Raw genomic sequence first — 121,896 nt, 5'->3', positions numbered from 1 at the left:
TTATTTATTTATTTATTTATTTATTATGTATTCAACATTCTGCCTCCATGTATGCCTGCAGGCCAGAAGAGGGCACCAGACCTCATTACAGATGGTTGTGAGCCACCATGTGGTTGCTGGGAATTGAACTCAGGACCTTTGGAAGAGTAGGCAATGCTCTTAACCGCTGAGCCATCTCTCCAGCCCCAACCTTATGTATTTCTATGCTACTTCAACAGAAAAAGAAAGAAACTGAATCCCTAGCCCCATACCTACCACACACAACCACCTGAGACAGATAAAAATCTGGTTACTAGAAAGAAAGCAAGCTCACGCATTCAAGGGTACACAATTGACATGCTGATACATTTATTAGTCATAAAATTAGGTGTAGTTTTCTTTTCCTTAGTCAGAATTCACTGTACCATCTCTAATTTTCAGCAATCACCCAAACCAAAGGAATACTTTAATATCTTATTGCTAGTGTTTAGAAGATTAGCTTTTAAGCTACCTTTCCTTGGCTTTGCATTAGGTTTGAGGAATCTCCAACAAGAAATTTTTACCTGTTAAAAGATTCAATATAAGGGGAAGGTGAAAGGAATGGGAAGAGGGGAGGGAGTGTGAACTGGAATTGGTATGTAAAATGAAAAAAGATTGTTTTTTTAAAAAAATAAAATAAATGCATAGCAAAAAAATTCAATCTAAGCCATGTGTGGTGTCATAGGCCTTTTATCTCAGCACACAGGAGGCAGAGGCAGGAGGATTGCAGTGAGTTTGAGGCCAGTCTGGTCGACCAGGGCTGTTACACACAAAAATCTTGCCTTGAAAAACCAATAATAAAATAATAATAATAATAATAAAACTAAAAATTAATTTAAAAATTAAAAAAGAGTCAGTCTAATTTCATTTCTTTCTTCTCACTGTCCCTGTAGATATTACCTGAAGCAAAGAATTAGTGTTGTTTTCACACTTTTTCCTCCCGAAACCATTTATATTCTTCACACCATTGTTCCTGTTATGTCCAAGTCCGTGGGTCCCCACAAAAGCCAACAAAGGAGACTGAGTCCCATATGTAAAAGCAAAGAGCCTTTATTTTAATCAAGTTTGCAAACTCAGTCTCTCCCCATGTCCAACGTATTGGGCTCAATTCGGATTGGGTTTTTATAGTAGTAAAGTTGAGGACCCCTGATTGGCTGACATTTGTCTAGGGGTGTCCTGGTGAAGCGCTGGCAGGTGTTTCTATTTACAGTGCTTGGAATGTCAGAAATTTTCTTTGGATGATCTGCTCTTGGGCATTGTCTCAGGGTAACTATTGAGACTCCAGACTCCATTTAAATTTATTGATGGTCACAGTCCCAGGTGATAATGGTAGGAAGTAAAGAAACTTCCTTTGGATGACCTGCCCAGACTTATCGTGGCTGGCCCTCACATTCCCAGTCGGACTTTGGGTTGACTGAGTTAAATCAATTTATTTAACTTAAAAGAAGCGTCACCTTTACAAAAATTCCCTCTTTTCTACTAAGGATTACTGTAAGCCTCTCCATTATTTCAAGTTTAATCTTATTCTCAGGTATGATTCTGCAGTTTTCTTCATATAACTTCTACATTTTTCTGACTAGAAGTTATTCCTTCTTGTTATACGTTCCTGCTTCTAATGCGAATGGTTATCTTCCCCTTTCCCCCTCATTGAAAACTGCACCCGTTAGAGCGATGGGATCGCTACCACTTCTTTCGGCTGTGAGACTCTATGGTTTCTTGGTTCCATGACAACGTCTATTCCCGCCTACACTTTCCGAACCTGAAGGAAGGCGGCAACAGCGAGTCGCCTCGTCCACGTCCCCTCTATCTGGCCTTTGTTCTCCTCTCGGTGCTACTGCGCAGGCGTAGTCGCCTCAGTGCGGTCCCCGCCTTTCCGACCGCGGGCCTAGCACGGTAGCGCCGGCGCACTAGAGCGCCTCGTTCACACGCTCCGTGGCCTGTAGGCGCCGCGAGTTCCGGCTGTCCCCGTCACCGCTGCTGCTCCTGGAGGTCGGTTGCGACGAGTAACGGCGCCGGGACGAGCTCCGCGCCTTCGTTTCCGATATGTACCCGAACTGGGGCCGGTATGGCGGGAGCAACCACTATCCGCCGCCGCCGGTCCCGCTGCCGCCGCCGCCGGTGGCGCTTCCTGAGGCCTCGCCGGGGCCCGGGTACTCCGGTTCGTCGGCCCCCGCGGCGGCCCCTTCCTCTTCGGGCTTCATGAGCTTCCGAGAGCAGCACTTGGCGCAGCTCCAGCAGCTGCAGCAGATGCACCAGGAACAAATGCAGTGCGTGCTCCAGCCCCACCACCTTCCTCCGCCCCCGCTGCCACCCCCGCCGGTGATGCCGGGGGGCGGCTATGGAGACTGGCAGCAGCCACCTCCACCGATGCCCCCGCCACCCGGGCCAGCCCTCAGCTATCAGAAGCAGCAGCAGTACAAACACCAGATACTCCACCACCGAGATGGGCCTCCTGGTTTGGTTCCAATGGAGCTGGAGTCCCCTCCTGAATCCCCCTCTGTACCTCCAGGAGCCTACATGCCCCCGTCTCAGTCGTACATGCCTCCACCTCAGCCACCACCATCGTACTTCCCTCCTTCCTCCGCTCAACCCTACCTGCCTCCCGCTCAGCCGTCCCCTTCCCAGTCCCCACCTTCCCAACCCTTTCTGGCGCCCACCCCTTCTTACTCTTCCTCCTCTTCCTCCTCGCAATCTTATTTGAGCCATTCGCAGCCCTACTTACCTCCATCTCAGGCATCTCCTTCCCGCTCCTCCCTGAGCCATTCTAAACCCCAACTACTGCCACCACCGTCCGTCCCTTCTGGGAATAAGACCACTGTCCAGCAAGAGCCTTTGGAGAGTGGGGCCAAGAACAAGAATGCTGAACAGAAAGCAGCTGCTTCTGAGCCAGATCCCTCTACAATGACTCCACAGGTAAGAACTCACCTGCTGGAGTTGAATCTTCCACTTAGGAGGCCTTGCTTGAGCAGGCCTTGGGGCTTTGACCAGCTAGCACCTACCCTAATTCCAACACACAACGACAAGCTCATTCATACCCCAAAAGAGCCCTAAGAGTCAGGCCTGAAAGCCAGATTTTTTAATATACTGTGTATTAGTAAAAGAACAGTCAAGGTAAGACTAGACTCTTGAAGAGTGGTGGGTTGGCCCTTAATTTATCTCTCAGATATATGCCTTGGTTTTCTTTGACCAGCATTCTAGATTCCAAAGAGCTTTGCTTTAAAATTGCCTTTTAAACTAAGATTTTCATGAGAGAGGCAGTATAAAAAGGAACATTCTCAAAACTGGTGTTTAAATGCATATAAATTATGACCAGTTAATTGTTAAAAAATGGTTTATTTTTATTTCATTTGCTTTGGTGTTTTGCCTGGATGTATGTCTGTGTGAGGGTGTCAGATCTTGGAGTTATAGACAGTTGTTAGCTGCCATGTGGGTTCTGGGAGTTGATCCCCAGCCCTCTGGAAGAGCAGTCAGTGCTCTTAACCACTAAGCCGTCTCTCTAGTCCCAGTTAATTTCCTAGACCAAACAAAACATGTAAGGGTTCAAAGAGAGCTGCCATCAGTTTCCAGAAGTGAGTTCTCAGCACATAAAAGATGCAAGTCTTGTCTTACTATGAGCGCCCCAGTTGATGGTGCAAGTTCACGTGGACTCCATAGGTCTATAGATACTTGATCCTTTGAGGATCTGTTGGTACATTTTAGGAGTTGATTCATACATCACCAACTCTTTTTTTTTTAAAAAAAAAAAAAAAACATTATATCTGCGTGTATGCCTGAAGGCCAGAAGAGGGCACCAGACCTCATTACAGATGGTTGTGAGCTGGGAATTGAACTCAGGACCTTTGGAAAAGCAGGCAACGCTCTTAATCGCTGAGCCATCTCTCCAGCCAGCCACATCACCAACTCTTGTTTTGTTTGTTTGGGTTTGGGTTTTTTGAGACAGGGTTTCTCTGTAGCTTTGGAGCCTGTCCTGGAACTCACTTTGTAGACCAGGCTGGCCTTGAACTCACAGAGATTGTCCTGTCTCTTCCTCCTGAGTGCTGGGATTAAAGGTGGGAGCCACACTGCCCAATGATAAGTGTACATTATTCTAATTTTACAGTGGTTTGGTATTTAAGAGATACAAGTTCTGCCCAGGAGGCACTGGGCACAGTAGGATGAGTGGTTTTACTGTCTTATACCAAGTTTGTACCGGCTCATCAGGGTTATTGCCTCCACATTGCACCTCATACGATAGAATTTCCACTTTGTTGCTAGATGCATTGGCACATATCTGTAATCCTAGTACTTGGGATATTGAGGCAGGAGGATTGCAAGTTTGAGGTCATCTGTGCTATATAATGAATTCTAGGCCAGTCTGAGCTACATGGCTTCTCTTTTTTCATCTATCCTGAGTTTTCCAAGGTTTTGTAGTCAAGCCCAGTTAATGCAAGCCAAACTATGACCTCAGTCTGATTTTTTTTCTGGCTATGTAGAGAAACAAACGAGTTGTATATTCGGCTTGTTGTCATTATTGTGCCTTGGGTATGCTGGTCAAGTGCTCTATTCAGCTACACCTCCAGTTGTGGCGTTTTAAAAGAAAGGGTGTGCATATCAGAGTACCCTTAATGTGAGTACTTACTGTGAACACTGCTTTTGGTTCTCTGCCTTAATCTGAAATGAACTTCTTTCAATGATTTGAACATTCAGCACTTCTGATTCTTGCTGAGAGACGAAAGTAATGGAAGGGTGAAGTTTCAGGTCTGACTGTAGACTAGGTAAAGAAGGGTCTTACCTGTGACTGGGATAGAACTCATTTGAGTGCTTGCTTAGCCTTCCTGAAGCCCTGGATTATATTCCTAGCATTGTATAAGCTGGGCATAGTAATACAAACCTGAAATCCTAGCACTCAGGAGGTAAAGGCAAGAGGATCAGATGTTCAGGGCTTTCCAGGCTACATAGTAAGTTCAAAGCCACCCTGGGAAGTCGTTGGTTTTCTGTGGAATTTATCCCAGTGCCCTTCATTTCTTGCTTTCCTTTAAATGAATACTTTCAAGGCACATTTCAAAATTCAGTCTCTATAAGCCATGTTCTTTGGTTCAGTGTTTCAAATTGTAAGGCCTTTGCTGTGTTCATCTTAATTCTCTGCGTCAGTGCCGTGCATCCTGTAGACCCACTGTAAAGATTGTTGAGTAAGTGTCAAGAGTTATCATTCTTTATGTAAGATTCTTGGTTCATGCTGGCTGGTGGTGGTGCACACCTTTAATCCCAGCACTCTGGAGGCAGAGGCGGGCAGATCTCTTGGGTTTAAGATCAGCCTGGTTTACACAGTGAGTTCTAGGACAGCCAAGGCTACACAGAAAAACTCTGTCTCAAAAAGCCAAAAAGGGGGCTGGAGAGATGGCTCAGAGGTTAAGAGCTTCGCCTGCTCTACCAAAGGTCCTGAGTTCAATTCCCAGCAACCACATGGTGGCTCACAACCATCTGTAATGGGGTCTGGTGCCCTCCTCTGGCTTGCAGGCATAGACACAGACAGAATATTGTATACATAATAAATAAATAAATAAATATTTTTAAAAAAAGCCAAAAAGGGGAGGGGGTGGAGAAAGAGAGTGAGATACTTGGTTTATTGGGTTTATCAGGAGATGAGAGGAGTTTTGGGGAGTTAGTTGGAGTTCAAGGGATTTTTATTTAGGTCATTAGGGTTGCTTGTTGTGTGCTTTTACCTGCTGTCCCTAATTTTTTTTTGAGGGGGGGGGGTTGAGACGAGGTTGCTCTGGTGCCTGTTCTGGAACTAGCTCTTGTAGACCAGGCTGGCCTCACAGAGATGCCCCGGCTTCTGCCTCCCGAGTGCTGGGATTACAGGCATGCACCACCGCCATCTGGCTTTAAATTTTTTTTTTTATGGTGAAAGATTTAAACATTATGTAGAGAAAATATCACAAATGCCCATCATTTTAAAAGGTGTTACAATTTTGATGTAGTCTTTAAAACATTTTAAAGCAAATCTTAGATTGCCATTTAATGGTCATTTTTTTCCTTTTTTTCCATACTGTGATCAAGCCCTTAGTGCCTTGAGCATGCTAATTGAGTATTGTACTACAAAGCTACATCCTTATCTCCAGTGTTTCCATATTTTTTGTTTGTTTGGTTTTTTTTTTTTTTTGTTTTTTTGTTTTTGGTTTGTTTGTGTTTGTTTGAGACAGGGTTTCTCATTGTAACAGCCCTGACTGTCCTGGGAATCTGCTTTGTAGACCAGATTGAACTCATAGAGATCCAACTGCCTCTGCCTCTCAAGTCTGGGATTAAAGGCATGTGCCACCACTACCCAGCAAAAACGTTTTTTTTCTATTGCATTTTATTTATTGTGTGTGTGGCAGGAGAGGAGGGGTGTACATGTGCTGCTGTGTCCACGTGGAGAGCAGAGGACCACCTGTGGGGTCTGGCTCTCTGAAAGGTCCTTCCCTGCCGAGCCATCTTTCAGGCCTCAGGTGCCTAGCTTTAAACAGAAAGAAAAAAGGGGGTGGAGGCAACCTTTCATTTCTTAAAAAATAAAACAGAGCCTCACTGTGTAGCCTTGACAGGCCTAGAACTAACTATGTAGAGTAGACTAGGCTGGTCTCTGACTTAAAGAAATCTGTCTGCCTCTGTTTACCTTAAAGACATGCACCATCAGGCTGAACCAAGATCTTTTTTAGGTTAAGCACATTATAAAAGTGTAAGTCTTTTTTATATCGTCTAACACTTAATCCCTTTAGATTTCCCTCTTGTCTCATTCTAGCAGAATTCAAAGGAATTCCTTATTAAAATTTTCCTGTGTCAGTTATATTTTGTTGATTTGTTTAAATTAAGATCCAAGGATAAATAGAAGATTCTTACTGTGTAGATTAGGGTTTTTCAGACTCAAAACTATAAACATTTGGGACCTTTTTGTTGAGGGATGTTTGTCCTGTTCATTGCAGACTGGTTACTAATGTCTCTAACAATGGCCCACTTGCTAGATACATCACCATCATTTCTGGAGGGAAGAGCCACCCTTCTTTGAGGACCCTTGATCTAGAACAAAGTTTCCTATTTTATTTTTTTACTGTATACCCCTGAATTTGATGAGAAATCTGTCGTCCTCTAGATCATCCTACATTCTACGTCTTCTATTTTCTTTTTATAAATTAGATGTTAGCTCCAAAACACTACGCTGAAGTTCAAGTTGTTATTTGCCAAGTGTAGTGCGTAAGTGTTGCGTGGTCTGTATTTGTGCCCGACATGAGAGTGCTTGCTTGTCCCACTCTTCTGATGCTGAGCTTGGTCAGTGGATTTGCTCGGGGGCAGTCTGGTCCCTCACTGTTGAACTTCTGTCAGTCTTGCATTTGGTGACTCACCCATTGATGGTCTCTGCATAAGTAAATTATTTCATTGGCATTTTCAGCAATGTGATTTTAAATTCCTTCTGCAATTTCTTCCTAACTTAGTATATGAAATTATGTGAAGAAAACTTGTATTTGTGAGCTAGAGCTATTTATTAGAAATACAGTTAGTATAGGGACCAATACTTGGCTGTTTTCCCATGTGTTTTCTAGATACTGGAGTAAAGCATTGATGTTTTCATGATCTGTTCATTGTGAAGATTAGCTTTTCTGTTTTTAATGGGTTGACTAATTAAAGTGTATAGTAGTCTTTTTCATGAGTTGTGGCTTTATTCTTTCGTTCTCCAAATAACTCGTGTAAAGTGCTGACATTGAGTGTAGTTTATAGAGGTGGCATCTAGTGTGAAATCCTGTCTTGGTGCTAGAGATAAAATGGTGACGTGGAGTACCAAGTAGAGGTACTTGGTATCGGTGTGTTTTGTTTTAATAATTAAGGAGAAATGCAGGATGCCATGGGATTAGAACGTGTAAAATAATTAGACTTTTCTATAAGAAACTAGAAAAGGTGAGGTTGGTGGAACGCCTTTAATCCTAGCATTTGGGAGGCAGAGGTGGGTATATTTCTAAATTCAAGTCTAATCTGGTCTACAAAGTGAGTTCCAGGACAGCTAGGGCTACTTAGAGACACTGTGTCTTAAACCGCCCCCCCCAAAAAAAGTTTTTAATTATTGTTATTTTGATTTTTTGAGGCAGTATCTCCTTTTTTTAAAGATTTATTTATTTATTATGTATACAACATTCCTTCCATGTATGCTTGCATGCCAGAAGGGGGCACCAGGTCTCATTATAGATGGCTGTGAGCCACCATGTGGTTGCTGGGAATTGAACTCAGAACCTCTGGAAGAGCAGTCAGTGCTCTTAACCTCTGAGCCATCTCTCCAGCCCTGAGGCAGTATCTCTTGTAGCCCAAGTTGGTCTTGGTACATGGCCAAGAATGATCCTGAACTCTAGATCCTTCTGTCTTCTTGAGAGTTGGGATTACAGACTTGTACTAACACTCATACATGCTGCTGTATCCACAGTGATTTGTATACATTGAACGTGAAGAATGGGTATCTTTTAAATGAGTGACCGTAGCTGTAGCTGGAAGCTCTAGCCTAGTTAAAGTGGCTACCTTTATAAAGTGATAATTACTTGGGCCTAGTGGCATACCCCATTCTCCTAGTAATCAGGAGCATCAGAGTTTAAGGCTAGTTTTTACAACAAGACAGCATGAGACCCTGTCTCAAAAAAAAAAAAAAGAATATATATGAATGAATGAAACCTAAAAGGTAGGTAGGAATTATCCAAAAAAAATGTTCAGTAAGGGTGTCTGGCGGCACAGGTTCAAGATAATAGGCATGTAATAGGGGGAAGCTCTTTGAAGATTTTATTTCTTTTTTTTGTTGTTGTTGTTTTTTGTTTTTTCGAGACAAGGTTTCTCTGTGGTTTTGGAGCCTGTCCTGGAACTTGCTCTTTTTTTTTTTTTTTCATAGAAAGTTCTTTATTATAGACCTACAAAAAATGAGAGAATCACACATTACTCTCGCTTGTTCAGCTTCTGGTTTCTGTTTTCAAACTGGGGCAGAAGAGAGTGTCAGAGGCGGGAGAGGGGGGCTGGTGGTTCAGAGGACTGCTGATGGGGACTGAGCCTGCCCAGGCTCTTCTAGCATGTGGGGGAATAAGGACAGGCCCTCGAAGGAGCAGACAGCAGGAGGTGCCCAGAATGCCCCCACGCCAGCAGCACTGCTCCCCTGCTGGCCACCCTGGTTGAGAGCTGGCTCTGCAGCCCTGGTGGCTTCTAGTTTGGAGGTCTGCTGCCAAAGGCCGGACCCACGGGGACAAGACAGGGGTGGGGCAGGAAGGATGACAGCTCAGGGACTTCTACTAGGCTCCTCCCCAAACAGGCTCCAGCAAGCAAGGGCAGCCATGACTCTTTCCTGCTTGTCAGCCAATCAGCTTCTTCAGGAAGGCTTCCAGCTGGTCCTCATCCTTGATGCCCACAAATTTGTCCACCACGTCCCCATTCTTGATGGCCAGCACTGTAGGCACAGCTGATACCTCATACTCGATGGCAAGGTCTGTGTGGTCGTCAATGTCCACCTTGGCCATCATCACCTTCCCATGCTGTTTGGCCACCATCTTCTCTAACCGCAGTCCTAGGATCTTACAGGGGCCACACCACTGCGCATGGAAATCCACAACGACTGGAGTCTCACTGTTGACAACTCTGTCTTGAAAGTCAGGTCCGTCCTGGACATTAAAGGTCGTTGAGCAGACTCTGGTGGTGTGCAACATACGGGCTGGGCTGGCCGTTCCTGGCAGACCACCATGACCGTGCTGTGGGGTCTGCTGGGTTCTAGGGGTGAGGGGAGCCCACCCACCCTGAGGGGGCATCCTGGGGATGATCGAGGTCAGGAACCTCCTCAGGAGAAGCCGCTGAGCCATCTCCCGGCAGCTCGAGCGGAGGGACCACAGCCCAGCCGGCCTGCCCGTCAAGGGCACTCCTGTTGTCCTGGAACTTGCTCTTGTAGACCAGGCTGGCCTCGAACTCACAGAGATCCGCCTGCCTCTGCCTCCCGAGTGCTGGGATTAAAGGCGTGCGCCACCACCGCCCAGCTGAAGATTTTTTTAAAATATTTATTTATTTATTATTTATTTATTTATTTATTATGTATGCAATATTCTGTCTGTATGCCTGAAGGCCAGAAAAGGGCGCCAGACCTCTTTACAGATGGTTGTGAGCCACCATGTGGTTGCTGGGAATTGAACTCAGGACCTTTGGAAGAGCAGGCAATGCTCTTAACCACTGAGCCATCTCTCCAGCCCCTTGAAGATTTTATTTCAAAGGCGGTATTTAGCCACTGAGGGATTTTATATAGGCAAGACTGATACAATGATTATGATTATTTTATTTTAGTGGTGCACAAACATACTAGGCAATCACTGTGCCACTGAACTGTACCTCCCATCCTCGTTTGGCATTTAGAACTTTTTAAAATTATTTTTATTTTATGTGTGTGGGTGTTTTGCGTGTGTGTGTATATCTGTGCATCACCTGTATGCCTGGCATCTGTGGAGCTAGAAGAGGGGATTAGATCTCCTATAGCTGGAGTTACAGATGGTTGTGATCCACCATGTGGGTGATGGGAGCCGAACCTGGTTTTACTGCAAGAGCAGCCAGTGCTCTTAACCAGAGTATCACTCTAGTCCTGAAATTTTAAAAACAGATTTAAACGTTTTGCCCGCATTCCTACATACATGCCTTGCCTGCAAAGGACCAGAAATGGATGTTGAATTCTTTGAAACTGGAGGTACCTACAGTTGTTACCATCATGTGGGTGCTGAAAAACCAAATCCAGGTCCTCTGAAGGTGCAACAAGTGCTTTTAACTTCTGAGCCGTCGTTCCAACCCGTGGCTTGGTGATTTTGAAAGTGTGCTCTGTTTTCAGTGTGGAGAGTAAAACTGAAAAGCAAAAGAATGATTTAGGGAGGGGCTGGAGAGATGGCTCAGAGGTTAAGAGCATTGCCTGCTCTTCCAAAGGTCCTGAGTTCAATTCCCAGCAACCACATGGTGGCTCACAACCATCTGTAATGGGATCTGGTGCCCTCTTCTGGCCTGCAGCATACACACAGACAGAATATTGTATACATAATAAATAAATATTTAAAAAAAAAAAAAAAAAAAAAAAAGAATGATTTAGGGTAAATAGTTGTTAAGTAATCCAGGAATTAGTAGTAGTAGTAGTTGTTTGGATATGAATGGTTTTAGTGGAAATGAAAAGAACAGAAAGATTAAGACATGTTTAGCTGCTAGAATCCATCCAGTTGGAAATTACTCGAGTAGTCATAGCAAGGAGGAGACATCAAGGATTTGTGGGTTTAGGGGTGGACCGCTGAGTGGTTAATAGTACCTCTAGGAAAGCCTAGAGGAGAATGGAGGAAAGGCTTAGGGATGATGAAGAAAATATGAGTTAAGTTTTATGCATATTTAGTTTGAGGTCCTTGAGCATAAATTCCAAATGGAGATATTCATGTGAAAGTTAAATTCAGACATAGAGTTCGGAAGCAAATCTGAATCTGGTGAATTAATCGTATAAAATGGTATTTTAAGATATATTATAGATAAGCTCCTCAGGGGGAGTGTGTGTGCAGAGTAAGAATGGGGACTAGAGAACATTGTGGCTAGCCTCAGAATCACAATCCAAATAACCAGTGGAGAAAGGTCAAATTGAGTGGACAAAAAGACAAGACAGAGCAGTGCTTTAGATTGTGAAGGAAACACACTTTCTGGAGCAGAGAGTGGCCAGATGTGTCCAGTACTGCCAAGAGGTCAAGCAAGATGAAGATTTCTGGTTATCTTTACCCTACTGACATGTAGATTATTATTGACCTTGGCAGGAGCAGTTTCATAGTGACTGAAGCCATATTGCATTGATTTGAGGAGTGATGGAAAGTGAGGATGGGATGGTGAGTAGACACTCTTTCAAGACACTTGTAACCAAAGGGGAGCAAGAGAGAGTGAGGGCAGGACCTAGAGAAAGTCATGAAGTAAAGGCACATTCTTTTCTAAACTTTACCTGGTGACCTTAGTTCCTAAGGGAGAATATGAATGTCATGATTTTAAAAATAGTTATTTTCAATCAATTTCAAAAGTAGATGTCTGATTGAATATGCAAGTTTTTTTCCCCATCATCTTAAGATCTGCACAGAGAATAGTCATTACTTCGGGTGTTGGTAATAACCTAGACAGGGATAGTAACTTTACAATATTATTCTGTATGCACACACAGACACAGACCCTCCTTGCAAAACCATTTTCCTTGGTTTTATTGTTCTGCCAGTAGCAGGTAGTCAGTAAGTGCTACCTGAATAAATCAATGTCTTTATTAGTAACAATATTTGTGGCAAATAGTTCATTATGTCTCAGATCCCTTCCTTCAGTCTCTGTTTTGGATGGTAGTGATGGTAGTGTGTGTGTGCTTGTATTCATGTGCTGTGGAAGCTAGCAGTTGATGTTGTGTGTCTTCTTCAGGTTTCTACCACATATATAGAGGCAGAATCTCTTATTGAACCCAGAACTCTCTGGTTTGGCTAGTCTAGCTAGCTAGCTTGTTTGTTTTTCAAGTGCTGGGATTATAAGTGAGTTATCATGCTCATCTGCATTTACATGGGTGCTGTAAATCCAAATGTAGGCCCTTGTATTTCCACAATAAATGCTTAACTTGCTGAATTCTCTCCAACTCCCATTCAGTCTGTAAAAGTAATCATATATGCTGTGATGTTCCTCCATCTGTAAACCAAGACATGAAATTATCTTATATTCTGGACATTCAGAAGAAGTGGCTCCTCGTCTATTCTTAGCAAGACCAGACATGACGTTTTCCTTTTTCTTTTTTTCTTTCTTTTTGGTTTTTTTGAGACAGGGTTTCTCTGTAGCTTTGGAGACTATCCTGGAACTAGCTCTTGTAGACCAGGCTAGCCTCACAAAGATCCGCCTGACTCTGCCTCCCAAATGCTAGAATTAAAGGCGTGCTCCACCACAGCCCAGCACTTCCTTTCTAAAAGAGAGATAATCACTCTTCTCCTGAGGTCACTGAGGACATTTCTGAGTGTTGTCATTCTCATTCATTGTAGAACTTGAGAAATATGCTGAAACCTAATGGTAAGACTGATTAGTTTTGTTTCTTGCTTATAGATTTTATAATAAATAGAAAATGACCAACAAAGCATACCATCAGTGAATCAACAAATACTTAAACCCTAACAGGGCTTACATTCTGGATTGGATCTAAGATGACGATGGGAGGCATAAGCAAAGGTTGGGTTCTTTATTAAAGAATCTGTACCTGTTTCATGGGCAGATGAGGACCTTCTTCCAGTACTCATGTAAAAGCCAGTGTGGTAGATACCAGTCATCCCAGCAGATACGGAGGAGGCAAAAATAGGAAGATCCTAGGTTTGCTAGCCAGCCAGCCAGCCAGCCAGCCAGAGCTTAGCAGAATTGGCTTGCTCCAGGTTCAATAAGAGACCCTGTTTCAAAAAATAAAGTGGAGAAAGCCAGGTATTTGACATTAATTTCTGGCTAACACTCATCCACCCACGGGGCAGGAAGTACAGGGATTTTATCTATAGATCTTCCTGTTTGTAGCTACAACTTTTAACTTGTGAAAGAGTTGGCATCTTTGTATCCTTTAAGCACCTGAAACAGCCAGCACATATGGTAACCCAGGCTCCATTGCTAGTATCAGAAGACAGACAAGAGTTTGAGGCCAATTTCTCTCAAATAAAAATGAAGAGTGTTCTTGGTTTCAGTTGCTTTGCTTTTTCATATCTTTGTCCTTTTTAAAAAATATTATTTTGCTGGGCAGTGGTGGCCCATCTTTAATCCCAGCATTTGGGAGGCAGGGACAGGTGGATCTCAGTGAGTTTGAGGCCAACCTGGTCTACAGAGTGAGTTCTAGTACAGCCATTAACTGTTACACAGAGAAACCCTGTTTAAAAAAAAAAAAGAAAGAAAGAAAGAAAGAAAGAAAAAAGTATTTTATGTATATGGGTGTTTTGGGTACATAAATATCTGTGAACCATGTGGATGCCAGGTGTTCATAGAAGCCAGAAGATAGTATCAGAACCTTTGGAACTGGAGTTAGAGATGAATATGGTCCACCACATGTGTACTAAAAATCCAGGTTTTTTTTTTTTGAAAAGTAACTAGTACTCTTAACTACTAGCACTGTCTCTAGCTCTGCATTCCTTATTTGAGACAGATTCTCCATGTAGACCTGTCTAATCTTACTGTAGCTCGAATTCTAATTGGTCTTAATAATAAAAACTCAGAGTCAGATATAGGGGTTAATGCTGAAGATCAGAAAAGTGGAGCAGTCAGCTACCAGAGAGTTCTTTTTTTTTTATATTTATTTATCTATTATGTATACAATATTCTGTCCGTGTGTATGTCTGCAGGCCAGAAGAGGGCACCAGACCTCATTACAGATGGTTGTGAGCCACCATGTGGTTGCTGGGAATTGAACTCAGGACCTTTGGAAGAGCAGGCAATGCTCTTAACCACTGAGCCATCTCTCCAGCCCTACCAGAGAGTTCTTGCCTCTACCAATGCTCAGACTGAAGAGGCGATCCTGTCTCCAGGAATCCTCAGACTGCATCTGAGCTCCTTTCTCCTCCCACCTTATATTCTCTCTACCCAGCCATTTGACTCCTGTCTCTACCTCCCTAGTGCTGGGATTAAAGGTGTGAGCTCTTTGAGACTGGATCAATCTAGTGTAGCCCAGGTAGCTTTAAACTCAACAGAGATCCAGCTGCCTGGCCTCTATGGCTAACTAGTAGCTTAGCTCTGCACTCTGATCTTTATGCAAACTTCATTAGATAACAAACAAAATATTAGGCCGGGCAGTGGTGGCGCACGCCTTTAATCCCAGCACTCGGGAGGCAGAGGCAGGCGGATCTCTGTGAGTTCGAGACCAGCCTGGTCTACAGAGCTAGTTCCAGGACAGGCTCCAAAACCACAGAGAAACCCTGTCTCGAAAAACCAAAAAAAAAAAAAAAAAAAATTACTATATTGAGCTGCTATTAAGCTTGAACATAATGACCTTGAACTTCTAACCTTTTAAGAAATCCAGTGCACGTGTGTGTGTGTGTGTGTGTGTGTGTGTGTGTGTAGGAGGGAGGCCGCTTAGCCCCGAAATAATCACACAGAAATCATATTAATTAAATCACTGCTTGACCCATTAGCTCTAGCTTCTTATTGGCTAACTCTTATATATTAATTTAACCAATCTCCATTAATCTGTGTATTGCCACGTGGCTGTGGCTTACCGGGTAAAGTTCCCGGTAAAGTTTCCAGCGTCTGTCTCTAGTGGCTCCATGATTTCTCTCTGACTCCGCCTTCCTCCTCCCATGCTATAGGCCAAGCCAGTTTCTTTATTCATTAACCAATAACAGCAACACATAGACAGAAGGACCTCCTACACACCATGTGTCTGTCTGGATATGGGCACATGTACTGTGGTGCATGTGAAAGTTGAAAGACAATTTAGTAGAGCCAGTTCTCTTCTGTTACATGCAGATTCCTGGGATCAAACTTAAGTAACTAGGCTTTTATCCTATTTGCTGTTTCATAACCTTCGTATCCTTCTGCCTCCACTTCCTGAGTGCCAAGATAATAGACATATGCTACCCTCTTGGTTTTATTCCGTGCTGGGAATAGAACTCAGGACTTAAGTGCATGCTTGGCAAGCAAATACTCTGTCAACTGATAACTGCATTATCAGACCCTGAGTCTGTTTTTTAAGGTGAATGATGAACCTGTTTTTTTGTTGTTGTTGTTGTTTAATGGTATCTGGAAAGACAGGCATGGGTGCTGAGAACCGAACTCTTATATTTTTGGTTGTGAGCCCAGCCCTTAATGGCTGAGCCATGTCTCCAGCCCGTTTTTGCGTTTTTTTTGTTTTGTTTTGTTTTGTTTTGTTTTTTCCAGACAAGGCTTCTCTGTAGCTTTGGAGCCTGTCCTGGAACTCGCTCTGTAGACCAGACTGCCCTCAGACTCATAGAGATTCTCCTGCTTCTGCTTCCCAAGTACTAGGATTAAAGGCACATACCACCACCACCCAACTCTTCTCTTCTTTTCAAGATAGGGTCTTAACTATGTAGTTCTGGCTAGCCCCAAACTTGCACACATGAACCTGACAAAACCCTTCAGTTCCTGGAATTTAAGGTGTATGTCAGTACACCCAGCCTCAGAAGAATTAGTTTTTTATTTTTGGCTTTTTGTTTAGTTTAGTTTTTTGCTTTGTTTTGTTTTGTTTTTGTTCTAGGTTTATTTTATTTGATATTTATCAGTGATTTGCCTGGGTGTACATATGTGTACCATGTGTGTTCGGTGCCAAGGGAGGTCAGACTAGGGTATCACATCCCCTGGAACTGGAGTCGTATGGTTCTGAGAACTGAACCTAGTCCTTGTAATTGCTCAAGCCTCCAGAAGCATGTTTTTCTTGTTGTTGTTAAGTGTGTGCTAGCTGGGTGCAGTAGCAGGCCTATAATCCCAGCTTCTCAGGAGTCTGTGGCTGGGGTAGGCTGAGATGGGAATATGCTGCGGAGCTCCTTCTGCTCTTTCAGCCAATAGTCTTTAAGATACCAGCCCACTTGGGCATGCGTGGTCTCTTTTGCTTTAAAAAGCTGTGGTAGCCCTATGCACGCATGTACGCGCGTGTGTGCACTCTTTCTCTGTCTTGCTTCTGCCTCTGCTTCCTGCTACTAGACTCTATTCCTGGATGTGCAGAGGGCTGTTGTCTAGGACAGTGATTTGTAAGTTTTTCCCTTAAATAACCCTCTTATTAATCATAATTCCAAACTGGTGTGGGATTGTTTTGTGACTTACGTCTACAGGAATACCATGAGTTCTAGACCTGTTGGGACTACAGACCAAGTACAGAACCAATCTGGACAATTTACTGGGAGTCTGTCTAAAAGAGTAAGAGATCTGGTTCTGTAGCTTAGTGGTAGAACACTTGCCTGCCCTATATGAAACCCTAGGCTCAGTACCTTCCATTCGAGGGAAAAAGACCAGAAGCATGTTCAACTATGATGTATGGTTTAATTGATAAATTAAATTTATAAATTTTGGGGAAGAACTTAAAGTTTTCTCCATCTATTTAACTTTCCTTTTTCAGTCCAGCTTTGTTTTCCTATTAGATATATGAACACATATAAATGTAGCTCTGTCAACACCACATGCAGAGATCTGTGATTATTAATTACCATTCTTTAAAATGAGCCAGAGAGGGATGACTCAACAGGGAGGTGCTTGTTGCCAAGCTTGATGACCTCAGTTAGATCCCCTAGGACCCACATGGCAGGAGAGAACCATCTCCTGAAAATTGTCCTCTGATTTCCACACACTGTGGCAAGCTTGTGCCCACACACAAATACACAAACATGGAATAAATAAAATAAAATTCTTACATATGGCTTGTATTGTAGGAACAGCAGCAATATTGGTATCGACAGCATCTACTTAGTTTGCAACAGAGGACAAAAGTGCATTTTCCAGGACACAAAAAGGGTCCTGTCACAGCAAAGGATGTACCAGAAACCATAAAAGAAGATGTTCCAGTGCCTGCTACCAGTCAAATGTCAGAGCCTCTTTCAGCTGAAGAGCCCCCATTACCACCTCCAAATGAAGAAGCACCACCTCCGCTCCCACCTGAGGAAACCCAGGTGATTATGTAGTGTTTGTTCAGTCGTCTAAGTTTTGTTTGATTTGTTTATGAATACTTTTGTCATAAGTGGACATATATGTTATGTGTTTAGGTACCTATAAAATTCCTCTTCTAAAGTAATCAGATGTCAGCTAATAAGGTTTAGCAGAGGGATTTTGGGGAGTTGACTGAAAGTGAAGAATTAGATACTCTTTTGAATGGAGTGTCTCAACACAAAAGAAAGATGCCCAGATGTATTTATAATTATAGTATAGGGCAGTAGTTTAGATCTGTAGCTTTTAGGGTAAACTCCCCAACACTGCCACTTAGTGGTGACCCTGACAGGTAAACTAATCACTGCCGTTTAATGGTGGTGACTCTGGACAGGTTAGCTAATCATTCTGTACTAATTTACTCATTTCCAGAATGCATATATTCAGGTAGTAGTAACTGTCTTAAAATCATTAACAGTGACCATCTTGGGCTGGAGAAATGGCTCAGTGGTTAAGAGCATTGCCTGCTCTTCCAAAGGTCCTGAGTTCAATTCCCAGCAACCACATGGTGGCTCACAACCATCTGAAATGAGATCTGGTGCCCTCTTCTGGCCTGCAGGCAGACACACAACAGAATATTGTATACATAATAAATAAATAAATATTTAAAAAAAAAACCAGTGACCATCTTTATCACATAAAGCATAGTGACTGTGGTGTGGAGAGTTCCCATGTTAGGTCAAATACTGTTCTCTCAACTTATTGAGCTACATTTAACTTTCACTTTTCTGGTGAAATGTGACAGGAATAAAGAAAGGGAGAAAGGGAAGGAAGGAGGGTTTTCTCATAGGTTGAAAGATGCTATATAATTGTAGATTCACTCTCTGTTGGGGAAATGGTTGTCCTGTTTATAAAGAATAAATTATTATTCTAGTAAAGATGTGGCATAGGGCTTCGTATTTTGTCTAAATATATTTTTGCAGTCAGCCTGAGTTGTAGGGATTCTAGACTTGATTTGGTTGCTATTTTATGACTTAGAAAAATTTTTGTTTTCTCTTACCTTTAGTCTGAAGATCCAGAAGAGGATGCTAGGTTAAAGCAGTTGCAGGCTGCAGCAGCACACTGGCAACAGCACCAGCAGCATCGAGTTGGCTTTCAGTATCAGGGAATAATGCAGAAACATACTCAGTTACAGCAGATCCTGCAGCAGTACCAGCAAGTCATCCAGCATTCACCACATATACAGGTGAGTGTTTCTAAAATAAGCAGGCAGGAAACATCCCAAGAATGAGGAAAGGATTTTTACACTCAAAAGAGATTAAAGTATGAAAAACTGAAGATAAATTAGTATTGACAAATAGATGTTTCATATTGTTGAGGGTGTGGGAAAGGGTGGTTGTGATGCAATCTCTTGAGGAGGAAGGGTTTGATAGAATGTATCTCTTAGAGTACTGTTGCTAAGACATTTAAGACTTGTTTTTATATAACTGTGAGCTAATTTGATATGTCTAAAAAATGGAGAAGCATATAACTCACCAAAAGGCCCTAGGCAGACATCTCCCTCCCTCCCTCCCTCCTTCTTTCTTTCTCTCTCTCTCTCTCATGCACGCATGCACGCACACACGCACCCTAAGCAGTATACCATAAGTGATAAAATGACTTAGGTATTTGTCTTGCACATTTGAGGTATAATCTTGTGTCTATGTTATAGTAATGGATTTTTGGCCTCTTTTTTTTCTTTCAAATTCTTAAAACAATCCTTAGTCCTTAGTAACAGTAAAATCTTGAAAAATACTCATTGCTGAGATAGTGATTTGCCTTAGGGTTCAGTTGGGTTTTCTAGTTGTGAGATATTGTTTAAATAGCTCAAGGGAAGAAGAATGGTCATTACTGAAGGATCTAGCAATTTTTATCTTCCCCTGGGAAATATTTTTATTTTAATTTCCTAAAGTTTTGTGTATTCTTGATTCATTGATGTTGTAAGCTAGGACTGATTCTTACATGGCTATCTTGAAAGAATTTTTGTCCTTTATTGTAGACCATGTCTCTAGATGTGCAGTTGCGACATTATGAGATGCAGCAGCAACAGTTTCAACATCTCTACCAAGAGTGGGAGCGAGAGTTTCAGCTGTGGGAGGAACAGCTCCATTCCTATCCTCATAAAGATCAGCTTCAGGAGTATGAGAAGCAGTGGAAAACATGGCAAGGACATATGAAAGCCACTCAGACTTACCTCCAGGAGAAAGTCAATTCATTCCAGAATATGAAGAACCAGTATCTGGGGAACATGTCAATGCCACCTCCGTTTGTCCCATATTCTCAGATGCCTCCACCTCTACCAACAATGCCCCCTCCAGTATTACCTCCATCCTTGCCACCACCAGTGATGCCCCCTGCTCTACCTACTACCTTACCACCACCTGGCATGCCCCCACCTGTAATGCCACCTTCTCTACCAACCTCTGTGCCCCCACCTGGGATGCCTCCACCTCTTTCTTCAACGGGGCCACCACCAGTCCTCCCCCCACCTTCCCTCTCTTCTGCAGGGCCACCACCAGTCCTCCCCCCACCATCTCTCTCTTCTGGGGCACCTCCACCTGTTCTGCCCCTCCCACCGTTATCTTCAGCGACACCTCCTCCAGGAATGCCTCCTCCTGGAGTTCCTCAAGGGATGCCTCCTCAGTTAACAGCAGCCCCAGTTCCACCAGCCTCCGCTTCCCAAAGCTCACAGGTCTCAGAGAATCCTCAACAAGCACTGCTTTCCACACCTATGTCTTTTGGTTCAAAGCCACCTTCAACTTATCACCCTCCATCTCAGTCAGAACAACTGAATTCCAAACCTCTGAACAAGGCATTCGGTTCCTTTTCATCAGAGCAAGGACTTGGCGAACCTCCAGCTGCTCCATCTCAATCTGTTTCTACTGCTAAGGACATGCCCGTGAGGTCAGGCGGACCACTTCCAGATTCTCCTAGAAGCGGTTTCTTGGAAGGTCCAAAAGGTCCCAGGTAAGTCAGCTTTCTTATTTTACCTAATGTTATATAAACTGTAATGGAATCAAAAGACTAATCTGTACAATTTTTGTGTTTCCTTTATACTTTTATATACACAGCATATTTACAGTAAAAATGTTAGTATTTGCTAATTCAGCGTGATGTAATTTAGAAAAGATTTTATGTCCCTGATTCTTTGATGTGTAACTACTTTTATCTTAGCTGTGGCTAGAACAGTCAAGAATGACTATATTTTGAGCATAATGCTGATCACTTCTTACTGACTTTCAGCCTTGGAAATATATTGTAAGCTAGGTATAGTGGTGTACTCTAATCCCACCAGCACTTGGGAAGTAGGGGCAGGAGAATTAGGAGTTCAGGGCTATCCTGAACTATATAATAAGTCAAGCCCAGGCCCAGGCCCTCTATGACACACTGCCTCATAAAACAGAAAGGAAAAGACAGAGAGATAAAGAATGGGTTTTGTTTTTTGTCTACTTGACAAATAATTGAATTAGTAGATACCATTTGCTAGATTAGTGTAAGGGTATATAGGACTTCTTAGAAAACCATTTGTTCTGCAAATGCCAAGTTCCTGATTTTTTATTTTTAAAATTTAAACTTATTTATTTATTTTTGACATAGAGTTTCTCTGTGTAGTCCTGGCTGTCCTGGAGTTCACTCTGTAGAGCAGGCTGGCTTTGAACTCAAGAGCTCACCTGCCTCTGCATCCTCAGTGCTGGGATAAGGGCTTGTGTTGCCTGTCAACTTCCTGCTTTGTACTCACAGCAATTAACAGAACAAAAGTTACAAAATCCCTGCTACCCCTCTCTTGTTCCCCAAATGTAGAACCTTACATCCTTTATATTTTCTTAATTTGGGAGATGTCTGTCTTTTCTTTAGACCACATACATAGTTAGACAAGAAAAAAAAAATGGTTGCTGTTTTGTTTTTCTTAAAAAGCATTAAATTCAGCAGGGCATGGTCTTCAAGAGCTAAGCTGTGAGCTTGTTAAAGGTTCCTGCTGCTAGGTCTGATGACCTGAGTTCTAGCCCTAAGGTCCACATAGTGGACAGAGAGAGCTGACTGCTGCAGAATTGTTCTCTGACCTCCATATGGACAGAGGTATTTGAGCACCACATATATACAGAGCGTAACTTTAAAAAAAGAGATAGCTGGGGTAGGGTCATATGCCTGGGCCACATAGTGAGGCAAGCTTGGTCTACATTTCAAGTCTCTCTCAAAACAGACATGTTAAATCTATGCTTCCAAACTTAGGAGAATCTAGTTTTTTCCCAAGGTAACATGTATGACAAGTTTTCTATGGAAATTTTTTTTGAGGCAAGGTCTTGCTTTGTAACCCTGACTGGCCTGAAACTTCTTATATTGAACAGTCTGACTTTGAACTCAAGAGATCCACTTGCCTCTCTTTCCCAAGTTCTGGGATTAAAGGTGTGTTCCACCACATCCATCTGGAAAAATATTTTAATCAGGTTTTTTTCCCCAGACAGAAGAATAGTAGAAATGCATACCATACTCGTTATACCAAATTTATAATATAGAAAAATGTGTATAATTTAATTCAATTACTGAGAGATTTAAAATATCATAAATATAAGATTATACTGAATATTTTATAATTTGCCCTTTTATTTCTTTTTTCTTTCTGGTTTTTCTCTGTAGCTTTGGAGCCTGTCCTGGAACTCACTCTGTTGACTAGGTTGGCCTCCAACTTACAGAGTTATGCTTATCTTCGCCCATCTCTGCCTCCCAAGTGCTTAAAGGGATTAAAGGCGTTTGCAGCTATAATTTGCTTTTTGCTACTTACATGTATTACTTAGTTTTGGTTTTGGTGTCAATAGATTAAGGCCAAGATAAAGCTTTACTTTAATATTTAAAAAAAAAAACAAGTGTGGTCTGGGTATGTAGCTCAGTTGGCGGAATGCTTACCTCGCCTTTTTAAAGCCCTAGCTTTGTTCCCCAGCAGCATATTGACTCTGAGTATGGTGGTACATACTTCCTGTCCCAGCCTTTGAGAGGTGGAGGTGGGATGATTAAGACAGTAGAGCTAGTCCTTGGCTATAGAGTAAGTTTGAAGACAGCCTGGGCTACATGAGACCTTGTCTCAAAAGAAAACAAGACATGAGTTTTTTTAGTTTGTTCCTCAATTTAAAATTCTGAAACTAACATGAACAAAATTTCATCCAAAATTGAAACTAAGAAAAAGTAACATAATTAACATGAATTCCTCTATGTGCTATGAAGCCATGTTAGAAACTTTATATCCATTTTTATCTTAGGGACTCTTCTAAATAACCTGTGAAGCTAGGGGAGTTATTTCACATCATCCTTTACAGCCTGGAGCTGCGAAGGTTGTGAGAAGCTAAGTGAGAATTGCATGACTGGAAGAATAGAGCCAAGCACTATTGAGTGCTGCCATTCAGACTCATACTGTTCAGACTCATACTGTTCATGACCGTGTTTATTTGCAGTATAACTCATCTTGTTGATTTGAACTCATGTCTGTCTCCTGGGTTGAGCGTTCCTTTCAGCAGACAGAAAAGTGTACTCTTAGCACCTCATGTGTTTCAAGCTCCCATGATTCCTCTCATGTTTTCTTTCTTGCCTACCAAATAGGACCTATTTTAATTTTTCATACTTCAGAGATATAATTAATAATCTTAGTGTTAGAAATTTAGGAATTATCTATTGTAGTTCTGGCTGGCAAATTATGTTCATGTTGTAAGTTAGCTTGTTGTGATAGGTCTTGTACACATCACCTCTATTATATAAATCATCTCTCAGTGATTTCATGACTTTAAGTAGATGGAAAATGCTGAGATTTGGGGTCATTATAAGTGAATTACCAGGATCAGTGAGACGTTGTTCACTGGTAAATGTGCAGTGTGGTTACCACCAAATGTTGATGACAGAGTTTAATCCCCAGAACCTACACAGTATAAGAAAGAGCTGATTCCGCAGCTTGGTCTTGACCTCCACATGCATGCTGTGTCTGCATGTGCCTGCACAGGTATACACAGCACAAATAAATAATAAGATCTATGAAAATATTTAAAGAGTAAATAAATTGTCCCAGAGCATTACTTTATTGAGATGAGATTAGAATCCACAGCCTTCTGATCCACTTTTAAGTCCAGTGTATTTTCTTTATGGCAAGAAGTTGATGGACTGTAATTGAATATTGGCATGCTAATAACGGGACATTGATATATAAAACTTTGAGAGTGTTTTAGAAAGGTTTTTAGCCATTTAATTTAAATATGTTTCCATAATGTCTACCTGCTGGTTCTAGATCTGCCTCTGTGGAGCAACACAGAATGGAATATCTTACTCCTTTTCTATAGTGTATTTCTGCAGATACTGAAGACTTTCTTATCGTAACTGTTCTGCACTTGCAGACATATAAATTATTTGCACAATTATTGGTTTTGGTTTTAGCCTTTTCCTGATATTTTTTTAAGGGCCAGTGATAAGTTAGGCTCCTTCAGAATAAACACTTAGGGACTGAAGGATCGTGTGCCTATTTACAACCTAATTCTATATATTGTGTACATACATTTTAAAAATATTTATTTGCACTTAATGTATTTTATTTATATTTATATGAATGTTACATGCATACAAGTACCCAAAGATGCCAGAAGAAGGCATTAGATCCCCTGAGGCTGGAGTTTTAAGTGGCTGTTAGCCCCCTGACAGGAGTGCTGAGAATCAGATTCTGTTACTCTTACCAGAGCAGCAAGTGTTCTTAACTACGAAGTTATCTCTTTAGCCCCTACTTACGTATTTTAATTGTTTTTGTTGTGTTCGTTTGACTTGTTTTTGGTTACTCAGTTGTATTGACTTGCTTTGAACTAAACATCAGTTTTTCTTATCAGGTATTTACATTTGTATTAAGTCTGGTGTCTCATCGTGAATATGTGTAGTTTTGTTTTCCAAAGACTTTACACTTAACTCTTAGCATTTGATCTGTTTGGGTTTGAGCAACCATTTTAGTCTGCTGAAGTCTTGGTCAGTGCTGCTTGTGTTGCTCTACTTATGTATAGTTTTATCAACTGCAACTTGATTTCTTTTTTTTTTAATTATTTATTTATTATGTATACAATATTCTGCCTACACATATGCCTGCAGGCCAGAAGAGGGCACCACACCTCATTACAGATGGTTGTGAGCCACCATGTGGTTGCTGGGAATTGAACTCAGGACTTTTGGAAGAGCAGACAATGCTCTTAACCGCTGAGCCATCTCTCCAGCCCCAACTTGATTTCTTTTTTTGATTAGTTTAGTTTGATGTGGTTTCATCTCTTGAGACAGATTAGCTCAGGTTGATGTGGAATTCATTATGTAGCCCAGAGTAGTTACAAACTCTTGATCCTCCTGCATCAGTCTCCTGAGGGCTAAGGTCATAGGCATGTATCAACATGCTGAAACTCCCTTCTTCCTGTTTTCTTTTGGTTTTTCAAGACAGGGTTTCCATGTGGCTTTGGAGCCTGTCCTGGAACTAGCTCTTATAGACCACGCTGGTCTCGAACTCACAAAGATCTGCCCGCCTCTGCCTCCCGGGCGCTGGGATTAAAGGTGTGTGTCACCACCGCCTGGCCAGTTTTTTCAATAATGACGCTTTCTATTGAAAGTGAATGTAGAAAAGTACCAGGTTATTATACACAGCTCTGTGAACTTTCACAAAGACATGTTCATGTCATTACTACTCAGATCAAGAAGTAAAAATGACTAATGTTTAAATCGTCCTCCTCAGTGGTCTAAAGAGATAGTTCAGTAGTCAAGAGCCTTTGTTGTTCTTGAGGAGGACCTGGCTTTGAACTCATGGTGGTTCACAACATCTTAACTCTAATTCTAGGGGATCCACTTCTGACTTCTGTGGTCACAAAGCACACACATAGTACACAACATACATACAGACAAAACACACATAAAAGGAATAAATCTAATTTTTAAAAAATCCTCAGTCATTTTCCCCTCAGCCCAAAGATGACCACTGTACTATCTTTTAAACCGCAGGTTGCCTATTTTGAGCTTTATTGTTAATGGGATACTTTATATACTCCTTTGACTATGGTGTCTTTCATTTGATATTCTGTTGTAAGATTGTATCATGTGTAACATTCTCCTTTCTGGGGAATAGCCCATTAATATGATTTTACCATAATCTGTTTATTCTAATACAGTTATGATTAAAAATGCTGAAACCTGTCTTCTTATTGCATTTATTACTCTGTTTTTATTTGTGTATGCATGTGTACTTGCTGCAGCCAACTGTGAAAGTCAGAGGACAACCTGTGGGAGTTGGTTCTCCTTCCACTATAGGGCCCCAGGGGTGGCACTCAGGTCTTGAGGTTTGGCAGCAGGTACCTTTACCCACTGAGCCATCTCACTGGCCTGCAATGTGTCTTTTGGCGCTGTATAAATCTTGACATGCGCCTGAATGCATGCGTATGATTTTGTTTAGCTATTTTTTATGTGTAGGTTGTAATCATGCTGTATGTACTTTTTGAGTTTGTCATTTTCACTTGACATGTTACTGTCAGACTCATCCACGTTGTTCGTGTTGAGGTAGTTTGTTTATTTTTGTTCCTACACAATTTTCCATTGTGTGGATATACTATAATTTACTTAAAGGATTGGAGTTGTTTGGTCATAGGGTCTTCTGGTCTGAATATGCTCTACAGTGGTAGATAAGAGGTGGTTTCAGTTTCTTTTCACTAGTATTATGTCAGAGTTTGTTGTTTTGTTATTATTTTTTAACCTCCTTGTCAACTCTTAGTATTGTTAAACTTTCAAAATGTAAGTTGCATTGGTGGATGTTAATATTATTGTGGTAATAGTTGGAATTTTGCACTTCTTGATACCTGGTAGAGTTATACTGTTTTCCATTTGATTATTAGTGGGCTACATTTCCTCTTGTATGAGATGCTGATTCGAGGCTTTTTTCATTAGAATATGTACTTTATTTCTTACTGATTTATAGAAGTTTGTAATATAGTCTAGAAACAGTTCATGTTCCACTATTGTAGGTTTCTCAGTCTACACTTTAACTACCCGTTATAGCAGAAAATGTGTCATTGTTGACCATCTAGGTTTAGTGAACCCTTTTTAGTTTAAATTTTAAGGTGATTTACAGAAAAATTGAAAAGGATGGTAAAAAACCAGCTTTTACATTTTAATAAGCATTTTAAAAGAGTAAATTTACTTTGTATAAAATAGTTTGACACATAAAATCATAAAAGATAAATGTCATGTAACCTTTTAGCAAATCAAGATGGTCCAAATTCTTGCCACAGAATATGTGTTAAAGGTCTTTCCTATTTAATGACTAACTGGTGGTGTACTGTATATCTTCTGTCCTTAAGAAGGTATTGTTGGGTCATGCGGTGGTGGTGCAGGCCTTTAATCCCAGCACTCAGGAGGCAGGGACAGGCAGATATCTGTGAGTTTGAGGTCAGCCTGGGCTACACAGCAAGTTCCAGGACTGGCTCCATACATAGCTACAGAGGTCCTGAGTTTAATTCCCTGCTCACTACCATCTGTAATGAGATCTTCTGGCCTGCAGGCAGAACAATGTATATATAATAAATGAATAAAATCTGTTTTGTTTTGTTTTGTTTTTTTTGGTTTTTCGAGACAGGGTTTCTCTGTTGTTTTGGAGCCTGTCCTGGAACTAGTTCTTGTAGACTAGGCTGATCTCGAACTCACAGAGATTCGCCTGCCTCTGCCTCCCGAGTGCTGGGATTAAAGGCGTGCCCCACCACCGCCTGGCAATAAAATCTTTTTTAAAATGTATTGTTGTTAAAGGGGGCTGGAGCTGGAGAGATGTTAGGTAGTTTAGAGCACTGACTGCTCTCCCAGAGGCTCTGGGTTTGATTCTCAGTACCCTCGGGCAGCTCACAGCTGTCTGTAACTCCAGTTCCAAGATCAGACACTCTCTTAGACATGCATGTAGGCAAAACACCCATACACAAAGATAAATAGATAGATAGGTAGGTAGATAGAATTGTTTGCTTATCAGTTCTTGAGCTTAAGAAAATTCATCTACAATAGTGTCATCTGAAGACTTACAAATTCACTTATATAAGAAATTGAATATGTTTTAGAGCCTGGAATGCTGTTCTCTCTGTGTATATTTTTTGATTCTAATAATTAAAATAATTATTCCAGTAATTTAAAAAACCATTTTATGTGTCTGAGTGTTTTATCTATAGTGTGTCTCTGTGAACCACATACACACTTGGTGTTGGTAGAGTCCAGAAGAGGGTGTTAGATCCTCTGGAACTGCAGTTACAGGTGCTTGTGAGCCACGTGGGTGCTGTGAATTTAACACAAGTTCTCTAGAAGAGTAACCAGTGCTCTTAACCACTGAACTGTCTCTTTAGCTCCCCAGTTGTAATAATTTTGAAACAACTTTATGTGCTAGTTTTCTTCTCTTCATTACTATAATTGGAAAATGAAAATCTAAATTTTTATTTGGCTTAATGAAGCCCAAAAGCAGAGTATAATATTTTGGGCAGTTCTACGGTGATAACATTTTATTTTACCTTTGTTTCATTGTCTTAGACCATTCCTTTTGTTGTGGTTGTCTTCTTATTCTGGTCTTTTTAAGCATAATTAAGAAATATTGACATTATGATGAGAATTCAAGTCAGTGATAAATTATGGAGTAGTTCAGGATATAGGGGAAAATCATCAAGATCTCAATTTTTATAAATTTAAGAAAGAATTCAATGAACCCAAATGATAGTTACAAGACAATATACACTTTTTTTTAAACATTTATTTGTGGCTATGTGAGGGAGTGGAGATTAGAGGACTTGCTGAAATTAGGTCTTTCCTCCCATCAGTGAGTCCCAAAGATAGCACTCAGGCTTAGTGGCCAGCACATTGACCTGCTGAGCTTTCCCGCTGACCCTATTCTATATTTTAAAACTTAAAATTTCTGTTTGTTCATATGTAGAACTAGGAGGAAAGCTGTTATGAAATATGTTTTTATCTTTAGCTATGACTATTTTTAAATTTTTTTAGCTAGTACAGAGTATACAAGCAGAGCATTAAAGTTAATGATATCTTTGACTTTTGGGGGGTGTTTCTTTTTTTTGTCTTGTATGTATGTATGTATGCTTTTCTGCATATATGTTTGCTGCATGGTGTCTGTTGCTTTTGGGGAGTGAGGTGTGGGGATGTTGAGACAAGGTCTGCCTGTGTAGCCTTGGCTGTCCTGGAACTCTAATAGACCAGGCTGGCCTTGAACTCAGAGATCAACACGCTTCTGTCTCCTGAATACTGGGATTAAAGGCTTGTGTCACCAGACTCTATGCCTGGTGATCTTGGAGTTTAGAAGATGGTATCAGATCTGGAATTGGAATTATAGGTGGTCATGAGCCACCATATGGGTCTTGGGTACTGATCCTGGCTCCTTTTCAAGAGCAAGTCTTTTAACCACCAAGTCTAATCTCTAGCCAGTGGTTCTCAACCTTCGTAATTCCTCGACCCTTTACTACTGTTCTCATGTTGTGGTGACCTTTAGCTATAAAATTATTTTTGCTTCTTTGTAACTGTAATTTTGCTACTGTTGTGAATCACAATGTAAATATCTGATTTGTGGGATATCTGATATGCAACCCCTGTAAAAGGGTCATTTGAACCATAGGTTTGAAAGACACCCCCTCCCCGCCCCCCGTGTGGATGTGGATAGACTCTCGCTCAAGTCTCGGATAACTCGATCCCCCCACCCCTCAGGAACTCATGAGAGACCGTCCTTGCTGCAATCACACGAGGTTTATTGACAGGGATCAGCGCTGGGGCCGAGATTCATATCTCACACGGAGAGGCATTGGACCCCGAGTAGCTGTTGGAGAAGGGGCATTTAAGGGAAGAAACCACAACCCAGTAATCCAAAGTGGGTAGGGACTGCATCATTGGAAAATTCCGAAAATACCAGTGATCATTGAAAATTCCGAAAATACCAGTGATCATCACAAGGGGGTAACTCTCTGTTTCTCAAGATTATTCTCAAGATTATAATCTAACTTTATCTTCAGCTAGTTACTGAAACAGAGTCACTGAACCAGCTAACCTAGATTTTTGGCTCTATTTTTTCCTGCTAGAGGAGTCTGGATTTATCCGGGTCTTTCATCTCCCCGCTTTGTCTAGTACCTAGTTCTAATCATAGAACTAGATTTTAGTCTCTTCTTGACCTCGTAAAGTGCTATATTGGTGGCATAACATCAAAATCTGAACAGCACTTATTCCTTCTCTAATGAAGGTAATTAGTTTATTTAATATACATGGACCTATAATCAGTAGCAGAAGCAAATTTAGGAGTGGTCCATAAGGGAAGATATCAGAGTAGTCATCCAAGGAGATCTATTAAACCAGCTCTCAAACCATCCCTGAAGTGCTTCTCTGTCTTTGTCTTTTGTCTAACCTTTCCCTAAACTTATTCATGGAGTCTTTAATTACTCCTGAATGGTCCACATAGAAACAACATTCTTCTCTGAGAGCAGCGCATAATCCTCTGTCTTTTAAGAATAACAAATCTAATCCCCTTCTATTCTGTAAGATCACTTCTGAAAGGGAAGTCAATGACTCTTCAAGTTTGAAAATAGATTGCTCTAGAGCCCTCAGATCTTCATCCATGGCTATTCTTAATTCATTGAAGTACTGAGGGACCTGTATTAGGGCAGTGGTACCTGTCCCAACACCAGCAGCTACCCCAAGGCCCAGGATTACTGCTAGTGTCAGAGAAATAGGTTCTCGTCGAAAGCAAGTTGGATGCTTGTCAAACTCATCTTCAAGCATGTTAGCTGGATGATAAAAGACTCTAGGTACCAATTGTACAAACACATGGTAATCTTTGATGTTATTAAAAACCGATGTCAACATGCAAGGTATCAGGCCTGTACTACAAGCCCACCATTTACCTAAACCGGGAACCAAGTACCTGGTGTCAGGAGTCTTAGGGCTCTTAAGAGTCTCATTACATAAACGTTTGTAGGCAGCCGGTGGATTTCCCAGACATGTACCTACACCTGTAACCTCAGTAAGAGTCAGCCTATGATTAGTCCCCCAAACATAAGCCTCCTGACTGGTGGTGTTGTTAAAAGCCCCGGATACTGCAATTCCTTCCTAATAAGGAGGTCCTGATGCTAAGCAAAGCTAGCAGGATTCTGTCATGTTGGGGTTCGTTTGATTCAGCATAAAGAATGCCCCTCATATGAGGTTAAGCAATCTCTGTCCTGTGGACGGAAGGGTCAGGGAAGTCATGTTTGCCCCAGGCGAGGGGCTGGGAGTTGTGGTCTTATTAGTGGATCCCTCCTGAGTTCTTGGGGGGTTTAGGGCTGGGGGACCCTGTTTAGTCAGTACCTGATTGGGCCCTATGGACCGTCTTGTTAGACTTTCAATCTTCTGTCTGATCTTGAATATAATACCGTCATCTATCCTTTCTTTATAGAACCTAAGTCCCCAATAATATCCTGATATCCAACCCGTAGCCTTCTTCCCTGATTCAGTAAAATTTATCTGCAGGGGGTGGCACCAGCCTTGGCAGGCTCCCTGGCTCAGCTCCTTCTACTTGGAGAAATCTGAGTACGAATAGTTGGCCCCAACTGAGATGTAATCCCAGGAAGAGGAGGGTTTCCAATAGGTGTCTCCAGTGGTTTCACATCCCCAGGTTTTACAATAGAAATGATAACTCCCAGAGGCAGGCAGATCTCTGTGAGTTCAAGACCAGCCTGGTCTACAAGAGCTAGTTCCAGGACAGGCTCCAAAACCACAGAGAAACCCTGTCTCAAAAAAACCAAAAAAAAAAAAAAAAGAAATGATAACTCCCCCATAGGTGGGGTTCAGGCTCCGATCTCGATGGAGCCCAGGACAAACATAGAAGGATAGGGAGCTTAACATAGCTCTTCTGTCTGGACTACTACATCCCCGCCATGGATCTAGAACCCATCGTCCTGGAGGGGAAGCCTCTGTGGGTGGTCTAGAGGTATCAAAGTATCCTTCAAGGTCCCAGGGTTTGGGGACCCCTATAGTCAATTTACATAAGTCTGTGTAGAGAGTGGGCCACCATGTTCCTGGAGGAGCCTCCCTTGTGAGTTCCCATATGACATCCCCTCCCCCTGTTAGGACCTGCCAAGTGATTGAGTCATTAGGGCGCATGGGGGTTATTGTTCTTCACCTGAACTGGGTTTAGGTGCACAACGCAGATGCAGCTTAAAGGGTCCCTAGTTTTTTCCAGTTTCCATTCATCTTTGTCCGGTGCAGGAGCTCGTCTCACATGGGAGGCGTGTATCCAGGCTGAGATGCATGCCTTCCACTTTCACTGCCATGGTAGTTGTCAGGAGCGCTAAGTAGGGTCCCTTCCAGCCAGGTTCTAGGTTCCTGACTCCATGTTGCCAAACTAGTACAGCTTCTTCCACTTGGACATGGTGCGGCACGCGTGGGTCCCCAGGCTCGGATGCCTCTTTTAGTTGTTTCCAGAGCTGGCGCCTTACTACTTCAAGGGCCTTCAGACCCGCAGATAATGGTCTAGGAAGAACAGCATCAGGATTGTGTATCCCACCTGCCTCAGTAAGCAGTGGCGGCCCCCCACATAGGATCTCATAAGGGGTGAGTTTAAATTGCCCTGGGGTGTTTTGAACCTGGAACAGGGCAAAGGGAAGGAGAGCTGTCTAGTCATTTCCGCTGGTCTCTAGAGCCAATTTTGTCGGTGTCTCTTTTAGGGTTTTATTCATCCTTTCTACCTGACCTGAGCTCTGGGGTCGGTAAGCACAATGTAATTTCCAATTGATCCCCAGTTAGGTGGCCAGTCCCTGACTTACCTGGACAACAAAGGCAGGTCCATTATCAGACCCGATTACCTTGGGTATCCCAAACCTCGGGAAGATTTCTTCTATGATCTTCTTAGCCACCACATTGGCCGTCTCAGTCCTGGTAGGAAAAACTTCTACCCAGCCTGAAAAAGTATTTATAAAAACTGATAAGTACTTGTTACCATATCTGGCTGGCTTAATTTCTGTAAAATCTACTTCCCAGTAGGCCCCAGGCTGGTGGCCCCTGAGCCTCTTCCCAGGAGTGTCCTGCATTAGTCATAGCACAGGCCTTGCAGCTTTTGACTACTTCTTCTGCCAAGTCAGAGAGTACCATAACATATTAGTTGGAGGACCTAACCACATCTTTTAGTTTCTTGGCCCCTAAGTGGGTCAGTTAATGTAAGTTGGTAACATACTTGTGCCCTTCTTTTTGTGGAAGGACTAGTTTTCCTCCTCTATCTCTACTGCCCCGTATGGGGTTTTCTTTACCAGTCCTAATTTGCCCATAACTTGATAGTCCTCAGGGGTGTATCTAAAGTTGGTTTCACCGATATCATGATAATCTTTAGGCTCTTTGACTGCCAGGATCATTGCTCCCTGAGCCGCCTGTTTAGCAGTTGGGTCTGCCATCTGATTTCCTTTAGCCACAGCATCCCGAGCTTTTTGGTGTTCTGGACAATGTATGATGGCTACCTTCTTTGGCAAATGTATGGCCTCGAGGAGGCTCAAAATTTCTTCTTTATTTTTTATGTCTTTTTCTGCAGATGTCAACAGTCCTCTTTGTCTGTGTATTGCTCCGTGTATATGGGCAATGGCAAAAGCATGTCTGGTTAGTGTTATATCCAAATCCGTGGGGTTTCCACAAAAGCCAACAAAGGAGACCGAGTCCCATATGTAAAAGCAAAGAGCCTTTATTTTAATCAAGTTTGTAAACTCGGTCTCTCCGCATGTCCAATGTATTGGAATATCCGGGAGAGCTCCAAGCTCAATTAGAATTGGGTTTTTATAGTAAAGGTGGGGGTGAGGTGTCTCTGAGGTTCAGGACCCCTGATTGGCTGACATTTGTCTAGGGGTCTCCTGCTGAGGTGCGCTGGCAGGTGGTCCTATCTACCGTGGTTGAAATGTCAGGCATTTCTTTTGAATGGTCTGCTCTTGTGTGGGGTTGGGTAATCTCAGTTTGTGGTGTTTTCCTGCTACCAGGTATTGCTTCAGGGTAAACTACTGAAACTCAGGCCTCTTATTTAAATTTATCGAAGGCCAGAGTCCCAGATGATAATGGTTGGAAGTAAAGAAGTTCCTTTGGGTGACCTGCCCAGACTTAGATTATCATGGCTGGCCCCCACAGTTAGTACCTTTACATATATTCCAATACGTATTATTTAACTAAGAAATACTCATAACTCTTAGAGGTTTTTTTTTTCTCTTAGAGTTTTTAATAATGTGTTTTATCTTTTGATTATGTGTTTGGCTATGTGCACATAAGATTAAAGGTTATCCTGCAGTTTAGGTTATAGGCATTGGGTAGCTGTGGACATGTGTTCTGCAAACTAAACTCGGGTCCTCTGAAAGAGTAGTACATGCCTTAATTGCTAAGCCATCTCTCCAGCCCCTAGAATTCTTATTTCTACAACTGATCATGTGGTCATAGGTGATTCTTATACCTAGCTCCTCTTCGCTGCCATTCCATATCCACTTTATTCTCTGCAGATATCTCAGGTGATCCTGGCTCTTTGTTGACTCACACAGAGAGGGTCAAGACCTCTGTCCTTTATTATTATTATTATTTTATATTTTAATATGTATGTGTGTGCCTGTGGAGGCCAGAAAAGGATTCCTTGGAACTAGAATCACGGGTGTCTACGAGTCACCTGATAGGGATGCTGGTAACTGAACTCTGGTCCTCTGAAAGAGCAGCTTGTCACTCGTAACTGTAACTGCTCAGCCTGTTTTATCTTGTGGGTGTGCCTTTGTATGGTGTGTGACATATTTGTGGATGCACCTGTTTGGATGTGTATAGAGAGATTGATGTTGGTGTCTTCCTATCATAGTCTGTATTTATGAAACAGAATCTCTTGCTGAACCCAGAGCTGGTAATCTGGCTAAGTTAGCTAGCCAGTTTGTCCCAGAGATTCCTGACTGCCTCCTATACACAGACTGCTACATCCACTCTTGTTTATTTATATTTTATGTGTATTAGTGTTTTCCTACATATATTTGTGGACCATGTGCTTGCTTGTTACCTGCAGAAGTCAGAAGAAAATGTGAGATCCCCTGGAACTGGAGTTACAGGTAATTGTGAGCTACCATGTGGGTGCTGGGACTTGAACCCAGGTTCTCTGCAAGGGCAAGTGTTAAACCACTGAAGCATTGCTCCATCTCCCCCATCCAGATTTTATGTGGATACTGGAGCTCTAAACTCCAATCCTCACTCTTGCACCACAAGCATTTTATCCATTGAGTTATATCTACAGCCCTTCCATTGACTTTAATCTTGGAGCACAGAAGTATTAAGAGCTGTCCTTGAAGAATCTCTCACGGTTCAGATTATACTGTTTACCTCATGTGGCCCAGCATCCTCTCAAGAGGTAGGATTAGCTGAATATAGTGGTACAAGTGGTATACACCTGTAGTCCCAGAATTTACACAAAGCAGGAGGGTCATGGCTTCTAGGCCAGCTTGGGCTACATGGTAAGACTCTTAAACAAACAAACAGGATTGGTTACTTCCAGCCAATACAGTACCCTCCATTTTTGTTGATTCAGCTTCCATTTTATAGATTTAGTGTTGGCTCCCTGCTGTAGAAGTAGTTCCCCCTGTTGAAACTAAGACTTTTACACTAGCAAAGCCCAAAGGGACGGAGATTGGGAGCTAAATATTTGCTGAAATTAATTTTATTACTCTTCATTGGTTTCCCACATAGTGAATCAAAAACCCTTCATTTAAAAAAAGCATGGAAAAAATGTCAACTAAATCAGAAACTTTGTTGTCATTCTAAACGTGTGTGTGTGTGTGTGTGTGTGTGTGTGTGTGTGTATACACGTACGTACTGGGCTTCACTCACAGTCACCATGGGATGAACCCCTGCTAGGCTGTCTGTTCATTCTGCTGATGATTCCTTTTGTGTAATCTCATATAATCCTATTTGTCAATTTGACAATTATATGTTGTTGGAATTATTTTCTTTTCTTAATATTTATGTGCTTATGCATATGTATATGTTCTATGTGTATGTAGGAACCCTTGGAGGGCAGAAGAGGAGTTGCAGATACCCAACATGGGGGTACTGGGAACTGAACCTGGGCCCTCTGCGAGGGCAGTAAGCACTCCTAACATCCTAAGCATCTCTCTAGTTCCTCTAAATCTCTCTAGCTTCCCTTTTCACACTTACTTAATTCCTGCTGGCTACAAAATGCTGTCAGTTCTAACTTTACATCACTTGATCTCTGTTTTTACAGTTTCTTAGCAGGTTTGTTGGTATCACCTTCCTTATCTGAATTGTTGATTATGAGTTCTAGGCCAACCGAGCTTATATCATGAGGCCCTGTCTCAAACAAAACAAACAAACAAGATCAATTACTCTGTAAACTTTCTTCCTCTTCATCTTTTTTTTTAAACGAAATGAATCTTTTATACGTCGGATTGTATTTAGTGACTGTAAAGCAGTTGCAAAATTATTTTAAACTCTGTATTAACCAGTTGAAATAATCAGGGTTATAGAAATCCAAAGACAAAAGTCTTTAACAGATTAGAAATTTATTCTCTTTCAAGATTTATACAGTGGCTTAGAAACTTGGGTTCCTTATTGTTTACTTCACCATCCCTTTGTGTATTGCCCTTATTTACAAACATATTGTTGTTGGGAAGCATCATAAAAAGAGGAAGTATGAAGAGGAGGATAAGCCTAATACAGACAGGAGCCACCCAGAAGGATGTGTCAGTCACTTTTAGTTCTTTTGCTAGAGCTTGGTGTGAGTTCTAGCTACAAGAGAGGTTAAGAAAGAGTCTACAGTAAGACTGAAATTACAGTAAGGTTGGATTAGAGTTGGAGAAGGGGAGTGAGTATTGGATCTCATCAGTAGTGCCTGCTGTACAAGACAAACAAGAAGGTCTTCTAGAGACTGACACTCACCTACCTCTTTGCCTTATTCCTTTGCGTGCTATCTTTCTACTCATCCTTTCCCAACTCCCCAACTCTTCAGCCACACTAAACCATTTGCAAACATGGTATGTGCTTCTCTGCCCCTTTCCTTCTTATATTGCTTTCTTAGCCTGAGGTACCCTTGCCATTCTGTCAAAAGTTGCTTTTCAAGTCTCAAGTGAAACATTTCTGCCCTATAAACCATTTATAGGGTGGTTCCTCTCACCTGGGTAGTGCTGACCATTCTCTAGAAGTCTGTTGTCTTTTTATTTGTTGACACTTTATCTACACTTACTATTTTTTTAAATTTGATTGTAGATCCTGAGAGCCCTGATGACATTATATTATTTCTTTTTTCTTTTAAAGATTTATTTATTTAATGTACGTTGGGGTTTTGCCTGCAAGCATGTCTGTATGAGGGTGTTAGATACCCTGGAACCGAAGTTACTGTTGTAAACTGCCATGTGGGTGCTCGGAATTGAACCCAGGTCCTTTGAAAGAGCAGCCAGTGCTCTTAACTACTTGAGCCATCTCTCCAGCCCCACATTTTATTATCTTTTATGTTTTGTATACTGCCTGTTGGAAGGAATATTTCTTTAATTATTGAGTGGTCCATAACCATCAAATTTCTGACAAGACTTTCTAAAACTTTAGAGAACACTTTTAAAATATGCCTGGTATGTGTGTGTATGTGAGACATTTGTTAATCAAGATTTTAGTTCTGGTTCCAACAGTATTTATAATTATATTTTTCTACTAATTGTTCCATACTTGGTTTTTAGTTAAAATATTTAACCCTAAAAGTACTCATAGTTATGGAGATTTTTTTTTTTTTCTGTTAAAAAGGAGTGGACTAGAGCCGGGCGGTGGTGGCGCACGCCTTTAATCCCAGCACTCGGGAGGCAGAGGCAGGCGGATCTCTGTGAGTTCGAGACCAGCCTGGTCTACAAGAGCTAGTTCCAGGACAGGCTCCAAAACCACAGAGAAACCCTGTCTCGAAAAAAACAAACAAAAAAAAAAAAAAAAAAAAAAGGAGTGGACTATTCCATGTAATAAAGCGCAACACTTTTAATTGCTTTTTAACGTTTCATTAGATCATGACTGGCTGCAGATTGGTTGAAGTGGATTAGATAATGCTGGCATGCTTTCTAAACCTAGACCTAAAATCTTGCAGGCACTGCTGCCTTAACCTTCTGGTTTCTGAGAGGTGACATGGGGTTTGCTAATGACTGAGTCACTGTTATAAACAAAGTCTAAGGCAAGAGTGCCTTCAGTAATCTTACATGGAGAATTTTCTTTTCCTGCTTTACTGTCTTGAGTAATATCTTTTGTTTTACTTGTAGATTTGATGGTCCTCGAAGATTTGAGGATTTAGGGTCAAGGTGTGAAGGACCGAGACCCAAAGGGCCTCGTTTTGAAGGAAATCGCCCCGATGGGCCAAGACCCAGATATGAAAGTCACCCAGCAGAGGGCACTAAAAGCAAATGGGGAACGATCCCCCGGGGTCCAGCGTCTCAATTTTATATAACTCCCAGTACATCCCTAAGCCCTCGACAGAGTGGACCACAGTGGAAAGGCTCCAAAGCAACTGTTGGACAGCAGCATCAGCAGCAACCTAAGTCACAAGCAGAGCCTCTTTCAGGAAACAAAGAACCATTAGCAGACACAAGTAGTAACCTGCAGAAGAATTTTAAAATGCAATCAGCTGCATTTTCCACTGCTGCAGACGTCAAGGACACCAAGGCGGCTCAGTCGAATGAGAATCTAAGCGACTCTCAACAAGAGCCACCTAAAGGCCAAGTCTCGGAAGGGCCCATAGAGCCCTCTAATTGGAACCAGAATTCTCAAACTATGGAGACTGGAATGGACAAAGCCCAAGGTGTTACCCGGCCTGTATTCCTTGCAAGTAAACCTGTACCTACTCCAGCTACCTTTTCCTTCAAATTGGAGAACGTGGTGGGAGGAACAGCAGCAGCATTGACTGTAGATAATGGTTTCAAACCTTTGGGTTTTGGTTTGCCCCACTCAGAAAACAACCAAGGAAAAGGTCTGCCTCAGCCAGATAGCAGAGAAAATATATTAGAAGGCAATAAAGGCAGCAGCTCATCTTACAGAGATCCTGGGCAAAACAGAGTGGAAGGTATACAGGATAAAGCACTAGTAAACAGAGGCCATTGCGAGACAATTAGTCAAGGCCCAGGACTGGTCAAAGAAGAAGACTTCCACGATAAGATGATGGGGAAAAGAGAAGACAGTCATGAGAAAATGAACAGAGGAGAAGGCAGTCGGGACAGGGTGTTGGTGAGGCCGGGAAGCAGTCGGAACAAAGTGCCAGGTGGTCCACAAGACAGCCAGGACAGTAGAGATGGCAGCCGAGAAAGGGGGCCACCTCTCAGGGCTGGCAGTCAGGAGAGAGGACCTCCTCGAAGGGCTGGAAGTAGAGAGAGAGTACCGCCCCGAAGAGCTGGGAGCAGAGAGAGGGGACCAAGTCGGGGATCAGGCAGTCGAGAAAGGGGACTAGGAAGGCCAGATTTTGGTCATGATAGAGTTCCATTCAGACCAGAACCGGGAGATGGTGGGGAGAAAATGTATTCTTATCACCGAGATGAGCCTCCAAGGGCTCCGTGGAACCATGGAGAAGAGAGAGGACATGAAGAGTTCCCATTAGATGGTAGAAATGCTCCACTTGAGCGAGAAAGACTCGATGACTGGGATAGAGAGAAATACTGGAGAGAGTGCGAACGTGACTATCAAGATGATACACTAGATCCATACAGCAGAGAGGACAGGTTCTCAGCACCACAGTCTCGGGCTCATGATGGAGACAGGCGAGGTTGGTGGGATGATTGGGGAAGAGATCAGGACATGGATGAGGGTTATGGTAGGGAAATGGACAGGGACTTAGACAGAGATGTGGATCGGATTAGAAGACCCATGGATATGTATGATAGAAATGTGGATAATGAGTGGGACAGAGATTATGGGAGACCGCTGGATGAACAAGAATCACAGTTTCATGAACGGGATATTTCATCTCTTCCACCTTTGCCACCCCTCCCACCTCTTCCACCTTTGGATAGATACCGGGATGATAGATGGAGAGAAGAAAGAAATCGAGACCATGGGTATGACCGAGATTTCCGTGATAGGGGTGAGTTGAGGATTCGAGAATATCCAGAAAGAGGAGATTCATGGCGGGAAAAGAGAGATTATGTTCCTGACAGAATGGACTGGGAAAGAGAACGGTTGTCAGACAGATGGTACCCATCTGATGTGGATAGACATTCCCCCATGGCGGAACATATGCCATCCTCACATCATTCCTCTGAAATGATGGGGTCTGATACAAATTTAGACTCTGACCAAGGCCTTGGAGGGGTAATGGTTCTCAGTCAGAGGCAGCACGAAATCATTTTGAAAGCTGCACAAGAATTGAAAATGCTTCGGTAAGTTCACTCCTTAAGATCGTTTCTTTTAGTTCGAACAGATTTTCATACTGTCTTTATTTTTCTTTTCATTAAGTGTTTTTAATGATACTCTTTTAAACCTTACTTCTTATCACATACTTTGAATTTGTATTTCTAGTTATTCATTGCTGTTTGGGATTAGGATGGGTATTTGGAAACTGTTAACGATGCAATATGCTCTAGGATGTGCAGATTGATTGCTGTTCTTGGCCTTTGTGGATGTTGCTGGCATATCTTGAGTGTGCATGTTTTAAGTGTTAAATCTCAACTTTTCAGGTCTCTGGGTTTCATGGGGCTCGCATATTGAGCTGTCGTTGTTTTCAGTAGGCAGGTTGTTCTTTGGCATTGGATCTGATAGGCTTCATAGTCTCTAGTCTTTGATGCGATGGTGGAAGGCACTTTAGTTTTCTCTGCTGGTATTAAGAATGCTTTACCTGGGAGTGTCTTGCAGATTTGTCTGACTACTGATACTTGTTTTAGCGATGGTCATCTTTCCTTTTACCTGGAAGCAGGTATTTCTTCCTGTATTTTCATTGTGACGTTGGATTTTTTTAACTTATATTCAGCTCTGTGGGTATTATATAATGTTTCTCATATAGTTGTAATAGTAAGGTTATTTTTGGTTTTGGTTTTTTTCCAAACAGGTTTTCAAGAAAATAAATGGTTAAGTTTTGATAGATTCTAATGTGTTTGTTTCATCTTTCAATTTTGGTCTACATTTGCAGGTTATGCTAATTGAATTTGTAACTGAAGCATTACATTAGTACTAGAAAAATGTGACAGCAAAACCTAACTAGTGAGAATGAAAGGCAGTGTCCAGGGGCAGATGGTTTCTTCTTTATCCATGGAAGAGTCTGAGGTGGTCTTTTTCTCTAGGTTACTCATGAGCATGATGTAAGGCTTGCTCTAGAATATACTTGCTTCTAAATTGTGGGCACTTTTAATTTACATGTACTCTGTGCTGGGCACTGCGCTGATCCTCCCATCTTAATAATCTTATCTGTCTAAAGACTTGCAGAGAAAATAATATCATTCTCATTTCACAAATAACACTAAGACTTGCTGAAATTCCCTTGACTATGCAGACCTAGAATTTGGACCCTGACTCTAAAATCTATGCTTTTATGGTGAACAAAAACTGATTGGTGATTGGTTACTAAACTTCCAATTTCTTTCCTTTCCATACTTAAAATTACTTTTCCATGCATTGTTGTTTTGCGTAGAATTGCCGGATGCAAGGTGCTGCTCGTTCATCCTTTTTCCTTTCCGCCTCCTCCTAGGCAACAAAACCTGATCTAAGTATATGGAGTAATGGATAATAGTGGTTGTAGTTGAGAATACATAAGTTATATTATGCCTTTATAAAAGCAAGGAATACCATAAGCAATATTTACATGAGCCAGTAACAAGCCTTATGCACTTTGTGTCCATTTGAGGGACAATATTGTACATAAAGAGAGATTGTAAAAATTCTGGACAACTTGTAATAGACATTGTAAATGTAGAAGGTGGGGATTGTAAGGAAAAGTAAAGGAACTTTAGGGATTAAAATAAAGAGTAGAAATTGATCATTAGGAACATATACTGTTTCTAAGAATGTAGACTGGCAAGTGTTCTCACCATGTAAAGCAGATAGTAAACTAAAATGCTCTTAAAAGTCAGGCAGGTGGGACTGAAGAGATGGCTTAGTAGTTAAGAGTACTGACTTCCCTTCCAGAAGAGCAAGGTTCGGTTCCTGCACCCCTTGTGGCAGCTAACAACTGTCTGTTGCTCCAGTTCCAAGGGGATCCAGTGCCCTCTTCTGGCCTCCATAGACACTGCATCCACATGTAGGCAAAACATTCAGACACAAAATAAAAATAAATATTGTAAAAAAACAATTTAAGAAATGTGCAACAAAAATGAATGGCAGTAGACCAAGTAGAGTGCTGGAATTTGGTGAAGATTTTGATGAACTGCTTCATCTAACATGGTCAGCCATGGCTCCACATAGCTAGTTGTTGACATGGGAGCATATAGGTCTAATATTAATCAAAACTTTAAAAACTCAACTTGTATGCAACATATTTCCTTTGTAAATGATGATGATGTACATAATGAGAGGCAAGTGTGGTGGTACCTACCTGTAATCCCAGTGCTTGGGACGTGGAGGCAAGAGACTGATGAGTTCAAAGTTATCTGACCAGTTTGAACCCAACCTGGAGTACATGAGGCTGCTTCACACCCCATCTTCCAAACAAAATAGGCCTCCTCCAAAAGCCTTTCTAGACTGTATTTTACTCACAGTCTGTTTTGTAACTTTTGAAGAATTGGAAAAAAAAATAGCAGGAGAAAACTTGGGACTGGTTAAAGGAGAAACACAATGAGTAGGTAATGTACTATGGAGGCAGGTTGTAGAGTCTGTATTTGAAGATCATTGATAATTTATGATTATAGATCTCAGAGAACTGATGGGTTAGTTGTGTAAGAGCACAAAAATGTTGCTGCCACAGGTACAATATGGGCTCTGCACAGAGTTTTAGGATACAGTTTTTTGCTGTTTTTCTTTCTTGTACTTTTTTTAAAAATTGGTTTAGTCATAGTTGTTTAGGGATGGTGTAAACATGCTTTAAATACATTGGCAATTTCATTTGTTTACAGAGAACAGAAAGAACAGCTTCAAAAGTTGAAAGACTTTGGGTCTGAGCCACAGATGGCTGACCATCCACCACCCCAGGATTCAAGACTACAGAATACATCAAGACCTGGGATATATCCGGTATGGGAAAATGTGTGCTCAGAAAATGAAATGGCTTTTTACTGCATATGTTTATATAATGTTGGATTTTAAAAATCGCAATAAGCATAAATTTCCATTGTAAAAACATACATTTTGAAAAAGTGGAAGCATTTGAACATCTTTCAAAGTAGTTAGACATATACAAGAATCGCTCCTTTCCCTAGGCTTTGGTAGATAGACCAAGCACCCCTGAGCTATGTAGTTTCATGTTCTCTGGATTCTCCTCAGTGCTGCACTCCTCCCAAACAAATCTCAACAGTTTTCAAGTATAAGGATTTACTGGCACGATAGTATTTTTGCCAAGCTGAGTTTGACTGTAGGATTTTCCTAATACGTGTGTGTGTGTGTGTGTGTGTGTGTGTGTGTGTATCTACGCTTGTGAGGCTAATGCTTCCTCTGTATGCGCACATGTGGAGAGCAGAGATCAGTTTGAGTTATCTTCCTCTTTCTTGCCCAATTTTATATTTTTTTTCTAAATTGTCTGGGTAGCTAGTCTTCAGAATCTGTAGTAATAAGAGTGGCGGGGCTGCGTTCCCAGCACCCCGGCCGCCTGCTTGGCTAGCTTATGCCCCGAAATAATTACACGGACACTGTATTCTTTTAAACACTGCTTGGCCCTTTAGCTCTAGCCCTTACAGGCTAATTCTCACATCCCGATCAACCCATCTCTAATAATCTGTGAGCACCGGTCTTACCGGTCTTACCGGGAAAGGTTCAGCATGTCTAACCTGGCGGCTTGCTTCATTGCTTCATCGCGTGCTTCTGCCTGGGAGCGGGGCATGGCATCTCTCCCAGGCGTCTGCTCCCGAGAGGAGAGCTGTGGAGTCTGAGCTTACTTCCTCTTCCTCCCAGCGTTCTGTTCTGTTTACTCCTCCCACCTATCTCTAACCAATGAGAGCCAAGCAGTTTCTTTTTATTTAACCAATGACCTTCCTCCATCATTTCCCCTTTTTCGGTTTAAGCAAAAAAAAAAAAAAAGGCTTTAACTTTAACATAGCAAAATTACATATAACAAAAGTTATCAAGTAAAGTTACAATAATCTTTATCATAACTAAGGAAAACTATAACTATAACTAACTATTCTTAACTCCATCAAAGACTCCAGAAAGATACAATACTACTAAGCAAACAAGAAAAAAGCAACTTTTAAAACTCTAGAAATGACAGAGACATCTCGCTGCCTGGACAGTCACCCAAAGTTCCTCTGTACTGTTGGGGCATCCATCTTCAGCCTTCAGGCCCATGGTATCCAGCAGACATTTCCATAAAGCAGGAAAATTCAAAGTCAGTTCAGTCACTATCTGTTGTGTCCTGCAGAATGTCTCGCAGACTCTTTCATGAATCAGGAACCCCGAAAGATCATCTCACCTTAGGCAAGTTCAGTAGTCCTCTCTCTGTGGGTTCTCTGTGTCCAGTTTATGCAATAGTCCAGGCAAGAGCAGTTTCTTGCCCAAATGGCTATCAAACTCCATAACGAGCCTCTTCGATGCCCATCTTCCTCTTGAAGTAGATTGGTGCTGCCAGGAGCAGAGTGTCTCATTGTCATGAAAAGTCCTAAGTTATTAAAACATTTAAAATGCCATATTCTATAATCTTTGAAAAATATGAAGAATGCCTATCTAAAATATATGCACATCTAGAAAATCTTAACTAACATGACTACAAACTTGACTATTATGATTATCTATTAACTACCTATATACATTACATTTTTAAATGAACTACACAATCACAATACCTTAATAAAGATCAGAAATACATATAACAAAATTGACCTTAAATCTCTATCAATAAAACAAAATCTATACTAATGCAAATTATTCATATCTGTATCATATCCCCCTTTAAATGTAAAAGAACATTTATAAACCATATTTGGGAACATGGGTGCAGTTTTTTCTCTCCAAAATGCTTCCTGCTGAATGGGGGCGCTGTTAATCAGATCATTTAGGGTGTAACCTGTGTGCCAGGTTTATCTCAGTTGGCAGTTGAGTGAAGTAATTTTTTGAGGGTGTTCACAGGAACCTTTCGGGAGGTCGTGGTCTATCATACCGTATCAGGATAGATGCAATCCACAGAGTCTGGTCCTCTGTGAAAACAAAAGAAGACCCTCTCCAAAGCATCATATCCTTAGACCCAAATTCTGAAATCATACCCTCATGATATCCATTCTGGTTCCATTTGGCAGCCCATATAATGAAATGTCTCTCTGTACTTAGCTCCTTCACAGTCAAAAATTTTAAAGAAAACACAATGTACATAATCCAGACTCTCTGTGAATTTTCCATTTTTACGTGGCTTATTTTTCTTTATTTCTTTTAATCTCTTAACTATCTATACTCTTGTCTCTTTAAAGACTTTACCTTTTTTTTTAAACCATTAACTTTATTCTCTATATTCTTTTTCTTCTCTCTCCCAAGCCTACGTACATTCATCCAACAGTGTGACTCATATTGTTGTCTGAATCTGTCCTATTGTGAATCTGCAATTTTTTACTATCCAGGAGCACTTTTGATTTGCGTCTTTAAATCACTAGGCGTTTAAGAGTCTAAGCTGTGACATTCCTAAGTTAACTTTTTGCTTTTTGAGCGTTTATCTTTGACCTGGAATAACTCTGTAGACCAGGCTGTCTTTGAACTCTCAGAGATCCGCCTGTCTCTGCCTCCCAGGCATTGGGATTAAAGGTGTTTGCTACTACACCTTGAACTCACAGAGATCTGTTTGTCTCTGCCTTTTAGGCACTGGGATTAAAGGCGTGTGCTACCACGCCTTGAAGTCACAGAGTTCAATCTCCCTCTGCCTTCCAAGTGTTGGGATTAAAGGTGTGTACTACCACACACAACAACTCTCTTCCTTTTTTTTTTTTTTAACTTTAAGAACTTCAACTTTTAGCTTGCATATATTTTTAACACACTGTAAACCATTTAAAAATTTTCTTTGTCTTTGAATCTCTCTTTACTGTATATCTCTCTTTTTCTGACCACATGAGTCTTTAATTTACCAAGCAATATCAGTAGGATTAAAGGCGTGGCTTTGCCGGCTAGATCCAGCCCGTTCCTTAGCTTTCCAGCCTCATGGCTGAGGTACTGGCTGTAGCCATGTTTACTGCCACAACTCTATGGCATTTCAAGGTCCCTGCCAGCAAGCGAGCTTCAGCAGCCTGTGCTTGCAAACCGCACGAACCGCCTGCATAAAGGAGTCAGAGTTTGCCCTGGCAGGACAGCCCAGAAAGCCGGCATTTTTAAACGGCGCAGCTTTCTTCCTGCTACAGCTGAAAACCGAAAAGCATGCGTTCAGCTTTTCGTCAACACCATTTAAGTGTTTCGTGGCAGGACCTCTTAATGAGCTGCAGGGTTTTGCAGCTAAAGCTGAGTCAGGAAGCCTCTCTTAGATGAGGCGCTTGCTTGCCTCTAGTAAGCAGAGTAGATCCGAGAAACTGTCACTATCAAGAAAACATGCTTTACTCTTTCCCAAGCTTTTCAGGCTTTCAGTGGATTCAGTTGTCCACACATCTGGGCACCAATCTGTAGTAATAAGAGCGGCGGGGCTGCGTTCCCAGCACCCCGACCGCCTGCTCGGCTAGCTTATGCCCCGGAATAATTACACGGACACTGTATTCTTTTAAACACTGCTTGGCCCTTTAGCTCTAGCCCTTACAGGCCAATTCTCACATCCCGATCAACCCATCTCTAATAATCTGTGAGCACCGGTCTTACTGGGAAAGGTTCAGCATGTCTAACCTGGCGGCTTGCTTCATTGCTTCATCGCGTGCTTCTGCCTGGGAATGGGGCATGGCATCTCTCCCAGGCATCTGCTCCCGAGAGGAGAGCAGTGGAGTCTGAGCTCACTTCCTCTTCCTCCCAGCGTTCTGTTCTGTTTACTCCTCCCACCTATCTCTAACCAATGAGAGCCAAGCAGTTTCTTTTTATTTAACCAATGACCTTCCTCCATCAAGAATCCACCTGCTTTCACTCCCCGGACTGTAGTTATTATATGCTCATACTGCTATGCTTACTTTTTACTTGAATGGTCTAGAATCTGAACTCAGGTCCTACTGCTTGCACAGCAAGTATTTTACCCACCTCTCCCCCATCTAATCTGTTAATTTCAAACAGATCTGTGTCCCATCTTGGATAGGGTTAGATTGTGGTCATAGTGCTCCTTTTCCTTTTAGATGATGAGAGAAGGTTTCTTAACATTATAGCTTGAACGAACAGTAGCAAAAAAGAGTTGAGTGAGCCAGTTATGGTGGTACAGCCTTTAATTCTGATACTTGGGAGGCAGAGACAGGTGGACACCTGTGAATTCCAGGCCAGTCTCTACTATATAGTATAAAAGCCTGTCTCAAAGAAAAAAGTTGAGTGATTAAGTTCTCCTATTGCTTTTTTTGGATTTATTTCTTACATTGTTTGATTTTACCTTTAACTTGGTGATGAACTACATTTGTGTGTTTTGGGGGTGGGGGGACATACCATAGTGCCTATGGGAAAATCAGAAGATAGCGTTTAGAGTCAGTTCTTCCCTTCTACCATGTGGATCCCCAAGGATCAAACTCAGGTTATTAGCTTGGCAGCAGGTACCCACCTTGCCAGGTCTTTTATTTAAACATGTGGGGATTTGGGGGAGAGTACGATACTGAGGACTGAATCCAGTGTGTTGCTCCCTGTAGGCAAGTGAGCTGTCACTGAGGTACATCCCCAGCCCTTATTACTTTTTAAGTTAAAATTGTTTTTAGATTTGTTTAGTGTTTGTATGAATAGTTTGTCTGTGTGTGCATTTGCTTCATGAGCTTGCCTGGTGCTCATGAAGGTCAGAAGAGGTCTTCAGGTACCCTGGGACTGGAGGTAAAGATACAGATGGTTGTGAGCCTCCCTGTGAGTGCTGGGAATCAAACCTTATCCACTGTAAGAGTAACAGGTGCTCATAACCACTGAGCCAACTCTCCAGCCCCACTGTTTAGCAACTGTATTGAAATAATAAATTTCTATCACATCAGAAGAAGTTCTCTCATACTCTTGTATTTTGGGCAGTACTAATTATATATTTAACCAAACAGACACTTTATTTGAAAGATTTATTTTATGTGTGTGAGTGTATGTCTGTGTGTGTTGAAGTTTATTGCATGCTGTGGGTGCCTTCAGAGCTCTGAAAATGATGTCAGATACTTGGGAACTAGAGTTGAAGGCAGTTGTGAACCTGTTGGTGGGTGCTGCAGACCAAACTCTAGTCCTGACTGCAGAGCCATCTCTCCAGCCCCACATTCTAAATAGTATTTTATTTATTTGTTTGTTTGTTTGTTTAGTGTGTGTATGAGAGAGAGAGAGAGAGAGAGAGAGAGAGAGAGAGAGAGAGAGAGAACATGGAGGTCAGAGGACAACTTGTAGGAGTTAGTTTTCTTCATTTATACCATGTGTGTTCTAGAACTAAACTCAGGTCCTCAGGCTTGGAGGCAGGTGTCTCTACCAGATCACCCTCCAAATGACATTTTTGTTTTGTATTTACAGGTAGGGTTTCTTTGTGTAGTCCTGGCTATAATGGAACTAGCTCTGTAGAGGTAGGCTGACCTCAAACTCAAAGAGATTCACCTGTCTCTGCCTCCCAAGTGCTAGCATTAAAGGTGTGCACCACCACTGCTTGACATAACATTTCTTTTTTTTCCGTTTAAGCAAGCTTTCACTCCGTAGCCATGGTAGGTTCAGAACTCACTGTGTAAGACTAGGCTGGCCTCAAACTCACAGAAATCCGCCTGCCTTCTCTCCAGAGTACTGTGATCAAAGGCATGTGCCACCATGCCTGGCCTTCCAAACATTTTTTAAAACATCAGCCTTACCATGCTGCTCCTTAGCTTCTAACTGCTGAGGATGAAGCTCAGTTGGTAGAATGCCTGCCTAATAGGCATGAATCCCAAGGTCAGTGTCCAGTGTATCAAGTTTTTATTTTGGATATCTTAAATTCCTAAAGTGTGAAACTTTAGTCAAAAATAAGGCATTCTCAGATGTGTGGTGCCTTTAATTTCAACACTAAAGAGACAGGGGCAGGTGGATCTCTGTGAGTTTGAGGCCAGCCTGGTCTACAGAGCAAAATTCTAGGACAGCCAATACTACAAAGGGAAACCTTGTCTCAAACAAAACAAAACAAAAAGACATTCTCTCTGCTTAGATAATGTTGCTCTTTAAATTTATACCTGCCAGACATAGCCAGAGACAATTGGTCTCATATTTGTTAATAAAATTAAGTCTTGACCTAACAAATAAATAATAAAAGCATTTAAAACTTACTCTTTTTTGTTTGTAGAGACAGAGCTTCTCTGTGTAACAGTTCTGACTGTTCTGGAACAAGATCTGTAGACCAGGCTGGCCTCGAACTCACAGAGATTTGCCTGTATCTGCCTTCCAAGAGTAGTGAATGCTCTTAACTTCCTAGCCATCTCCACAGCCTCTCTGTACACATTTGGTAACAAGTGCTAGGGTTAAAGGCATGTGCCACTACCACCCAGTTTAAAACTTAGTCTTTTTATTTTATTTTATTTTTTGGTTTTTTTGAGACAGGGTTTCTCTTTAGCTTTGGAGCCTATCCTGGAACTAGCTCTGTAGACCAGGCTGGCCTCAAACTCAGAGATTTGCCTGTCTCTGCCTCCCAAGTGCTGAAATTCATGCGCCACCATCGCCCGGCCTAAAACTTAGTCTTAATAAAAACAACTCTATTATATAGTTGTATAACATCTACACCATAACCAGTACATATTTTTTAAAGGTTCTTTTAAGTGTATGTGCATGTCTGTGTGAATATGTGTCATAAGTTATGTGGGTGCTCTAGGACAGAAGATCCCCTGAAACTGGGGTTATAGATAGTTGTGAGCCGCCTAGTGCCTATGCTGAGAACTAAATTCAGTCCTGTGGAAGAGTAGTGAATGCTCTTAACTTCCTAGCCATTTCCACAGCCTCTCTGTACACATTTGGTAACTAATAATGTTGTTTTTTCTATGCTGCTAGGTGGTGGTGGTGCACGCCTTAATCCCAACATTTGGGAAGCAAGAGGCAGGAGGATCTTAGAGTTGAGGCAAGCCAGGGTTACACAGAGAACCTGTCTTGAACCCCCCCCCCCCGCAATTTTTTCCCATGTTAATTAGTATAAGTAAAGTCTATTTTTACTCAAAAGCCCGATTTTATTTTTAAAATATGCCTTTTTTTAAGATTTATTTATTTTTAATTTTATGAGTATGAACGTTTGCCTGCATTTATGTAGTGTACCACTTAAGTGGAATGCTTACAGAGGCCAGGGAAGGATGGCAGATCCTCTGGAACTGAAGACAGACAGCTGCTGTGAGCTGCCATGTCTGAGTCCTCTGGAAGAGCAACCAGTGCTTTTTAAACATTGAGTCATCTCTCCGGCCCCAAAACTCTAATTTTTAAAACACAGTGTACAGATGAGTAAATACATAAGTAATATATACTGTTGGTTTCCAAGGTCAAAAATAGCTGTCAGTGAAAAATAAATAGACCACAACCTATAGACTAAGAAGGTGTTTTATTTGAGCACTTTACTGACTGAGCAATCTCCTTAGTGCCTCACTAATTTTTAAACTAAATCCCTGAGTACGTGTCACTGTCATCTAATTTTAAAATACCTTACTCCAGTAAAATATTTGTGCCGTCTTAAGTTCTTCCTTAACCTCAAGCAGTACGTTTTCTGTCTCTGTAGTTTTGCCTCTCTGAGTATTTCATATACATTGAAGCTATGTAACCTACAGTCCGGTATTTCTGGCTGTTTTCACTTAGTATAACATTTTTGAGTTCATGTCATAGCAAGAGTTGATACTGCATTTCTTCTTACTCTAGGCAATATTCACTGTGTGTATATATATTGCCTGACATCTGGATTGTTGGCTTATGCTGTGAATATTTATGTGCTAGTCTGGTTAGAGTAGGCTTGCCCTTTTTATGTTTTGTATTTTGTCTTTCAAGACAGGGTTTCTCTGTGTAACTAACTGTTCTAGAACTCACTTTGTAGACCTGGCTGACCTTGAACTCACAGAGATCTGCCTGCCTCTGCTGAGACTAGAGGTGTGCACCACCACCACCTCGCCAGGTAGGCTGGCCTTAAACTCCTAGAACTCCACGTACCTCTTCTCCCTGAGTGCTGGGATTATCAGTGGCACAGCATTTGCTGAGGTTTTTCTTTATCTTTGAAGCAAGGTATCATAGTCCAGGCTGGTCTCAAACTTGCTATGTAACTGACTATGGCCTCGAACTCATCCATCTCCATCCACCTCCCTGGAAGGATGAATGGGTATGCCTCCATACCCAGCTAGAGTTATAAAAGTTTTATATATTATGAAGTCAATGACTCTGTTAGGAATGCCATTTCTATAGTTAGGCTTTCCTTTTCTGTGGCCTGTCTTCATTTTCCATCTGATGTTTCTGTGTATGTGTGTGTTCACAGGTAACATATGTACATATATATGGAAACCACTGGTCAACCTCAGTTATTGCTCCTTATACAACTATATACTTGTCTTTTAGATGGTAGATATCTCCCAGACTTGGGGCTCACATTTAGGCTAGGTCTCCTTGTCAGGGAAGCCCCAGGGTCTGCCTGTCTCTGCTTCCCCAGCTGGAGGAGTACAAGCATGTACCATCATTTCCAATTTTTTTTTTAAAAAAAGTTTACTTATTTTTGTTTTATGTTTGTAAGTATTTTGTTTGTATGTTTGTGCACCAAATGCATACGCTAAAATGTCAGAAGGTATCGGGTTTCCTAGAACTGAGTGAGCCACCGTGTGCGTCCTGGGAACTGAACTCAGGTCCTCTGCAGTTAACAAGTGCTCTTAACCACTGAGCCATCTTTCCAAACCATGCCCCAAGTTTTTTATGTGAGTTCTGTTACTTGAACTCAGGTCTTCATATTTATTGCATATGGTGATACCTCTTTTTTTTCGGTTTTTCAGCAGGATTTCTCTGTGTATCCTTTGGAGCCTGTCCTGGAACTCATTCTGTATTCCAGGCTGGCCTCGAACTCAGTGATCTGCCTGCCTCTGCCTCCTGAGTGCTGGGATTAAAGATACGCCACCACCACACAGCCTGATGTTTTTTGTTTAAGAAAAGTTTTTTGAAACTGGGCAGTAGTGGCACACACCTTTAATCCCAGCACTCTGGAGGCAGAGGTAGGTGGATCTCTGTGAGTTCCAGGCTAGCCTGGTCTACAGAGTGAGTTCCAGGACAGTCAGGATTGTTAAATAGAGAAACCTTGTTTAGAAAAAAAAAAAATGAGACAGAGTTTTAGTATGTAGTCTTGGCTGGCCTGGAACCTTCCATGTAGACTAGGTCAGCCTTGAATTCACTCTGTTAAATCCAAGTGCTGGGATTAAAGGTATACACCACCATGCCCCAGGAGTGTGTGTGTGTGCATGTGCTCATGTGCACACGTTTGAATTATGTATATGTGAAGTTGATATGTTCATGTAGGTACCTACAGAGACTGGAGTTCTTGGGGTCTCCTAGAGCTGGAGTTGCAGATGGTCCACTCAGCGTGGGTATGAGGAAGTGAGCTTGTATCCTCTGCAAGAGCAGGGCATGATCTTAACCACCGAGCCTCCTAGTGTCTTTAAAAACATAAAAGCTTTACGTTTTGAATATATCTTGTATGTTAATTTTTTCATTGAGAACTGGATTTTAATTTCCACTCATCTGCGACAGTGTATGTGGTGACTAGCTTACTAAACCATTTACTTTCTTCTCTAGCCTCCAGGATCCTATAGACCACGCCCTCCTATGGGTAAGCCACCAGGGTCAGTTGTAAGACCCTCTGCTCCACCAGCAAGAACATCTGTTCCTCTGACTAGGCCACCTGTGCCAATACCACCACCACCTCCTCCGCCTCCACCACCACCGCCTCCTCCTCCAGTTATTAAGCGAAAACCTATGAAACAAGAACGCTGGGACGAAGATTCTTTCTATGGGCTCTGGGATACAAATGTTGATCAAGGACTAAATTCAGAATTTAAGTCAGACACTGCAGCAATTCAGTCTGCTCCGGTATTACCACCTCCACCTGTTCATTCTTCCATCCCCCCTCCTGGCCCAGTGCCTATGGGTATGCCACCAATGTCCAAACCACCACCAATGCAACATACAGTTGACTATGGCCATGGCCGAGGTGAGTATTGATGGTGAACGTTTGGTTGGGGTTTTACAGAAATTGTTTGCTCATTAGTGATTTTAGTTTTGTGAGACAGGATCTCTTAGCCAAGACTGGTTTTAAACTCAACTGTATAGCAGAGGATTTCTGTCTCTGTGTTACTTGCTATGATGAAACACCATGACCAAAAAGCAGCTTGGAAAGGAAAGGGTTTATTTGGCTTACACCTCCATATTGTAGTCCATCATTGAAGGAAGCCAGAATAGGAGCTCAGGCAGGGCAGGAACCTAAAGTTAGGAGCTGGTGCAGACGCTATGGAGGGGTACTGCTTACTGGCATGCTCTTCATGACTTGCTCAGCCTGCTTTCTTAAAGAACCTAGGACCACCCACCCAATGATGGCACCATCCACAGTGGGCTGGGCTCTTTCCCATTAATCACTAATTTTTAAAAAAAATGCCTTATTGTTGGACCTTTGGAGCCATTTTCTCACTTGAGGATCCCTCCTATCAAATGACTCTAGTTTGTGTCAAGTTGATGTAAACTAGCCAGGACAATGACCTTAAACTCCTGCTCCTAGCCTCCTAGTTCTGGGATTATAGTGTATACCAGTGCACCTGACAGGAATTGGTTTTGTGGTGAAGGGAGACACTATCTTGCTGGTCCTGGAACTTATTTATGTAGTCCAGACTCACCAGAAGCTCCGGCTCCTCTTACCTCAGCCTCCTGAGTGCTAGGATTATAGGCATGTACTACCATGCCAGATTTCTACAGGAAATATTAACCTGAGGTTTGGTTTTCTTAAGCTTCATTCTTACATTTCATTCCTGGTTTTCTTTGCCAGATATGCCTACTAATAAAGTTGAACAGATACCATATGGAGAAAGAATAACTCTGCGCCCAGATCCATTGCCTGAAAGGTCAACTTTTGATGCAGGTAGGGTTTCCAGAGAGAAGAGTAATTGTAAGCTTAACTTTACGGCCTAATTGTTACAAGAGTTTCCTCCCTAGCAAGATTAGGTTTTCCTTTACATCACTAAAAGATTCTTAAATTTAAGACATTGATTTATACTACTTCTGAAGTTAAATTGTACTTCTTGATTTTAGTTCTGAAAACACTTAGAGTTCTTACATTGTATTGTTTTTATAGAACATGCTGGCCAGCGTGATCGATGTGATAGAGACAGAGACCGTGAACCTTATTTTGACCGTCAAAGTAATATAGCAGATCATCGAGATTTTAAAAGGGACCGAGAGCCACATCGAGATAGAGACAGGGATCGTGTTCTAGACTATGAGCGGGATCGATTTGACAGAGAGCGCAGACCCCGAGATGACAGGTATACTGTGAAAAGTGTCTTTGTTATGTATGTAAAATATCATGTATAAATTCAGCAAAAGCCAGGTTTTTGGTTTTGGTTTCTTGTTGTTGTGTGATTTTTTTTTTCGTTCTTTCTTTTTTATCTTTTTTTTTTTTTTTGAGATAGGGTCTATTATATAGCTCTGACTTCCCTGAAACTTGCTATAAAGACCAGACTGGCTTCCAGATCACAAAGATGCACCTGCCTCTGTCTCTTGAGTGCTGGGCTTAAAGGCATATGCCACCATGCTTGACCAAAAGTCAGCATATCAAAGAGAGATTTAGTGATTCTCATCATGTAGAATTTGGAAAAGAAAGAGCCGTTACTAAGCAAGTGCATACCTGAGTTCTGTTAGCTTGAATTCCAGAGAATTAAATGGGAAATGGGGAGAGACAAAAGGAAACACAGTAAATTGTTTTTATTTTTGTTTTGCTTTTTGAGATAGGATTTCTCTGTGTAGTCCTAGCTGTCCTGGGACTGGTTTATAGACCAGGCTGGCCTTGAATTCACAGAGATTTGCCAGCCTCTGCCTTCCTGAGTTCTGGGATTAAAGGTGTAAACCACCAGTACCAGCATGATATTATTGATAAAATGCAACCAGTACTTAACTTATAGGCAAGCAATTTATTTTTACAATTCTTGAGATTTTTAGGTAGATATAAGGGAAAAAGGGAAGTTTAAAATTAAATATTGACTCTGGAATAACTGCCATAGAGAAGACGATGGGCAGATAATGATATTGTTATAAAGCAGAGACTTACCAAAAACTCTTATAACACCCTGTAGGAATCAGTCATATCGAGACAAAAAAGACCATTCCTCATCCAGAAGAGGAGGATTTGATAGGCCATCCTATGACCGGAAGTCTGATAGACCACCCTATGAAGGCCCATCCATGTTTGGAGGTAGAGTAATGCCTTAACAACAACTGTGTTGAAAATGGAAACAAATAGAGGGTGTTTTTTCCTTGTAGCTATAGATTTAAACGTTCATCGTAAACCATACTTGATTTCTTATAAGATGGTAACATTATTTAAAAAATAGTAACACAATTAATAAAATAAAATTTAAGTTTTATACTATTAAAAGGAGTTTTGAAAACAGAGTCACTTACAATCCCACCACACACCATACTGCAACTTAAATTTTATTTATTTCTCTAATTTTATTTAAAATAATTAAAAATTATTTTATTTTTTATTTCTATGGGTACTTTGCCATATGCATGCCTGGTGCCCAGGGAACCCCTGAAAGTGGTGTTAGAGATTGTTGTGAGCCATCATGTGGGTACTGGAATTGCACCTTGGTCCTCTGACAGTGCAGAGTCATCACTCCAGCAGCATTCTCTCTTCATACTTATTTAGGAAGTTATAATTGCGAATAAAGCCAGGAGTTTTCTTGTGTGTGTGGTGTTTTGTTTTGTTTTTGTTTTTTGCTGTGTCAGGCCTCAAATCCAAAGTCTCACACATGCTGGGGAAGTGCTACAATGCTAAGTTGAATCCCCACCGATAAGTAAAGTTGTCTTGTGTTTCTTCTGTTTAATAACTGCATCTTATACATTTACCCATATTCAAACCTCCTAGTGGCTCCATGATGTTGCATGGAATTGATAAAGTACAAGGTGCTTACTGTTAGACATTGAATTTACTTGTCTCTCTTCGTTACCGTGAGTTGCACTTAAACTAGAAACTCCCACCTAGTCACAGGAATAGCCTTTCCTAATCGATGACTCTAGCTCTTAAACTATGAAGTGAAAAAGTAATAGAGCCTGTACAGGATCAGTCATGCTTGGGTTATCCTGCAGAATATTTACTCCTCCATGTCCTCTTGCTGAATAGTTTCCCATATTTAATATGAATAATGATGAATTCAGTGTTTTACAGAACAATATGTTTTCCCCAAATATGCCAGTCTTTTTATTTTCTCAGTTGCAGTAGATTTATGTATTTATTAAATTTAAAAGTGACCCATAACTCATTAGGCCTGATCTGAATTATAAATAGGAAGAAAAGAAAAAGTTATTACCTTTCACAATGATTACTGTGTAAATCGTGTTATTCTACTGCTTGAACCCAGGAGAACGAAGAACTTACCCAGAGGAGCGAATGCCCCTGCCAGCTCCTTCCCTGGGCCACCAGCCACCTCCAGCACCACGGGTTGAGAAGAAGCCTGAGTCCAAGAACGTGGATGACATTCTGAAACCCCCAGGTCGGGAGAGCAGGCCTGAAAGAGTAAGTGCCATGAACCTGACTAGTAATTGTTGTGAATGTAAAAATGGTAAGGGGGAGGCTTATTTCTTTTATCAACTTAGTTTGAAGTATCTTGAGTAGAATTTTTCTACTCAACTTTTCTGCAACTTAAAAATATTGGTTTCAAAGCCTCGTAGCATCTGAAACCAACAATCTCAGACACTGCCTACATTTTAAAATCTTAAAAAATTTTAGAGCCAGATTTCTTTGCAAAAATAACATTGGAAACTTTTAAAAATAGTTTGTGAAAGCTTAATTAATTGCATTTTGAAGAAAGAAAAAGTAGGCTTGACTTTTTGATATGTGGAACAAAAAGGGAGATTAGGAGACTTGTTTAGGTTTAATTTTCTGATGTATTCTCTCTCTGAGATATATATGTATGTATATATTAATATATATGCTTTGAAATTTGTCTAATATTGAATAATCTTATAATAAAGACTTCATCCACATATCCGAATTCCACGTATATAGATTAATAAGTCATTGTTTTTATGAGTGTTTTTGCCTGTGTGTGTGTAGTGCACTATATGTGTGCCTGGTGCCCACAGCGTCAGAAAAGGGAGTCAGCTTCCCTGGGACTGAAATTACAAATGGTTGCGTGCAGCCTAGTGGGTGCTAAGATCGAATCCAGGTCCTGTGCTGTTGTATTAGGAGCGGCGGGGCTGCATCCCCGGCACCCTGGCTCCCGGCCGCCTGCTAGCTTATGCCCCGAAATAATTACACGGACACTATATTCTTTTAAACACTGCTTGGCCCATTACCTCTAGCCCTTACTGGCTAATTCTGATATCCCCATCAACCCATCTCTAATAAACTGTAGCACCGGTCTTACCGGGAAAGAGTCAGCATGTCTGACCTGGCGGCTTGCTTCATTGTGTCTGCCTCTGAGAGGAGCTGCATGGTTTCTGAGCTTACTTCCTCTTCCTCCCAGCATTCTGTTCTGTTTACTCCACCCACCTATGTTTTAATCTATCAGGGCCAACAGTTTCTTTATTACTTAACCAGTGAAATCAGCAGATTGATATATGACACTCCCACATCATTTTTCCTTTTTCTGTTTAAACAAAAAAAAAGAAGGCTTTAACATAGCAAAATTACATATAACAAAAACAGTTATCAAGTAAGAATTACAATATTTATATCTATTTTATCTTTATCATAACTAAGGAAAACTATAACTATCTATTTTTCAACTCCATCAAAGACCTAAGTAAATGAGAAGTAAGCAACTTATAAAACTCTAGAAATCACAGAGACATCTCACTGCCTGGACAGTCACCCAAAGTTCCTCTGTACTGTTGGGGCATCCATCTTCGGCCTACAGGCCCATAGTTTCCAGCAGACATTTCAATGAAGCAGGAAATTTCAAAGGCAGTTCAGTCACTATCTGCTGTGTCCTGCAGAATGTCTTGCAGACTCTTTCATGCATCAGGAACCCCGAAAGATCATCTCACCTTTAGGCAAGTTCAGCAGTCCTCTTTCTGCAGGTTCTTTGTGTCCAGTTTATGCAACAGTCCAGGCAAGAGCAGTTTCTTGCCCAAATGGCTATCAAACTCCATAAGGTGCCTCTTCGATGCCCATTTTCCTCTTGAAGTAGATTGGTGCTGCCAGGAGCAGACGTGTCTCATTGTCATGAAAAAAAAACCCTAAGTTATTAAAACATTAAATAGCATATTCCATAGTCTTTGAAAGATATGAAGAATGCTGATCTAACTGAAATATATCTATATATATCTAGAAAATCTAACTAACATGACTACAAACTTGACTATTATTAATGATTATCCATTAACAACCTATATACATTACATTTTTAAATGAACTACACAATCACAATACCTTAATCAAGATCAGAAACACATATACATATAACAAAATTGGCCTTAAATTTAAATCACTAAAGCAAAACCCATATCAATGCAAATTATTCATACCAATATCACTGTGCCACAATACACTTATAAATGTCAGAGTCAGAACAGCTTACAGGAGTTGGTTCTGTCCACCTTGTAAATCCCAGAGATAAAACATAGATACTGCGGTTATGGAAGCCAATGCCTTTACCCACTGAGCCTTCTTGCTTGACTCAGCTGTGGGTTTTTATAGATGCACTTCATCAGGTTGAGGAAGTTTCCTTCTGTTCCTATTTTCTCGAATATTATTACTCACAAAGGGTTGTTGGGTTTTGTTGCATGCTTTTTTTATTATTTTTTAACATTAATAGAGATGATTGTATGACTTTTGTTTTAGTACATTGGCATAATTTAATACAGTTATTTATTTTCATAGTAGTTGGTGCTACTAGAACAATTTTTTCTGTTGCTGGATCTGGTTTGAAGATCATTATTACATCTACATTCATAATAGATATGCTAGTTTTCTTGTCATGTCTTTGACTAGTTTTGATACAAAGTGATGTTGACCTCATAAGTTTGGAATTATTCCTTCTGGTCTTTGGAAGAATTGGCACTCTTTAAATATTTAGTAGAGCTCAGTGATGGAGTCTTCTAGGCTTTTCTTTATTAGTACTTTATTATTATTATATTCATGGGTATTTTGCCTGTGTATCTGTGCTGCTTGCATACCTAGTACCTATGAGGCTCAAAGAGAACATCAGATCCCCTGCAACTGAGTTACAGGTGGCTCTACCGTGTGGGTGCTGAGAATCAAACCTGGGGCCTTTGGAAGAATAGCCAGTGCCCTTAATAGCTGAGCCATTGTTCCAGCCCTGTTGGTGCTTCTTTGTTCATCTGTTTACCAGTTTACTGTCTTTTTCTGATCCTATTCATATTCACATAATCTATTTTTTCTTTTGTTTTTCTTTCATTGAGATAGGGTCTCAAAGTATAAAAAGCTAGCCTCAAACTTACTTTGTAGTCAAGAATGACCTTATGACTTTGAACTTCTGATCTTTCTGCCTCCCCACTTCTCAAAGGCTGGCATTCAAAGTGTGTGTCACCTATGCCAGGTTTATTCACTTTTTTGGTTTTTGGTCGGGGTCTTACTATATATCTCTGGTTGCTCTAGAATTCACTATATAGGCCAGGCTAACTTCACAGAGATGCACCTGCCTCTGCCTCCCTTGTGCTGGATTAAGGATGTATATTACCACAGTTGACCTTTTTTTCTCTTGTTTTACTCTCTCATCACCACCACCACTCCCCCCCTTTTTTTTTTTTTTGGCTGTTTCTTAGGCAAGGTTGGGCATGCATCATTCTAGATATTTATTTGTTTTATCTAAGGTATATTCTTTGTTAGCATGCAGCTCATATGTATCTTTCTTATAATCTCTTCACCTTTTTGTAATATTGGTAGTGACATCTCTATTTTTTTATTATAGTAATTTAAAATCTTTTTTTTTTAGCCTAGGTAAAAGATTATCAATTTTATTGTTTTTTCCAAAGGACCAGCTTTTGATTTTATAGATTTGAGCAATGTGTGCGCGTGTGGTTTTTGTTATTTAGATACTGACATTTCTAATGACATAAAGACAGGGTTCTTTATAAGGAAAAGATGTTTATTTATACCACAGTGTAGGAGATGCAAGAGATGAGGACTTTCTTGTTGCATCAGAACATGGAGGATGTATGAATTTGGGAACATGTGTGAGACAGGAAGCTATAGAGATTCAAGGATCAGACCTACAATTTATACTATTCCACTATCAAGAAAGGTGTCCAGGGTTCCTCAAGAATAACCCCAACTGATCTAATTAACCTCCCACTAATCCCCACCTGATAAAAACTCCATTATCTCCACCCAACAGACCCTGGAGACAAAGTTTCTAGCACCTGTACTGTTGAGGAACACGCTAACCAGATCCAAACCCTGATGTTTTCCTCATTCTTCTCATTTCATTAGTATCTGCTGTAGTCTCTGTTACCTTCCTTCTGTGTCATTAGTTTTAGCTTGCTCTTTTGCTAGTGTTTTAGGTAGAAAAGTAAGTTTTTGATGTTAGGTCTTCTTTCTTAATGTTTTAGAAGATTTTATTTGATTTTTGTGTGATGAGTTCTGTGTGTTTGCGTGTATGTATGCACACCACCTGTGTGCCTGGTGCCCACAGAAGTCAGAAGAGGATGTTGGATCCCCTGGAACTGGAATTACAGCCACCACGTGAGTGCTGGGAACCAAAACCAGTGTTCTTCTCAACTGCTGAGCCATTCTCAAATTGCAGAAATGTGTTTTAGAGTTTTTTGTTTTATCTTTTGTTATGCACTAGCTGAGAGTACTAGCAGTCCTAAAATTCTCTCCAGGCTTGAATCTTCCTTGATATAGACATCTGCACCTAGAACTTCCCTTCAAACATTTGTTTAGTTTTATTCCATGAGCTGAATAATGATGTGTCTTTCTTTTCATTCCTGTCAGAATATCTTCTGATTTCTTTGGGCCATTGGTTTTTAAGTAGTTTGTTCCACATACATATTCATTTCCTTTGTTCTGCTTTTGCTTTGCTTCTTAAGACAAGGTCTCAGGTATTGCAGGTTAGTCAGAGTCTCTGTGTGTTCAAGGATAACCTTGTTCTTCTGACCTTCTTCCTCTACCACCTGAGTGCTGAGATTACAGTCATTTCCCACGTTACTGGGATGGCGCTTAGGACTTTCTGAATGCTAGGCAAGCATACAGAAACTGAGCCAAATGAGCTATATCCCACAACCCCACACAAAACAAAATCTCTACCTTCATTGTATTTCAGATTGTTGTCATAATGAGAGGATTGCCTGGCAGTGGAAAGACACATGTTGCAAAACTTATTCGGGTGAGTATGGGAAAACAAAAAAAGAAAAGGAAAAGAATTGCTTGTGTTAGTAGGCAGTAGCTCCCATTTGATCAGTTATAGAGGCCATAGGCCATAGATCCTTAGTAGATGTTTTATCTACTTAGACAAATAACTTTGCCTCTGGTTGATTTTAAACCATCAGAAATTTTTATTTTATTTAGCCACAAGTGGGAACTTTAGTGTGTTTGTCAATTTGGTTTACTTTTTAAAAAAAAAAAATCTTCTTGACTGTTGTATTCTTAGGATAAGGAAGTAGAATTTGGAGGACCTGCACCCAGAGTTTTAAGTCTAGATGATTATTTCATCACTGAAGTAGAAAAAGAAGAAAAAGATCCGGATTCTGGAAAGAAAGTGAAAAAGAAGGTATGATGTGACCTTTTGGTGAAAAAAAGCATTCAGGGAGAGATGGGGTTGTTTCTTTTGTTTTTTGAGATAGGGTTTGTTTATTGTTTTGAGGCAGGGTCTTACTAGCCCTGGCTGGTCTGGAACTTCAGGTAGACCAAGTTGGCCTTGAACTCAAAAGGGTCTGTCTGTCTCACCACCTGGGGCTTAAGGTGTGCACCACCACTCCTGGATTGAGATGCGGGGTGGGGGGGTTTGGGGGGGTGGTGTTGAAGATGACCACTTCCTGTCTTCTGGACACCAGCTTTGGTACTTAGGTGTGAAGGATGCATAGTCATTCTGTCTTGGTGTGAACCAGGCTGAGCCTGCTCCTTCCTTCTGCTAACCCCCGTTTCTGTGGGATTTAGGTAATGGAATATGAATATGAAGCTGAAATGGAGGAGACCTACCGCACCAGCATGTTTAAAACATTCAAAAAGACTCTGGATGATGGGTTTTTCCCTTTCATCATTCTGGACGCTATCAATGACAGAGTGAGACATTTTGACCAGTTTTGGAGTGCAGCTAAAACCAAGGGTTTTGAGGTATGGTCCTACAGGGCTTTTGAAGCACTTTCAGTTTGAGTTTTCTATTTCTTGACCTTCTCATTACTTATTTTTGTTTAGGTGTATTTGGCTGAAATGAGTGCCGATAACCAGACTTGTGGCAAGAGAAATATTCATGGAAGAAAGCTTAAAGAAATAAACAAGGTGACTTTTCAGAAACATAGGGTGCTGGAGTACCCCAAGCGTCATTCTTTGAGCGTCAGCACTGTTGTCTTAAACTCACTTTCCTCATTTCATTTTCTGAGTGTCTTCTACCTGATTCAATAAATGTTTTCCTTTCTGTATTTTAACTGGAGGGGCTTGCCTAGCTCTTCTTGGAACTAGCCTATTCAAGTTGTAGCATTAATTGCATATCTGGACAGCTTATTTGGCCTTTATTGGAGTAGTTGTCTGAGATAACTTGTCCTGAATATCTCTATAGATGGCTGATCATTGGGAAACCGCACCTCGTCACATGATGCGTCTAGACATTCGTTCCTTGCTACAAGATGCTGCAATTGAAGAAGTAAGTGTGCATCTTTGCTCAAATGCAGTTAAGATTAAGCAACACATACTTCACCTTCTTTACACAGATGTCTTAAACTTCTAGAAAAGTTACATGAACAATGTAAGAGCATGTTTTTACCTTTTAATGATCTTAATGAATCTGATAATATTTTCCCACATTTTTCTTTATTAATGCTTAGTGACATTATTATACCATTACTATAGAATCATATGAGAGATAAGTTGAATAACATTAGTCCATCACCTCTAAATATATTGATGACTATCTTCTAAGAACAAGGATGTTCCCTAATAAAGTTAATTAATTATAAATTTAAGAAATTTAACTGGGTGGTGGTGACACATGCCTTTAATCCCAGTATTCAGGGAGGCAGAGGCAAGCAGATCTCTGTGAGTTTGAGGCCATCCAGAGCTACAGAAAGAAACCCTATCTCAAAAAAGCAAAAAAAAAATAAAAAAAAAATAAAAAGTTAACACACATGTTTAATCTCAGTACTTGGAAGGCAGAGGCAGGCAGATCTACAGAGTGAGTTCCAGTACAGTCAGAGCTACATAGAGAGATCCTGCCTCAAAAAAACTTTAACTGTATTAAGTAAAATAAATTTCTTAAGTGTTAATTTTTGTTTTTTTGATTTACTTAATCCCATGTTCCCCCTAGGTCATACCCCATAGCCAGTTCCTTAATTTGACACTTGAATTTTCTTGAGTTAGCTTAAAAAATAGTCTATATTTAGCTTTCATCACCTGTCCTGATGGTGTACTTTATAACCCCTTTTTGGATAGGATGAAACAGCCACTGTATGGTCCTGACTGGCCTGGAACTCCTTTGGTAGATCAGGCTGGCCTTGAGCTCACAGAGAAGGCATGCACTACTATGCCCAGCTTGGTTTTTTTTTTTTTTTTGGAGGGGGGAGCGGTTTCAAGATAGGGTTTCTCTGTGTAACAGCCCTGGCTGTCCTGGAACACTCTTTGTAGACCAGGCTGGTCTCGAACTCACAGAGATCCACCTGCCTCTCCCTCCCGAGTGCAGGTTTTAAAAGTGTGTGGCACCTCTGCTGGGCTCTTTATAACTTTTTGTAATTGGAACAGTGGCTCCCTCAGTAAAGTGCTTGCCACGAAAGTATGTGGCCTGAATTTTGACTCCCATCACTCATATAAACACTGGACACGTTGGCCCTTGCCTGTAATCCAACTACTTTGGAGGGGGCATATAAGAGATTCCTGGGGGCCAGGTGGTGGTGGTGCACGCTTTTAATCCCAGCACTCCAGAGGCAAAGGCGGCGAAGGGATCTCTGTGAGTTTAAGGCCAGCCTGATCTACATAGCAAGTTTCCAGATAGCCAGGGCTACAAAGAGAAACCCTGTCGAGACACACAGAGAGAGGGAGGGAGAGAGAGGAGATGGGGAAGATTGATTGATCTATCACTGGGGCTCAGTGGCTAACAAGTCTAAATTGGTGAGCTCCAGGTTCACTGAGAAGCCCTGTCTCAGAAAATAAGTTAATATACACCTTTAATTCTAGCACTTTGGAGGCAGAGGTCAGCCTGATCTGTAGATCATGTTCCACGACTGCCAGGATTACACAGAAACCCTATCTGGGAAGAAAAAAAAAAAGAGCAATAATTGAGGAAGACGCCTACACCCAAAGTCTCACACATACTGAAGCATACACACGTATGCCTACTGTTTCTATCTATTTATTTATTATTATTTTTCAGTATTGTAGGGCCTGGAGAGGTGGCTCAGTGGCTAAGGCACTGGCTGATTTTCTAGAGGACACAAGTTTAATTCTGAATACACATCTGGTGGCTTCCAGCCATCTGTAACTCTAGGGGATCCTATACCCTCTTCTGGTCTTCTCAGTCACTGTACACAGGTGGTACACTGACATCTATGCGGGTAAATCACCCATACACATAAAATAAAAATAAAGGTTAAAAGAAAATCCCAGACTCAGACTTATAAAAATTAATTTATCAGACTGACTACCATAAAAAATAGAATTTTTATGCATATAGACCAGTTGATCTGTTGAGTGCCCATCAGTTTGTGTTGGCTGCTTCTGTTAGTTTAGATTTAAATTAAATAGCAGACAGGGCTCTGGAGATGACTGAGATAATAGCATGGTGGGGAAAATAACTCCTGCAAATGGCTCTCTGATGTCCTACTGTGCGCTAGAGCAATGGGCACATGTGTGTGCTCATACACAAGTGAGTGAATGAATGAATGAACGAACAAATAAATGTGTAAAATAAAACTTTGGCAGGAATGCTGCACGAATTATATGTTCTCAGTGCATCACATTTGGTTCACATTATTTGAGATGCCAGTTTACCTCATTGCAATTTAGGCTTTGGTCTAAACCTTGGCACCCACGTCATATTTATTGGGTTTTTACTTTTTTAATTTGCAATAAGTAATCTATAAGTATCTATTAGTTTGTTTTTCTCCAACACATTTTCACTCATTGCTAACTCTTGATGGTAATCATTAGTTTGGAAGAAAGCATCATGAAAAGACAGTGAATTTCTGTCTTAGTCACTTGTGTACTTCTGTTTTGTTTGACCTTGTTCTTTGAATGGTGCTGTTTTTAATGTGTGATTCTGTGACTTGGGAGCAGATACTCCTGTAGCCCAAATTTATAGCCACATGTGGTAGAGTTGATCATGCCACCTTTTAAAAAATACTCTTTTTTTCCTGGCTTTTATGAGTTCATACACTGCCTTTCCATTTATCTCTGTATCATCTCAACGCAGTCTCCTTTTCTAACTTAGCCTTTCCAGACCTTAAGAAATCACTTAGGCCGTTGTCCTAAGCTCAGTTGTTTGTTTTGTTTTGTTTGTTTGTGCTTTGTTTTTCAAGACAGGGTTTCTCTGTCTTGTCCTAGCTGTCTTGGAACTCATTCTGTAGACCAGGCTGGCCTCGAACTCATAGAGCTCTACCTGCCTCTGCCTCCCACGTGCTGGAATCAAAGGCGTGTGCTACCACTCCCCAGCCTTGGCTCAGTTTTAAACTTCACACATATAAACAGCCTATTTCTGAGATTGCCAGTTTTATGCCCATATTAGTTTGCTAGATTGCCTTTTACGTACCTTATAAAGACTGGCATATCACTACCTTAAAAGTAACAATTTTGATGAGATCTAATGACACAAGCTTTTAATCACAGCGCTTGGGAGGGAGAGGCAGGTGGATCTCTGTGAGTTTGAGGCTGACCTGGTCTTACAGAGCCAAAAAAGTTAACAGTTTTGAATGAAGTCCTTTAAATTCTTTCTGCGATTGTTTTCTGAAGTCTCCCCGAAACATGGCATGTTACTGTGGCTAGCATTCCTGACGGTGCTCCTCTTCTAGCACCCTCTGTCCCTGTTGGAGGAACCACCAATCTCTCTTCCTTATACCAGCTTTGGTGGTTTCCTACCAGTTTGTGTTACCTTCTAAGTACTTCCACATCTCTGTGCTCTCATATTTGTTATTGTGCCCCTGCCCCCATTTCTCTTATTTTGGAGAAATACTCATTAGAAGTTTTTAAAAGTCTGTATCTTTTGAGCATTAAAAACAGGTGACCCATCTACTTAGAGTAAAATATTTTGTCTAACTTTATAGGGATAAAGATAAAAATTCCAGGAATATCTTTCTATGGTCTTTTAGTCCCAATTCAAAGTTCAAGGTGTTCAGATTTACGTAGTATATGGCAGAGAAGAGCCCATGCCGTCTTGTGCTTATTCTAGATTCTAGTGAGTCAACATTTCCTTAAATACTAATGCAATCCTTTTTTTAAACAATGATTATTGGTATATTGTAGGTAGAGATGGAAGATTTTGATGCAAATATTGAAGAACAGAAGGATGAAAAGAAAGATGCAGAAGAAGAGGAAAGCGAACTGGTAGGAGACAGACCAACCACTTTGAGCAAAGTGTCTCTTTGTTATTCTTAAGGAGTATTTTTATTCAGATCTGTAGTTAGATTAAATAGTGTTGATACACACTTTTTACAGTAAAAGTTTCCGTAATCATCTTCATGGAGGCTTTGGATTCTTTTTTATTCTTTCCTAGTCCAAAAAACTCTTGTGTTGTTAAAAGAAAAATTTAGCAGAGTACTAAGAAACTCCTCTTTGTACTCATCTAGCTGTGGGTGGTTATAAGAGAGTATACTTTTCAAAAAAGTAAATTACATATGAAAGGGAGTTTTTTCCATTCCAGCGGGTGTGTGGTATAGCCTGTCCAGTATGTGCATACGTGTGTCTTCTTTGCTTTAAGATCTCAAAATTGAGTTCTGTCACTTGAGGCAGAACTTATTAAACGAAGAAGCAAAGGGCTGCCACTGGCTGCTGGAGTTGTTCTTATTTTGTCTTGTTAAGTGATGACAAAAATGACTGTGTAGGCAATGGATTTTTACCAAGGCTGATAAAATAATAATGTTAGTGTAAAGTTCTGTGTACCTCCTGTAAATGCTTTTGATTACACCTCTGGAGATGTTTTCCTTATCCTGTCACTCAAGAAATGAAACCTATAAAATTACTGACGTGTTAGTGTTGGCTAATGAGGTACGGAGATTAACAATGCCTTTGAATAGTATTGCTTTTTAAATCCACAGTATTATTTGCTTTGTTTGCTATTTCAGCTCTTGCTAAAGTTGCTTCTCATATTTCTTTTAATGAAAATGTACAAACGGAGATTTCTGATTGCTGTCCCTTAAAACATAGTCTATAAGGAGTGGTCTCTTCAAACCGTGTGTGACATAGAAGACTCTTGGTAGAAACTGTGTTTATATAGCATTGGTGTCGACCTCTTCATTCCTAGATTTTTAAAATGTGTATTAAAAAATAAGCTTTAAAGTTAATGATAATTGAGTCTCAGTATGTTTTTTAAGTCTTATTTTTCTTAATCAGGTTGCATTTTGACATACATACTCTAATATGTGAGCAGGAAATTTACTTAAAGGCCACACTGTTGTGGGTAACTATTAGCCTCCCTAACTACTTATACCCTGTACTAGACAGTGACTATGAGAAATTCACAGTGTTATTAGCTTTTGGAAGCTTCATCTTTTGTGGCAGTTTTATTTCAAGATATGCTTCATCTCACTTGCTTAAATGTAGTCAACTTGAAGCTTTTAATTAAATGTACAGTTACTTTTTAAAAAAGAAATACATTGTAACACTAGTTTTACATCAGAGTACTGGTAAGGAAGCATTAAAATTCTACTCTGTTGAACTCTCTTGTATTTCCATGCTAAAGGATGAAAGTTTTGAGGATGACCAGGATGGGGGACTTGAATACACTTTTTTACTTAACTCAACTTCTTTTAGCCCAATCACATAGCAGGATCCAGCTCTTTTGCTCTTGGAATCTATCCCAAGGGTAAAAGATTCCTGGAGAATATTAACCAAGGTGGTGTAAGCAAGTTTTGTGTCATCCAGATTGCTTTAACAGAATCTCAGTAAACTTAGCATTTTCAGTTCTGTACTGAATGAAGTCCAGTCTTTTCTTAGGTAAAAGAATCCCTAGGGATTGTTGGTGAGATAGATTCCTGCCTTTAGTGCTTGCACAAACCTAGTACATATGATTACAGTCTATAATTCTACTATTCCAGTGATGCTTATGCTTCTAGGTGGTTTTTAAGATAACATTTGTGCAAATTTCCTCAGTATTTAACTCAACATCATCACGTCAGCACAGCTTTTTCTTGATTTGATCTAAGTGTTTTTGGAAAAGATGTAATTTATAATCTGAAATACTACCTAGTAATTCCTAGTTCTGCATGAAGACTAGCAGTGTATAAAAGCAAAGGTGTCCTGGAATACGATGCTCAAGTGAACTCTCCTGTAGAGATTGTTCCGATGTCTCCAGTGTGTTTTTAATGCAGCTGTGTGCAGTCTGCTCCATGACCTTGAACATTCTCAACAGTAGAGAGATGACTCGTAAAAGACAATACTTTCAATGAATTTGTCTGGTTCACTAGGTCCTTAACATTTCTGTATAATAGGATCTAATTGAAATCATAGTCCAAATAAAGGAAAAGGAGAATTGGGATAAATGACATGGAATAAACTGGCTAGGAGACTAAACAGAAGGGATTACTACATAGTTGTAGACACCCAGGGACATTGGAAGATGTTTGGGGTACTTGTTTAAAATGAATTACTCAGTTATCTTATGTAAGCTGTAAATTGCCTGTGGTAATTTCTGGTTTATCACATAACAGGAAAACGTAATATTAGAAGCTATCAGAAATAGTTTCATTTTCATCTGGTGAAAGAGAACTGCTCTGAAGTTGATTCAATAAAATTAGCCTTTGTAAGATCTAACTGGCACATGGATTGAGTCATTTTAAAATAAGTGTGAACTTCATGATGGGGTAGTTGGGTTCAAGTACCAGTTTTTCTTTTCCAAGTACTAAAAAAGACACTGGAATGAATATCTTGAAGAACACTTTTGGACATAATGGCTTCAATTACTTGAGAATAGCAGTTGTTCTTAGAAAGTAACCTAGCTAGTTTATAAATTTCCTGAGTGCTATTGATCCTGGCTCAGTAACTATCTGTACACTCTTGCCATAATTGCAATACATCTGGTGTTGAGGCTGCAGTTGAGTCCTCAGCTGGACCTGCCTCAGTGCATTCCTGATCCTGTCCTGACGACTGCTCTAAAAGTGCAGTGAGGTTTGGTGAATTTGGTCACTTAACTTTCTTCAAGGATAATAAAGTTGTGTTTTCCATAAGGATATATTTATAACTAGCGAGTGGAAACTGAATCCATTCCCAGTTTTAATGCTTTTCCAATTCAAACGTGTTATGCATGTATGTGTCTCTTTCTAACCCTTCGAGCTTCTCTCTGTGTACGATTTAGGGTTACATTCCGAAAAGCAAATGGGAGATGGACACTTCTGAGGCAAAGCTAGGTGGGTATTTCCTTTTTCCTGTTTTTATATGTGATACCTGATGATCATGGTGATAGAGCTCTCCACTGTATGAGTGAAGGGCCAGAAGCTTGTGCTCACCCTGCAGTTATTTCACTAGCCTTGCCTTGCCTTCTTGTATCTGTGACAGAGGAAAAAGGATTTTTTTTACAAAAAAATTCATTGGAAATTTTTAGGATAATTAGAAATATTTGATAAGCATAATAACATACTGTTACTTCTAACATTCTTTTTTTAGTATTAATCATAAATGTGCTCCTAACATTTTTTAAAAGAATATTTACCTGTAACCCAAAGTTGAGCTTGTTTGTGAGTACTTTAGTAATTAATTACTTTAGTAATAATTCTAATAAATACTAGGGTTTTAAAATGTAATTTAAAAGAAGGTACCTGAGTACTTGAGTTTCTGTGTTGGGAAGTAAGTGCATAATTGAAATATTCAAGGAGACTCCATTTAAATTTTTCTTCAGACTGGTTTTAGTACCAAGTTACAAGATAAACCGTTTTCAATGATTGCTTACATCAAACTTTAGAGTTCCCTGTATAAAAATTGTATGTACTAAATGTATTCCTTAGATATTTTAGTGTGATTCTGAAAGGGTTTTTTTTTTTAATCTTTTTTACTTCACTTAAAATGCCAATTTAATATGTCAATTTAGGTGTCTCAGTAGAAACTTAAAGGACCATGCCAGGACTTACTGATTGATTAGGAAAGGTGACTCTCAGTTTTTCTCTCCGTGTATTGTTACTCTAGAACCAAGCAACCAACTCAGCATCCTAAGTCTGTAGACTTAGTTTGTCCATTCAGCACTTTGGCTACTTAGGTCATGTGACCTTTACATGTAAGGGGAGTGCATGGTACACACACTTGCATGGGTCACTTGGGTTAGAGATAGCAGTTGGTTTGAGTGGGTTTTGTCTTAAAAGATGAATACACAAACTAGTAGTAGTGCATTGTGGGGATAGGTACTTGCTATAAAAAAAATCTTATAAAGAATTAGCTTGTGGGGGGCTGGAGAGATGGCTCAGCGGTTAAGAGCATTGCCTGCTCTACCAAAGGTCCTGAGTTCAATTCCCAGCAACCACATGGTGGCTCACAACCATCTGTAATGGGGACTGGTGCCCTCTTCTGGCCAGCAGGCATACACACAGACAGAATATTGTATACATAATAAATAAATAATTTAAAAAAAAAAAGAATTAGCTTGTGTTAAGTAAAAATTGTTTGTGGTTTATTGGAATATTCGTCTACAAATTTTTCCTCAGAGAAATTTAACAGTAATGGACTTTCTCCCCATACATACCATAAGCACCTTTTTGCTTAAATGCAGTTAAATATTTAAGAAAATAGTAACTGGGGCTGGAGAGATGGCTCAGAGGTTAAAAGCACTTGTGGAACTTCTGGAGGTGACAAGTTCAACTCCCAGCAACCACATGGTGGCTCACAACCATCTGTAATGAGATCTGGTGTCCTCTTCTGGCCTGCAGGCATACATGCAGGTGGAACAATGTATACATAATAAATAAATACTTCTTTTAGAAAAAGAAAATAGTAACCACAACTTTTTTTTAAGGGTGGTGTCTTAAGTGTTGCTTCTTTTGAATTAGTCAACCCTGTTTGACGTGCTATAGTTTTAAAATACCCTGTAAGATTAGAAGATCATTGGTTTCTGCTGGTGCTTTAGTGATGAGCTTCAATGGCAAAGTGTGATCGTAAAAATAAGGGGATTGTAAAAGTGACGCATATTTTAGCAGATATTCTCCCAAGGTGTTATGCAATATATGATCTGGGATTGTGCTTTTAGAAAATGAACCATCCCATTTTCTGTTTTCCTTTCTAGTTTTAGAGGAGAAAAGAAAATGGAACATAGCTATTATGAGTGTTCAAGACAAATGAAATGTTATTAATGTTTATACTGATTTCTGAGAAATTTGACTTGTCTATTATTTCTCAGAAATGTATCTTATACAGTCTGTTAGTGTTAAAGATATTACACAGTGAATTTCTGCGTGCTTAAAGTGGATTTCTCATGAATCTTTTTAGTAATGGCTTTAGTAATGAATCTAGAAAGGGAAATTTTTACTTGATTGTAAAAGTAGTGACAATGATGTTTTATAAAGGATCTAGCATCTGGCACCACCGGATTATCTTGAGAGTTAATCCAACCTTCAAAGAAGGAAAATTGAGTGTAAGCTTTATCAAAATGTTTACTCCTTTGAGATTGACCCATTGGGTCAATTGAAAATGCTTTCCTAACTCATGAGGATCATCTGAGAATTAGCCTATTTGTGTTGCATGCCTTTCATATATCATCAAATTTAATGTTTGTTTACCAGGTGCACTTTATTTCCCCGAATACTCTACCAGCATTCTTAAATTTCTCTTAGCAACATGATTATGCTGAGGTGGAAGCATAAGCTTTATCTGTGTTGCATATTGAGCTGAAGGAGCTGAAACTGGAGCTGAGGGTTTTGGTTCTTAGAAGAGTCTTCCAGTAAGAAAATACTCTTCCAAGCAGCTGACCAGAAATCGTTGTAGAATCTTGATTTGTGCTTAATATGTAAGTCGGCCTGTGTCTGTTAAATAAGAAGGAACATCAATTTAAAACAGTTACTGGCCTGAGCTATACCTGGCATGGTATTACATGTGATTGACAGCTGCCTGACCAGTGTTAGTTACACCTGACTGCTCTTTATTGCCTGGGAGATAGACGTGGTAATGCAAGAGCTGGGTTTTACACACATCTGCCGGGATTCAGTACTGAAGCTACTTCAACTGCAGTCATGTGGTTTTTAGTTTCTCACACTTGTACAAACTAGAATATTCTAGACTTACTGTAATTCATCTTAATGTCACTTGTCAGTACTTAAGAGTTGTATTTTAGCCTTCTCCTTATCAGACAGACTAAATCATCTTTTCACAGTTGAGGTGTAATTGTTATTTGTGTAGGCACATAACTCTTGTATGTTCACCTTGGACAAATTTTCAAATACCATTTACATTTAGAAAATATATAGATGTATCTATGGAATTTTTCCTTTGTGCTATAGTAACATGCAGTGTTTTAAAGTTGTGGTAAATTCTGTGACCAACCAAGTTGGATCAAAACTTCATCCTCTTTAAAACTTCATCTTGCAACTAGGTTTCTAATGTGTGAGGGAATTTGGACACCTGTCTTCTGTAACCAACTCCCAGATTCCTCTTCCCTTACTTTATGTCACCGGAGTGTTTGGAATCCCAGTGTTCGTGTGGATGGGTACTTTCTTCAGCACTTAAAAGAAACTTTAATGTGCTTGCACAATAAAATTTCAAATCAAAGATTTCAAATAAGGGTGTTCTGACTAGAAGTGTAGGCTTTGGGACTTCAAGTTGCAAATACAGAACACATGATGCCTTTACCTAGTGGACAAGGAAATACCCTTGCAGTTTCCACCTGCCTTTCTGCAATGCTGCCTGACCATGCTCTGTTGTTAGAATTGAAATGTGAAACTTTCACTTCAGAGTATGTTCATGCAAATCAGTTGTTCTAAGTTTGGAAATCCTTGGAAGTTTGTTTAGTGAGTGTACTGGAGCTTCTTACTCTTTAGTAAGACACTGCTTGTCTAAGGTCTTGAACTAAGGTTGGTCTTACTACTTAAAGGATTGCCATGGGTTTTCTGATACCATGTATTGTGTCCCTATGTAGCCAAGGGTTCTGTACAGTATGACCTGTCTGTAGAGCCATTTGGTACAGCATTTTATCAACAGAAGAGGTAGAAGATTGTTCTGTGCAGCCCATCTCAGGGAAATTTTGTTGAAACAAGATGGAACAATTTTCTTGAGTTTTGTAAACTATTGTCATTCATATTACTAATTTTCAATGATAATTGCTTTTATGAGGGAAGGGTATGGGAACTAAACCTTTTGCCAATTATGTAAAATCTTTTTGGCTTCTTAAAGTTTGTATACAGTTACTTGGGTGTGGAGTTTGTACATTAGAAAGCATAACTTCTCCCTCCTTGCGCCTGCTTCCAGTATACGTTCCATATAAAATTTTTTCCAACTCGGTACCTTAAAGATTTCTAGTGTACAAATTCTGCGTTCTTTCTGGAGTTGAATGTTCGTTATGTGTTTCTGAAGCAGTTAAACTTTAACAATAGTGTGTTTAGATAACTTCAGGGGATGCAAGTGCTTCACTGTAGCTCAAATATACATAACTCATAATATTCCACATCTATATTCAAAATCAATATTAACAACAAATAAAAAAGACACATTTTCATTATGTGTTATTTAAGATACCTAATCTGATATTTCATAATTTCTAAATGTGTTGTTTATTTGATAATAATGAGATATTGGGAGGCCAACTCTTTTCAAATTTAAGATTAAGAACAAAATACCAGATTTGATCACTTTGACTCACATCAATCCTTAGCATGGTGAGTCAACAGTACTTTACAGTATACTCAAAGTACAAAGTGATCAGCAGTACTTTCCAGTATATTCAAAGAAAGAGGGGGTCTCATATAGTCCCCTTACTCATAAATATTAACTCATGAGTGCTCTTATCCAAAATCATAATCAAAAACACATCCTTACACATGATCTTGTTGTTGTCTGATTTTCTTATGATACGGTATCACACATCTTTGTAGATCAACTGAGCAGTATTAACACTGTGTTAAAGAAAAAAGCAATAATTGTTTTTAAAGAGACCTGGTTTTTGTTGTTTGTTTTGTTTTGTTCTTTTTAGAACATGAGAGCTGAAGTGTGATTTTTCTGAGGGTGGGAGAGTCTTTTCTTGCCTTACCCATATTTATTGCTAAAACCATCAAATTATAAATATTACCCAGTACAAACACCAAGCAGACTGTGGGAATCACATAAAATTTGATATTTTCATAGACAAGAAGATAGTTTAGATCTGAAAATGGTGCTGCATTGAAAAATGTGGATGTGCCCTCTGGAAACAATCTAGCCCTCCTTTTCCTTTGTGTGCTGTATGCAAATCCACACACTGTTAATGCTTTGGCTCTGTGTTTGTTCCCCAGACAAGTTGGACGGCTTGAGGACTGGCACTAAACGGAAACGTGACTGGGAGGCGATTGCCAGCAGAATGGAGGATTACCTGCAGCTCCCTGATGACTATGAAACTCGTGCTTCCGAGCCCGGGAAGAAGAGGGTAAGAGACTTACTGAAACTTGAAGACTCATCTAAATAGCATTTGGATTTTAGAAGAAAGTTGGAGGTGGAAAATGGCTGCCCATAAAGTGTTTGTCATGCAAGTCTAAGGACCCAAGTTCAGTGTCGAGCTCCCAGTAAAAACAGAAAATGCTACAATTACAAGCACACTTTGAAAGTTTACTTATTTTTATTTTATTGGTATGATTGTTAACCTGCATGTATGTTACATATATCATATGCATGTCTGGTACCTGCAGAGACTAGGAAGAATATTGGATCTCCTGGAAATGGAGTTATAGATAACGTATAAGCTGCCTTATACTTGCAACATCAAATCTGAATCCTCTGCAAGAGCAGCAAGTGCTCTGAACTTCTGAGTTTCTCTCTAAGCCCTCTTTGTATTTCTTTTAAATTAATTTTCTTAGTGCTTGAATATTAAGACAATATTTTAGTATGAGAGAATAAAAATGTTAGTAGATTATCATCATGGTGTCTTTCATTTCAAAGAATCCCCATTTCAGGGCTGGAGAGATGGCTCAGAGGTTAAGAGCACTGACTGCTCTTCCAGAGGTCCTGAGTTCAATTCCCGGCAACCATATGGTGGCTCACAGCCATCTGTAATAAGATCTGGTGTCCTCATCTGGCCAGCAAGCATACAGACAGACAGAACACTGTATACATAATAAATAAATATATCTTTAAAAAAAAAAGAATCCCCGTTTCAGAACTCATTGATACACTGCAGATAAGCAAGGTAAAATGATATACCTTTAATCCCATCACTAAAAAGAAACAGGTGAATTTAAGTGAGCTTGAGGCAACCTGGTCTACATAGTGAGTTCCAGGTTCGCTCTGTCTTGGGAAACCAAAAAAATTCAAATACTGCAGACATACAGTAAACCCACTCTTGTCTATGTAGTTTGAGGGGATGGGAAAGGGAAATCCCATTAATGGCCTTTCACCTATGCCCGGCCACATGCAAAAACTTTAAGAGTGAGGCAACCAAAGTTTAATTGGCTCAAGCTAAGCATGGTGGTGAATCCATGCAGTCTCATCACCTTGGACTGAATAAAGGCTGGGAGATTGTCCATGATGGCCAGCCTGGGCTGCAGAGACCTAGTCTCAGAAAACACGAAACAGTAGGAGTGGCTTTCCTTGGGATGGGACTTGTGAGTTACAGTTCTGGTGACAATGAATGAGAACTGTTTTTCCCTGTTTTTGCTCACGTAGCTATGACTGTCTTCAAAAGGTGGTCCCCAGTGACTAGGCTTTAAAGTGCCATTTTTGCTGGGGTGTAATGTAACTCAGTGGTTAAGCACTTGCCTTATATATCAGGTTCTGGGTTCCATCCCCAGTATAATAAATAGATGAATAAAATTTCAAAAATTACTATTTATGATTTCTATTCTTAAAAGAAACTGTATTTCCTCACATATAAACTAGAAAGAGGCAGTATTTAGTACAACTTTAAAGAGAAATTGATTGATCTTGAAGTAATTTTACTTTCTTAGAAATGTTTGAATGGTAATGAATGAAGCACATGTACCTCAAACCTTTGAGTGTTCGTCAAGATTTTTCTGTATGATTTTCTTTTCTAATTTTTTTGTTTTCAATGCATCCCGACTGCAGTTTCCTCCCCCTCTATCCCTCCCATTCCACCTTTCCTCTTTCCTAGATATAATTTTTTTTAACAGTTAAATGTCCCCTCCTTCCCAGAAAAAGACATGGTGGTGTAAATCTCAAAAGTACCTTTAGGAAAATTAGAAGGAAGTTGGACATTTAAGAAACTATTTCTGGCTGAAGTTGTTTTCTGCCTTATAATTTATTTTTAGTATTTTCATAGTTATTTATTCATTCTGATACTTAAATGTGTAAGGTCTGTGAATGCCTAATAATAGATAACCGACTTTAAGAGATTAAGTTTCATTAGAGATGGGCGTTAAATACAGTAGGTTTAAGTATTAAATTTTCTTTAGAAATTGTAGTCATTGCCAGGCCTTGGCGCTGCACGCCTTTAATCTCAGCACTCAGGAGGCAGAAGCAACCGGATTTCGAGGCCAGCCTGGTCTACAGAGTGAGTTCTAGAACAGCCAGGGCTACCCAGAGAAACCCTAACTCAACAAACCAAAGCGGGGAAACAAAAAAATCATAGTCATTGGCCAGCAGGACAGCTCAGAGATAAAGATGCCTGCTGCCCAGTGGACAAGCCTGATGACCTGGGTTTGTTCCCTAGAATCCACCAAAAAAGTGGAATGAGAAAATGCGCAAAGTTGTCTCCTGACCCCCACATACATGCTGTGACATGTGCATGCCAGTGCGTGCATGTGTGCTTTCACACAAGCACTAAAATGATAAGTATTTTTGGTTTTTCTTTTGTTGGTTTGGTTTGATTTGGGTTTTTTTTTTTTTGTGGTTTGTTTTTGTTTTTGTTTTCTTTTAGTTTATCGAAACAGGGTTTCTGTGTTTAACTATCGTGGCTGTCCTGGAACTTGCTTTGTAGACCAGGCTGGCCTCAAACTCACAGATTCACCTGCCTCTGCCTCCTAAAAGCTGGGATTAAAAGCTTGCTCCACCACTGTCCAGTTGGTTTCAACTTTTCAAGACAGGGTTTCTCTGTGTAGCCCTCTCTGTCCTGGGACTTACTCTGTAGACCAAAATGGCCTCAAACCCAGCAATAAAAAGATTTTTTAAAATATCAGTCATAGCTGGGCGGTGGTGGTGCATGCCTTTAATCCCAGCACTCGGGAGGCAGAGGCAGGCGGATCTCTGGGAGTTCGAGTCCAGTCTGGTCTACAAGAGCTAGTTCCAGGACAGGCTCTAAAACTACAGTGAAACCCTGTCTCAAAAAAACAAACAAAAAATAAAAATAAAAAATCAGTCATTTATGCTAAATCAGTGTTTTATTTTTTATTTTATGTCTTTATGTGTGTGTATAGATCAGAGAACAAGTTTGTGACTTGGTTCTGTTCTTCCGTGGGCTCCAGGGCCACGTGCAGATGGGTAGACTTGGTGGCAGACTCTTTTATGCACTATCTTAGTATTTCTGCTGCTGTGATGAAACACCATCAACAAATGCAGCTTAGGGAAGAAAGGGCAGGAACTTTCCTCTTAAAACTCTCAGGTCACACTCCATCACTGAGGGAAGTCAGGACAGAAACCCTAGAGATGAGAGCAAAACTGTGGAGGAACCTGCTTATTGCCTTGATCCGCATGGCTTACTCAGCCTGCTTTCTTTTTTTTTTTTTCTTTTTATTTATTTATCTTTATTTTATGTGCATTGGTGTGAAGGTGTCAGATCCCCAGGAACTGGATTATCAGAGAGTTGCGAGCTTCCATGTGGGTGCTGGGTGTGGGTGCTGGGAATTGAACCCTGGTCCTCTGGAAGAGCAGTCAGTGCTCTTAACCGCTGAGCCATTTCATTTCTCCAGCCCCTTCCTTTTTATTTTCTTTTTTCCTCCGATTTCTTTACAGTATTCTGCCTGACGACCAGAAGAGGGCACCTGATCTGTTACAGATTTTTGTGAGCCACCATGTGGTTGCTGGGAATTGAACTCGGGACCTCTGGAAGAGCAGCCGGTGCTCTTATCCTCTGAGCCATCTCTCCAGCCCCTCAGCCTGCTTTCTTACACGTCTCAGGATGACCTGCCCAAGGCTACATCACTGTCATATCAATCAGGAGAATGCTTCACAGACTTATTGATAGGCCAATCTGATGGGGTCATTTTCTCAGTTGAGGTCTCTCTTTCCAAATGATTCTAGTTGTGTCAAAATGACAAACAGCAACAAAAAACTAGCCAGCATAACCATCTCAGTGGCCACTAAAGTCAGTGTTTTCTTTAAAAATAATAAGTAAATAACTACACCACAACAGCAGTTTTCCCTCCCATCCACCATCCCATCTGCCCTTCCCTAGATATAATTTTTTAATGAGTAAAAATTACATTTTATCTAAGTTTTAAAGTTTTAGAGTCTCAGCAGTTAAGAGCTCTTGTTGCTCTTGAAGAGGATCCAGGTTGGGTTCTTAGCATCCACATGATGACTTAGAACTGTCTTAATTCCAGTTCCAGGAAATCTGATGCCCTCTTCTCACCAGGGATATTGCACTCATAAGGTACACATACATATATATAGGCAAAACACTCATACATAGGATAGAAGATAGTTTTTTAAAAAAAATATTTATGGGCTGGAGAGATGGCTCAGTGGTTAAGAGCATTGCCTGCTCTTCCAAAGGTCCTGAGTTCAACTCCCGGCAACTACATGGTGGCTCACAACCATCTGTAATGAAGTCTGGTACCCTCTTCTGGCCTACACACAGACAGAATATTGTATATATAATAAATAATTTAAAAAAAAATATTTATTATGTATAGAATTCCTGTCTGCATGGATGCCTGCAGGCCAGAAGAGGGCACCAGCTCTCATCACAGATGGCTGTGAGCCTGTGGTTGCTGGGAATTGAACTCAGGACCTCTGAAGAGCAGTCAATGCTCTTAAACTCTGAGCCATCTCTCCAGCCCCCTAGAAAATCTTTAAAAGAATTTTTTTTAAATAGTTGGATACAATTACTTTATACTTGACTACTGAGAATGCTCTGGGCATTTAAATTTACTATGATCTGAGTTGACCTTTTCTTTATTCAGTGGCTATTGAATGTCTGCTCATCCATCCTTAACACTAGTAACATTATCATAAAATATGTGCACTTGATCCTAAATGGAACTAAGAGTATGTATGAATTACCCATAGTACATATTTTTGGGGCATAAAGCTCAATAGTAAGAGACTTACGTAACATGTACAGGGTCCTAGATTCAATCTCCAGTAACACACACACACAAAAGATAAACATCTTGATGGGTGTTTGAAGTTGCCAGGGAGGTGTAGAAAGCCATGTTTGTTCATTTTCACCAATATATCTGAAAAATTTATTCTTTCCTTTTGTTCTGTGCCTCAGAAAGCCTGATGCAATTGCTCCCACATTGGGGCAGGTTGTTTGTTGCAGCCATGATCTGTATTCCCAGGACATGGTCACTCATATTTGACTCAAGAATAAACTGTTTAAGTTCTAAATCAAGTGTGGGACTAGGTAGATGGCTTAGTAGATAAAGTGCTTGCCATACGAGTATGAGGGCCAGAATTTAGATACCCAGATCAGAAGTCAGGTGAGTGTGATGGTCTGCCTGTAATCTCAGCATATGGAGACAAGGAATCCCAGAGCAAGCTGGCTAACTGCTAACGGAGGTCTCGGTACAAGTCTGAGATTCTACCACAATATATAAGGTGGAGAGCAAAAGAGCAATAGAGGAAGACACCAGAGATGAGCTGCTAGCCTCCACACTCACAGGTATGTGTATACCAGTGCACATGTATGCACATATACCACGCATGTGTATACATGCACAGAAAAAGTGGAAATAAAGATGAATCAAGTGTTGTGGGGCTGGAGAGATGGTTCAACAGTCAAGAGCACTGACTGTTCTTCCAGAGGACCTGGGTTCAATTCCCAGCACTGAAATAGCAGCTCACAATTGTCTGTTTAACTCCAGCTCCAGGGGATCCAATATCCTTACAGAGATATACATGCAGACAAAGCATCAGTGCACTTAAGATAAAAATACATAGATCATTTTTTTAAATATTTATTTATTTATTATGTATACAATATTCTCTCTGTGTTTATGCCTGCAGGCCAGAAGAGGGCAGCAGACCCCATTACAGATGGTTGTGAGCCACCATGTGGTTGCTGGGGATTGAACTCAGGACCTTTGGAAGAGCAGGCAATGCTCTTAACCTCTGAGCCATCTCTCCAGCCCCCATAGATCATTTTTTTAAAAAGGCTCAAGTGTTAACCACTTTTTCCTGCTATTACTCTTTATCTTCTCTCTGACCAGATGTTAGAAGCCTAGACATCTTAGTCAGTCTTGCAAATGTTAAAAAGGAAAGTCAGTGTATCATAAAGCAATAATGCATTTCCATGACCAGTGTAAAGAGCACAGAATTTCAGTGTTCTATATTTGGGACATAAGAAATCACAAACTAGGTGGCTGGAGAGATGGCTCAGAGGAATAGAGCACTGGCTGCTCTTCCAAAGGTCCTGAGTTCAATTCCCAGCAACCACATGGTGCCTCACAACCATCTGTAATAAGATCTGGTGTCCTCTTCTGTACTGCAGGATACATGAAGGAAGAAACCTATATACATAATAAATAAAAATCTTTAAAAAAAAAGAAATCACAAACTATATTTGAAATATAGCATATCAAACTATAGTATATGCTTTGGTTCTCTGTGTACAGTAAAAGTAGCAGTATCGTAATCTTTTCTTAAAGATTTTTGCTCTTAACAGAATATGAGATATGTGCATGTATTTTAAGAACTTATAAATCTATCTTTTTTGAAAAAGTACCAAGAGGGAATATAAATATTCCTGAAGTTGGAATCTTGCCATAATAACATTTGAAGCAGTAGTTTCTGGTAGCTTATGAATGAAAATGACATTACTAGCCCCCTGGTTTTTTCCCTGATTAAATTTCAAGAAATAGTTATTGTACAGAGTTAAAGTTTAAGTTGTTTAAAGTTCATATATAGTATATGTTTCTATAAATAGTCATCTTGCAATATGAAAATTTAAAAGTAGATATGATAAGCTCCAGACAAGCCTAGAGAAGCAATGGCTAATCAAAGGATAAAGTGGGGACGGATGTCCTAGACCGATGCTAGGTAGACAGGCTCAGCTGTAAAGTGAGAACGAGAAAACTGTGTTGCTCATACAAAATGCCATGGAGCTGACAGGGCAGAGCACGAGGGCTTTAGTGATAGGACTGGTCGTATAGTTGGGGAAAGGTTTGAAATAGGCGAGCATCACAAGGAGGTATTTTAAGAACATCATTTTGACAGAGGTTTTTTTTTTTTTACTTATAATTTTAATTCTGTTAATCTATCCACTAAATTATCCAAAGAGGGCACCTTTGGGGTTCCTTCACTTCTTTCAAACAACCCAGACTAATGCTTTTTTCTCTTTAGGTGAGATGGGCAGACCTAGAAGAAAAGAAGGATGCAGATAGGAAAAGGGCCATAGGTTTTGTGGTCGGACAGACTGATTGGGAGAAGATCACAGATGAAAGTGGTCACCTGGCTGAAAAAGCCCTCAATCGAACCAAATATATATGAGACTTAGTTTTTGACTGGAGCATTATTCCTCTAAGGTAAGGGTACCCAGCCACATAAATAGCCTGTTGTGTGGTTACCTCAAAAGTATTGAGGACAGCATGCTTTACTAAAAGTCATTTTTCTAGTTCTGAACAAGTAAGTATGTACTAGCACTAACATTTGCAATAAAGAATGTTAGAAAAAAAGCAGGTTTTTGTAAGCCTTGTAAAATACTTAAGAAAAACTTGGCTCCTCTGTTCTGGGGGAGGGTGAAGTTGTGCTAGAATGGATACTGAAGTTAACTGAATCTTCTGTTTCACCATTCCTGGAGTAACCCTGTTTTCTTTTCTTTCCAGGCGGTTCGCTTTGAGGTGACCTGAAGCCAAGGCCTCATGAAGCTTCTTGTGTTGCCACGTTTCAATTTTGTTTTGTTTCTACCACTTTTTGTTTTTAAAAGTTATCCAGTATCCCCAAGAAATTTTAGAATCTTGCTATACCCTAGCAAGATATGAATTTTTCTTAACTAATTTGGGGAGGGAGGGTTAGCGTAACTGTTGAAGTCAGGTGGGGATCCACTAGCGGATCCCAGCAGAGTATTCCTCCACTGTACGCTGTCACAGACTATCATCATTGCTTTGTGGCTGGGTTTGTTTTTTACTGTATGTAACTGGTAGCTGATTGTACTAGGATTAAAAACAATAAACTTTCACGATAAAGCCAATGAGATTCATGGGCTGTACAGCATGGGCCCTTTTCTCTTATTTTCTTAAATTTGTTTTTATTGCTATTTAAGTGCAGTGTCCTAATTACCTGCTTGCTGAACACTCCCAACCCCTTTACCATTGAATAATTAGCACAGCTGTTTGTAGTGCATTGTAAAACTCTGAGGTCAGTAATAATCAAAATATTCGGCTTTGCTTTATAGCTGATTTGTTTTTCTTCATGTCTTAGAGACTAGCAGAGATCAAGTCTAAATATCCATCAGTTCCCTGGGGCATGTCTCTTCTGTGACATTTTTGTATAGGGAGAGAAGGGGTGATAAGTTGTTATCTCTTTATTTTTCCTCTTTGTGCTACTTTATATTTGTTTTTTGTTTTGTTTTTCTTTAGCTGGTTTTGAATACAGGTGAACAGAACTGCTGTGTGCCACAGAACTTAAGCCGATGCCTTACATTGAATTTGGTTTGTTGCTTTTTAAGTCAGGATCGAGGAGGATACATGGAAGTGTACAGCTCTCTGGCAAGCAACCTTTGAACCTGCTAGCTTTTCAGGTTCTTGCCAGATTGCTCATTATTAAAAAGCTTGGTCTTCTACATAGACTTTCATCTCATATGGATACTCCCCACCAGAACCAGAAGCAGAGCTAAAACCCAGATAGCATTCTTCTTTAAATATAGAAAGGGGGCTTTTTTCCTTTCTTTAGTCTGAAAATTAAAAAGTCATTTCTATCATGAAGGAAGATAGAGATGAACTTTCTTCTTCAAAAAACACTTCTAGTTTGTAAGTCAGTTCAACAACTTGTGAACATGTTCACTGAAGACCTCAGCATTTTGTCATGTTTGGAAATCTCATTTTTTGACCAACATTAAATACTATGCCTAGAGGTAATATTTCATTACAGTTTAGAAGTATCACTTTGGATTCAGTAATGGTTTTATGAGACTAAAGGCACCAATGGAAACCGCAACAACTTCCTGTACTTTAATACCTTACCTTTCTTGAAATTCTGAATGTTTAAGTGTTAAAGAACCGGGTTCATTAACAAGTTAATATTGAATGTATAATTTGCTTCATTAAACGATTTCCACTGTTTTTAGTGTTTAATAAGCTATCTTGGTGGTTAAGGCCTGTAACATTTCTACATACTGATCTGTATCAGCTACCTTTATTATACTGGAAAAAAGATAGTGGGCAAGATAATCAAATAGAATTGTTGTTTGTACAGACTTACCACTTTTTAGAGCAGACCGCTTTCCCACCTCCCCCCACACCTGGTCTTTTCTCACCAAAGCAAGACTTGTAAAGTATGTTCCCTGCTTGAGAAGAAAGCAAGCCTCTTTATTCTTCAGTTACTCTTAACCTTTCTGTAACCTTTGAAACACCCGTGAAATGAATGAGTCCATGAATCACGGACCTTGTAAGCAGTGCATTCTGTCTTGTCCTAGCAGGAGCTGGAGGGAGAATTAGTGCAGCCATCGGGGAACATGGAGCCGCCTGGTTCAGGAACCGGGTATAACAAATGACTTCTATGTAAAGAGAATCATGAAAAGATAAAGAGCCAGAAGGCAGTAACAGAGATACCTCTTAATATTTGATTCTGCTAGGCCAATAGGAAACTATTAAGAAATCCTTATGCTTTTGTTACCACCAGAAGCAACCAACTAGAAACTCCACCAGTGGTATTTTGGGAAAATTTGGGATGGGTAAACATTTTTATTTTTAGTAAGATAAATCAAATTATAGTACCAAACCTAGCATTCATGCATTTGCTAGTATTTTTCAGCTTTATTAATATGCAGTTTTTCTTATTTCAGAAAGCAATTGGGTATGCTTTTGCATTTTATTAGTTTTATTTTAATGCATTGTGGCTTCTTGTATCTTAATACAAAGTAGTCTCATGTTAGAAAATCTTTCAGGTATTTTAAGCCATCTGTAACATTTTTCATTTCAGGAATTCAGGTCTACTTGAAAACTTCTCTACAAGGAACTTGGTAAATGAGGTATAGAATTTCTCATTTGAGAATCATTTATTTAAGGTTAAATTGGAATATTTTTAATATTATAGTGGATTCTTGAAGCAGTCATAAAATACTAGCAGTAAACAGCAGCTGGTCGGTCTTTTTACTTTCCTTCTCTTACCCTGAAATGGTGGGGATCAGTCCCAGAGCCTTATGTGTGATGGATAAGTGGTTAACCAACTGAGCTATATTCTCAGCCCATAAAATTTCATTTAGACCCATACAATTTCTAACATTTGCTTTTGGTTTAGATATTAGTGAATAATCTAGAAAAGGTTATTAAATTTTCTGGCTGGATTTATTTCTCTTGTGGCAGGAATAGCAAGTCAAGCAGACACCATCCCGTCCAGAGTCGAGCTATACATTTCTAATTGCATTGACTTAATTTTCCACTTCGGTGTCCTTGGTTTGTGTTGTTTCACCCTGGTAACTGCAACTTACAGATACCTGTTAGTGGGCATCTGGAGCCTGGCTTAATTGCCAGGACTGTAAAAGCAACAAAATCTCAGATACAAACAGACCGCATAGCTGCTGCAGGTGGATTTTAGAATTTTAACTGAAGTGTCTGGCAAGGAGAATGAATGATTCCTTGTTATTATATTGACAGGTTGTCATCCAAAGTACAGTTCCCCTCTGAGAATCTGTGTGATCTCAAATGACTCTTTAACCTGTCTGAGCGCCAATTTCCTCATCTGTAGAAATTAAAATAATAAACACCTGGTAACATAATATGAATCATAGTAAAAGCATGCCTCAGAGTTGTTTAAGGGTTAAGTCAGGATAGTACACGCTGCTGCTATCATAGTACCTGCCACATACTAAAAGTTACAAATCAGTAGTCTATTCCTTCTTATTCTCACACGCTTTTGAACCTTAGGGCTTGGAACTGTCCTGAAGGTGGCGCTGCACCTTTTGTGCAGTCACCTGCTGGAGATGGAACTGAGCTGTATGAAGTAGCCCAGGCCATGGGGAGGTGGAAGGTGGTAGCCGCTGTCTTCAGGACCAACATGGAAACTTGAGAGGCTTGAGCAGAAGTTGATTAGATCCCCAACAAGGGTAGGAGTCATGCCAGAATGGAATTGCCAGACTACAGTCACGAGCAAAGCGTTACATATTCAAACAAAACCATGGTGTTTTTGTGAATATGTTATTACATTCACATGGTATAAAATTGAAAAAGGTCAAAAATGTCTATATTAAAGTTACTGTCATCTGTCCTCCTCAGATTACCACTACTCCACCTGTAACTGGCATTAAAAGTTTGTTTGTTTGTTTGTTTTTCTTTTTAAGACTAGTTTGTGGGCTGGAGAGATGACTCAGTTGTAAAGAGCACTGACTGGTCTTCCAAAGTACCTACGTTCAGTTCCCATGCCCATACTGGCAGCTCATAACTGTCTGTAACTTCCAAGATCTGACACCTTCACACAGACATATATGCAGGCAAAACACCAATGCATATAAAATAAAAATAATTTTTTTAAAAAAAATAAAATTTTGTGGGTTGGCTGTAAGTATTGATTTTGCTGATGTCCTTTGTGTACTACCTTGTATTCCTTAACAATCTTCCTTAGTGATCATTCAATTCATACATAAATATCTCTATTGTCTCTCTTTAATTTTCTGAAGGTAACATTTTATTATAAAGGGTGTTTTCTGAAAGCTTTTGAAATGGTTTCAACTATATTAGTATTCTTTTCATGGCATTAAGCATATGGTACAGCTGTTATACAGTTTCATCACTTGTAGGTTTGAATAGACCCCTTCTGCATTTCTGATTCTAATTCTAAGCAACCATCATTCTGTTTTCTGTTTGTATAATATTGTCACTGAAAGGATGTTATACTTGTGAAATACATTATATAGTCCTTTGGGACTGGTGTTTAACTTTTGTCATTTGGCATAGTTCCTTTGAGACTTATTCAAATTGTCGTGTATATTAACTATTTGTTCCTTTTTGTTGCTAACTAGCATTAGATTCCTTTCTCTCTTGTGGCTGTATCGTTAGAAAATTTTACTTACCAAGTCTGTATTACTGGGTACTCCTGCTGTCTTTTGCTGTTAAAAATTATGTATTTCCTATGTACTCAATCCCTCTGCCTTCCTGCACCTACCTAATTTCTTGCAGTGAAGGAACAATATCAGTGATATCTGTGCACAGACGTCCTCAAAGGGTGACGCTTATGCAAGCACAGCACAGTGGTGTACTGCTGTCAAGAAGTCATGATTATAATGAGGTGACAGCGGCAGACTTTCTTTCCTAGGAAATCCTTCATGATTGAATTGTGATAAAGCAACAGGGGTATACCATGGGGGACCAGAATGGCCAGAGACTCCTGATCCATATATGATTTGAGAGTTGAGACCTTGGGCCATGCACCTGTATGTGCACCTACCTCAAGGAGTGAACCTGATCTCAGTTTTGTGGTTCATTGCTTTCACAGCTGACCCACAGTCACAAGCATCTGGGGCCTGCTGCAGTGACGGATGGCCCTCAGCATGCCAGCAATACTTTGCTTTTGGGATTTCACAGGGAACCTGGCAACGTAATGCTTTTTTGATGTAGGTAAAGCTTACCCTTGAGTCTTCCACTTAAGAAATTGGAATGTCCTGCCAAATATCCATCCATACTCTTGTTTTGATGGTAAATCATAGATAGTAATAAAAAAATCTTAATATTGAGGAATAGAAACAGTCCCTCCCATTGTCATTTAAAGTCCCTCTCAGGTGTTGGTGAGATTCTACTTTCTGACTAGGAATGATATTTGTGAAATATTCTCCCTGCCCCTCCTTCCCTCCCTCTTCCTTGCCTTTCCCTCTCCCTCTTTTCCTCTTTCCCTTTTCTTAGGACCCTATGGCTTCCTGAGAAAGACAAGGAACCTCAGAAGGATGAGTGCCGCCTCTCACTTCGTCAAGAGGCGTTAAGAGTCAGCAGAGTATGTTGGGTCCCTCTAAGTGCTTGCCAGAATTGTTGCCAGATTGCCACACATGAAAGATTTATAAGTGTTTTTTAGTTGATGTGCTAGAGTTGGGCAACATTTTATTCCTTAAAATAGGTTGGGTGTTCTCTCATATTTTTTTCTTTGACAGCATTTAGCTCAGTCTGTAGCAGAGCAGAGCAGGGGATGCTTCTTGTGTACATGCGGGATCACAAACTCAGTAAGATTGACAGGCGACACCGGAGTGCACTGGACATCATGGTAGGTGTGGACAGAAGGGGACAGCACTTTCCAACCAGTGAAAATTGTGACTGGAGGAAAGTGAATCATGCCAGTAACCTTAGCACTTAGGAGATGGAGTCAGGAAGACAGGAGCCCAGAGCTCCAGCCCTCGCTACCTAGACACCCTTAATTTTCTGTAATTCCCTACGTGTATATAGTGTACCTTAATCATCTGTATTCCCAGCCCCCTCAGCCGCTCCACCCTACTTTCATGTCCTCTCTGTTGCTGCTGTTTTTGTTGTTGTGTGATCCACCAACTCCAGTCCATGCTGCTTGCTGCAGTGTTGGACAGTCTTGTGGTTTGATCTTGTGCAGTTAACTGTAGCCACTGCAAGTTCAAAAGTCTGTATTTAGTTTATTCTTTCAACAAAAACCTGTTTTCAATTGGCCATATGGGAATGTTCTCATGGGAAAATGCACTCTCATTTTTCTCCTTGAAACAGCAGGGACTGCTTTAGTTTTCTCACTTAGGGAAAGACATAAATACAAGTATTGTCTCTTAGTTTTGCTGTGAGGAAAAGCCTCACCTGAGGCAGAGATCAGAGAGGTGGGGACTGGGCTCTTACAGAGTGTGTGTTGAACCAGCATTACCAGATAAAGATAAATGGAAATCTGTGTGCGTCTATGTGTTTCAAAATAAGGTTTCTCTGTATAACAGCCCTGGCTGTCCTGGAACTCGATTTGAAGACCAGGCTGACCTTGAACTCACAGAGATCTGTCTGCCTCTGCTTCCTTGAATGCTGGGATTAAAGGTGTGTGCCACCATTGCCTGGCAGAAATCTAGATTTTTATGTGAAGTAGTTTTTTTTTTTCCTCAGAATAATATGGAAGCTGCTAGAAGCAAGAGAAATTACTCATGTGGAGGTAATATACTACTTGATAATCATGGGATTTCTGGTATCCTAAAGGATGGTGACAATTCTGAAAGTCAAGCACACTATTAGGAAAGGTTATGTCATAGACTTACATAGATAAATATATAATTGCTTTTTTCTGATATTTTGGAAAAGCAGTTGTTTTTCTAGAACCAGTCAATATAGTACACTGATAGTGAATTTGCAACAGGCTAACCTTTGCCCAGGGCCCAGTTTCTGAAGATAGAGGGGAGCACTTAGCATGTTCTCTAGTATACCACAGAGAGGGGAGCCAGCGAGATGCTCTTGGGCTCAGTGGAGAGTCTGAATGGCTGTAATGAGCTGGTGAATTTAATCAGGATATCTGCTCTAAACACTGCTTTCTGTTTCCACTGGGGAAGAGTGAGTGTTATCAAGTTGCTTGTTAGCACCTGTCACCATAAAGGTGGGTATAATTTGATGGTTTGTCCCTTAAAGTGTTTGGTCATTATTTTGGGGGGTGGGGTAAGGGATGTATTTATTTCATTATTAAAGTTAAGTATTACAGCCAAAATTTATCAATACTCACACTCCTCCTTAAGCTCAAATTAAATCTTAGAAGTATTATTGATACCATTTGAAGGTTGATTTATTTTCCAAATGTTTTAAGGTACAAATGTATATGTACCTTAAGTATACAGTATTTTTAAAAAATGTGTGATAGCCCTTAACACATTCTGTACATCTACCATCTTGGATACACTTGGATTCCTGTGTATGTTTTCATTTTTTGTTTGCTTGGCCTTTTTGTTGTTTTTTTGGTTTTGCTTGTTTTTGGTTTGTTTGTTTGTTTGTTTGTTTTGAGAGAGAGAGAGAGAGAGAGAGAGAGAGAGAGAGAGAGAGATGCTGACTCACTGTAGCCCTGGCTGTCTTAGAACTCACTGTATAGACCAGACTCTCAGGATTAAAGGTAAAGGGGGTGACATCATACCCAGCCTTTGTGCTTGTATATTTTCATGTGTGCATGCATGTGTGCAGTCTTTCCACACAATGCAGTGTTTACCTTTTGGTGAGTCATATCTTTGCAGATGCTTACCATGTGCTACATGTGTTCTGTTGACTCTAAGTCCTGGGTCACAGGGAAGTAATTTCTCTTTTACTTCTTGGAATTATTTGTGTTTTAGAAAGAGTCCTAACAATGTTTGAGAATTCCCCCCCCCCCCCCACACACACACACAGTGGTGGCACCTATTTCTGGTCTCATTTGCTTAGAACATCTTTTTCTGTCCTTTTAACAATTTTTAAATTTTATTGTGAGTGTGAGGTGGGGGGGGGTGTCTGAAGACAATCTGCGGGAATCTATTCTCCATCTTAGGATGATTCCTGGGAATCAAACTGAAGTTATCAAGCTTGGCAACAGTACCTTTATCCGCTGAGATATCTCACCATCTCAGTTGTCTTGATACTTTAAAATACCAGCTTTGGGCTGAAGCTGTGACGTAGCATATACAAGTGTGCAGTGCACTTGCAGGGGAGCTGAGTTGAGTTCCCAGCACCCACATCAGGCAGTTCTTATCTGCCTGTAACTCCAGCTCCAGGGAGCTTAAGAATTCTTCACACTCATACATAAGCCCACACTCTCAAATACACACATAACTGGGCATGGTAATGCACTCCTTTAGTCCCAGCACTTGGGAAGCAGAGGCAGGTGAATCTCTGAGTTAAAGGTGTACCTGATGTACCTGAGTTCCAGACCAGCCAAGACTACGCATTAAGACCTTGTCTCAAAATAATTTTATTTGGCCGGGCGGTGGTGGCGCATGCCTTTAATCCTAGCACTCAGGAGGCAGAGACAGGCAGATCTCTGTGAGTTCGAGGCCAGCCTGGTCTACAAGAGCTAGTTCCAGGACAGGAACCAAAAAGCTACGGAGAAACCCTGTCTCAAAAAATCCAAAAAAAAAAAAAAAAGAAAGAAAGAAAGAAAAAAATAATTTTATTTGATGCCCTTATTTAATTCATATATATGATATTTAAATATTAAATATATTGATATAGGTAGATAAAATTGGTTCAGAATAGTAGCCATAATTCAAAATTAGTAGGCTTTTAAATAGGTGTTTTGCCCCAATTATGGAAAAAACAAGATGCCAGTTGAGAAGGTAATCTCATAATCAAAAGCTTTTCCCGATCATTCTTTCCTTCAGTCACAGATGAACTGTAGGTGCTATCAAAATGTAACATCATACCTCTTCAGTGTTAGTCTGATGCCGGAAACCATAGTTTTTATATGACTTTTAAATAGTGCTGATGATAATGAAGTCCACTGGTAGAGCATATTCTTTGCAAGTGTCAGGCTCTGGGTCCACCTCATGTAGTGAATTCTGTAACTCTTTTAATGGGGACTGTTCATTTATTAAACATTAGACTTTCTATTAAAGCATGCGCTGCGCGGTGGTGCCATATGCCTTTAATCCCAGCAGTCGGAAGGCAGGTGGATCTCTGTGAGTTTAAGGGCAGCTTGGTCTACAAAGTGAATTCCAGGGTAGCCAGGGCTGCACACAATACACAAGAAAAGCCCTGTCTCAAAAAAAAAAAATATGATGTGCTGAGAATTTTCTCTTTACTAGTCTTTGTGTGTTGGTTGGAAAGTCTCTGATAAATGAAGACCCAGGGTTGTGTATCCATTAGGTTATTGTGGAAAACTTTCTTAGAGTCAGTAAACTAAATACAAAATTACCCCTTTCTCTGTATGTGCATATTTGGAAGGATGGTAAAATATAAAGAGTTATGTCATGTGAAAGAAATTGATTCTGGGGAATATTTAAAGCTCCCAAGATTGGAAATAACTCATAATTACATATCACAATTTAGGGTGGGACCCACATATTTGTAATTTTCATTTACTTGTTTGTTTTTTGAGACAGAGTCTCGATGTGTAGACCGGACTAGCCTCAAACGCAAGATTCTTCTACTTCAGCCTGCTAAGGGCTTGGATTACGACTGTGTGTTGCACATGTGGCCTCTGCTTTGGTAATTTTTAAAAGTAATTTGGTATTTGTTGTGGATGTGTATATATGTAGGTACACGGATGCCACAGTGAGTGTGTAAGGTCAGGGAACAACTTATAGCAGTTGGTGCTCTATGGTGTCAGTTCCAAGGATCAAACTCAACAGGTCATCAAGCTAAGTGGCAAACATCTTTGACCTTAACCCATTCACCAGCCTCAGTTTTTTTGGATGTGGGTTTTTGTTGTTCATTTACTTTTGGTTTGGTTAAGAATTACACTTTGGCCAGGCAGTGGTGGCACATGCCTTTAATCCCAGCACTCGGGAGGCAGAGGCAGGTGGATCTCTGTGAATTCGAGGCCAGCCTGGTCTACAAGAGCTAGTTCCAGGACAGGCTCCAAAACCACAGAGAAACCCTGTCTCGAAAAACCAAAAAAAAAAAAAAAAAAAAAAAGAATTACACTTTGTAGTTCAGGCCAGCCTCAAATTCACAATCATTCCATCTTAGTCCCCCGAGTACTAGGAATATAGGCTTAAACCACCATGCCTAGCATATTAACAATTTTTAAAGATCAAAGTAGTTTCTAAACTGTGGCCGAATTTGACACTTGCAAAGGAGGGTTTTTTTTTTATTTTGTTTTGTTTAATCTCTGTGAGTTAAAATGTGTTCATTAAAAACAATTGCCAAAGTTCCAGATCTGTTGGAAGAATACCACTGACAAATTCCAAATGTGTAAGATGAACCGTATGTGTGTGTGGTGGTGCACACCTATAATCTTAGTACTTGAGGACTACTGTAGGAGGATGGGAGTTCAAGGCCCACCCCATCTACACTGTAAATTTGAGGGCTATGTGAAATTTTGTTTCAACCAAAATAATAAATTTAGAAATGTTTAAAGTTCCCCTAGCCTCGAAGAGTCAGTTTCCAGAGATACTCCATGCCACAGAAGAGTTTGCACACAGGCAGAATCAGGCTTAGATTTAAAATACCGTCCATTAGCCAAGTGTGATGACATGCCCTTAATGCCAGTATTTGGGAGGCAGAGACAGGTGGATCACTTGAGTTTGGAGACAGCCTGCTGTAATTAACAAGTTGGGACTACATAGGCTGACAGTCTCCAAAGGAAAAAAAAAAAAAAACTATAACGTTTCCAGTCAGCCAGGCCTCATGGTGAGACCCTGTCTCAAAGAAAGAAAAGAAATTTTTAAAAGAGATAGCTTTTTACAAGTGAAATGACTGTATACTTGTTTTGGATAACTACAGAAGTTAATCAGGAAAATATTCAAGTTAGAAACAGTTTACTCAGACCATGGAGGCACACGCCTTTAATCCAGCAGAGGCAGGCAGATCTCTTTGAGTTTGATACCAGAGTGAGTTCCAGGACAGCCAGGGGTACACGGAGAAACCCCGTCTTGAAAAAAACCAGCAAAGACAAAACAAAAAAAAAGTCTACTTAATGGACATTATTAAAGGTGAAAATTTGTATTTTTTTTTATTTATGTGCATTGGTGCATTGTCTGTGTAAGGGTGTCAGGTCCCCTGGAACTATAGTTACAGACAGTTGTGAGCCATCCTGTGGATGCTGAGATTGAACTCAGGACCTCTGAAAGAGCAGTCAGTGCTGTTAACTTCCCAGCCCCTATATATAATCTTAGAAATACACTAAGCCTATAACTAAAAGGATGTCAGCTATGCAATGAATTATACCGTCCTAGAAAAGGTAAGCAAGGTAAGTTTTAGGAATAAACGAACAAGTGACAGGCACAACATAGTATTATAATGAGGAAAAGCAGAAACATTCACAAAGTTTACAATGCATGGCTTTAGCGTTTCTTCACCCTTACAGTGTATTGACATCTCTTCAAAACCAAGTTCTGCACTACATAGTACACATTAGCACATGCTACATCATGGTTACAGTAAAACTGGGATTCAAATAGATTTTGTAGCAGTGATGCCACATGCTTATGCCACTCAATTCTTTGCCACTGGGAAGCAGTACAAATTTATGACTTTGCTCATATCTGACAGCTGAATGGCAGAGCTGCTAACATTTACTGGGAATATACCATGCATTTTACATTTTAGGGGTGCTAAACATTTCACATGCATTGTTCTCCCCGAACCTAGGGCAGGCAGTACTAGGAGATGAGTGCTTTTTATAAATGGCAAAGCTGATGCCAAGACAGTAGGTAACCCATGCAAGACCGGTTGGTAGGTACCCGAGCACAGTTTCTGGGGATACTGGGTGAGGGAGAAGATGAGAGAAGAGGAACAACATTAAGTCAGACCCTGAAGAGGAAAGTAGATGGCAAAGCGAGAGAAGTGTTCTCGTATCAGACAGAAGTTCCACGGCAGAGGAGAGTGAGCCATACACTCCAGGAAACGAGAAAATACCTATTTCCAAGACAAAGAACATGTATTTAAGAGTAACATAGCATTTGGACATGGCAAAGCAGTTGTGGGCATCAAGAAGCTGGATAGTGGGAGGTCTCTGAAATTTGTGGTTTAAGAGAAACCAGACTATAAGAGATGGCCCTGAAGAACTGTGAGGTTTGGGGGACTCTTTCCTTCTGCTGTCCTTGGACACTCCCTTCCCCAGAGGCCAACATCTCTGTGTGGTGGTAGTTGTTTTATGACTGAGCATTCAACCTTCCTAATGCTACAGCCCTTTAATATAGTTCCTCGTGTTGTAGTGACTCCAACTGTAAAACTATTTTTATTGCTAATTCATAAACTTTGTTTGCTACTGTTGTGAATCATAATGTAAATATCTGATATGCAGGATGGTCTTAGGTGACGCCTGTGAAAGGAAGGGTCACTATCCACAGTAGAGAATCGCTGTTCTGAGCACTTGTTTATTCAGGTTTGTGCCATCTAACCCTGGAAAATACTTTCCATGAGTCAACTTCTGAAGGTGAGCATTTTATAAATATATGTAAGTTCAGGTGCCTGGATCTACTGCAGGGATTACTCCAGAATCACCCAGGAGAAAGCTCTTTGGGCAGACACATGAGAGATTATCTAGATTAAGGTTAGCCTCTGTGAATGTCTGTGAAGATCCATCTTAATTTGAACGGTACCAGTCCCTGGGCAGGGATCCCAGACGGTTGAATGGAGAGACAGAGCCTAGTACCAGCACTCATGGGTCTATGCTTCCTGTGTGGATGGATGTGACCAGCTGCTTCAAGCCCCTGTCGCCTTAACTTGCCAGCTACAGTGACTATACCATCGAACTGTGAGCCGGAACAAACCCTTTCCCCTTGCACTGCTTTTGTGAGGCTGTTTTATTACAGCAACAGGAAGAGAAACTAAGGCAGACAATAGCAGGTTTTACTAGTGGAGATAACAGGAGCCTGGGACTTATGGTATATCTGATTGAGAATAATGTTACATTTTCGTAAGAAATACCATATTTGCCATGCCTATTGAAAGCTTTCCTCCAAGCATTAAATCTGAAAGTAGTTAGGAACTGCAGAGAATATGTATGGGGTATAGCTTAGTGGTGGGGAGTATGCTTAGCATATGTGATGCCCTGGGTTCAGCCCCCCTCAAAATAACAGGAAGGGAGCAGGGGGTAAGAACTAGAGAGCATCTTTCAGTGTGGGTGTGCATCATCCAGTCAGCCTGGTAGAGCTCTGCCTTACAGGAAAGTGTTGGTTGTCTCTGACCATCACTGCAAATTTTAGGGTTCTTACCTTCTCAGTGTCAGAAATCGTGCTGCAGTAGGGGAATGTATGCCAAGGCTTCATAGTTTGTATGAGAACATCAATAGATTTTTGATTTCTGTTTGTGATTTATATATTGTCAAACTTTACAGAACAAGAAATCATACCTCAAAGGGGATGGGGACTAGAATGGGTATTTATAAAAATTCAAACTATATTAGACTATTCAAGAAATCACTGAAATTGCAGTTAGTTGGACTTTATTTATTTTGGAGACAAGATCTTTTTGGGGTTTTTGTTTGTTTGGTTTTGGGGGGGGGGGTTGTTTTTTTGTTTTTTGTTTTTTTGAGATAGGGTTTTGCTGTAACTTTAGAGCCTGTCCTGAAATTTGTTCTATAGAACAGGCTAACCTCAAATTCACAGAGATTCACCTGCCTTTGCTTCTTGAGTGCTGGGAATAAAGGTGCATGACACTGCTGCCCGGCTGGAGGCAAGATCTTATATAGCTCAGGTGATCTGGAACAAGCTGGCCTCCAACTTGCTGTGCAGCCAAGAGTGGCCTTGAATTTATGATCCTCCTGGCTCCCAAGTGCTGGGATTTTCAGGTATGTTCAACCACACATAGGTTTATGCAGTGCTGAAACCCAGGGCCTTGTGCATGCTGGACAAGCACTCCTCAACTGAACTGTATCTTTATCCCTGAGACTATTTAGAAAATGAACCTCCAATGTACACTTTTAATTCCAGCACTTGGGAGGCATCCTAATCTAAATAGTGAGTTCCAGGACAGCCAGGGCTACACAATAAGACCCTTACTTGAAAAAGCATGGCCATATTAAAGCCAGGGTATACAACTTCATTAAAGAATATGTTTTATCTCTGCCATTTATGTTTTGGCCTTGCTTTGGTGAACAATAAATATGATTCAGGCACTTATATGCCCAGGAGGTGTTTTTGGCTTCCTACTGTTTGAGTCTGGTCTGGAGTTTTTATATGAAAATGTTTGTGGGTGATAGTTGGTGTGGCTTGGGCAGTTTGTGGGGCCACTGGCCATGGAACCAGTATTTATCCCTAGTGCATGAACTTGCTCAGCCTAGATATGGAGAAGTGATGTGACAGACTTTATTGACTCCCCATGGGCGGCCTCACCCTCTCTAAGAAACGGGGGAGGAGGGTGTGGGGAAGGTGGTGTGAGTGGGAGGAGGGGAGGGAGAGGGAACAGGGATTGGTATGTAAAATAAAAAAAAAGATTGTTTTTAAAAATGTTTGAAATAAAGGCTCTTACGTCAGGCAGGGTGGTGCATGCCTATAAGCCCCAGAGAGGCAGGAAAACACTTGCTCATTTAAAGCCAGCTTGTTCTATATGACTTATTCTAGGCCAACCAAGGCTACATAGACTTGGCTCAGCATAAACTAAGTTCCTAATGTAACTGTTACCCTGTAGAACGTCACTGAACTACCTGCTTTTGATAGATGATTGAGCACACCCCACAGCCCATGCCTGTTGTCTGCCATCGAAGGGTTCTGGCATTATGCAGTACTTGACCAGATCCTGAGTATGTCTGGTTGGGGAGAGATAAGCACCCACATACACCTTAGTGGAAAAGATGACCACACCTTTGGCAGTGTTCTGACTGATGAAAGAACATAATAGCTGGCTCAGCTCACACTCACCCTCAGCTCCCAACACTGACATAAACATACTTGATAGGAACAGAAAACTGGAGTAAGAGTTTCTCGGCTGGCAGAGCACACATATTTATACATTCTTCTGTGTCGAACTCAGTGGTTAGAGTGCTTTCTGGCATGACTGCGGTACACAAACGTTTTCAATTTGAGCTGGTGTGTTTTCATCTAATTAGTATTCAGGATAAAGTTCACTGCCCTGGAGATGGCTTGACTCAAGCTTTAAAAACAGACTAATGAAGTTCAGGTTTGGGACAAGGGACAAATATATAGACTTGGATTGTTTCCTATTAATGTTTGAATAGATGTAATATCATTCTAGAGAGAGAGAGTCATTCTGTTTCCAAACAACTGGTGCCCTTGCACAGACTACTCAGTGCTTGCTGATGTTCAAAACAGCTTTGGAAAATTCCGATTTTGATCAAAGGGAGCCTTGCGAAAGCAGCAATAAACTAGAGCAGTGGTTGTGTATAGTTAGATGTATTGAGGGGCATTTAAAATGAGACTTGCCTCCTGTGGAGGTGCACACTGTTAATCCCAGCACTTTGGAGGCAGAGGCAGGCAGATCTCTGGGAGGTCAAGGACAGTTAGGACTACATAGACCCTGTCTCAAAAGAGTGAAGTTCAATGATAGACCATATGCTTAGCAAGAGGGAAGGAGGCCCTAGGTTCAATATCCAGTAAAACACCCAAAACACCAGTAATCTATAAGGATTAATTTTGGTTAAGTGTGGTTTGTTTATTCTCTCCACTATTTGAACAGGAAATTCAGGGGAAAGTCATTGTTGATGCTGGTGCGTTCTAACATGTCTAGCGATAGCCAACACGACACCCGTAAAGTCATGAAGGCAGAGCAGCTACATGAGGAGTGTGTTCTGTGTTGATGGCGGGGAAGGGAGCCCCTGTGGGCACAGCTGCCCCTTATTCATCACTATGAAAGCTGAAGCATGCCCGCCTGCCCACTCCAGCAGTGCGTAAGAGCTTGATTCTGACTAGATGACACAGTCGTTCAGCTTTACAGGTGCCTAAGGGAAAAAATGGACGTCATTTGTTCATGCGTGTGAGTTCTGTCATGGACTGTAACCACTTTGGAGTAGGAAAATCTCCATTTCTGCATTTGTCCAAACCATACCATTTATGGCCTATGAGGCCCTGTGCAGCCTGTGTTAGCCTCAGTTTCCTCCACGAGTTAAACAGGTGTACCAGATGATCTCTGGCTTTCTCATCATGAAGTTCCGGCTTTTGTCTGCATAGGCAGCCCGGGATCTTGTTGCATAGGTCAAGTAGGACTGTTAGGATTTTCTGAGGACCTACTTTCCCAGCAGACAGATGCAAAAGGCAGCAATGCCACGGTCCCTTAGGAAGCCTGTGCTGGGTTTGCCGACATCATCAGGGAAAGTCTTGGATGATGAAGCAAGCACTCCTGAGTGCCAAAGTTGTCAGATGAAAATGTCACTCTGCACGTGCCCTGTTGGTATGACTTCTTCCTGAGAGACAGCATGAATTGCCCAGCGCAAGTCCAGTTTACATAGCATTGATTCCTCACACTCCTGACCAATCAGTTTCCTGGCATAAGGATCAATGAGTTATCCACAGTTCAAAATTTCTTGTTTTGTTTTTGTTTATATGTTTTTTTTTTTTTGAACAGGGCTTTTCTGAGTAACCCTGGCTATCCTGGAACTCCCTCTGTAGACCAGGCTTTCTCCAAACTCAGAGATCCACCTGCCTCTGCCTCCTGAGTGATGAGATTAAAGATGTGTGTCACCACCGCCTGGCTCTGAATCTCTTTGTAGAGCTGCAGAAATACCAGGATGACCCGTGTCCCAGCACTTGATGATAATGGCACAACACACTGATAGTCTCAGTGGATACACTATGGTTAAGGTTAAGTCTTGGATGATTCTGGACAAGGAAACAAGTATTCAAAATGGCAATTGTACCCATGGGAGGTGTCCTCTTGTGCCCTCTTACATGACTACAGCTTGGCATTTATGACAACCCTTGGGCCATCCTGGGCCAGTCTTCTCATTTTGTTTGATCATCTGTCTGTGTAACCAAGGCTGTCCAATTCCTGATCCTCCTGCCTCCACCCTCCTTACAAGACATTGTACTTGACCTCATTTTTTTAATCTTAACTTCGAAACAGTTCCTGGGCATAGTTGGAAGACTTGAGTATCTCTGGGATGTCACTGTCCAGTTTTGAAATAATTTTGTAAATGGGTTTCTTCCAGGAAGGATCTGAATCTTTCCCTGTGGAGACAGCCCTGAAGAACTCCTGTAATGTCAAGGTGGCAATTTCCAAGAAGCAGTCTGGGACCTGCATCCCCAAAGACACCCCCAAGAAAAGGAAGAATTGAGGCTGGAAGAGCTGGCACCATGGCGAGCCCTCTGGCAGTGATGCCTGTTGCTGGCTTAGAGTATTCCTGCTCTGCCACCCCAGGTTCTGCAGCCCAGGACTGCCCTGTTCCCTAGTGAAACCCAGAACTTAGATGACCATCCAGGGAAGCAGTCTTGGGAGCAAGTATCAGAGACTTATAGGAGTTACTGGTTCCACCGATTAGGCATGTTTTCGTAACTAAGTGGGAAATGACATGAAGGGAAATAAGAGGTAGTAACATTCTTTTCCCTAGACCTGTTGTGAGAAGGTGGGCCCTCAAGTTTATGACTGTCATGCCTCACCCTCCATCCTGTAGGGCTCAGATCCCAAGGACTTAAATCCCTGTTTCCAAAGCCATTGGAAGGGGCTGGACCAGGACCTTCACCCAAATCAGCACCATAGGTGACAGGATGTCCCACAGGCCTTTCAGATGCAGCTTGGTTAGGAAATTGCTGCCAATGCCTACCAAATGACCATCCCCACACGGCAGGGTAGAGCCATGCTGCCCACCTCACGCTGTCTCTAACCCTTTCCTCTTCTATAGATAGCCTTCAGTTTCCAACATGTTCTGGCTGTGGAAACCAGCAGACCTTACACTCTTGAAGGGATCAATAAACTCCTGTGATCACAGTGAGAAAAGCAAGAAGAAAGCAATGCAGCCTGTGACCAGACACACTGGGCCCCTGGAGAGGAAGAGAGCAGCCAAACAGCTACCCATGGCACTCGCCACTTAGGCTCTAAGGCACCATTGTGCACCTTCACGGAGGCCCCGAGAATTTGAGAATTCTTCAGCCTTGTTACATCCAGAAGGAATTTGCATTTGACACACATACAGAACTGAGAAAATACAAGAACCACGTGTTAGTAAGAGCAGAAATTGTCAGAAAAGCTAGCAAGAAGTAGATGCTACAGCAGAGCCCAGCATTTGACCTAGAAGGGACGTTCTTAGAGAGCCAACCATTCAGAGAAAACAGATCTCAGGGGACCCAGTGCATCGACTTACCTCAAAGTCATTCCCCTTGTTATAGTGTGTATTGAGAACTCGAAAAGTCTCTGAATCACGGAGAACCGCCAGCATTTTGGGGTTTGTGACACCATCTGAGATTGCTTGCCGTGCGTACTTTTCCATTTGGATGTAATAAAACTCACGGAAGTTGCTGAACCACTTGATCATCTGGGAGGTGATGCAGCGGTTGAACTGTGTGAACAAGGGGTTCATCAAGTCAGACATTTGCCATGGGGTGCTCGCGGTCACAACTGTCAGTGTCCAGTTCAACCTGGGATCAATGTGAATGGCTTCAACCACCAACCGTTTTACTTCAGGAAAAGGAGCCACAGGTGCTGGCCAACCCTGTGCAGTTTCAAAACTCCTACCCTCACTAGAAAATAGAGTTTTTGTGCTAGACCTTTAGGCTTTTGTCCATATATCTAAGCAAGACTTTGGGTTGGGTCCCAGAAACAGGAGGAGGAAGGGGCCAAGGGGGATGGTAAGGGTATGGCTCAGGGAGCAGTTTCCTGACTCCTGGAGCTGTAGAACAGATATGATTCAGTATCTACTGGAGGGATTTCATGACTGAGATAAGAGCCCTTACCCCACAACTTAGAGTAGTGGATCTCAGAAACCCCCTGTGGGCACAGGCAGGGGTTGGTTCCAACATGCAGTTTGATTTACCTCACCGGCACACTTGATCTGTATGTGCTTCCACTTGGGTTTGAGACACAGCCGTCTGGTTGTAAGTTTGGTGTCTTATATGTATTTTGAGTGGGGGTCAAACCCATGTCTTTATGCATCCTAGGCATGTCCTGTACCACTGAGCTATATCCCAAGCTCCTTACATTTTACCCATTTCTTTACTGTGCTTTATTCATCTTTTACTAATGTACTTTATTAACTAGTTTGTTATACCTAAAAAGTTAACCTACCAAGTTACCATAATTTTGGGATATAAATATTTTCAGCTAATGTTATGTCTGACAGATACAAGACAGCCACCATTAGTTTATACTCATTCACCAGGAGCCTTAAATAGAACAGCGTTACTCTTAAACTTCTCTGTGATCTCTGATATTTTCCAAGAGATCTTCAGACATGCATTTTTCATATTCTCCATCAACTTAGCAATCCATTCTTCCAGATGTTTTTCTAAGGACCCTACATGTGTAGCAATCATCTCGAAAAGATGCTGTAAGTTATTTCTTTTCTCCTTTCTTCAGTTGAGAGTAGTACAACTTTTGTTGGTATTCCACCTGGACAGCCTGTAACGCATCCATGGCTTCCCCGAGGCCCTCGTTCACTGGTGTTTCTCCAGGAATTCAAGCTCGCTGGCACACTTCTCATCTTCTTCCTCAGCCCCTGAGCTTTTTGCTGGTAAAGGTCGTCCAGCCTTTGCACCTCACACGTGTGCTCTGTCTTCATGGTGTTTGGTTGTTCTAAAGCATCCTCCAGGCCGATCTTTTTAATTGGAGCTCTGTTCACTTCTTCCTCTCTTTCATTCAGGAGCTCTTTGAGAGGTACATATACTGAGCCCTGTATTTAACAAGGCATTTGCCACCAACTTCAGGATTGAAGTCATAACCTTTGAAATTGTCAGCACTATGGGAATAAGCTTTCCTGTTGTAGCCGACTTGTGGTACTCTGCTAGCTGTGCTCCAGTCGCCCCTTCACCTCCGTCCACGTTTGTTGTTCAGCCTCCAGGTCTCTGGTTACGGCAATCCCATGGTCTGCAGCAATTCATTTTTTTTCATGATTTATTCTCTCAGTGTCTGCAACTGAGTACTTCTGGTTATCAATAATATTCTGTAGGTGAACTTATTCTGTATCTGTCTTATTGTTTTACATTCTAGTTATTCTCTATCAGTTTCTTTATCAAGACCACTCAATTTCTGGTCTAGAATGGATGAATGCAATTCCAAACCGCTCATGTATGCTTTATGCTTTTGAGCATATCCTTGCAAAGAAGTTTTCAGTTTCTTCAGTGATATCAGATGATTCGGTTCTTTTTCTCTTCGTTGCTCCAGTCTTGTAATCTGCTCGTTTACTGCTTTGTTTTCTGCTGCTGACGACTCCAGCTTGGATGCATCGACCTTAAATGAATCCTTCAGCTTCGACTGCAGCTCTGCATTCTTCTCTTCAAAGCTGTCAGCACTGGTCATGAAACCCTCAGAGCATCTTGGGGTGTAGTCCAAAGCCAACTCATTATGTAGAATTCCATCTTCAGTTTCTTCTCCCCACGGCTGCCTGTCATCAAATAAAGGTGCGCTTCCTTTCATGGCAGTATGAGCCTTGATGTGGTCTGTCAGCCACACCAAGACTGCCACAGTGTGAGGCCAGGTATGAGGGGCTCCCACTGTACACATGAAGTTTTTGGACAGTGCAAAGGGATACCCAAGGTCTTTAAAAATTCTTGGGACCTCTTCAAATTTTGTATCAGGAAGTTCATATGTTGGACACAGGAAGCCATAAAGAAAGGCAAAGCTCTTTGGGAGACCTTTCATTGATAAGACTTGTAGAGACTTCATGGATACGAGATATATATATCCATTTTCTCTAAGAAACTCAGCTGTCAAATACATTTCTGAATGATGCTTTACCATTAAGTAGTCTTGGATTCTTAATTTTTTTTTTCCAGAACTGGAAAATATACCAAGTTGGCGATCCTGGACCCGTGTCTGCTAGTCCTTTTACCAAATATTGAGACTTTTCTTTCAGTTGTAGGTTTGTTTGTACTCGGCTTTCCAAAGGTTGTTCTCTGTTGGTTTGAGGGGTATGAAGGCCTGGTTTATTGAGGTCCAGGGATCTTAACTTCTATGTAGAGAGGCAGCACCACTAGTGGAAACTGAACTGCACTTCATGCTTAGAACTGATCGGTGAAAACAGAGCCTGGCAGATTGCACTCCGGGCCTCTCACACCACAGAGCATTTTAGCACAGAGTTGATTCTAATGTCAGCATTAGTTAATGTCCCTTTCTCGGTTCCTTAAACTACATTCTTTTTCTTTAAAAGAAAAAAAAAGATTTGGGCTTGGGCTATAGCCCAGTGATAGAGCTCTTACCTGCCATGCCCAAGGCCCTGGGTTCAACCCCCATTAAAAAAATATTTATGTGTATGAGTGTTTTGACTACATATATGTATATGCACCATATGCTTGTAGTGCCTGCAGAGGCCAGAAGAGGGCATCAGATCTCATGAATTAGAATGGAATTAGAGATGGCAGTGAGCTGCCATGTGGGTGCCAGGGACCAAATCTGGATCCACTCCAGGGGCAGCAAGTGGTCTTAACCACTGAACCATATCTTCAGCCCCATTTATTATTTTTGATAAGGTCCCCACCAAAGAGTCCACCCAATACTATCATTTTCCTCCCATACTTAAACTAACCGTGCACTTCTGGGATTATCTACTGCTCAAAGGCCTAAACATTCTGAAACGCACCTTTTTGTAGTATAAGGAGATCCGTGTTTTTCTCCAGACAGTCTCAGAACTGGAAATTGCACCAGTTCCATCAATCACACGAAGGAAGGGCAGTGAAGACCTAGGACCTGCCTCACACTGGGCAAAACACAGCAGCTGGAGAGTTACACAGAGGCTGAAACAGTGTGTGACTTTACCTGGACATCAGGGAAATACGCTTTCAGAAGGCTGGAACTGGGGTACCGTGTGAAGAAAAACATGAGTTTGGCCTTCTTCAAGTGACCAGGGCTCAGGCCTTCCTGGATGTGCTTTGGTGTCAAGGACAAGAACATCTTAAAGCACCAGCTTACAATCTGGGCTGATGGCACTTCCACAAGCATGGGGGACACTTGTAAAACTCACCAGACTTTCTGTAAGTCATGTGGGAAGCACCAGCCCCACAGAGTGACACGGAACTGTGGAAGCAGGGATTCTCCATCTACCCAGGGAAAGCAGCCTTTGTGGCAGAAAGCAGAGTGGTGATGTGGGGGCAGCCTCAGCCCTTCCACTAAAACTACCAGAAGGTTGTCCTGAACCTACCTGCAGAGCCAAGCCAGTGCTGGCCTCTAAGAGATGACAGCATTTTGGATGGAGAGGCAACAAAGGGCAAGTGACCCAGTCTAAGTGGATTTTGTTACGACAAAATCATGAAGTTATAGGTGTGCGATTGGAATCCCAGAAATTGGGAGGTGGAGGCAGGAGGACCAGAAGTTCAAGGTCACCCAGCCTGACTCCAAATTAAAAATTAATAATATTAAACCAGTTTATCAAATAATTGTGTCAGATTTTCTGAGAAATGATTGCCTGTTCTTTGTGGTTTCTGCTTTAGTTTTATTTATTTATTTTGACTGAATGGGGATTTTGCCATATTTTTCTTTTCTGGAAATAGATCAGATAAGCTGGAAGTCGTCTGCATCAAATTGCACAATATTCAAGCATCTTGGTGTGTGAAAGTCACACCTCATGGCTTGCTTGGCGCCAGTACAGCATCCTGTATCCTGTGTGCTTTTTCAGAACAGGGTGGGAGAGACAGCTCTGCCACAGACAGAGCCCTTGGGAGCCTCGGGTAGGGACTTCCTTTCATTCTACCTCAGTTTCCTATAGAGTAAGAGAGGGGCCGCCTCAGTGGTCTCCTGACTAGCCAGGCAGAGTATCAGATCCCACAAAGCTCTTGCTCTGTAGAGAAGTCTTGTCCTGAGCTACATCTGTGCCCCTCCTGGCACCTGGCAGAACTTCCCATTGTCTGCTAAACTGCAGCTCAGAAGCTCGGTGTCCTATGGTAGCTTTCCTTACAGAATTAGGCCTTGCTCAGCCAGGACTCACAGGCCCTGCACAAACCTCTATTACGATTTTAGACTCACTGGAACTTTCACTCCAAGTGCTGTCTTCCCCACTGAGGCTGTGAGCTCCCTGCGGGCAAGGGCTTGATCTTACCTCGGTTCCACACACCCATCCCAGTAGCTGTTCAGTGAAACCATGTTAAAGGGGTAAGGGGATGGCCAGCACTAAGTCAGATACACGTATGGAAAATGACACTTCAAGCCACCCCTCCCCATGAAGACGAATGTGCTTCTCTAACAATCGGGGGAGTTCTGTGATGCCGCCCTAAGCACACGTGAATGTCTAGAGTTAGCAGGGACAGTCCTGAGGCTACTAAGGAGCATTCCACGAGTAACCTTGGGTGTCACCTCCATTTAATTGTAACTGTATGACAGCAATCCCAGTAAGAAAACTCGAGTTAACCAAAAGAAACCAAATCACTGAATGTAGATGGGCCAGGCAGCTAGTCTGCTGTGTGGGAAACCCCACCCCCTGCCCCATTGGTTTATAAAAGCTGTGAAAATAATTCTAGATTTGGGAACCCAAAACCCTAAGTTGGTTTACTGATTTGGTCACTTATTATAGCTGTATGATCTGGGGAAGTCACCTGACATCTCCGGTGGCTTCTTTCTAAAATGTACAGTGGTTAAAACTTGCGTTTGGCCGCTCATTAGATACTGGGTGTGAATCCTGCATCCTCGTTTGCCTATTTTGGGACCTTGGGCAAGTTAGTTTGCTCCTTGCTCCTGCCTTGCCTCTTAGATACCTGATCCTCAGCCATAGCCCTAATGTGAGTCACTGGGCCAAATGGAGTTCTGATTTCAGAATTTCAGTTATTTTAGAAAAGATTAATGTGGGTCTGGGGAGATGGCTCAGTGCTTAAACAGCCCTGGCTGCTCTTCCAGAGGTCCTGAGTTCAATTCCCACTTCCCATGTGGCAGCTCACAACTGTAACTCCAGTTGCAGGGGATTTAGCACCCTCATATAGACATACGTGCACGAGAAAACACATGAAATATAGATAAACGGGGCTAACGTGGAAGCAGAGGCTGAGTGGGAGAAAGTGTATAAATAGCCCCCAGTTGGTTGTGCCACCAAAAATATTTGAACCGATAATAGAGCTTTTAGAGGGCACGGTGTGATGGAGAGCATGTTTGTGTGCCCACCTGCCACAGAGGAAACCCTCAAGCTCTGCCAATCATTATCACCCTGCCCAGCATGGTGTAACACACACTTCTCCCTTTTAAAGAAGCCTACTCTGTGTAGCTTTCATGGCCCATAGAGGCAGCAAAGGAAGGAAATAATTGGAGGAAAAGGTGGCAGGATGCTCCCTGGGAGTCTCAGGTCATTGCAAACACATCTCCTGGGCTGGAGAGATAGCTCAGTGGTTAAGAGCATTGCCTGCTCTTCCAAAGATCCTGAGTTCAATTCCCGGCAACCACATGGCGCCCTCTTCTGGCCTGCAGACATACACACAGACAGAATATTGTATATATCATAAATAAATAAATAAATAAATATTTTAAAAAAAAACACATCTCCTGTACTCTGACACTGGAACCGGGATTGGGCTAGGGGGCTAGGGCTGTCTTAGGATAGGCCCCTAAACCTAAATCTCATCCTCTTTGCACCAGGCAGGGACAAGCCTAAAATTACTAGCGAATTGAGGGCTGTCTTCTGTGGGGGAGAAGATCTCTCATTGAAGCAGAAGCCCACCGTTTCAGCTAGGCTAGCTGACTAAGAAGCTCTCAAGCAGGCCCCGCCTGTCTCTGCCATCGGGTTCCAGGCATGTGCAGCCATGCCTGGCTTTTTCGTGTGGATACTGAACATTCCAGCGCAAGCCCTCATGCTTGAGAAGTGACCACTTTTACCCACTGAGCCATCTACCCAGTCCCAAATGAGTCTTCTTAAGGAGGGCCTTTGGCCAGGTGGTGGTGGCACACACCTTTAGTGCCGGAACTTAGAAGACAGAGACAGGCAACTCTCTGTGAATTTGAGGTCAGCGTGGTCTACAGAGCTAGTTCCAGGACAGCCAAGGCTACACGAAGAAACCCTGTCTCAAAAAAACAAAATTTTTTTTAAAAAAATTTTTAAAGGACGGTCTTTAATAAGGAGTTTAAGCCAGTGATATCAAAGGTACAGACAGGTAGAATTTCCTATTTCCAGTCTGGATAAGGATATTCTTATTGCCCACAGAGGGAGTGGTGGAAAATAAAATGCTTCATTGCCTTCCAGGAAAGCCTGAGTTCTAGGGTGTTTCTACCACTACGTCCCAGCAGGGGGCGCTCATAGCGCTTAAGGAACAGGGCTGGTGCTGGTCCCCACGGTTTAAAGCCTTGAAGCCACCAGGCAAACAGGACTATTCATAGGGCCTAAGACACAATAACCTGAAGGCGGGGCTCCATGCAATCAGTGAGAGGCTCCCTGCCCACAGCTTGCTAAGAAAAGCGACATCCAAAATATGCCCTCTGGCACACTAGTTCTACAGGATGCTTGCTGGGAAAGGGGTTCTTCAGCCCTAAGAATTTGGGCCAAATAGTTATTCAAGCTACATTTTCTTCTAATTTTAACAATTTCCCTTTGGGCAGTGGTGGTTCACACCTTTAATCTCAGCACTCTGGAGGCAGAAGCAGGTGAAGCTCTGATTTCTAGGCAAGCCTGGTCTACAGAGTGAGTTCCAGAACAGCTAGAACAACACTGAGAAAGAGCGTCTTCAAAAAAAGAAAAAAAGAAAAAAGAAAAAAAAAGAAAGAAAGAAAAGAAGGGAGGCTCTGCCTAACAATCATGTCTATAGTAGAGTAAGATCCAGATTGCTGCAGGCCAGCTCGGATGGCCTGGGCTTCCCCAAGGAGTAGGAATCTTATCTCATATGCTCAGTCTTCCGTCTCTGATAGCTGCAATCGCCCCCCACGCCTCCTCTCTCCAAGACACGGTTTCTCTGTGTAGCCCTGGCTGTCCTAGAATTCGCTCTGTAGATGAGGCTGGCCTCACACTCAGGGATCAGCCAATCAGTCTGCCCCTGTGCCCCGAGTGCTGGGATTAAAGGTGTGTGCCCCCACCACCCAGTGGAAAGCCCTCTCTTAAGCTGAGGGCTTCTCATCCTCCAGCTGCATCTGAGGGGTCAATTCTCTGAGGGAAGCTACCCTTTCACGCCTTAGTTCTTGGTCCCTTATGTGTTTATCATCACTCTGGACTCTGCAGACCTTCTGTGTTAGGGACTACGAGGTTTGTCAACGGAGGTCATGCCTCAGATGAGGTTTTTCCTTTAACCCTTTCCACCTGGAAGAATGGCAGCTGGTAGCCCAATTATATCGAGTTCTTTCCTCCGTGGGGGCATTTCTCTTATTTTTAGAAGCCCACTTGAGTTCATAAGCCAGCAAACAAAACCATTTCAGACCCAAAGGAACAAGTCAGTTATGGCAGAATCTGCTGGGTCATAAAGCAAACCTCCCAATCATATTTAAATCCTGGAATACGGCTTCCACTTGCTTATGAAACTAATAGGCTTTGAGGCATGAGGAAGAAAGGCCAAAAGCATATTAAGTAAACCCTGAGAAGCCAGGCATGGAAGCTCATACTTAAAATCCCACCACTTAAGAGGCAGTAGCGGAGAACTGCCAAGACTCTCAAGCCCAGCTGGATGGAGTACATAGAGAGTTCCAGGCCAGCCTGGTCTAAAGAGTGAGGCCCAGTTTCGTTTTGTTTTTTGTTTTTTAAAGACACTGGGTAAACAGAGCTATGTATAACATAGATATCTGTCCCCACTTCCTCCTCAAATTGTGGTTTTCCTGTTTCTCTGGGCGGTGACCATGATGCACCCATGAGCAGTAAAGGATACGTGGATGGACGAGAAAGGAATCCTGTCAGCCATGCCGCGCAGCCCACCAGGCTCCATCTTCACAGAGGGTAGGAGAGGCCGGCTTTCCAGGTGGACAGGGGTGAACGACAGGGGGAGCTGCTGCTGGCTCAACCCCCAAGGCTGCTGGGCAGACTCCGGGGAGGCACGGCTTTGGGCCGGGGACGAGTCCTGGGGAGGGCTGCCACTCCAATGGCCGTCGGGCCCACGACCCAGAAGCTGGCTAAGAATCTGGTTTTCCCAGATGTGGGAAGGCACAGCTGTCAAGGGACAGTTTGACAGGGGACTCTGATACGGTTTGGGGACTGTTCTCGGAGAGGCAGGACACATAGGAGAATCTAGAGGCGTAGCCAGTGATGAATTACCCAAGGGCACCCCAGCTTGTGGCTGGACCCTCCTAGGCAGGGTGGCAATAGCAAGTGGGGACTGATAGGCACTCCTCCCTGAAGGTGAAGGCTGGCTTCTGCCCTCTGATGCTAGCCCCAGGCAGCTGGGTTCTTGCTGGGAGAGGTGGTCTGGTGGATCCAGTAGCACCTGTTGTAATACAGAGTCCACAGCCTGGGACATGGCCCTGCTTAGTTCCTTCCTCAGCGTCTCCACTAAAGCCCGTGGTCCGGAAGGACGGAGCATGGCCTCCTCCGCCTGCTGTTGTACCTCAACCATTCTGGGCTTTACTGCTCCACAGATGTCCTTGTTAGAACTCGGCTGGGGTTTGCTCTCCATGGTCCGGGGGCTAGGCAGGGAACTGTTCCTCGGCTTTGCCCCCATGGGGCTTCTTTGCTCTGTACCTCCTGGGCCATGCGCAGGTGCTCTGGGCTCAGCGACCTGTAGGACATGTTCCTGTAGATGTCTTAGCTGTTGTTTCAGTAGATGGAGCTGCTCTTTTACCCGGGTCCCCCCCTTCTTGGATGCTCGATCCCAGACAGGAACTGATTTCAGGGGACCCTGGTGCATCGGAAGGCTCTGCTTTCTTTTCCGCTCCCGGGCCTTTTCTGGATAGCATGAGCGCTCCCTGGCTCGCGCACTACCCGACACCAAGGGACTAGGAGAGAGACACATGCCACGGACAATAGTCTCCACTCTGGCCCTCTTTGCCTGGATGTGCTCATTCCAAAACCAGTCCGAATCAGTTAGCCTGGAGCTGGTCAGCTGACCACTGGGAATAGAGGAGTCTCTGTCCAGCTCTACTGTGGGTGGGCTTCTCTCGCCTTCCATGCAGGTTTCTGCCAGGTGGGAACAGGTCTGTGACTGAGGAGAAAGCAAAACAGGAGGTACATCCATCGCCTGCCTCCCCGGACGCTTGTGCAGAGCGCCCTGAAGGAGCTCAGGGCCTTTGAGAATTCCGCTGAAGTGAGCAGCCAGAGGTGCACGGACCCGCTGAAGTGACTGCCTCACACTCAGAGGGGTGGGAATCAGCTGCCTCGGGAGTCCAGGAAGGCCAGGGCCACGGAACCTTCGGGACAGACTCCTGAAATGAAAGACAGGAAGAAAACAACGTGGAGCGATGCTTTTCAAACTTGAATATACAAAGGAATAGCCTTGGGAGCTTGATAAAGCCCAGATTTCAGTGCAGCCAATCTGCAACGGGGAGCATTTCCAGTGAGCTCCCAGGCCACATTCATTGGGGCACTGCTTTGAGAAACTTCCAAAAGTGAACCTCTTGGGGGTGGGGAATATCTGTCGGGGCAGAAAAATAAATAATAATGACAGTAGGATGTGGTGGTGCGCACCTTTAATTCCAGCTCTCATGAGGGAGAGGCAGATGGATCTCTGTGAACTGGAGTCCAGTCTGGTCTACATAATGAGTTCCAGGATGCCAGAGCCACATTAGTGAGACTGTGTCAAAACAACAGCTGATGATGGCGGCCAACAGAACAGCTTATCCAGCTTCTCTGGGCTCTGGTACAACTAGGAAGTGGCAGGCTGATGTCAAAACAAGCCTGGTCACATCCAGAAGGAACGAGAGCAACAGTGTTACCTGGGTTCTCATTTAAAACAGCAACGTCCATTGGTCCAGTTAGAATAAACAGGACCCTGGCGGGTGGGTCTTCCGTAGCCCAGGCTAGCCTTGAACTTACTGTGTAGCTGGGAGTGATGCTGAACTTCGGATCCTCTTGCCTCTACCTCCTGAGTGCTGGGATTACTACCAACTGAGCCATATCCCTAGATTTGTTTGGTTTTGTATGAGACAGTGTCTCACTATATGCTGCCCTTGACCCTGAAATCCTGCTGCTTCCGGTGCCCAAGTATTGGGAGCTACTGCACCTGAACCCAAGATTCTGATCTGAAACAAGTTTGAGTCATTGCTGCTTGACCGAAATGCTGTCCTGCATCCTTGAGACCAGAAGGTGCATTTTTTAAAAAGGCTTATTTATTTACTTATTATGTATACAACATTCCTTCCATGTGTGCCTACATGCCAGAAGAGAGCACCAGGTCTCATTATAGATGGCTGTGAGCCACCATGTGTTTGCTGGGAATTGAACTCAGGACCTCTGGAAGAGCAGCCAGTGCTCTTAACCTCTGAGCCATCTCTCCAGCCCCAGAAGGTGCATTTTTAACTTAACTATCTATTCTACAACTACTATGGAACCCCTGCTCGGATCATGCCTCCTTGCAGTGGAAGGGCTGAAGACGAACCGTTGGGGCGCACCGTGTGGGGCCGGGCGGCTGAAGGAAGAAGGCACTCCAAGATGAACTTTTAAGACCTGTGTGGCAGCAGGAAGGTCCAGCCTCTTCTGCTGGACTGAACCCCAACAGCCTCACAAAGGCCTATTTATTGATTGTTACACAAAGTACTTCCTCATACTAAGGTCCCTAAGCTAATTTACACGGCTTACTAAAGGACAACATCACACCCCCTCAAGGCTTTAGTCCTTATTATGTGACATTTGCAACACACAATAATGCAAGAGCCTCAGGTATGCCTGAGGTGTCTTGTGACCAATGTGTGGGATGGCTACAATATCCCTTCAGCAAAACAATTCTACAAATCACAGAAAACAAAGAATCCTTGTATACAAGGATTCTTCAAGGTCAAAGGACTTCAAAAAAAAAACAAACAAACAAACCCAGATAAAATGTCTGCTAACTTCCTACAACAACTGGCGGTCTGCTCCCGGGATCCTGTTGGTCTAGAAGGGGACGCAGAAGGCTGTTTCTGGGTGTGAACTCTGCCCGTGAAGAAAGCACTGAAAGCAGGAACTGGGAGAAGAGATAAGAAGGGAGCTGCTTTCACGAGAGCCACCCGGAAATGTTCTGTCCACCCAGAGTCTACTTAGAGGCTTCTAACAGATGAGGGAGAGCAGATGAGTACAGGTTCAATCACACACACGTGTGTACACACATGCACTCCTGGCAGTGGAGAGCTGACTTATTTCTGCCCACTCTTATCTGAGGCTGCCTCTTTTGTTGGTTTGTAAGCCTGCTGGTGATATCTACCCTCGGCTTCAGTCTCTACCAGGCTGCCAGATGCCAGGTAGAGACACTCAAGTTCCCCATGTCAAGGAGCAGAGGGTGGTGGTATGTACAGTGATGTCATGGGGGAATACACCGCTAATAAAGTTAGGGTCATGGGTCACATTAATGGGGAGAGTCTCATTTTGAATAAGACATTTGTAAATTATTAAAAGAAAGATCTGGGTGTGGTAGCTGAAGCCTTTCATCCTAGCAAGTGGGAGACAGAAGCAGGTGGATCTCTTTGAGTTTCAGGCTATCCTGATTTCTATAATGAGTTCTAGGTTAGCCGGAGGCTACGTAGTGAGACCTGTCTCAAAAAATATTTTTAATTAAAAAGGAAAATTGGAAAATTAATGCAGACTGAAAACTTCATTATTGTTACATTTGTAATAATAATGGTTTGTGTAATGGTTAAAATAAAATGTGTAATAAATTAAAATAAAATAAAACTGTTCCCCGAGTGGCTGCTGTGGGCAGCAGAGTCGAGACCACTGTGGGCCACGAAGGCAGCCAGTCCCAGGCCGAGAGCCCCCAGGTGGCCTGTGGGCCATAAGGGCCAGAGGGTCCTAGTCAGGGAGCATGGTGGCACATGAGAGACCTTGGCTGGGCAACCAGTCCCATAAGCTGCAGCCGCGGCAGATGAAAGACAGATGGATAAGCACACCATGCAGAGTGAGGTTGGATATTTATTTAGTGGGTTATGGAAGGGAAGGGGAAAGGGGAGATGGAAGAAGGGAGAAGAGCAGGGAGAGGCAGAAGGGGGAAAGAGGGAGGGACTTGTCTCTTAAAGGGACAGTACAGACCATTACAACTTGTCCCTGTTGAAGAAAGAAATGTTCCTTAACTTCCTGTGATAATATGACAATTTGACCATGAGTATTGTAATGTATATATGAAAAAATCTTTTTAACATTTATCTTTTGTGTGTGTGTGAAGGCATGTGCTCCTCTGTGTGTGCATGTAGATGCACAGGCCAGAAGAGGGCTTTAGACCCCCTGGAGCTAGAGTTACAGGCAGTTGTGAGCTGCCTTATAGGGGTGCTAAGAACTGCACTCTGGTTCTCTACAAGAGCAGCAAGCCACTGAGTCATCTCTCCAGCCCCTAAAATAGTAATTTGTACTTTAAATGTGTGAATACAGGCAAGAGTCACCTTATCAAGCAATGAGGAGGGGTGAGATCTCCTATCTATGCGGTGCTATAATCTCCCTTTTGATTGATGGTGTTTTCTCAGTGACATAGCCATGGCATTAATTTTCTAAAATGTGGATCTGATTATGTCTGTCCATGGAATCAAAGTCTTCCCTGACTGCCCGCCAGCTGGCAGGTTGTCTTGGATCCTTGTGAACATGGTCCTGACAGAATGCTGGCCTTTGTATTTTCGGGCAGCCACCTTCCTCCGCCTCTGTGTCTCTGCATGAGTGGTTCCTCCCACTTCTGTCATTTTCCCAGCCTTTCAGAAAATGCAACAGATAGCCCATCTCATCTCTGAACACATCAACTCTCTTTCCATATAGGTTTCAGGCTCCCTCTCTGTGAACTCCAGGAGGGCCTCATTGCCGAGTTTCATCAAATAGATGTTGGGTACTCAGTGGAGCCCAGTGTTCTGTAGAAACTTGATTTTACCAATCTTTTCATCTTCTCGGTTGTGGTCCGGCAAATCTTCATGTTCCACATCCATAGATTCAATCGTCTGGATTGAAAATATTCCTTAAAAAAGGGTATCTGAGGGGGCTGGGGAGATGAATGACTCAGTCATTGAGAGTATGCAGTGCTCTTGCCAAGGAGCTGAGTTTGGTTCCCAGCACCCACATCAGCTGGCTCACAACACCTATAACTCCAACTCCAAGGAGATTTATTGCCTCTGGTCTCCATGGGCACCTGCACTCATATACACATAACCACAAATACACACACACACACACACACACACACACACACAAACAATTAAAAATAGTAAAAACTGTAAAAGCATCTGGGGCCAGGAGAGGAGGTTCATACCGGCAATCCTATCACTTGAATGTGGAGGCAGGAGACTAAAGAGTTAAAGTCCAGCCTCAGGTACCTTGTGAGTTTGAGGGCAGCCTGGGCTACATGAGACTGTCTCAAAAACAAGTTCCATCTGTATTTAATATGTAAAGTTTTTTTCTTGTCATTATTCTCTAAACAATACAATTTAACAACTGTCCACATGGTGTGAATATTGTTTTAGGAACTGTAAGCAATGTAGAGAGGATTTAAAGTTGATGGTGTAGTGTGTGTGTGTTCTAAGCGTAGGACATGGGGGTGTGAGGATCCAGGTGTAGTGTGTGTGTGTTCTGCGTATGACATGGGGGAGTGAGGACCTGGGTGTAGTGTATGTATGTTCTAAGCATAGGACATAAGGGGTGTAAGGACCTGGGTGTAGTGTGTGTATGTTCTGTGTAGGACATGGGGTGTGAGGATCTAGGTATTCTGGTACCTCCCAGTGGGAGGCTTAGAATCAGTCCCCCTCAGTCAGCAAAGGATAACTGTCCTTTATTTCAGCATCGGTCACAGAGCCCTGTTGATGACACAAAGCATCTTTATTCCCAGCATATGGGAAGCAGAGGCAGGCCATCCTGGTCTACATAGTGAGTTCCAGGCTAGCAAGAGTTAGATGTCAGACCCTGTCTCAAAAGAAAAAAATTTTTTTCCCCTTGTTTCTCAAGACAGGGTTTTTCTGTGTAGCCCTAGCTGTCCTGGATCTGTAGATCTCTCTGTAGATCAGGCTGGCAAGGCAGTCATGGGAATAGAACATCTGTGTGTGCTGGGTAACTAGCTGCCTCTTGCTGGGTCCAGCATGCCACCCAGAGCCCCTGTCCGGCTAAGCACAGCCGAAGCACTGACGCGATTTGTTTGAAGATGAACTAACAGTACTCCCGTGTGCAAAGGCTCCGCAGCAGGTGCGGTTAGCACGACCTCAGAAACAGCTTCATTGCTCTCCTGAGGTTGTGAAAAATGGGAGAGCATCTTACTCCTCGAATAAGGAAAAGCATCAGGAAGAAAAAGGCAAGACTTATAATGCTGTCTCTCAGAGAACAATCACCAGGACTGTTCTGGTCTGCAGCGTTTTCCCCCAAATTTCCCCGTGTACAGAGAAATGTGCATAACTCTCTTATAATAGTGTCATTTTAAAATTAAAATGGTATTATAACCTGATTCTGTATCCTCGGTTTTCCCCCTTCATGCTAATTAACACCAATTTCAACAATACCATGGAAGTTGACAGTAATTATATATAATAATATTAATTATATATTAATAATATGTGTTAATATAATTTATTTTAAAGTTCTTTCTTAGCCAGGCATAGTGGCACCTGCTTTTAATCCCAGAACTTGGTAGGCAGAGACAAGTGAATCTCTGTGAGTTCAAGGACAACCTGGTCTACATAGCAAGTTCCAAGACAGCCAGAGCTACATAATGAGACACTGTCTTGAAATAAAACAAAACCAAAAACCAAAAAGGATTTCTCTTGATAACTAAACTCCTTCCTGTCTTTTTATATCTTTTTATAGTATTGTAGTATAGTGTGTATTGTGGTATCAATGTAATATAAGTGTTAAAAGCATGGGCCCCCAAGCCATTTAACTAGTTATGAGAAATCTGTAGGCACAGGTTCAAGCCCCAGCTCCTACATGGTGATTCAAAGCCATCTGTAACCCCAGTTCCAGGGGATCTGACGCCCTCTTCAGGCTTCTACAGGTACTGGGTTGGGGGTGCACAGACAAAACACAAGTGCATGCAAAACACCCATACATACAACTTACACATAAATAAATCTTTTAAAAAGACAACCTGGGGGGCTAGAGAGATGGCTCAGCAACCATGAGGACAGGAGTTTGGAACCTAGCACCCGTGTGATGAGCCAGGTGTTCCCTGAGAACTCCTGTAAGCTCAGTTCCGAGGGGGCAGAAACAGGAGGATGGGTGAGACTTCCGGTTTGCCGAGAAAAAGGAGATACAAGTTTAGAGGGTGGCCTCTGCCGCGAAATGAAGAAATGGAGAATGAGCCCTCTTCTGACCTCCAGGTGTGCATACGTTCACACAGACGCACGCACGCGCATGCACACACACACACACACACACACACACACACGGAGGACACAAACGGAAACAGAGAGACAGAGACAGAAAGACAACCTGGGACTAGAGAGGGAAGGGTGTGAGAGGGTGGTGGGGAGATGAGCATGTGCAAAGGGAAATGGAAGGAATCTCACAACGAAGCCAGTATTTTGCTTGCTAACTAAAATGCAGTAAGAATAAATATCGATAAATAATAAAATTGGAAACTTTTTGCTCTTATTTAACATTTGCATTTGCCACAGGCATGGTGGTGAATGCCTTTAATTCCAGCACTCCAGAGGCAAAGACAGAGGCAGAGGCAGAGTCTCAGTGAGTAAGAGGCCAGCCTGGTTTATCTAGTAAGTACCAGGCTAAAGACTACGTAGTGAGACCCTGTCGCAAACAAACAAACAAACAAGCAAACAAACAAAAAAAGTACGATTTATATGGGGAGCTATACTAGTTGGGAACAGGGTCTTATAGGGGAAGACTATGTTATTCATTCAGTCTCGTTGTGAACATAAAACTGCTCTAAGAGATGGCTCAGTGGAGAGCACAGCTGCTCTTCCAGAGAACCCAGGTTCAATTCCCAGCTCACATGTGTCTAACTCCAGTTCCAGGGGATCTGGCATCCTCACAGGGACATATGTACAGGCAAAGCACCAATGCACACACAATAAATAATCATTTAAGAAATAAATTAAATAGGGGTTGGGGAGATGGCTAAGTGGATAAAGTGTTTGCTGTTCTGTGAGAAAAGGAAGAGAGAGAAGATATCTCTGGCCCCCACACATGTCCTCATGGGCAAGCATACTGCATACATGTGCACACACATCCACACAACTAACGTGTGTGTGTGTGTGTGTGTGTGTGTGTGTGTGTGTATTAACAACTTTCAGGGCTGGGCTGGTAGAATGCCTGTCTAACCTGCATAAGCCATGGGTTCCATGAAACCCAGGCGTGATGGCACACATTTGTAATCCCAGCACCCAGGAGATGAAGGAAGGAGGATCAGATGCTCAAGATCACAGGGCAGTGGTGGCTCACGCCTTTAATCCCAGCACTTGGGGAGGCAGAGGCAGAGGGATCTCTGTGAGTTTGAGGCCAACCTGGTCTACAGAGGGAGTTCCAGGACTGCCAGGACTATACAGAGAAACCCTGTCTAGAAAAACAAAAAACAAACAATTTAGCAAGTTCAAAGGCAACTGTGCCAAATGAGACCTAGTCTCAAGCACAAAAACTGCCTTCGTTTTTCTCTTGTATCACATATTAAAAAAAAAAACAGAGAAGCAAAATTATCTTACATGCTTAAATGTGAGGCAGAACTGGCAAAATAATGGGACATTTACATATGATTTTTCCGTAGTTAAAAAGTGTAAAATGAAACTGAGGTTGAATGTCGAGTAAATGATAGACAAAGGAGAGGTGGTTGCACTCCCCTGCAGCTGGCTGCTGGAGCCCACGAACAAGCTGTGAAAAGGAACATCTGGAGCCCCCGGCTCCCCCAGCTGCTCCCCTATACTCCAGCACCATGGCCCTTCTCCCGTGAGTCTGTGCCCTCCTCTCAGATATCCCTGGCAATCTCCCAAAGCTTTGCCCAAGTGGGGCGAAGGGGAAGGGACGGCTGCCCCTGGGGCCAGCTCAGGAGCGAGCGGCTTCTCTCGGGCTATATCTCCCTTCTCTGGTGAGTGCGTATTTATGCGACGGCATATTCCAACCAGGGCAGGGGAACCAGCTGAGAAAGCAGATGGGTTCTGGGGAGTCTTCGGGTAAAGGGCCCCTTGGGAAGTCCGAGAGATATTAACTTGTTCTAGCACTGTCCCCGAAGCTAAATCCTAATTCATACAAGACAATGTATTCTGGCTTCCTTGATAAAGCTCCTGCCGGCTTCCTCTAAGGACAGTTTAGGATTTGCCTTCAGGATTTTACTTCTCCCATTCCTTCCCTTGACTCTTTTATATTCCAACCAGACTAGCCTAGTGTCTTGGTAGTTGCCAGCCACAATTCCATTCAGAGAGATAGGGGAGCAAAGTGTCTTTCCCTATGCAGAAGACCAAAGGACCCTCCTTTGGTGAACAACCATTCAGCTGCATTTATATGAATGCCCTTTTCCTTTTCTCACTGTATACCTACTACGCCTCTCAACTATTTACCCAAATACCTGGCACAACTAACTGAAGCTGCCAACTTAAGACCCGTTCAGGGGCACATCCCAAAGTCCTGCCATGCTTTCTGTCATACCGAGGTCTTTTCATGCATAACCTTATCTCTGTCATTCTCCACAACAAGGGGCCCCTTGCATTGTCCCCACTCTGAACTGCACTGCTGGTGGCAGACATGGGAAAGGGGATCATACTTCCAGGCCATTTCTGCATAGCCCTATCCTTCTGCAGGCATAGACCCAACTGGGTGAGAAGGCTGGCGACCTGAGGCATTGTTGGCTGTCAAGGATCCTGGGCTTACATCAGAATGGTTAACTCTCTAGTGACCTTATGCAAGTCCTGCCTTCCAGCTTAGGATTTCTGTCTATAAAACAGGGCTGGCAGCAGTCAGCCTCCTAAGGTAAGGGTACCACGTAGTCACTCACGCCTAGGGCTGGGCTGGGAACAGGCGCCTCTCCCATTGCAGTTGCTTTTCTTCCTGTGCTGGTTCCTATAGCACAAAATGTGACGCCTACATGGTCTTAAGGAGCAACTGATACAGCGATTTCCAAGACTTATAAACATTGACCATTAACAAAATGAAAAAAGGAAAAGAAATGGGACCCCTGGGAGAATTGCTGACATTTTATTTCGGAGGTAAGGGCACAAAACTAAGCATTTAAAATATTGTAATCTTTTATCATCTAGTTTCCATAAAGGAAAATCTTAACCATCCTGTCATAAGGAAGGAGAAGGACACTACCTACAGATAAACGTAGCTTGGGGAAAAATGTTTGTCCTGCCTTTTGTTGTTTCCCTGGAAACTGATGAGAACATCCCAGAACTTGGCTCATCCTGGCATGCCCTCAGCTTTACAGGAGTCCAGAAAGGTAGAGTGCTGTGCCCATGCTATGCTCACACCATGCCCACGGTACAGACTTAGGAACATAGCTCCAGACCTCAGAGATGGTGTTGTGCGACAAGATGGTGTAGCTCTTGTGTGGCTGCACAGGAGTCTGGGATAGAAGGAGGGATCTGGGCTCTGCCCTCATGAATTGGCCCCAGAGCCGCAGTTTCTGATGAGTGCATTTTTCTAAAATGGGGATACGGCAATCCCCTACTCACGGAGAAATGCTGTGAGACCCTAGCTAAGAAGAGCTTCCATTTGTCCCAGATATTGGACATGGAGTTGTCTGAGGGAGTAAACTGTCTCCGTACCTGGAATTCACTTGAAAATATTTCAGCAAAAGATAAAAGAAAATAAACAGACGAAGCAAATGTGACAATGTAATAATGGTAAGTTAATATCTTAAAACTCATTACAAGCATTTAACAACAACAACAACAATAACAACAATGAATTCTCGTGAGGCAAGAGGAAAGGTGGGCATCACTTACTGAAAAGAAGTCCTCATGGAGGTCTGATCCCCATTAATGCAGCTTCACCAGCTTTGGGCAGAGAGAGCCAGGGTCAGGAAGTGATTTTTGGTTTTCTGTCTTCTGTCTGCCAGGTACTGTGGTTGGGTTGGGGGAGCCTTCCGCCCACTTCTCAATGCAAGACACTATCTGTCAGATCCAACCCTACTGGGGATAATAGGCTGCTTAGCCCAGCCAACCAGCATGGGGGCTTATGAATATGCAAATTGGAGCCCCTGAGCTGGTTGGCTGACCCCTGTCATTTCCCACCCCCATTGCAAATCGGGTTCTCTGAAAGTCAGCTCAGAGGGTTTCTTGAAATGCCATCTTTTCCATCATTGCTAAGAATTTGCAGACCTCTTTGAAGATTTGGAGCGTGGACTGCTCAGTTTCCCACTGCTCTTGCCTCAGCGCCTGACCTCTGTCTCCGAGTTTCGTGGTGAGACACCTCCAAAGTGATCATTTCTTCGGACCCTTCCAGCAACCTCAGGAGTCTGAATTCTAGCTAGCATCAAAATCTCGTACCTCAGATCTTAGGAAGAACTGACTGCGAGGCCTGCCCCGGCAGGAGAGGCTGGAACACGTTTAGGAAAGCTGGTTGCTGATATGGAAGCCCATTTTCTGACAGAGTCGAGAACCCGCTTTTACCCAAATCATCACCCAGAATTTGACATTTTTCTCCACTTCACCCTGGGAAGGGAAATTAATGATGTGTAAAATGCAGCGGTGAGAATCAGTGCACCAGGCTGGAGAGATGACTCTGCGGTTAAGAGCATTGGCTGCTCCTCCAGAGGTCCCGGGTTCCATTCCTACATAAAATTTAAAAGTCTTAAAAAAGAGAGACAATCAGCACAGGACAGCTCATCTTATCAGCGTGAATCAATCCTCGAAACACAATGTGGAGGGGAAAAAGTCAGTGTGGTACAAGGACTGTGATTCCATTTCCATCAAGTTAAAAAACAGCGCCCCAAAGGGGCTGGATTTTCACTATAGATAAATCTATTCATTATTTTACATTATAGCTGCATATATCAGTCAATGAAATCTGGGTGCCATTGGTGATACACAGTGACCCTCTATGGCTTTAGTCCATAGATGGAAGGAAAGGCTGTATAGTACCATTCAGTAATATTCATATGGACATACATGTATAGACACACACACACGTAAAGATGCGAAAGCATGGCTCAGACCACATACACAAATACCAGAGGATTTGAGGTTAGGGGAAAGAACATTGTTGGGTTACTCAAGGTGAATTGACCACTGAGTGGAGTTTTCCATTCATGGAACCAGGTGACCTTTTCTAAAACCACAGAATCTTTATGGAATTTGAAAGTGTGCATTTTCCTAACAAGTGCTGCTACTTGCTTTTATGAGCACATACATGTCCCTATAGTCCAGTGGTTCTCAACCTGGGGATTGGCCTTTGGGGTTCGAACAACTCTCTCACGGGGGTTGCCTAAGGCCATCAGAAAACACAGATACTTACATTATGATTCATGAAAGTAGCAAAATTATAGTTATAAAGTAGCAACAAAAATAGTTTTATGGTTGGGGGTCAGCACAACATGAGGACCCCAGCATTAGGAGGGTTGAGAACCACTG

The 121,896-nt window shown here is 41.8% G+C and overlaps 3 protein-coding genes and 1 pseudogene across 6 annotated transcripts; 1 reads left to right on the top strand and 3 right to left on the bottom strand.

Annotated features, from left to right (window-relative positions):
- The first annotated feature begins 1,902 nt into the window (after positions 1-1,902).
- Positions 1,903-83,879, top strand: Ylpm1 (YLP motif containing 1). 3 transcript variants are annotated; one of them, XM_041657972.1, is made up of 21 exons: positions 1,903-2,931; positions 17,394-17,630; positions 18,671-18,850; positions 19,643-20,610; positions 37,920-40,022; positions 42,684-42,801; positions 52,564-52,978; positions 53,804-53,896; positions 54,110-54,299; positions 55,107-55,225; positions 56,397-56,551; positions 61,266-61,328; positions 61,593-61,712; positions 62,099-62,275; positions 62,357-62,440; positions 62,718-62,801; positions 66,605-66,685; positions 69,651-69,702; positions 74,755-74,885; positions 81,914-82,095; positions 82,396-83,879. In XM_041657972.1, the coding sequence occupies exons 1-20, from the start codon at positions 2,062-2,064 to the stop codon at positions 82,058-82,060; spliced, it is 6,387 nt and encodes a 2,128-aa protein (XP_041513906.1). In that variant the 5' UTR covers positions 1,903-2,061; the 3' UTR covers positions 82,061-82,095; positions 82,396-83,879. The 3 variants fall into 3 exon arrangements, 2 of the variants coding, with proteins under 2 accessions (XP_041513906.1, XP_041513907.1); XM_041657973.1 differs by lacking the exon at positions 37,920-40,022 and having other exon boundaries at positions 82,396-83,873; XR_005974816.1 differs by lacking the exons at positions 69,651-69,702; positions 82,396-83,879 and having other exon boundaries at positions 81,914-82,052.
- On the bottom strand, positions 8,888-9,907 carry LOC121452136 (thioredoxin, mitochondrial-like). Its single transcript, XM_041657974.1, has 2 exons — positions 9,338-9,907; positions 8,888-8,912 (listed from the first exon to the last, which is right to left on the bottom strand). The coding sequence occupies exon 1, from the start codon at positions 9,843-9,845 to the stop codon at positions 9,345-9,347; it is 501 nt and encodes a 166-aa protein (XP_041513908.1). The 5' UTR covers positions 9,846-9,907; the 3' UTR covers positions 8,888-8,912; positions 9,338-9,344.
- Positions 83,880-97,891: 14,012 nt separating the features above from the next.
- Prox2 (prospero homeobox 2) lies at positions 97,892-110,471 on the bottom strand. Of its 2 annotated transcripts, XM_041658301.1 has the most exons (4): positions 109,173-110,471; positions 104,173-104,283; positions 100,568-100,762; positions 97,892-99,504 (listed from the first exon to the last, which is right to left on the bottom strand). In XM_041658301.1, exons 1-4 carry the CDS (start codon positions 110,469-110,471, stop codon positions 99,319-99,321), a joined length of 1,791 nt encoding a protein of 596 aa, XP_041514235.1. In that variant the 3' UTR covers positions 97,892-99,318. The 2 variants fall into 2 exon arrangements, with proteins under 2 accessions (XP_041514235.1, XP_041514236.1); XM_041658302.1 differs by lacking the exon at positions 104,173-104,283 and having other exon boundaries at positions 109,725-110,471.
- On the bottom strand, positions 101,571-103,416 carry LOC121452273 (annotated as a pseudogene).
- Positions 110,472-121,896: the final 11,425 nt, after the last annotated feature.

Source organism: Microtus oregoni, unplaced genomic scaffold, assembly GCF_018167655.1.
Source record: "Microtus oregoni isolate MIOR12 unplaced genomic scaffold, Mior012 000009F_ref0000495, whole genome shotgun sequence".
Lineage (NCBI taxonomy): Eukaryota > Metazoa > Chordata > Mammalia > Rodentia > Cricetidae > Microtus > Microtus oregoni.
The sequence above is the reverse complement of the archived record's forward strand: the minus strand, read 5'-3'. Positions and strand labels throughout refer to the sequence as shown.

Excerpts from the sequence above, each read along its gene's own strand:
- Ylpm1 (XM_041657972.1), top strand. The coding sequence starts at position 2,062 with ATGTACCCGAACTGGGGCCGGTATGGCGGGAGCAACCACTATCCGCCG. Across the intron at positions 62,802-66,604 it reads AAGATGCTGCAATTGAAGAA|GTAGAGATGGAAGATTTTGA; the intron begins GTAAGTGTGCAT and ends GGTATATTGTAG. Across the intron at positions 66,686-69,650 it reads AAGAAGAGGAAAGCGAACTG|GGTTACATTCCGAAAAGCAA; the intron begins GTAGGAGACAGA and ends TGTACGATTTAG.
- LOC121452136 (XM_041657974.1), bottom strand. The coding sequence starts at position 9,845 with ATGGCTCAGCGGCTTCTCCTGAGGAGGTTCCTGACCTCGATCATCCCC.
- Prox2 (XM_041658301.1), bottom strand. The coding sequence starts at position 110,471 with ATGGATGTACCTCCTGTTTTGCTTTCTCCTCAGTCACAGACCTGTTCC. Across the intron at positions 104,284-109,172 it reads TTCCTTTCTCGTCCATCCAC|CACATCCAGGAAGGCCTGAG; the intron begins GTATCCTTTACT and ends TTGACACCAAAG. Across the intron at positions 100,763-104,172 it reads CGTATTTCCCTGATGTCCAG|TTCAACCGCTGCATCACCTC; the intron begins GTAAAGTCACAC and ends TTGTTCACACAG.